The following is a 115679-nucleotide window of genomic DNA, read 5'->3' on the forward strand; positions in this document are numbered from 1 at the left end:
TTTTCCAAGCTGAAGAGCCCTAACCTTTCTAGTCTTTCCTCATACGAGAGTTCTATCCCCTTTACCATCTTGGTCGCTCTTCTTTGAACCTTTTCTAGCGCCACTATATCTTTCTTGAGATAAAGAGACCAGAATTGAACAATTCAAAGAAGAAAACAACCCCATGGGCAAAATTATGAAAACAGAAAAAAGGTGCGGAAGGGACACTAGTCAGACTATTACGTGGACAAATACGTTTATTTTTAAAATATCATATTACATATTGTACAAGATATTTGATTATATGAGAGGAAAGGGTGGGAAGGGTGGGTGATAAGAGCATATTATTTGTACCATTGATGATTATTAAGTGATATATTTATTGTTAATTTGTTTGGACATATTGTCACACTTATTGTATGTCTGAAAATGAATAAAGAATTAAAAAAAAATAAAGAAATAAATAAAATATCAGTTTGAACAAATATACACATCACTAAAACAAAATGTGGCAGGCTTGTAAAAGTCCCTTGTAATAAAGCATATACTGGACCTAATACGGTCCGTGTTTCGGCCACAGAGGCCTTCCTTAGGGGATTGTAAAAGGCAGCCCAGTAGATGGCGCCAATGGACATGAAATCATGCACCACTGAGAAACCTTGCAGTCTTACAAAGTTCCTGCCACCTGACAGCAATGTACATAAAAATCAAAACGCAATTGTAGCAAGACGCTGCGATACAATTGCAATCGCTGCTAAAATGAATCGATTTATGCTCAAACTTTCTGCTAATGTTCTTATTAATATTTACACTATGCAGAGGGAACTTCCTTCTGGAGCTGGTAACATATAAAATGTACCGTAACGGATATCACAAGCGTCAAATGCTCTTTCTGCTCTGTTTTCATAGTCTCTTGCTACATAGAGATCTTATGTTTCTCCAGTCCAGAGTAAAGGGGGAGGGGGTGCAAATTGAGAGAATTGCCCAGGCCCCCCACTGTTGTTATAGCACAGGGGTAGGGAACTCCAGTCCTCGAGAGCCGTATTCCAGTCGGGTTTTCAGGATTTCCCCAATGAATATGCATGAGATCTATTTGCATGCACTGCTTTCAATGCATATTCATTGGGGAAATCTAGAAAACCTGACTGGATTACGGCTCTCAAGGACCGGAGTTCCCTACCCCTGTTATAGCCCCTCAGATATGTGATATCACTGAGGAGACTATTATTTATTTATATACCAGTTATATCTTTAGTCGGTGGTCTCCAACTCAAACCCTTTGCAGGGCCACATTTTGGATTTGTAGGTACTTGGAGGGCCTCAAAATAGGACCTGGCTGGGTTGGAGAGCAGAGGGGAGAACAGGACAATCAAGCCATTGTGACATCACTGATGAGGCTGGCTCTTATTGGTGGAATGAGGCATTATGACATCACAATCTCAGCTCTGCTTCCCAAAGACAAACAGGATGTCATGGTTACAGTTTAGCCAGTGGTTTCCAACTCAAACCCTTTGCAGGGCCACATTTTGGATTTGGAGGTACTCGGAGGGCCGCAGAAAAAAATAATTAATGTCTTATTAAAGAAATGACAATTTTGCATAAGGTAAAACTCTTTATAGTTTATGTGATAATACTGATAATTTATAGCTAAAGAGACATATGATCAAGAAACTTTTTTATTTTACTTTTGTGATTATGATAAACATACCGAGGGCCTGGCGGACCCGCATGTGGCCCCCGGGCCGTGAGTTTGAGACCACTGTCCTAAGTGATTTGCATTCAGGTACTTTTTTTCCCTCTCTGTCCCGGTGGGCTCAAACGCTATCTAATGTACCTGGGGCAATGGGGGGATTAAGTGACAAGGAGCAGTGTGGGTTTGAACCCACAACCTAAATGGAGGAAAAGATCTCAGACTCAGCACTTAGGGATCATAAATAATTCACCCTAAATATAGTGGTGTCGAGTTTCATTCATTGATCAAAAAACCTCCATCCTATCCTAATATGATGCTATCATTAATTCAAAAAGTATAAAAAAATTCAAAAAATATCTTATTAATGATTAGCTATTAGGATAGGATGGAGGTTTTTTTTTATTTAGGGTGAATTATTTATGGTCCCTAAGTGGTGAGTCTGAGATCTTTTTCTCCATTTAGGCTTTATTTCTTGAATATCAACCTGTGGAGGTACTTGATTTTGATTGCTGATATACATCTTTCACTATTAATTTTGTTTGAACCCACAACCTCAGGGGGCTAAGGCTGTAGCTTTGACCACTGCACCACTCTAGAAATCAAAATGTAGCAAAAGTCTAGGACAATCGAGCCACTGCGACATCACTGAGGACATTATTTTCCTGACGCTTTGGCATTTGATGTCTCTGAAGGAGGGTATTTCCAGCAGGAGGTTTTGGCTCAAGCGCAGTGTGCGTGGTGATGTAGTCTGTCCGCTAGATATTGTGGTTCTGAGTCCATAGTCTGCTATTGAGACAGACATGGGGAAGCCACTGCTTGCCCTGGATCAGTAGAATGGAATGTTGCTACTCTTTAAGATTCTAGAATCTTGTTACTCTCTGGGATTCCGGAATCTTGCTATTCCTTGAGATTCTGCATGGAATGTTGCTACTCTTTGGAATTCTAGAATCTTGTTACTCTCTGGGATTCCGGAATCTTGCTGTTCTTTGAGATTCTGTATGGAATGTTGCTACTCTTTGGAATTCTAGAATCTTGTTACTCTCTGGGATTCCGGAATCTTGCTATTCTTTGAGATTCTGTATGGAATGTTGCTACTCTTTGGTTTTGGCCAGATACTTGGGACCTGGATTGTCCATTGTGAGGATGAGCTACTGGGCCAGACGGATCATTGATCTAACCCAGTAAGGCTGTTCTTACGTTCTTATGAAAGCAGAAACCAGAGACAACAAAGTAAAAAAAAAAAAAAAAATCTATTTCTTTTACTTTTTTTCCTTTAGGAGAAAGTAGTATTGTAGCTGGGTTGACAAACATTTATAAACAGAATATGGAAATAAGGTGATCCTTTTATTGGACTAATTTTAATACGTTTTTGACTAACTTTCAGAGACCAAATTCTCCTTCCTCAGTTCAGGACAGGATACCGTAACAGCAGTCTACTGTACTGACCTGAGGAAAGAGGTTTTGGCCTCTGAAAGCCAATTAAAAAATGTATTAGTCCAATAAAAAGGTATTATCTTATTTTCCATTTCTTGTTTTATTTTTATTTGTTAATTTGTAAAGGGATGATTGTTATTTCTCACTTTTTTTTTGTCAAATTTACATCCGCTATCTTTATATTTTGCACAGTATTAGGGGACATGTCACTGTTTCGGTGGTGTTGCATTGTATGCAGAAGCTGGCTTCTTGGAGGTTCAGTTTAACTTTTGTCCACATGTTTCTATTTTTAGTTTGTGATTACTTAGGGCTCCTTTTATTAAGCCACGCTAGCAGGGATAATGCGCGTGACTTTTCATCACGTGCTAACCCCCGCGGCTGGCCAAAAAACTACCGCCTGCTCAAGAGGAGGCGGTAGCAGCTAGCGCGGCCGGCCGGTTTAGTGCACGCTATTACACGCGTTAAACCTCTAGTGAGGCTTTGTAAAAGGAGCCCTTAATCCATGCTGGATTAAGGGTGTATCTGTGTTCTGTGTGCATGAAAAAATCTTGGTTTTCTGTTAGCGTTGACTGTGCCGTATCGATCTGTACTAATTTGGCTTTAGTTGTTCTAGTGCTCACTGCAATGTTGAAGATGCCGCCTTTTCCTAGGTACACCCTTAGAAACATAGAAACATAGAAATAGACGGCAGATAAGGGCCCACGGCCCATCTAGTCTGCCCACCTTAATGTCCCTCCCCTACTTTGCCCTGTGAATAGATCCCATGTGCCGATCCCATTTGGCCTTAAAATCAGGCACGCTACTGGCCTCAATCACCTGTAGTGGAAGACTATTCCAGCGATCAACCACTCTTTCAGTGAAAAAGAATTTCCTGGTGTCACCTCGTAGTTTCCCGCCCCTGATTTTCAACGGATGCCCTCTTGTTGTCGTGGGACCCTTGAAAAAGAAGATATCTTCCTCCGCCTCGATGCGGCCCGTAAGATACTTGAACGTCTCGATCATGTCCCCCCTCTCTCTGCGCTCCTCGAGCGAGTATAGCTGTAATTTGTCAAGCCGTTTTTCGTATGGTAGATCCTTGAGTCCCGAGACCATCCGGGTGGCCATTCTTTGCACCGACTCCAGTCTCAGCACATCCTTGCGATAATGCGGCCTCCAGAATTGCACACAGTATTCCAGGTGGGGCCTCACCATGGATCTATACAATGACATAATGACTTCCGCCTTACGACTGACGAAACCCCTTCGTATGCAGCCCATGATTTGTCTTGCCTTGGACGAAGCCTGCTCCACTTGATTGGCAGACTTCATGTCCTCACTGACGATTACCCCCAAGTCTCGTTCTGCTACCGTTTTTGCTAGGATCTCGCCATTAAGGGTATAAGACTTGCATGGATTCTGGCTGCCCAGGTGCATAACTTTGCATTTTTTGGCATTGAAGTTGAGTTGCCATGTCCTAGACCATCGCTCCAGTAGGAGTAGGTCGTGCAATTTGTGGATTATTGCTAAAAATAACTTTTCATAAAGAGGAGGGGATGTTAAAAAGTGAACGGCCCCGGGTGTCAAATGCACTGCATGCTTTGCTATTTACAATATACTGGGGGGTAAGAGAGGGCTTTCCCAAGACTTTCTGCTTAATGGTTTCTGAAGTTTTCTTCCAGGAACTTGACTATGCCTTTTTAACTCCGCGTCTTTATCACAATAATCCTAATCGTTATTATGAAAATTGTGCATTAAGTGAAACAATATTTCCTGTAATTCTAATTGTTGTCATTATTAGATTCTCATGTCTTCTTGTCTTAGAACGATCTGAAAAAGTAATCCTCTCTTCCCGATTTAGCTGCTCCACACCCACTCATGATTTACGTAACAGCCTGCTATCATCTCCTTTCTCACACGGGAGCCATTCCAGCCCCTCGATCAGTTTTATTGCATCTCTTTGAACCTGCTAAGCCTTTTTTAAGCTGAGGCACCCTGCGACTGCAACGTTACTCAAGGTACAGTCACACGCTGAATCAATACAAGACATTATGACAGTCTGGGTTTTAGTTTCCATTCCTTTACTAATAATGCTCTGTTTACTATTAATTTTCTGTTTGCTCTGTTGACTATGGTTGGCTATGGCGTGCAAAGCTGAGAATTTCAAGACCCCCAAGATCCTTTTCCTTGCCTGGGTGGGTGGGTGTGTTAGAGAATGACATGGTGGCAAAATTCATCCCTGTTCCCATGGATAACTGCGTGAAACAATTCTGTGTCATTCTCTAGTCTAGTGTCTCTCTCAACCTCAGTCCTTCTACACCGGCGTTCTTCAATGCAAGGCTTGAGGGTCAGTGGCTGGGCCCATTCAGACTCTGATTCTTATGTGAGCCAAGTATAAGATAATGAAGCCATTGTGACATCACTGATAAGCTTGGCTCTTATTGGTAGAATGAGACATTATGACCTCACAATATCTGCTCTGGATACCAAAGACTGTCATTCTCTAGTGCAGGGGTGTCCAACCCGTGGCCCCTGGGCCGCATGCGGCCCCATGAAGTATTTTGTGCAGCCCCGCTCGCGCTCGAGGGTGATGTGGTGTTTTCCTCTGCTGCCCCCAGGTGTTTACCGTCTTGCCGGCTCCCTCCTCCGTCTTGCTGCAGCGTTTGTTCAAAGCCGCGGGCAGCGGATCCTATGTGCCTCCTGCGGCTGACCCAGAAGTGTTCCTTCTGATGTCGCGATGTCAGAGGGAACGCTTCCAGATCAGCCTCAGGAGGTGCATGGAAGCTGCTGCCCGCGGCTTTGAGCGAACGCTGCAGCAAGATGAAGGAGGGAGCAGGCAAGACGGTAAACACCCATGGCACAGAAGGGAGGGAGGGAGAAGGGTGTGTTGAGACTTGAGAAGGAAGTGCTGCCCGTGGCTTTCAGCAAAAAATGACTAGCAGTGAGGAGGGAGCTGGCCTGAAGGTAAAAACCTGGGGCACAGAAGGGAGGGAAGGGGAAGGGCGTGAGACTTGAGAAGACTTGAGAGGGAGGGAGCACAAAAAGGAAAAATGATGGAAGGAAGGAGGGAGGGACATGAACTTAGGACACAGAATGAAGGTAAAGATAGAGGGAGCAGGAGCCATAAGATAGAAGAATGGAGGGAATGAGGGAAAGAGATGCAGAGGTGAGGGAGATAATAGAAAGGGAGAATTGGGTGTCAGAGAGGGAAAGAGATGGTGCAATTGGAGAGATAAAGAAAGAGAACTGTTGGGCAGAGAGAGGAGGGACGGAGACAGAGAGAGAATTATTAGACATGGTGGTGGGAGAGGAGTGAGGTAGAGATGCATGGGTGCAGAGAGAAGGCGGAGAAAATGCTGGGCTGAGGAAGCCTCCTGGACTTTTTTTTTTTGGGGGGGAGGGTATTAAAAGAAGTGCCAGATTGGGCGTGGGAGGGGAGCTTATGGGACCAGAAACAGAGGACAAAGAGAGAGATGGTGGGCAATGGTCTAAAGAGATACTTGAAGGGAGATCTGTTAGGAAGAGAAAGAAAGAAATAGTGGACCTGGGGAAGGGAGGCAGGCAGGCAGTGGGAGAGATGTGATGGGGGAAGTTGGGAAGAGAAAGGGAGAGAAGTTGGATCTGGGGATGGGAGGGAGGGAGAAATGTTAGGCCTGTGGATGGAAGGCAGAGAGATGCAGCATCTCTCTTTTATTTCTCCATTTCATTGTTCAGCATCAAGGGGGAGGGAAGAAGAAAAACAGAAAAGATAGGGAGCAAAATGTTGGACCATGGAGATAGAGGAGGAGAGATGGAACCATGTGAAGGCAGGAGGGAAGAGAGCTGGGATAAGATGATGCTAGGGGATGGAAAGAAAGGGACAGGGAATTATAGCCCGACCAGTGGAGAGAGGGAGGGGGATTCTGAAAGTGGTGAGCCTTGTGGATGAGGTCAAAAGGGAGATGACAAGATGAGTGAGAGAGCAGTGAGAACAGTGGTAGAAATGTGGTAATGGGGAGTAGATAGAAGGGAATAGGAGGCTGGGAAAGGAGTGATATGGGAAATGGGAGAGCTAGGGACTGAAAGAAATGGACAATTGAGAGGTCGCTGAAAATTTAAAAAGAAGAAGGGTGAGAAAGGCAAGATTTCAGTGGACGGAGGTAAAAAAAATTAAGAAAACTGAAAGGGAAAAATCAATACGTTGGAGACAGGCATATGGAGGAAATGGAACAAGAGAGAAAAGGAGAAAAAAAAATGGACAGTAGACACTGGAAAGAGAATTAGTTGAAGATAGAGAAAAAGCAGAAAGAGAAACTGGGACTAAGATGATGGAAAAACAAAACATCCAGACAACAAGGTAGAAAAAGTTGTTTTATTTTGAATTTATTAACTGGAATATGTTAGCTTTGGGATATGTGCATCACAATTATTTTTGTATTCAGTGGCGTAGTCATATACAGCTGATTTGGGGGAGGGACTGGAGTCCAAAATTAGTGAATGGGCACCAAAGTTTCTCCCCACCTGAGTGCAATTTATAAATACTAGAGCTATTGGGGATCCCCAAGTCCTGCCAACTGAAGACATCTTACTCCAGTCTGGCAACTCAAACTCTCCAATCTTTGCAGCCAATGGCAATATCCTCAAGCTGCCCCTGCTTTCATGTATGCATGGGTGGGGGCAGGGAGGAGGGGAGGCAGCAGCTCTGCAGAATTGGGGAAGGGGAGGAGGTGGCCGTCAGTTGGTGAGTCTTGGGGATCTCTACTAGCTACAGCAAGGGAGATGTTCATTTTGAGGGAGCCCAAGCTCCAAGTGGGAAGCCCAAAAAAGCAGTAATATTTATCCTGACTGAACGATCCTCCACGGGTGCCGCTGATAGCTGATTCAGCATCCCCGCTCTGATGGGAGAACTATCACGAGTGGGGATGTGGAAGCCTGTGGCTGCTCCCAATGTCAGCGGTGCACGTGGAGGATCACCCAGTCAGGGTATTACTGCTTTTTTGGGTTTCTCTCCAAAGTGTTTATTATTAGATACGTACATCTTCTATATTAGTGATTGCAAATTTGGGACCTGCTCAGCCTTTTTTTTGGCTCATCAGTGTTAGTGTTTGTGTGACCCAGGAAAAAAAAATTTTCGGCCAGCGAAGCCAAAAGGTTGGACACCCCTGCTCTAGTGTCTGTCTCAGCCTCAGTCCTTCACTGATGTCTCAGTAATGAGTCAAAATGTATCTTTATTTCAGCAGCAGATTTTTTTTTGTATACAGATTTGTTATTGCTTCTACAGGGATTGTGTATAAGTTGACCAGTCCTAGTATTAATTTAGGCCTGTCACTGTGATGATCTTAGTACTGAAAATTAGTGTCGAGTGCCTAATTTCTTTGCCCTGCCCTAAATCCACTCCTGTTCTTTCCAGGATCCTAAATTTAAGAATTTAGGGGTCGATATTTAAGGGTTCTCTCTGGGTTTCCACAGCTGGTACATACTGTGTTTCCCTGAAAATAACACCTACCCCATAAATAAGCCCTAGAATAGAGAATGACGTGGTGACAAAATTCATCACCGTTCCCGTCTTTAAGGAGAGAGGGAAGAATCAGAGTATGAATGGCCACAACCACTGACCCGCAACCTTTGCTTTGAAGAATGCTGGTGTAGAAGGACCGAGGCTGAAACAGACACTACAGAATGACAGTCTCTGGAATCCAGATATTGTGATGTCATAATGCCTCATTCCACCAGTGCCTAAGAGCCAATCACATCAGTGATGTCACAATGGCTTCATTATCCTTGGCTCCCATAAGAATCAGAGTATGAATGGCCACAGCCACTGACCCGCAAGCTTTGCTTTGAAGAATGCTGGTGTAGAAGGATTGAGGTTGAAATAGACACTAGAAAATGACATGGGATTATTTCCCGCGGTTATCCGCAGGGACGGGAACGGTGATGAATTTTGTCACCGTGTCATTCTCTACCCTAGAAGATAAGCATCACCTCTGCTGAGTCAGACCATGGGTCCATCTCGCCCAGCAGTCCGCACTCGCGGCGGTCCCCCAGGTCCATGACCTGAAGTGATCTTTTACCTAAAACATTTTATTCCCTATTCATTTAATATCCTGTATAGTAACCATTTAACTATACCCTTCAATCCCCTTTTCCTTCAGGAAATCATCCAATCCCCTTTTTGAAACCCAAAATCGTACTCTGTCTACCACCTCCTCTGGAAGCGCATTCCAGACATCCACTACCCTTTGAGTGAAGAAGAACTTCCTGGCGTTTGTTCTGAAACTGTCACCTTTCAGGTTTTTTTGAATGCCCTCTTGTTTTTGTTGCCCCCGCTAGTCTGAAGAATCTGTTCCTCTCCACCTTCTCTATCCCCTTCAAGATCTTATAAGTTTCTATCATGTCCCCTCTGAGTCTCAGCTTTTCCAGGGAAAAGAGCCCCAGCTTCTCTAGCCTTTCCGCATATGGAAGGTTTTCCATACCCTTTATCATCCTTGTTGCTCTTCTCTGGACCCTCTCGAGTATCGCCATATCCTTCTTAAGGTACGGCGACCGGTACTGAACGCAGTACTCCAGTTGCAGGCGCACCATTGCCCGATACAGTGGCAGGATAACTTCCTTCGTTCTGATCGTGATACCTTTTTTGATAATGCCCAACATTCTGTTCGCCTTCTTCGAGGCCGCTGCGCATTGTGCCGCCGGCTTCAGTGTTTTATCCACCAAAACCCCCAAGTCCTTTTCTAGGTTGCCTTCCCCCAGTACCATCCCCCCCCCCCATCGTGTAGTTATACATCGGGTTTCCTTTCCCTATGTGCAAAACTTTGCATTACATAGAAACATAGAAGATGACGGCAGATAAGGGCCATAGCCCATCAGGTCTGCCCACTCTACTGACCCACCCCCAAGTCTACTATCCTAGGGATCCCACAACTGGTGACAGGTTCCCTTGGCTTAACCCTCTAAGGGATCCCACATGGGCATCCCATTTGCTCTTAAATTCCTGCACGCTGTTTGCCTCGATCACCTGCACTGGGAGCTCGTTCCAAGGATCATCCACTCTCTCGGTGAAGAAATATTTCCTGGTGTCGCCATGAAATTTCCCGCCCCTGAGTTTGAGCGGATGCCCTCTTGTGGCTGAGGGTCCTTTGAGAAAGAGAATCTCTTCTTCCATCTCGATACGGCCGGTAATATACTTAAACGTCTCGATCATGTCTCCTCTCTCCCTACGTTCCTCGAGTGAGTACAGCCGCAAATTTTTCAGCCTTTCCTCATACGATAGATCCTTGAGCCCCGAGACCATCCTGGAAGACAAAGACTCCGAATTAATTGGAGATATAGAGAATATCACTCTACGGGGAGACGCTGTTCTGCATTTCTCTACATTGAAGCTCATCTGCCACTTGTCTGCCCACTCACTCAGTTTGTTCAGGTCTCTTTGTAGTTCTTTGCATTCCTCAACAGTTCTGACCCTACTGGAGAGTTTTGTGTCATCCGCGAATTTTATGACTTCACACTTCGTCCCTACTTCCAGGTCATTTATGAATATATTGAACAGCAGCGGTCCCAGCACTGACCCCTGCGGGACGCCACTCGTGACCCCTTTCCAGTCAGAGTAGTGTCCCTTTACTTCCACCCTCTGTTTCCTGTCCGCCAGCCAATTTTTGATCCATCTATGCACGTCCCCTTCCACCTTGTGGTTCCACAGTTTCCTTAGTAGGCGCTCATGGGGTACCTTGTCAAAGGCTTTTTGGAAGTCCAGATATACGATGTCTATGGGGTTGCCTTTGTCCAATTGTTCGCTTATCCCCTCAAAGAAGTGCAGTAGGTTCGTTTGGCATGATCTTCCTTTATAGAACCCATGTTGACTTGTTCTCATCAGATTGGTTTTTTTTTTATGTGCTCATTGATACTTTCCTTGATCAAGGATTCGGCCATCTTCCCCTAGTTAGATAGACCCCCCCCCCCCCGAAGCCCTTCCCGAATGACCCGACACTCCCCAACTCCATTCCTCCTGACAACAGTGTTGCCCGATTCGCCGGCGGCAGCAGCTTTCCTCCCCTCTCACCCACCCCCTTGCACAGCATCTTTCCGTCCCTCCCTTCCTCCCCCGCTCAGCAGAACCCCGCTGACCCTCCCACCGCGAGACCGACATACCGTATCACCGCTCCTTTCAACATCGGCGGCAGCACTCTGACCAGGCTGCTTTGCGGCATTCCCCGCCAGGGCCTTCCTTCTCTTGCATCTTAGTTGCTCTTCTCTGGACCCTTTCGAGTAGTACCATGTCCTTCTTCATGTATGGCGACCAGTACTGGACACAGTACTCCAGGTGAGGGCGCACCATGGCCTGGTACAGCGGCATGATAACCTTCTCCAATCTGTTCATGATCCCCTTCTTTATCATTCCTAGCATCCTGTTTGCTCTTTTCGCCACCACCGCACATTGCACGGACGGCTTTGTATCGTCCGCAAATTTAAATCACCTCACTCGTCGTACCAATGTCCAGATCATTTATAAAGATGTTGAAGAGCACGGGTCCAAGCACCGAGCCCTGTGGCACCCCACTGGTGACGCTCTTTCCAGTCCGAGTATTGTCCATTTACCCCCACTCTCTGTTTTGCTAAAACCGACTGGATTGCTGTTGGACGATTCTCTGGCCGATTGTGGAAGAGTGATCAAGGTACCAAAAAGATTGCATGCCAATGATTCACGCGGAAGTTCGTCATAATCTCCGTCTCTCTCACCCGATTGATCAGTGTAAGATCGACTCTCACACATGCGCAAAGTCAGCAAAGGGAAGCCCGAGCAGCTGAGAGGCAGGGGAAGCCCTGTAAACAGCCTCCTGCCATTCAGCCCTTCCTGATGTCTCGGCACCGGGAACCAACCAATCCTCCCCCCCCCGGAACAGCGAAAAAGGACAGGAGGGATGCCCACTCCCTCCTGCTAATGGAGCCCCCCCACTCCCGAACCATCCCCTACCATCCCCCTTCTTCCTGGAAAAAAAAAAGAAACAAGAGGTAAATTTACCAGTAGAGAAGGTGGATAATTTTCGATGAGCCCATTTACGCGGATTATTTGGGGGGGGGGGGGAATTATGATTATTGGAGGGGGATCCCTAAGGCCTACAAAATAATTGGGGGAGGGACACAAGGCCAAAGATTTGCCTAGAACATTTAGCAGCTTTGCACTTGCCCTGCTTCAAGATAATTCTTTCAGACCGAACCAAAGAATTCATCTCGTCTCTCTGCGGTGCCTTTACCTTCCAGCTTCCTTAATGCTCTGACAGACTCTCACAGGCTTATTGATTCTGAGGCACTTGAAAAAGGTTTCCAAAGAGTTTTGTCCTTTACGCCAAGCTTCTGGGTTTACATTTCGGCAGCCTTTTTTTTCCATTTTTGGGACCGATCTGCTATATTTTTAATAGCTTCTTTCACTTAACTGTGATGCCATTTGTCCGGTCTTTGACCTCTCTTAATGCACGGAGCACGAGTCTGAGCAGTGGAGACAGTATTTGTAAGTCGCCTCTTGCAAACTTGATCTTCCATTCTGCTTTGCCTGATGCCACTCAGCTTCCCTTCCCCCCCCCAATCTCAGGGTACTGAGGATGTAGCTCTAACCGCTACACCACAGGAAGAGAGAGTTTATGTATTTGTGTGTGTGGGGGGGGGGGGGGGGAGGGATACCAGAGGACCGGATTTCCCCAGACATGTCCTTCTTACTTTATAACAATTTTTATTGAAAGAATCAAATAATCAATACAATAGGATAATACAAAAATATAATCAATACAATAAGAATCATAATAATAATATGTCATACAAATTTATATCATTCTTTCAAATTAAATTTCCATGTGAACGAATCCATTTTTATCTACACAAGTTTATTATGTTTCAAGTTTATTATGTAATTTGATTAATCGCCTATTCTACATTCTAGGCGATATACAATCAATAATGAATAAATAAAAACTTGGGGTAGTTATTACATAGACAAATAAAATTACATAATTACAAAAACTTACAATCATGAAACATTAGGAAAATGATATTTAAAGGATTACATTATGTATCAAATTTTATATTTCAGGATTAAAACAATAGGGAGGGAATAAAAGCATAAATAAGAAAGTAAAAGATAAGAAAGATTATAAAGTTGTTTATTAACTAAAAACATCATTGAATATTAATTAAAAGCATCATTGAATAAGAAACTTTTAAGCTTAGTCTTAAAATTAACTAAGTTCTTTTCTTCTCTTATATAAATAGGAAGATTATTCCAAGATTGTGGTGCGGTCACTGAAAAAATAGTAAGCCGTCTAGTGTTTATAACTTTCAATGATGGAATAGCCAATAGATGTTGGTCCTGAGATCTAAGTGTTCTTGAAGTTATATAGGGAATTAGAACTCTAAAAATAAAAGCTGGGGTTTGGGACATTATTGATTTGAACGTAAGCAAACAAATTTTATAAAGAATACGATGTACCACGGGAAGCCAGTGGGATTCTTTAAGTAAAGGAGTGACGTGGTCGAATTTCTTAGCTTTATAAATTATTTTTATGGAAGCGTTCTGTATGATTTGAAGGCGTCTAATTTCTTTTTGGGATATGCCCATGAACAAAGCATTGCAATAATCTAATTTGGAAATGATAAGGGAATGTATTAGGATATTTAAAGATTTTTCGCATAAGAATTTTGCAACAGATCGAATTTGGCGTAATCTAAAAAAGGTAGATTTGACCACATTGCTTATATGATCGTGGTATGATAATTTACCCCTCTACCTTTCCCCCTGAATGAAATCCCTCAACCCGGATGAAAGTTGACCAAAATAAAGAATTAAAATAAATAACTGGAATGTAATTATTAAACCTAAATTCATAGTAAATCATTGATAACCAAACTTCATATTCTTGATGAAAGATTCTGAATATAAGAATCCCAAACCTCCATAAAAAGACGAGTTTTTCTAGGTGAACGTCGAACCTCCCAACTCTCAAATAAAAATAAGCGATGTAATTGATTCCTCCAATGCCAGAAATTTGGAGATTCTTTCTGTAGCCAAAATTGCATAATACATTTATGCCCAATCATACAGGGTTTCTGAAATAAAAGACATTTTAGTTGGCCAAAAACCCCACAAGCTGATGCTTTACCAAAAATTATTCCCCTAGGACAACCCCATATTGAATTACCCCATAAAGAACCTAAAAATAATAGGATGACAGACCAAAATGAGTTGATCAAAGACACAACCAAAAAGCATGAGATAATGTGCCAGGATCTTTATTACATTTAATACGAATTGGGGTATCAATTAGAGAATGACACGGTGACATAATTCATCACCGTTCTCTTCCCTGCGGATAATCGCAAGAAATAATCCCATGTCATTTTCTAGTGTCTATTTCAACCTCAGTCCTTCTACACCAGCATTCTTCAAAGCAAAGCTTGAGGGTCAGTGGTTGTGGCCATTCATATTCTGATTCTTATGTGAGCCAAGGATAATGAAGCCATTGTGACATCACTGAGGTGATTGGTTCTTAGGCACTGGTGGAATGAGGCATTATGACATCACAATATCTGCTCTGGAATGTTGTGCTCAATCTCAGCATTCTTGAAAGCAAAGCTTGCGGGTCAGTGGTTGTGCCCAATTATACTCTGATTCTTCCCTCTCTCCTTAAAGAATGACATGAAGATGGTTTCCCGCGGTTATCCGCGGGGAAGGGAACGGTGAAGAATTTTGTCACGTGTCATGGTAAGAGGGCTGGAACACTGCCCATACGCCGAGAGGTTGGATAGGCTGGGGCTCTTCTCTCTGGAGAAAAGGAGGCTCAGGGGAGATATGATAGAGACCTTCAAGATCATGAGGGGCATAGAGAGGTTGGATAGGGACAGATTCTTCAGACTGAAGGGGACAGCAAATACGAGGGGGTATTCAGAGAAACTGAAGGGAGATAGGTTCAAAACAAATGCAAGGAAGTTTTTTTTCACCCAGAGGGTCGTGGACACTTGGAATGCGCTACCGGAGGAAGTGATCAGGCAGAGTACGGTCCAGGGATTCAAACAGGGATTGGACGGATTCCTGAGGGATAAAGGGATCGTGGGATACTGAGGGAGGAGCTGGGATGTAACACAAGTATAGAAAGCTAACCAGGTAATAAGTATAGAAACCCAACAGGTCGTGCATGTGCAAGACCGGAGGGTTAGGACTACGATGGGAAGATAGGACTTCAATGAGAAACCAAGGTGGCAAGGGAGCCCCTTCTGGTGATTCAGACAGGTCGTGACCTGTTTGGGCCGCCGCGGGAGCGGACTGCCGGGCAGGATGGACCTATGGTCTGACCCGGCGGAGGCACTGCTTATGTTCTTATGTTCTTATGTCATTCTCTAGTATCAATTAAACCCGCATGAAAAGCTTGAAGTTCTTTTCGAAGGCATGTACGGGGGTCTAGTTGGCTTTTCAAAACCCGGCACTTTGGGTTTTGCAAAGCTTCCCATCAAAATCGCGTTGGGAAGGGGCATCCACGCATGTACGGCGTGCACGTGACCTCATTGTGTCACGCATGCGCGGATGCTGTCTGGGGGCAGGGCTGGAGGCGGAATGGGGCATGACACAGGTGGAATGGAGTGGGCCTGGGGGCGTGGCCATGGGTCTGGGATTTCCTTTGGGAAAATCTGGTAACCCTAGTGGGGGGGGGGAGGGGGTATACTATCTCCTACCGTTGCGCTGCTCTTATAGCTGTACCTAATTAGATGAAGTGCTCCTCGTGTTTAATTAAACCATACCTTTTAACAAACATTTAACACTTTAAATCTTTTCCCTAATTTTTCCCAAAAAGCTTGTCTTCAGTTTATCTGTAGAGTGTTATGTAAATGTTTAACACAGCCATTCCCAACCAGTCCTCGGGCCACGCCTAGTCTCATTGGGATTTCCAAAACATCTACAATGAATATTTATGAGTTAGATTTGCACGCAATTGAGGCTTTGCATGCAAATCTAACTCATGAATATTCATTGTGGATATCCCGAGACCCCCAATGGGATTAGGTGTGGGTTGGGAAGGGCTGGTTTAATGCTATAAGTATTTTGTAATTGTACCCCTGGGCATCTAGGTGTGGCCCAGTGATTAGAGCGGTGGCAAGTCAAATGTGCGCAAGACAAAAGTACATGGACAATTGCGCTCACTTGTCTTTGCCCAATTGTCTTGCGCTCAGATGTCATGCGCTCAGTTGTCTACGTCCAGTTGTCATGCGCTCACTTGTCTTTGCTCACTTGTCTTCGCCCAGTTGTCTTGTGCTCACTTGTCTTCACACAGTTGTCTTCGCCCAGTTGTCTTGCGCTCAGTTGTCTTCGCCCAGTTGTCTTGCGCTCACTTGTCTTTGCTCACTTGTCTTCGCCCAGTTGTCTTTGCCCAATTGTCTTGCTCTCAGATGTCATGCACTTAGTTATCTACGTCCAGTTGTCTTGCGCTCACTTGTCTTTGCTCACCTGTCTTCGCCCAGTTGTCTTGTGCTCACTTGTCTTCGCCCAGTTGTCTTGCGCTCAGTTGTCTTTGCCCAGTTGTCTTGCACTCAGATGTCTTCGCCCAGTTGTCTTGTGCTCACTTGTCTTCACCCAGTCGTCTTCGCCCAGTTGTCTTCGCCCAATTGTCTTGTGCTCAGATGTCTTCACCCAGTTGTCTTGCGCTCAGTTGACTTGCACTCAGTTGTGTTCGCTCAGTTGACTTGCGCTCATTTCTCTTCGCTCAGTTCTCTTGCGCTTACTTATCTTGCACTCACTTGTCTTGGTGCTCACTTGTCTTTGCGCTCAGACGTCTTGCGCTCACTTGTCTTCGCCCATTTGTCTGCGCGCATATGTCTTGCGTGCACCTGACTATGAACCGATTAGAACTGCTGCTTCAAACAACTGAGATTATGGGTTCAAGCCCAGCACCTTCTTGTGGCCCTGGGCAAGTCATCTATTCCTCAATTGCTCCAGGAACATAAGAACATAAGAAGTGCCGCTGCTGGGTCAGACCAATGATCCATGAAGCCCAGTAGCCCGTCCTCACGGTGGCCAATCCAGGTCACTAGTACTTGGCCAAAACCCAAGATGTAGCAACATTCCAGCATCTCAAAGAATTGCAAGATTCCGGAACCCCAATGAGAGCAACATTCCAGAGCTGAGATTGTGATGTCATAATGCCTCATTCCACAGTGCCTCAGAGCCAACCTCATAAGAACATAACAATTGCCGCTGCTGGGTCAAACCAGAGGTCCATTGTGCCCAGCAGTCCGCTCATGGCCCTTAGGTCAAAGACCAGTGTCCTAACTGAGTCTAGCCTTACCTGCGTACGTTCTGGTTCAGCAGGAACTTGTCCAACTTTGTCTTGAATCCCTGGAGGGTGTTTTCCCCTATTTGAATCCCTGGAGGGTGTTTTCCCCTATAACAGCTTCCAGAAGAGCGTTCCAGTTTTCCACCACTCTCTGGGTGAAGAACTTCCTTACGTTCCTACGGAATCTGTCCCCTTTCAACTAAATTAGATTGTGAGTAGGGTTACTTGATGTCCGTATTTTCCTGGCCATGTCCGGGGGGTCCGGATGGTTTTTCATAACCCAGCACTTTGTCCGGGTTTTGAAAAGCCTCCTCAAATCGCATCGGGGAGGAAGTCCACGCATGAGCAGGTGCCTTGCGACGTGACGCCATCATGTGACCTCCACACACGCGCGGATGTTCTTCCTGCCCAACAAGAGCAGGCAACGGGGGGGGGGGGGGGGGCGCTAAGGCAGGACTGGAGGCGGGATTAGGGCGGGGATGGGCAGAACTGGGCGGGCCTGGGGGCAGGTCCAGGGGTCCAAATTTTCCAATTGAAAAATCTAGCAACCCTAATTGTGAGCCCACAGGACAGATAGGGAAAATGCTTTAGAGAGCCTAATTACTATTGCCTTATTTATTATTTCTATACTGCACACAGTGCTGTACATTGGATATGCAAGAGACGGTCCCTGCTCAGAAGAGCTTACAGTCTTATTATGACAGGCACACAGGACTAGGGTTACCAGATTTTACCTGAGTAGAATCAGGCCACGTGGCCCTGCCCAGTTCTACCCGGCTCTGCCCTGTTCCGTCCAAGTCACGCTCCGCTCCACCCCAGCCCTGCCTCCCAAACCTCCTCTTCTTGAGCTCGGAGCCGCGTCTGGACAGCTTCCGAGCATGCGCGGGTGTGATGTGATGACACCACTTGCATGCATGCATGCGTGTGACATCACTGCATCGCATCCGAACATGCGCAGATGCACTCCAGACGTGGCCCCGAGCTCACAGGTTTTCAAAACCCGGACAACGTGCCGGGTTTTGAAAAGCCGTCCAGATGCCTGGACAGTCCTGTAAAAAGAGGACATGTCCGGGTACATCCGAACATCTGGTAACCTTACACAGGACAAAAGGGGGAGTCAGAACATAACGACGGTTAATAAATAAACATGTTCTCAGCAAGGGAATGAAATGACCATTTATGGATATATATGTTGTGGTACACAGCCTATGCCTGCTAGGTGTGTCCCTAGTGCAGAGCCCAGTTTAAAGGCCAACCCTTCCCCATTGTTACCGATAAACCTTTTCTTGATTCTCCTGATGCTATTTCTCCCTTGCTCTCTAGAGGGAGTCAGAGAGCACGAGTGCAGAGCACCCATCCCCCTCTCAGGCCCAGGGTTGCTGATAGGAAATACTTCCCACCTGAGGGTTGGGGGCGGGGCTGCAAACTAGTTGCCCAGAGAGGAAAGCGGTTCATAGACAACGGCGCGAAAGACAAAAGCGCGCGCCGACAATTGAGCGCAGCGCACGCCGCCACGCCGCTCTAAATTACAGTTTTTAGGGGCTCCGACGGGGGGTTTTGTTGGGGAATCCCCCCCAGTTTCCTTAATAGACATCGCGCCGGCGTTATGGGGGGTTTGGGGGGTTGTAACCCTCCACATTTTACTGTAAACTGAACTTTTTCCCTAAAAACAGGGAAAAAGTGAAGTTTTCAGTAAAATGTGGGGGGTTACAACCCCCCACACCCTCCACAACGCCCCCACAACGCGGCACGATGTCTATTAAGTAAAGTGGGGGGTTCCCCCCCACACACCCCCGTCGGAGCACTAAAAACAGTAATTTAGAGCGGCGGCGCGCACAGCGCTCAATTGTCTGGGCACGCCTTTGTCCCGGCACGCTTTTGACCTGACACCGAGGATAGCTCCTGGGAAGTCAGTTAAAAGGAGGAGAGGCACAGGACAAGCAGGAGAGCTCAGGGCTGGGAGATACTGATGGCAGTTCTCCACTGGAATGTATGGAGCTGATGGAAGCCGGAGAAGAATCTGCTTTCAAGGAGAATGAAGAATCCCAAGCCATGGAAACTGACCTAGATTCTTCTGCAGCTCCAATGAGGGAAATTCTTCCAATGGAATAAATGTGAGTAGCTGTGACCTTATTATATGAAGGACTTCCATGGTTATGCATTGCCCTGTGGGAGCTTTAGTAATCAAGAGCTCCAGAAGATTGGAAGACTTTTGTGAAGGTTTTTTTTTCTTTGTGTTTCTCTTCCATGAGAAAGGACTGTTACCAGACCAGGTAGTGGGGGGTTCGCCTCACGTATTTTGTGGTGGGAGTGGGCCTGTTTGGCAGTTTTTCAAAACGTGAAGCGTACTACCTGCCCAGCATTCTAGCAGCTGGGTAAGTCACAGCCGTTGCTCTGACTAGTGCTGTGGTCGTCAATTCAAAGACTGTTTGAATTTTGAATATTTTGATTTTTCATTGCTTGGAAATGAGTAGGGGCTGAAGCCAATAGCCTGAATCTTAGAAAAAGACTTGAACTTTTGAACATTTCCACTATCTTCTAAACGCATGAAACATCCTGACCGAGTTTTTGTTTAAGTTCCAGTGAAAGAATAAATTCTGAATTGATTTTAAGCGACTACACTTACCTGGTGCGGCAGTATTTTTCCTCCATTAATTTTCCTTGTGCAGCCCTCCGCGGCTCACAAGAGCACAACTCCCTTGTCCTAGCCGCTCAGGGCCCATTGTCCTGAGCCGGTTGGTGACAATGTCTAAAAAGAACCAGAACCCCCCCCCCCAACAATTTTCCAAATAACCCACAAGCAGATGTATTATTTTTGACAGGTGTTACTGCAAGATGCTGTAAAAACTGGGTGACATCATTTCGGAAGTGACCATTTCGAGATCTGTTTTTACAAAATGCTCAGAGAAATTCTATGAGCTTTAACAGCGATAAAAAAAGCTTAACGCAGCATCATAAAAGGGAAGGGGATAAAGGGGAAAATGCTTGAGTACCTGAATAAATGAATGTAAACCGTCCTGAGCTCCCCGGGGAGAACGGTATAGAAAATTGAATAAATAAATAAATTATAGTAATTAAATTTTGTGCAACCGAATAATAAAGCATGTGGCACAAAGCATTTGCTAAGGGAGTTTTCTAATAAAAGTTGGATTAATTAATTTTCAGAGGTCATACTAAAATGTTTAAACAATTACAAAGCATTTTGAAACTATGTAAGGGGGGGGTCTCAATTTGTTCTCATAGGCTTCCGCGGCTGGCCTCACGATTGTAGCAGGTTTCAGGTCTCGCCGCGACTTCCACCCTGAAGAAAGCCATAGCATGACGGCTGAAACGTCGGGTCTCAATTTTTCCAGATACCTGTGGATGGCTGAGAAATCATAGTAACATAGTAGATGACGGTAGATAAAGACCCGAATGGTCCATCCAGTCTGTTCAACCTGATTCAATTTAAATTTTTAAATTTTCTTCTTAGCTATTTCTGGGCAAGAATCCAAAGCTTTACCCTGTACTGTGCTTGGGTTCCAACTGCCGAAATCTCCGTCAAAACCTACTCCATCCCATCTCCACCCTCCCAGCCATTGAAGCCCTCCCCAGCCCATCCTCCCCCCCAAACAGCCATATACAGACACAGACCGTGCAAGTCTGCCCAGTACTGGCCTTAGTTCAATATTTAATATTATTTTCTGATTCTAAATCTTCTGTGTTCATCCCACGCTTCTTTGAACTCAGTCACAGTTTTACTCTCCACCACATCTCTCTCTCTCTCTTTGTCTTTCTCTCTCTCTCTCTCTTTGTCTTTCTCTCTCTTTGTCTTTCTCTCTCTCTCTTTCTTTCTTTCTCTCGCTCTCTTTCTTTGTCTTTCTCTCTTTCTCTTTTCTTTCTCTTTCTCTCTCTTTTTCTTTCTCTCTCTCTCTTTCTTTGTCTTTCTCTCTTTCTCTTTTTCTTTCTCTTTCTCTCTCTTTTTCTTTCTCTCTCTCTCTTTCTTTGTCTTTCTCTCGCTCTCTTTCTGTCTTTGTCTTTCTCTCTCTTTCTTTATCTTTCTCTCTCTCTTTCTTTCTTTCTCTCGCTCTCTCTTTGTCTTTTTCTTGCTCTCTTTTTTTGTCTTTGTCTTTCTCTCTCTGTGTCTTTCTCTCTCTCTCTCTCTCTTTGTCTTTGTTTTTTTCTTTCTCTCTCTCTCTTTCTTTGTCTTTCTCTCTCTTTCTTTCTTTGTCTTTTTCTTTCTTTCTCTTTCTGTCTCTTTTTCTTTCTCTCTCTCATAGTAACATATAGTAGATGACGGTATATAAAGACCCAAATGGTCCATCCAGTCTGCCCAACCTGATTCAATTTAAATTTTTTCTTCTTAGCTATTTCTGGGCAAGAATCCAAAGCTTTACCCGGTACTGTGCTTGGGTTCCAACTGCCGAAATCTCCATTAAAACCTACTCCAGCCCATCTCCACCCTCCCAGCCATTGAAGCCCTCCCCAGCCCATCCTCCCCCAAACGGCCATACACAGACACAGACCGTGCAAGTCTGCCCAGTACTGGCCTTAGTTCAATATTTAATATTATTTTCTGATTCTAGATCCTCTGTGTTCATCCCACGCTTCTTTGAACTCAGTCACCGTTTTCCTCTCCACCACATCTCTCGGGCATCCACCACGAATGCGCTCCCTTTGACGCTATTCCCTTATCCCCAGGCAGCTGGAGCTTGTTTGCCACACATTTGCTGTTTTGATCTGTGGGAGCCTTGGCACTCTTATCTTGTCTAAATTGTTGCATTATTCTCTACTAAATTTTAGCATTATCCATAAATTAGAGGCGTATGGTACAAACATCAGTTTACCATCTTTTTTGTTTATGCTGTTATTACAATTTGAAATAATTGACCTGTTCAATTAAGGACTAAAGCTAATTATTGGAGATCCTGTAAAAACTCTTTTGTATCCTAATGTATCATTTTTATAAAATTAATATGAATTGTATTATAAGACTTTTGTATCTTTCCACAGACTGTGTAATATAAGAATGGGGGTGTAGATTTTTTTTTTTTTTTAAACTGTGTAGAAATCAATCAAGAATTAGCACCACATTAAAATGTTTTGAGTTATTAACTTTTCTCATTCCTAGAGGTTTAATTCATATTTCGTTAATGAAGTTATGTCCATATGGTGAGATGCATATTTTAATTTAGAAAGCTACAATATCACAGATTAAAAGTTATATTTTGAATTGTATAAAGGAGATGAGGGGCTGGGAAGTGAAACCCCCATCCTAGCGGAATTCTATGTTGAAGGTATTGTGTAAGTAGAAACGTTGGCTGAGATAGTATTACAAGCAGGAAATTGTATTAGTGGGAAATGTGATTTATTGCGATAGGTTAGCTACACGTGAGAGTTGTATTAATAACAGCAGTTAATTAATATACCAGGGATAATATGGATGTCGGCAAGACACTAACACCATGTTAGATGTGTTTAGAGAAAAGAAATTGCAAGTAGACTTGAATGCATCGGTAAGTGGAATATTGCTTTACTGGCAAATGCTAACATTTTAAAATAGATGTACTGTATGTCCCGGCTGCTACTTCCTGTAAGATTGGGAAATAGAGGAGTCCTAGAGCAGGTCATTGTGTTCTAGGTGTACATGTCATCACCCCCTCTATTGCTGACAGGGGTAAAATAAAAACAAACAAACATGTGATCATTAAGTCATTATTGTTGCTAAGGAAAATTACTAATGAAATAAGATTAACAAGAAACCGTGTGACTTGAAACTAACCAAAAGAACGTTGCTGGAGTATGCAATTTATCACTGGATCTTAATGAAGCAATTGTAATTCAATTGGAAGATATACCAACTACGTATGTTTAATTATTTCCTTAAGTGATGTCATAAACCCAATAAAATGGCCAGTTACTTGTAATTCAGGGAGATTCTTGGTTGGTACCCTACCAGTTAGTAAGATGCCAAGAACTTCCAAGGCCTTGAATGTTTAAACTACACTTATGTGTCTGGTAATTATTTCCTTGGCTTCCTCCAGAAAGGGCTGAGAGGTATGAAACCTGTTCATGTAGTTATTCAGAGCACCAAAAGAACATAAGAAACTTTCTACTGTTTCCGTAAAACATTTTAAAGCAACCGTAACTGAAACCCTGTCATTGTTGCCGAGTACCCAAAGCATAGTTTGTTGTGGTTCTTCTATTTCAAGTTTATTCTGTATTTGATATTTCCCCTCTTCCAAAATCTGCAGCCATCAACTGTGCAGGCACAGGTATCAGGGTAATATTATCACGATGGAGCACAGGAACCAAACCGTTTTGTCAGAAATTCCATTACATCCAGAAAAGAACACTGCAAGCATTAAGGGTCGATTGCCACATTTGTAACAGAACATATGAAGGTTCTTCAAAAAGTTTCCGCACGTTCATATTTTCACAGGAAATGGTTGGAGCGGGAGAAATGGTAAGAGTGTGCGTTAGTAGGACGCTGGGAAAAAAAATATCGCAGAACAAGGTGATTATGTGGAAAAGGGATGTAATATGCTTTTGAAATATTTAATAAATAGTATTTAAAAAAATAAAAGTGCAGAAACGTTTTGAAGATCCCTCATAGAATTAATGTATCTATTATAGATGGATTCATATCTTTAAAGGTTCATTTTACTGTACTGGAAAACTAAATCACCAAGAGTAATTATTGATGACTGTCATTCAATCCATAGCGTAAGGTCCTGGAACTCTTCCTCCCTCTTTCCCCTTACTGGAAGATGATATGGGGTGTATTGGATCCCACGAGCTCCTTGTAGGTGTCAGCACCTCCTCTTTCCTAGCTAGTTCTTAATGTATTATCCATAGGGGGTGGGAGTGGGAGGAGAAAACAAGCCTTAAAAATAATTTTACTATCTTTTTTAGTGGCTGGAGAGCACTCCTATCCTTCTGGATCTTCTAGTGCCATTCAGGTAAGAAATGCAAGGTCATGCATTTGGGCTGCAAAAACCAGAGGGAACGGTACAGGTTAGGGAGTGAAGAGCTTATGTGCACAACAGAAGAGCGGGACTTGGGTGTGGTTGTATGTGATGATCATAAGGTGGCCAAACAGGTTGAAAAGGTGACGGCGAAAACTAGAAGGAAAGGAGGAAGTCTAGGAAGAGGGTTGGCCAGTAGGAAAAAGGAGATATTGATGCCCCTCATTTAGAATATTGTGTACAATTCTGGAGGCCGCACCTTCAAAAAGATGTAAAAAGGATGGAGTCAGTCCAGAGGAAGGCTACTAAAATGGTGCGTGGTCTTCTTCATAAGGCATATGGGGGACAGACTTAAAGATCTCAATCTCTACTTTGGAGGAAAGGCGGGAGAGGGGAGATATGTTTAAGTACCTACGTAATGTAAATGCGCATGAGTCGAGTCTCTTTAATTTGAAGGAAACTCAGCAATGAGAAGGCATAGGATGAAGTTAAGAGGGGATAAGCTCCGGAGTAATCTAAGGAAATACCTTTTTTACTGAAAGGGTGGGAGATGCGTGGAACAGGCTACCAGAAGAGGTGGTGGAGACAGAGACTGTGTCTGAATTCGAGAGGGCCTGGGATAGGCACTTGGGATCTCTCGGAGAGAGAAAGACATAATGGTTACTGCGGATGGGCAGACTGGATGGGCCATTTGGCCTTTATCTGCTGTCATGTTTCTATGTCTTCACCAGCTCCTGGATCGCACCTGATACAAGAACTGGACTGGTTTGTGTAAAATGCCTTCTCTTCCACAACACAGAAACCTCCACACCGACCCAATGAGATTTACAAACTTTCTTCTGGCACAAAAGTGAAGAGGTAGATAAGAAATAGAAGATTGCGATCGATACCCAAAATACCAATGTTGCAGCACTGGGCCTGGTATCTCCAAAGGCAACCAGGGGTTCTTACTGTTGGGTGCTCTCTCCCATTATAGTTCTTTGAATAAGTGTCTGAAAAAGCTGGAACGCACAACTACATCCCTCCCCCCCAGGAAGGATGCAAAGAAAATGCCGTGTCCTCCCTCACTCCTGCTACCTGCATTAGGTTGCCCGGGGAAGGAACCAGTGGGATCCTACATTGACTGCAATTTTCCTAGAGGCGTCAGCTACAGGCGAATGCAAATCTATATGTCAATTAGAAAAAAAACAAACAAGCATTCGACAGGTTGAGGCTGGTTACATTGGAGCAGTTTTCTTGGATTCAAACAGGGAAAGCCAAGTTACGGACTAGAGGTCTTCACGGGAACGGGGATCTCGGGACTTCCTCCCTAACCCACAGGACTCCCACGGGGACCCCCCTCTAGCCCATGGGACTCCCACGGGTTTGGAAGGCTTTGGAAGCAGGGTTCGTCCATATAATATAATGGACACGTCAGCCTTAGTAAAAGAGGGGGTTTATAAGTTAATTACCTGAACAGGAACCAAAAAAAAGGGTTCCACCAAAGAGATTCCACAAGGAAAGCAGCAGCATAAACACAAAAGAAACTGTGGAATTGATGATCCGGTCAGAAATAATTGCTGCTTTTTATGGGGACGGGCGGAGATGGAGGTAATTCCTTGTGGGGACAGAGAGGATCCTGGGGTGTCAGGTCAAAAGCGCGCCGGGACAAAGGCGTGAGCAGACAATTGAGCGCAGCGTGGAGTTGCGCGCCAAAGAAAATTACTGTTTTTAGGGCTCCGACGGGGGGGGGGGGAGGCGTGGGGGGGACCCTCCTACTTTACTTAATACAGATCGCACCGCATTGTGGGGGCGTTGTGTGGGGTTTGGGGGGTTGTAACCCCCCACATTTTACTGAAAACTTCACTTTTTCCTTGTTTTTAGGGAAAAAATTAAGTTTACAGTAAAATGTGGGGGGTTACAACCCCCCAAACCCCACACAACGCCGGCACGATTTGTATTAAGTAAACTGGGGGTGCTCCCCAACAAAAAACCCCGTCGGAGCCTCTAAAAACAGTAATTTTCTTCGGCGTGCGCCTCCGTCTTGCGCTCAGTTGTCGGCGCGCACCTTTGTCTTCCGCGTTGTTGTCTATGAACCGGATCCTGGTGGGGGATGGGTGGGGACGGAGAGGATCCTGGTGGGGACGGGTGGGGACGGAGAGGATCCTGACGGGGATGGGTGGGGATGGGTGGGATTTCTATCCTTGCGCAACTCTCTATTACAGACTGAACCAGTGCAAAGGTGTGTGGCTTAAGTCAGCTCTTCACTTCCCAGTCCCTAACACAGCGTTTCTCAACTCGGTCTTGGAGTACCCCCCTTGCCAGTCAGGTTTTCAGGATCTCCACAATGAATATGCATGAAAGAAATTTGCATATAGTGGAGGCAGTGTATGCAAATCAAGTTTATGCAGATTCATTGTGGAGATCCTGAAAACCTGCCTGGCAAGGGGGGGGGGGGGGTACTCCAGGACCGAGTTGAGAAACACCACCCTAACACAAGGGAGGCCAGAGGATAAGCTGATAAAAAAAACTCCAAAAAACCCAACACGAAACGAAACGAAACCAAACGGTGCAGGCCCCTCCATTCTCCAGCCTGGGCTTGAGCTCGAGTCGGGGGGGGGGGGGGTGTTTCGTGCGGAAGAGCCAAAGCGAGCCTGAGCGCTTCCTCTTGCCCAACGCCCCGAGCCCCGCCTCTGCTGCAGTCGCTCCTGCCCGCGCCTGTCCCTTTAAATCCTCCGGCAGGTTGACGGCTGCCTGACGTCACTCCCTCTCGGGGACTGGTTGCAGGTGGGGAGGGTGGGAGGGGAGGCAGAGCCGCAGCGCCGGAGCGGGGAAAGCGACAGCGGGGCGAGAGCGCAGGGAGCCGGCGAGAGCCCAGAGCCCACTCCGGCTGCTCCAAGGTGAGGGGCGTTGGGGTTCCGGGGGGGGGATGGGGGGATCCCACTGGATTCAGATCGGGAGGGGGGGAGGTTCCACTGGATCAGATCGGGAGGGGGGTTCCACTGGATTCAGATGGGGGGTCCCACTAGATTCAGATCGGGGGGGGGGTGTCCCTCTGGATCCAGATCGGGAGAGGGTTCCCACTGGATTCAGATCGGGGGGTGTGTGTGCTACTGGATCCAGATCGGGGGGGTCCCATTGTATCCAGATCGGGGGGTGTCCCACTGGATTCAGATCGGGAGGGGGGGAGGTTCCACTGGATCAGATCGGGAGGGGGGGTTCCATTGGATTCAGATGGGGGGGTCCCACTGGATTCAGATCGGGAGGGGGAGGGTGTTCCACTTGATCCAGACCGGGGGTGTCCCACTGGATCCAGATCGGGGGGGTCTCACTGGATCCAGATCGGGAGAGGGGTCCCACTGGATCCAGATCGGGGGGTGTCCCACTGGATCCAGATCGGGGGGGTCTCACTGGATCCAGATCGGGAGAGGGGTCCCACTGGATCCAGATCGGGGGGTGTCCCACTGGATCCAGATCGGGGGTGGGGGTCTCACTGGATTCAGATCGTGCTCGTCAGCCCGTGTCTCTGTATCTATATTAAAGTCGCTTATTCCGCTCAGTTTAGCCGCGCTGTTTCTGCGTGTTAAGTGTGCAACATTGTGTCTAGTTTGCACGCCTGACACCGGAGCTTGGTATCTGTCATACTGTGTCTCTGCAGCATTCTCACGCCTCTTCCTTGCCCTCCTCCTCACCAGTCTCCCGAGCTTCTCTTTTCCCTGCCCCCCCTCCTCCCACTCTCTCTCCTTATCCCCCCCTCCCTCCTTTCTGTCACCCAAACTTTTCTTCCTCACTTTCCCTTCTCTCCCTCGTTGTCAATCTTCTGCCTTCCCTCCCTCCTCTCTGTTTCATGTCAGATCCTTTGCCTCCCTCTCCACCCCCTCCTCTCTATTCTTAGCCTCTCTCTCTCTCCATCTCTTCTGTCTCCCAGCAGTGGAGGATATTCCACCATCTCCTTAATGAATGCAGGAGATATGGGGGAAATTCTGACCTTTCCAGCCCGGGACACTTCACTTGCTGCTTGATCATCCATTGCCTTATTGAAGTATTGCAACCCTAGAAACTTTTTCTTTTTTTTAACGAGTTGCTTCACGAACTGGGGCTAATTTTGCAACTTAAACCCCAAAAAAAAATCCTAAGCAAACAGAGTGGACAGATTCATAATAATATAAGCTAGATGCAGCCTGGGCTTTCTCCACCGTTCTTTCTGGTATTTGAAAGCTTCCCCATTTCTTTTTCTCTGTGTGTGTGTGCGCGCGCTTGCGCTTTTTTTTTTTAAGACCGTGGGATCCTTTTATCAAGGTGCGCTAGCGGGGTTAACGCGCGTGACTTTTCATCACGCGTTAACCCCCGCGCTGGCCTAAAAACTAACGCCTGCTCAAGGGAGGCGTTAGCGGCTAGCGCGGCCGGCGGTTTAGCGCGCGGTATTACCCGCGTTAAACCGCTAGCGCGCCTTGATAAAAGGAGCCCCGTATTTCTCTTTATAATGACAGGGGTTGCCATACAACTTATTTTGAGGAATTGGAAGAACTGGGATTAGGTTCAATTACACTTCCTGGCGGGAATCTCTTTGTCATACTTTCAAAATGGAACGTCCGATGGCCACACAGCAGGGACCTTCCAGGAAATTTATGGATGTTTGGGAGCCATTGATCAAATTCTGTAAGGAATGATAACTGATTTTATTTTATTGACCTTTAAACATACACATCCAGGGGGGGAGGGAAGGGGGGGAGGGATTTGCATTGGAATTTGATTCGGGGAATTTATGGATAGTTTCTTGTCGGTATTTATTTTTCTTGAATATTAGGTGGGGGAGGTGGGGGAAAATAATTGCTCATTTACGTCTGTAAATTTAATGTGCTTTTCACGAAATATTATATGAATTATTTGCTTGCACAATTGTAGTTTGGAAATTCAATAAAGATTTTTTTAAAAAGACCATATTTCCAATGGATTTTGCAATAGCCCCGTTGCAATAGCTCCGAATTGCAATAGCCCCATTATTAATGATGTTCATAAGCACTGGCTGAAACTGGTTTATGTGATCTATTATTCATCGATTGAAAAAAAATGTTCTTGATTCTGTATTAGTCTTCAAAAATACTTACGAGCTGTGAAGTAGGATTATTGATCTTTGCCCATTTCGGTGCTATGTGTATTTGAATTATTTTATTTGAGGTGTAAACATTTTTTTAGCCTTGGGAAAGGCGGGTACATGAATTTGACGAATAAATAAAGTAGAGAAAGTGTAATATATAAGGGGAAAGAATTGTAACATATTACAGAAAAGGATGAGATGGATATACACCACAAAGAGAGCATGGGGGGGGGGGAGGGAGGGGGAAGAAGGGTAGTGGAAACAATGAGAGAAAAAGAAATAGACTATAAGAGAAAAAGAAGCTTAGAGAAAGCTTTTGGTTAGTTTTCCTTTCTAGATCAATCTTGCAAAATAACAACTTACCAGGTTAATCTTTCTCTTTATTTTATTTCCCCCTGTCTTTTCTCCAGTTTGGTGCTACCCTCTTCCTCGGTGCTCCTTTCCTGAGGCTCCCACACAGCCTCTCCACTTGTTTCTCTCCTAATCGTCATTTGCGATTTGTAAAGTTTCTTTTTTATTTTTTTTGAGAGATAATAAATAGATAATAAGAAAATAAGATGATACCTTTTTTATTGGTCTACTTTAATACTGGGCAGACTTGTACGGCCTGTCCCACATATGGCAATTGGGTTTAGGAAGGGCTTGAACAGTAACTCCAGCTGTTGGAACCTAAGGACTGTACCGGGCGGACTTTACGATCTGTGGCCCAGAAATTTCAAACAAAAAAAGACAACCTAATTTACTGCTGTTCCAATTGTCATAGAGTTCCTATGTGCGTGTCGGCCAGCGCTAAAAACCTCTTGTGCGGTTTTGTAAAAGGGATGGTTAATCACGTCATACTGACCCACTGGAATCAACTGCCCCCACAGATAAGATCCCTTGAAGGGCTCCTCAACTTTAGGAAAACAATAAAAACACACCTGTTCCCCTAACTCCCCCACCCACGATCGCTAGATTACAAAGAAATGTACACTTCTCCCTCTGTATTCGCTGTGATAGGGGATTAACAGACCCACGAATACAGAAAAACCACCAATAACTTTTTCATATGTTATTCGCTATTTTCTTTTAAAAACCATCGTGAATATGGTGAAACCGCGAAAAACATGGTGGGAGACCTGGCCTGTTCCTGAAGGAGAGGCAAAACTTGGTGAAGAAAGTGCCGGGAATCAGCGATTTTCTCTGTAAACGCTGGGAATCAGCGATTTCTCTATGCAAGCTGACATCATTTGGGGGGGGGGGGGAGGAGCCAGCAAGCTAAAAACCGTGAATAATTGAAACCACAATTGCTGAAACCACAAATATGGAGGGAGAAGTGTATACTGGTACTAGATCCTCGGTATGAGTGGAGTCTCTTTCATTTGAAAGGAAGCTCTGGAATGAGAGGGCATAGGATGACGTTAAGAGGTGATAGGCTCAGGAGTAATCTAAGGAAATACTTTTTTACAGAAAAGGTGGCAGATGCTTGGAACAGTCTCCCGGTAGATGTAGTGGAGACAAGAGACTGTGTCTGATTTCAGGAAAGCCTGGAATAGGCACATGGGATCTCTTAGAGAGAGGAAGAGATAATGGTTACTGTGGATGAGCAGACTGGATGGGCCATTTGGCCTTTATCTGCCATCATGTTACAATGCGTCTGTAACCATAAAGCTATATGATCTCACAATGCAGGTGTAAAGAGCCTTAGCCAATATGAAGAGGAGGAGATAGTGGATGCTGCAGATGGGCCATTTGGCCTTTATCTGCCGACATGTTTCTATGTTTCTATAACCATAAAGTTCTATGACTTCACAATGCAGGTGGAAAGAGCCTTAGCCTATAGGAAGAGGAGATGCAAATGTTAAGAGCCTTAGCCAATAGGGAGAGGAGGAGATAGTGGGTGCTGCAGATGGGCCATTTGGCCTTTATCTGCCATCATGTTTCTATAACCATAAAGCTCTATGACTTCACAATGCAGGTGGAAAGAGCCTTAGCCTATAGGAAGAGGAGATGCAAATGTTAAGAGCCTTAGCCAATAGGGAGAGGAGGAGATAGTGGATGCTGCGGATGGGCCATTTGGCCTTTATCTGCCATCATGTTTCTATGTGTCGAGTTAGGATAAAAACATGTACCAGAAAAAATTAAAAAAAAAAACTTGTTCTGTAACTATGGCATATTAGAACCTCTTAACTGTATATTATGTATGTTAATTTGAACCCATCCTGAGCTCTTTGGGAAGGACAAGATAGAAAACAAATGAAATAAATAATCATGAATTTGTAAAGCTTGTCACTTTTGAGCAGACTGGATGAACCAATCAGGTCTCTTTATCTGCTGTCCTTTACTATGTTAAATACCGACATTGACTAGTTTTGGAAGGCAATACCTTCTTCTTCAGATCAGAAATAAGCAAATGTTGACAAATATCAGAATATATAGATGAAACATAAAATCATTCCAATGACAATCTCACAAGAGGGTAGGGGTGGGTTAGGTGAGAAACGTAAGTGCGCTTTTTCTTTTTTTTCTCGGAAAAAAAATTGACCCCCCCTCTTTTACTGAGGTGCGCTCGTGTTTTTAGCTTGCCGTCAATATTACTGCACACTAAACGCTAACGCGTGCATGTTATCCTATGGACGCGTTAGCGGTTAGTGCACGCGTCGATTTAGCGCGTGCTCTCAGCTCTTCTCATTGCTGTACTGGGCTCACAATGATGCCCTAGACCCCTAGAGATGGTCTTCCGGTACAACAGCTGGGGCTCATGTTGGCAAACTAGGCATGTGCCTCAAGCCCAAAGGTTTAGAAGGGCCATGTTAGATGTGCTCACTACCCATGAGGCTAGGATTGCCAACTGTCTGGATTTTTTTTTTTCCAGGATTCTAAAAAGATGTACATTACCTGTCTCGAAGCCGGAAGAATGGCTAAGTATGTGAATATTTTTCAGAGATTAATCTGTTACAGCTCTCCATGTGCCCCCCCCCCCTCCAGTACAGAGGCTGTGGTATGCTCCGGCCAATGGGAAGGCTGCTTTAGTCACAGTAAAGAGGGGCTGAGCTACAAGGGCTTTGGGGGAAGTACATAAGAATAGCCTTATTGGGTCAGACCAATGGTCCATTAAGCCCAGTAGCGCATTCTCACGGTGGCCAATCCAAGTCACTAGTACCTGGCCAAAACCCAAGGTGTAGGAATATTCCATGCTACCGATACAGGGCAAGCAGTGACTTCCCCTGTGTCTTTCTCAATAACCGACTATGGACTTTTCCTCCAGGAACTTGTGCAAACCTTTCTTAAAACCAGCTACGCTATCCGCTCTTACCACATCCTCTGGCAACGCGTTCCAGAGCTTAACTATTCTCTGAGTGAAAAAATATTTCCTCCTATTGGTTTTAAAAAGTATTTCCCTCTGCATAGGGGCTTTAGAGGAGTAGATGCACTTGTGTTGTGTCTCTGGAGAAAACAGTCTCGTATAAATAAAGCTTCCCTTTGAAAATCTGTGCGCTTACTAAGTGGAGGGAAGTTTTCAGCCCACGGAATTTCACTGTTAAATTCAGTGTATCGCAAACTGTTTGCCCCTGAGGATTCCAGGCGTGCCCCGAGATGACGGCGCTGGGTGACTGTTTATAGGACGTGGCTCTCGCGGTGAGAGGCACGTCCCGTGTTCAGTCAGCCACGCCTCTACTCCTCGCCTTTCCTGCAGCACCCCCTCCCCCTCCCCGGTGGTAATAGGAGGCTCAGTGCCGTGGCAGGAGGACATCCACGCGTGCGCAGATTTCGACGTGATCACATCGCACAGGGGCGTGACATCATTGCGTTGACATCCCCGCACATCTGGTTGCCCTCCAGCTGCAGCCCCGAAATTAGTGTGGCAGCAGCTTAAAAAGTTTGCGACACACCGGTTAAATTACTTGGGCAAATTCCGTGAACTCTGTCATAATATCGCCCCCCCAGTCTGCTTATTTCTTTCCAGAACCTTTTATTAAAAATCAAAATTTAAAAAACAAAACAAAAAACCTACAGATTTTATTTGCTTTTTCTATTTGTGAACCTGTTTTCACTTGTAAAACTTTGTAAATTTATATCTTGTAAAACATTGCCTAAATCTTTTTTATTGGAACGAAAGAACAGAGTTCAGCACACTATGGGCCTCTTTTTTAGCACAGAGAGCCGCGCTGAATGGCATTGGGAGCAGCACGGGCCATTCAGCGCGGTTCCCCACACTAGAAATGGCTAGCTCAGTTTAATAGAAGAGGCCCTATGATTCATACAATGCGCAATTAATATCCAGTCCAAGGGTATTGTACCGCCAACTTAAATCTCACCCTTTTGAGCAAGTCTACCCTTGGAATCTTGGGTTTGTACCAGAGGCAGCGGAGAATGAAAATTACTTGCCCAACCTCCCTGGTTCTCGGCCCACTGCTGCCGAGTTACCCAGCTCCAGGAGGCAGACTTTATTGGCCAGTCCTAATTCAGTGTGCCATTGGTAGTCTCAGGTACCACCAATTGAAATCAGCATTTCGGGCACCATAATGTACCAGGAGAGGGTTGCAGAAATCCAGGACTGAGCTTCCCTCTTGAACTGGCAGCTCTCCTGCTCTGTTAAGCTTTTCCATTCAAAGTAAGTTCTTCCATAGTTCCCAGTGCTCATTAGAAATTTATTAATGCTATCATTCCCAAAGCTAGGCTCTGAACTATTCTATTCCAAGACTTTATATACCGCCCGGTATCTAAGGTTTACAAACGGTTTACATTCAAATAAATATCAGCTCACGACACAAAGTTTTACAGTCAATTAAAACCTATTTATTAGAAGAAGAAACCCCCCCAGTCATGTACCCTCCCCCCTTTTAACAGAGAATCATGATGGCAGATAAAGGCCAAATGGCCCGTCCAGTCTGCCATAAGAACATAAGAATTGCCATCTCCGGATCAGACCCATGGTCCATCGAGTCCGGCGATCCGCACACGCGGAGGCCCAGTCAGGTATACACCTGATTGTTCTAATCACCCATATCCCTCTATGCCTCTCATAAGGAGATGTGCATCTAATTTGCCTTTGAATCCTAGCACAGTGGATTCCTTAATAACCTCCTGTGGAAGAGCATTCCATGCGTCCACCACTCGCTGCGTAAAGCAGAACTTCCTGACATTTGTCCTGGACTTGTCACCCCTTAGTTTCAAACCATGTCCTCTTGTCCGTGTCACATTGGACAATGTAAATAATTTGTTTTTCTGCTCTATTTTATCGATGTCTTTCAGTATTTTGAACGTCTCTATCATATCCCCTCGCAGCCTCCCATCCGCAGTAACCATTATCTCTTCCGCTCTCTAAGATCTCAGGCTTTCTTGAAATCAGACACAGTCTCTGTCTCCACCACCTCCACTGGGAGACTGTTTCAAGCATCTACCACCCTTTCCGTAAAAAAGTATTTCCTTCGATTACTCCTGAGCCCATCACCTCTTAGCTTCATCCTATGCCCTCTCATTCCAGAGCTTCCTTTCAATTGAAAGAGGTTCGACTCATGCCATGCGGGCATTTAAATGTCTCTATCATATCTCCCCTCTCCCGCCTGTGTCTGTTTTAAAACTCTGACCGGTTCGGCCCCATATTATCTTTGCTCCTACTTTGAGCCATTTTCACGGGACTCGTTTGTTCGCTTTAAGAGATTTTTAGACAGAACGTCCTCATTTCAAGCTGGTAAAATGAATGCTTGATTAAGCGAAATGGTATTAAAAGTCTTTTCCTACCAATCCTTAAGAAAATCTGTAAAGACCCATCTATTTGACAAATCTGGCTCTTCTCAAAAAAATGTAACTCTTCCTCCAAATTAGGAATCAAGGAAACTCTTATATCTTGGCATCCCAAGTCCTCTAAATTTTCTTCACACTTCTACCTCTAACCTCTGTTTGTAGTTCCTTCCTATTTCTTCTACTGTAAACCGCGCCGAGCTCTACGAACGTGGAGATGATGCGGTATACAAACCTAAGGATTAGATTAGATTATAACAGTTTATATACCGCAGGACCGTGAAGTTCTGTGCGGTTTACATTGATTAAAAATGCTACAAATTGCGTAGAACTGGCAGGTTAAAACTAGTGAATAGCGGCTCTAGAGATCAGTTATTGTGGGAAAGATTGTACAAATCAACCGCCTAAGTACTTCAGGAAGAGATATGTTTTTAGGTATCTCCTGAATTCCCCATAAGTATTAGCAAGCATAAGTAACTGTTCCAGGTCTTGATATGATGACTTTTGAATTTACATCCTCTGGCCGGTGGAGATACAAAGTTCAGGTGTGAGCTTCTCTTAAGTCTGTTGGTTGGGAAGGAGAAAAGGTCAGTTATATATTTAGGGGCGAAACCGAACAGTACCTTAAAGCCGAAACATCCGAACTTAAACTTCACACGTGCCTCCATCGGCAGCCAATGTAGGAGTCGGAAGGAAGGCGTCACATGGTCAAACTTCTTCAACCCGAAGATCAGTTTGACCGCTGCATTTTGCACCATTGTAATCGCTGCATATTCTTCTGGGTAATTGCCAGATAGGTGACATTGCAGTAGTCAAGTTGGCTCAGTATAAGTGATTGAACTAGAATTCTGAATGATGAAGCATCAAATTATGCTCTGATGGACCGAAGAGAGTAAAGAAACCCTTTCTAACCAAAGAGTCCACCTGGTCTTTCGTGGTTAGACCTTGTTACCTCATAATGTATTTCTTGCCTGTATTGACTGTATTTCACTGGTTGTTGGTCCATCTCTTATTGTGAACCGCTTAGAACTGTTTTGGTATTGCAGTATCCTCTTTAATAAAACCCAAGTGCGCATGCGCACTGAGGAGGCCATGATCCCTGCCGCCGTGCTGTGTGCTTCTGTGGCCGTGTTCGATTTGCATCACGTGCGGCGTGCGTGGGCTTGCGGTGCTTTCGGCGGTTTGAGCGGTGCCGAGAGCAACGGCAGGAGGGTGTCCTTCGGCCTGGACGAAGTGGACAGGGTGCGGGTGCTGTGAGGCGTCCGGCTGCTACTGCTGTACAGGGAAGTGGAGGGGGAGAGGGAAAGGGGGGCTGCTTTGGGGGGAGGGGTGTGCTGGGGGGCAGGCAGCAATCTTGGTTTGCTTGGGGGGGGGGAGACAGAAGGGGGCCCACGGAGAGACAGGCAGGTTGCCCGGCTGCCTGTGTATGAGGTTTGTTTTTCTCCGTTTTTTAATTTATTATTATTCTTTTTGTCCGTGATCTTTTTGATGTGGTATGAATGAGACCCTTCCACTAAACTCAATAAACAATACGTTTTGGATTTAATTGTTTTGGAAATATACGATTGTATCCCTCTACATATTTGGTTTTTTGCAACAGAGAGACAGACAGAAAGAAAGACAGACAGACAAGGGAGAAGGGAGAGACACAGAATGACAAATAGACAGGGGGCCAGACAGACAGGCAGACAGCGGCCAGAGAGAGAGAGACACACACAAAGAAAAAAAGACAGACAGAGACAGTGGCCAAGGAGAGAGAGAGAGAGAAATAAAGAAAGACAGACAGACAGGGGGCCAGAGAGAGACACAGACAGAAAGAATGACAAACAGACAGGGGGTCAGACAGAGGCCAAAGAGAGAGAGAGAGAGAGACAAAGAAAAAAAGACAGACAGCAGCCAAGGAGAGAGAGAGAAATAAAGAAAGACAGACAGACAGAAAGAATGCCAGAGAGACAGACAGAAAGACAGACAGCGGCCAAAGAGAGAGAGACAAAGAAAAAAAAGACAGACAGACAGACAGCGGCCAAGGAGATAGAGAGACAGAAAGAAAGACAGAAAGTGGCCAAGGAGAGAGAGAGACAAAAAGAAAGACAGACAGACACATCTATTCTAGCTCCCGCTAATGTAACGAGCTTAAAGACTAGTATAAAAATAAAATTATTATTATTATTGAGATCTTTAAGTCTGTCCCCTTCTGCCTTATGACGAAGACCACGCACCATTTTAGTAGTCTTCCTCTGGACCGACTCCATCCTTTTTATATCTTTTTGAAGGTGCGGCCTCCAGAATTGTATACAGTATTCTAAAAGAGGTCTCGCCAGAGTCTTATACAGGGGCAAGCCACGATAGAGGCCACGATAGAGGTTCCTACTGTAGTCCAGGGCGCTAAATGTTGCGACGCTCATAGGAATTCTATGCGTGTCGGAACATTTAGCGCTCTGGACTGCGGTAGAAACCTAATGACGCCGAGATAGCTGTGGGCAAGGTGTTCCAAAGAAAAGGTCCTTTTAAGCAGGCGGTAATTTTTCGGCTAGCGCGCGCTATAGTGCGCGGTAACCTTGTGCGTGCGCTAAAAATGCTAGCGTAAAAGGAGCCCTAAGTGTTTAGCTAGCAATGAAGGATGCTCAAAGAAGCAGCGTTGTGAAGTACGTCAACACCTTATCTCAATTCGATTCTGACATGAGATATCCTGGCTGATCTAACCAAAAATGCTTTGAATACTAGGCAGAAAAGTTCGAATGAAATACGCTTCTTAATGGGGAGCCAGTGCAAATCTTTCCCCTGCTACTTCTGGAGAGGTGAAATGGTGGTGGGGGAGGGGGCCCCTGATAAGGAGCCATAAGAACGTAAGAATTGCCGCTGCTGGGTAGACCAGTGGTCCATTGTGCCCTTAGGCCCTAGGGCCCAATATATCATTAATCTGGCCCTGCCTTTACTGGGCAACTGGTCCTCTAGCAGTAACATTGAAAGATTACCACTAGGGATCAAGGGTTCATAGACAACGGCGCGAAAGACAAAAGCGCGCGCCGACAATTGAGCGCAGTGCGTGCCGCCGCGCCACTCTAAATTACAGTTTTTAGGGGCTCCGACGGGGGGTTTTGTTGGGGAACCCCCCCCCAGTTTACTTAATAGACATCGCGCCGGCGTTGTGGGGGGTGTGGGGGGTTGTAACCCTCCACATTTTACTGTAATCTGAACTTTTTCCCTAAAAACAGGGAAAAAGTTCAGTTTTCAGTAAAATGTGGTGGGTTACAACCCCCCACACCCCCCACAACACGGCGCGATGTGTATTAAGCAAAGTGAGGGGGTTCCCCCACACACACCCCCGTCGGAGCCCTAAAAACAGTAATTTAGAGCAGTGCGGCGGCGCGCGCTGCGCTCAATTGTCTGGGTGCGCCTTTGTCCCAGCGTGCTTTTGACCTGACACCGGGATCAAGGATACCATTTTAAAAAAAACAACAAAAAACCTGGCCCACACAGAGCAGTAGTAACGGGGGATTGCTTCTGTGCTCGACAGAGCGCCATAGAATCTGGTAAGAGCTGGGGTTGGGATTAAGAGTGGGGGAAAGAACCACTGTGGTGGGTGATGCTGACACCTGGGGTAAGGGAAGGGGTTAATGCTGATGGTTGGGGAGGTCGAGGTGGGTCAGGTGGTGATCTAGGGTTCAGGTTCTGATGGAGGGTGGGGTGGGGGGGTCAGGCTAAAGCATAGAGTATACTTTAACGACATTGGATGAAACCCAGAACAATCTGATTCTTCCCTCTCTCCTTAAAGAATGACATGCGGATGGTTTCCTGCGGTTATCCGCGAGGATGGGGACGGTGACAAATTATTTTTCATTCATTCAATTTTCTATACCGTTCTCCCAGGGGAGCTCAGAACGGTTCACATGAATTTATTCAGGTACTCGAGCATTTTTCCCTGTCTGTCCTGGGGGGCTCACAATCTAACTAATATACCTGGGGCAATGGGGGGATTAAGTGACTTGCCCAGGGTCACAGGGAGCAGCATGGGATTTGAACCCACAACCTCAAGGGGCTGAGGCTGTAGCATGTTTCCTTGTCTGTCCTGGCAGTCTCAATGTCTATGGGGGGATTAAGTGACTTGCCCAGGGTCACAAGGAGCAGCGAGGGATTTGAACCCACAACCTCAAGGTGCTGAGGCTGTAGCATGTTTCCTTGTCTGTCCTGGCAGTCTCAATGTCTAGGGGGGGGGGGATTAAGTGACTTGCTCAGGGTCACAAGGAGCAGCGTGGGATTTGAACCCACAACCTCAAGGTGCTGAGGCTGTAGCATGTTTCCTTGTCTGTCCTGGCAGTCTCAATGTCTAGGGGGGGGGGGGATTAAGTGACTTGCTCAGGGTCACAAGGAGCAGCGAGGGATTTGAACCCACAACCTCAAGGTGCTGAGGCTGTAGCATGTTTCCTTGTCTGTCCTGGCAGTCTCAATGTCTAGGGGGGGGGGATTAAGTGACTTGCTCAGGGTCACAAGGAACAGCGTGGGATTTGAACTCACAACCTCAAGGTGCTGAGGCTGTAGCATGTTTCCTTGTCTGTCCTGGCAGTCTCAATGTCTAGGGGGGGATTAAGTGACTTGCTCAGGGTCACAAGGAACAGCGTGGGATTTGAACCCACAACCTCAAGGTGCTGAGGCTGTAGCATGTTTCCTTGTCTGTCCTGGCAGTCTCAATGACTAGGGGGGGATTAAGTGACTTGCTCAGGGTCACAAGGAACAGTGTGGGATTTGAACCCACAACCTCAGGGGGCTGAGGCTGCTACGCTCTGTCACTGTATCAGGCTCTAGCAAAGATAAGAAGATCCAAATGGTAACAAAGCCTTGGTTGCTTTATTGTTCAAGTTAGAATAACTACTCCGTAAAAAAATAAAACTAAAAATGACTTCCCGTTAGTTTTCAAGGACCAATCACATCAAAGGATGGCGCTTGACTGAGCGGCCGTAACCTTGCACACACAGACGCTCATAACATTGACATCCATTCTAGTGTATGTTTAGGAAGGGAATTTTTTAAAAATCAAAATAAAATTCTGGAATCTCTTCGGGTCACCCCACTGTGCCGTGGCACGCAGTTTGAGAGACTTATGGACTATCAGAAGTGGAAGAGTAGTCCAGTGATTAATGCAGTGGGTAAAGAACCAAGGGAACCCCTTAGCCCTCAGGTTAAAAAAAATCTGGATTTTGAGACCACTAGAGACAGAGAAAGTAATGCCTATAAATGTAAACACAGAAAGGCAGTATAGAAACATAGAAACATAGAAATAGACGGCAGATAAGGGCCACGGCCCATCTAGTCTGCCCACCCCATTGACCCTCCCCTACCTTTCTCTGTGAATAGATCCCACGTGTCTATCCCATTTGGCCTTAAAATCAGGCACGCTGCTGGCCTCAATAACCTGAAGTGGAAGACTATTCCAGGGATCAACCACCCTTTCAGTGAAAAATAATTTCCTGGTGTCCCCGTGCAGTTTCCCGCCGCTGATTTTCCACGGATGCCCCCTTGTTGCCGCCGGACCCTTGAAAAAGAAGATATCTTCTTCCACCTCGATGCGGCCCGTGAGATACTTGAATGTCTCGATCATGTCACCCCTCTCTCTGCGTTCCTCGAGTGAGTACAGCTGCAACTTATCCAGCCGTTCCTCGTACGGGAGATCCTTGAGTCCCGAGACCATCCGGGTGGCCATTCTCTGGACATCCTTGCGATAATGCGTTCCTGATACCCTGTCACGAGTCCAAGGGCTCCTTTTATTAAGCCGCGCTAGCAGGGTTAACGCGCACGGCTTTGTAAAAGGAGCCCTAAGTGGGTTACAGCAACCTACATTCCTAATCATCATTACATTGAAATGCAAACGCTATAGATAAGAAACCAAACAAGGGCCTGCACTTGCCAAGCTTGGACCTGTTCTTGAACGCGTCGTTAGTGTGACATGACAAAAGCCTTTTAAGAATGTTAAAATTTAAAAAAAGGCAGTACGCTTCCCCCTCCCCATTCGCGGTTTCTGCACTCGCGATTTTTTTTCTGGGGAGGGGGAAAATTTAAAAAAAACATATTTTTTACCTCCCTGCCGCCTTCCCGGCCTTACCTGGTGGTCTAGAGGGCTTTCGGGGCAGGAGCGATCGTCCTACGCTTCTGCCCCGTGCAGATCGCCATGAGGAAATGGCTGTAGGGAGTTCCCGTCGTAGTCTCGAGAGGTACGAAAGATTTAGGCATCCCTGATCAACTTGAACAAAACTGTTGGAACACATTGAATGGCCGAGCTTGAGGACCTCTTTGAGAGGCTAAGTTCAATCTATCTCCTTCATAAATACAGCATAAGTCTACTGAAGTTGATCACAGATGAAGTTTCAGCGTATCGTAGATGAAATTTGAGGCTTATGGAAGAAGGCTTATGGAATAATAATAACAGTTTATATACCGCAGGACTGTGGAGTTCTATGCGGTATACAATGATCAAAAGTTACAGATTGAGTAGTACTAACAGAGTTAAAGATTTAGTGGTCAGTTATTGTGGGGAGGGATCGGTCAGTGTAGCTGCCTAAGTACTTTCGGAACAAATATGTTTATAGGTATTTCCTAAATTCCCCATAAGTATTCGCAAGCATGAGTAATTGTTTCAGGTCTTTACCCCATAATGCGGCCTGATAAGAGAAGAGATGTTGATGGTGTCTTTTAAATTTACATCCTTTAACCGGTGGAGAAACAAAATTCAAGTTTGAGCTTCTCTTACGTCGATTGGTTGAGAAAGAGAAAAGGTCGGTTATATATCTGGGGGCTAGGCCGAAAAGTACCGTGAAGTAGAAACATCCAAATTTGAACTTCACACGTGCCTCCATCGGCAACCAATGCAGGAGTCGGTAGGAAGGGGTTATATGGTCAAACTTCTTCAGACCCAGATTCAGCCTGATCGCCGCATTTTGCACCAGCTGTAATCGTTGGAGGTTCTTCTGGGAAATTGCCAGGTAGGCTATATTACAATAGTCAAGTTGGCTCAGTATAAGCGACTGTGCCAGAATTAATGTAGGATGTTTGTGGACGAGTTTGCCTGGGTTTTTATGGAGGTTAGGTAAATTAGTGGATTTATTTGCTCTATTCGATCTGTGGTTTTGGGGAGACATGAGAATGTATTGGGGTAATGATCTACCACTAAGTCTGTTTTGGAGTTGCACTAAAAATTCACAACTAGCTTTATTTTGTCTTTGTCTAAGATGGAGCCAGCTCATCAAGTCAACAAGATTCTACGCTCTAGTACTGCACGAGAGGTGACAAATGCTAAAGCTTCTATCAAACCCCCGAGTTCAATTCCCAGAATAGTTCCTGTGGGATCCCTCCGATCCCAGCCTGAGGGTTCAAGTGGATCACATGCTATCAATGTAGGAGGGCCAATGTCATTAGCAACAATTGGATTCAGGCCCATATCGCCTGTTGGCTCCTCCCCTTCAGCGTCTGATAGATTCCAACCTGAAGGATCTCAAAATGTTGGACTAGAGGACAGGATACTACCTGCACTTAGCCAGCCTGCATCAGGAGAGACTGGTAGATCCCAACCTGAGGGATCTGGTGGATCACAAACTTTTGGCCAGCCTGGTTTACTGTCTCCAGGACAATATAGATCTTTGCCATCCACTCTGGGCAGCTCCTCAGCTCAACCAAATGGCTCACCGTTGTCTAGTCCAAGAGGATCTCCTTCGACACATCTCTGTGGATCCTCCTTGCCAACCTCAATTGGCTCTCTCTCGGCCTCGGTCAATAAACTACTCTCCGTAGGATCAGAGGGATCCTTTTCAAGAACAGAGTCCACCGAATCTTTCTCATGTGGAAGAAACAAACTGTCTCCAAACCCCTTTGATGGATCAGAGTCCTGTGATACTGTCCCTGCAGAACCAGATGGGTTGTCAGAAGATGAAGATTTCAGGTAAGAAAGAGGATGTGCTAATGCCATATCAATTCAATAGCATCTCATCACTTCCAGACTAACAGGAAGATATTATACCAGAGGTAAGCAACTTCTCGTCCTTGAGTGCTACAAGCTGTTTTGGTTTTCATGATATCCAGGGTCAGCCCTACCACTGAGGGCCGGATTCTCAAAACTTACCGTACTCTTAACGATGGTCGTTAAACCGTTTCCAGATGGTTTAGCATGCCAATATTTCACCTGCTGATTATGAGAATGGCCCACTGTGGTCTTTTCCGAGCTTCCTAGTAGTCTCTAATTCTGCCATGAATGGGGAGGGGCCTAAGATTCTGATTGGCCCAGGTGCCTAAAGCCACTTCAAAATGGCGGGCCTTCCCCTTCCCAGTGCATCTCAGTGAGGGCCATTGGGCAAACTGGGTGGGCATATGTGGTCTCCACATCCCCCCCATTCCAGTTCACCCCCCCCCCCCCCCGCCAGCTCAAAGCATTAAAAATACCTGTGCTGGTGGGGTCCTCTGGTGACAAGAATTGCTCTCCCTCCACTTGCTCCAGCCCACAGCTCTGCCCCTGCCCTGTCCTCCCCAAGCATACTTAGTTTTCACATATGCAGCAGGGGGAGGCCAGAGCGACACCAGGGCTTGGACTATGCTGTGGGGTGCAGCAAATGGAACTTGTATACCACTTTTTTGTGGTTATACATTCAAAGCGGTTTACCCGGGGCAATAGAGGATTATGTGATTTGCCCAGGGTCACAAGGAGCAGCACTGGGATTCGATCCCACAACCTCAGGGTGGTGAGACAGCAGCTTTACTACTAGGCCACGCCTCTTGCTGTTTGAGGACCCTTGCAGTTGGGGTTTGAGGATCCCCACCAGCAATGACAAGGGCGTGAGAATTATTGGTGGGCTTGAGACTAGAGTGGGTGGGTCCAGGCCCACCCGTGGCTAGGCCTCAGCTGTGGCATCCTGTGGTAAAAAGCCAGCCTGCCTGGGCAAACGGTGTGCTTATAAAATATTTCTTAATTTTTTCTCTGAAAGGGGCAGAGAGTGGGTGTGATGGCGTGAATCAATTTGCACAGCTACGCTACCCCACACGAACTGATTAGCATGGGAGTAGTGCGTGAATCCTTACCACCTAGCAAATAGGCACCATGCGCTAATGGCAACATTAATGCATGGCCGTTAATTTGGAAAACTAGCCACTTCCAGGCTGCAGTAAAAAAAAAAAAAAAAAAAAAGCCTTAGCATACAGAAAAAAAAAACCCTGTAAGGACGCGCTAAGGCCGCTTTCTACCTCAGCTATCTAAAAGGACCCCCTTGAGTGCTAAGTTTTAAAACTAAAATACCGACTAAACCCCCCTTTTACTAAGCTGCGGCAGAAGTTTCTGCCGTGGCCTGTAGCGCTAAAATTCTCCGACACTGCTCTGATGCTTATAGAATTCCTGTGAGCATCCGAACAGCAGCGGCGCAATTAACGTTCCGAGCCACCGGTGGAAACCTGTGTCACGGCTTAGTGCCAATTAACTCCAATTCTCACCCGTCATAGTTGCCAATTACCATCTAATTGACCAAATGAGTCGCATAGTATTCTATAACCTTGCATGCAAGCGTGCGCACTAAGTGCGGAAATTTGCATACAAGATTCTAGAATTAAGGGATCAGTGTTCCAGTTTACGGCAAGAAGCGATGTGTGGGACAGGATGTCTCACGCTGTCTCGTCTTCTACTGATGGTCAGCTCCAGTATTTTGGGTCAGAGGAGAGAGAGAGAGACTTAAATCTTATTGGTAAGAAATGAGAGGCATTGGTTTCATCTCTCAAGCCAGTCGGGTTTATTTATTTATTTATTCAATTTTCTAAACCGTTCTCCCAGGGGAGCTCAGAACGGTTTACATGAATTTATTCAGGTACTCAAGCATTTTTTCCTGTCCGACGGGCTCACAATCGACCTAATGTACCTGGGGCAATGGGGGGATTAAGTGACTTGCCCAGGGTCACAAGGAGCAGCGTGGATTTGAACCCACAACCTCAAGGTGCTGAGGCTGTAGCGTTAATCACTGCGCCACACACAGGGTATGCACAATGAGCATAACATAAAATCAATTTATAAACCACATAACCGTGAGGATCTCTGCGGTTTACAAAAGATTATGCTATAATCACAATTGAAATTTAGAGAAATTAGATACCCAAAAATCTGAAAAACAAATAGGTCTTTAGATGCCTTCTGAAATCCAGGTATGAAGCTTGTCTTCTATGCAAACTCTCTCATGCGGCTGGATTAGGAGGATTACCAGATTTTATCTAAAAAAAAAAAAAAAAAGAGGAGGCGTGGCCCTGCTCCATTCTACCCCCCCCCCCCCCAGACCCACACAAACCTCGTCTCTTCAAAACTGCGTCTGGAGGGTCTCTGCACATGCGGGGATGCGGCATGCATGTTCACAGAGGCCCTCCAGACTAGAGAGTTGCGCGGGGACAGAAATCCCACCCATCCCCGCCCGTCCCCGCCAGGATCCTATCCGTCCCCACCCGTTCCCATCAGGATCCTCTCCGTCCGTCCCCGTCCCCACAAGGAATTATCTCCATCCCCGCCCGTCCCTATAAAAAGCAGCAATTACTTCTGACAGGATCATCAATTCCACAGTTTCTTTTGTGTTTATGCTGCTGTTTTCCTTGTGGAATCTCTTTGGTGGAACCCTTTTTTTTGTTTTCTGTTCAGGTAATTAACTTATAAACCCCCTCTTTTACTAAGGCTGACGTATCCATTATATTATATGGACGGACCCTGCTTCCAAAGCCTTCCATCCCCGTGGGAGTCCCGTTGGCTTGGGGGGGTCCCCGTGGGAGTCCCGTAGTTTAGGGAGGGATTCCCGCGGGACCCCCGCGAGACCCGCAGGATTCCCGCGATCCCCGTTCCCATGCAGACCTCTACTCCAGACGTGGCCTCCGAGCTCAACACTTTTTAAAACCAGGACAGTCCTCTAAAAAGAGGGCGTGCTCGGGTAAATCCAGACTTCTGATAACCCTAGGCAGAAAACCACTGAATTAAGAGTAATCAGACTGTAGTTGCTATTTTGGGGCTTGGGGTTGGCATGAAAGACCAGATGGGCCTAGATTCACTAAACTCACTCGTTGTTGGGCGATTTGTGGCCAAGTTCTGCCAGACGACCGATTCACTACAGAGTCCTTGCGCAAATGATCTGATCTGACGCGCGCCACACCACGATCACCACGGATCGCTGCAGAGCGATCGTGACGCATGCGGCAGACTATCCTGGTCGGCTATAGATGCGATCCGTGCATGCGCTTGCTCTCCGCACGAGCGAGGTCCAAACAAAGGGGGAGGGGTGGCTGCAGTCTACTGGAGTGGACTTTTCAATCTAATGGAATGGAACACGCTTCAGATTAAGGAACGGAACACGCTGCAGCCAGATTATGGAACGGGACACGCTTTTAACCCGCTGGTTAAAACCATGGCCTCGCATGGCGCTGCGCTTTTTGCAGACTCTATGGGGAGCAATGTACAGTTATATTTTTTTATTTTGAGGGTTGGTTTGCAACCTCGATACTGGGATTTCAGGACGGCAGAGAGCAGGAGAGTCGGCCAGGACAGTAAGCGGCTGGAACTCAGCAGTCGCTTCATTTTGGATCGGCAAACCCGGTTCATAGACAACACCGCAAAAGACAAAGGCGCGCGCCGACAACTGAGCGCAAGACGGAGGCGCGCACCAAAGAAAATTACTGTTTTTAGGGGCTCCGACGGGGGTTTTTGTTGGGGAGCCCCCCCAGTTTACTTAATAGAGATCGCGCCGGCGTTGGGGGGGTTTGGGGGGTTGTAACCCCCCACATTTTACTGTAAACTTAACTTTTTCCCTAAAAACAGGGAAAAGTTAAGTTTTCAGTAAAATGTGGGGGGTTACAACCCCCCAAACTCCCCACAACGCCCCCACAATGCAGCGCGATCTCTATTAAGTAAAGTGGGGGGAGGGGTTCCCCCCCGTCAAAGCCCTAAAAAGTCATTTTCTGCAGCGCGCACCTCCGCGCTGCGCTCAATTGTCTGCACGCGCCTTTGTCCCGGCGCGCTTTTGACCTGACACCGGCAAACCCAATCGGTGTTTCTTGGTCTGTTTAGTGAATCAATGACTTCCATTTCTCCTCATTTGCATGGCCTGCTAAGTAGGAAGTCATTGATTCACTTAACAGACCAAGAAACACCGATTGGGTTTGCCGATCCAAAATGAAGCGACTGGGCGGATCAGGTGGGCGATTGATCGGGCACAAGGTCAGTGAATCGGGCCGGGGAACGGTCGCAAACTGGACGGGACACGATCGGGACACAATCGGTGTGTTTAGTGAATCTGGCCCTAAGTCTCTGAATATTTCTCTGCAGCTGAGCTGGACTTCCTTCCTGTTATCACAAGACTCTGTACCGCTTTCGCTAATGTGCTAATCTGCCTAGGGTTTTAATTACTCACGTTGCAGCGGCCATCGGATCAGATTAAGCAGTGGTCTGATCAGTGTTAACTTGTTACGAGAAAGTGATGGCGGTACATTGGTTTGCAATCCGCATGTGCTGCTAATATGGCTCCGAGCAAACAGATCAAGCCTGTATTTTCTCCGCGTAGGCTGCAAGTGCAGGGACTGAGCCGCAATCTTTTCTCCCTCTCGTCTTGTCTCTTGACAGGATAACTATCATTACATGGAACGTCGGCACAGCCGTGCCTCCGAGCGACATCACTTCTCTTCTGTGCTTGAACGCCGGAGATGAGAAAATGGACATGTTTGTGATTGGGTAAGAGGAGGGGGACGCCGCTCAGGGAATATTGACATCCAGCCAAAGTGCAGAAGCCCATCCTGGTCTGATGAATTATTAGCCTGTCAGCTGAGAGGATTGTTATCCAGGCAGGAAAAGATTTATGGGCAGAGTGAAGGCAGCACAGAGAAGGAGTATTAAAACGAAGCAGGATTTCCACAAGAAATCCTGGGAATAAAAGGACCCAAACATAGAAACATGATGGCAGATAAAGGCCAAATGGCCCATCTGTAGTAACCATTATCTCTTCCTCTCTCTAAGAGATCCCATGTGCCTATCTCAGGCTTTCTTGAATTCAGCACAGTCTCTGTTTCCACCACCTCCTCCCAGGGCCGGATTAATCAATAGACCCAGTAGGCACGTGCCTAGGGCCCGAAACTGTGAGGGGGGGGGCCCGCTGAAGGAGGATGACTCACCTTACCATCAACGGCAACGGGCCCCCCTCCTGGCATCAATGGCAACGGGCCCCCCCCCACTCCCGGCATCAACCGCAATGCAGCAGGATCTGTTACGGGAAGGTCCCGCGATGACTGCTTCTGCCGGTCCATCCCCCTCCGACGCCACTTGCTCCGGAAGAAGTGACGTCGGAGGGGAATGGACCGGCAGACGCAGTCATCACGGGATCTTCCAGTAACAGATCCGTCTGCATTGCGGTTGATGCCGGGAGGGGGGCCCGTTGCCATTGCCGCAGGGTGGGGGTGTTGCCCTTGCTGCGGGGGGGGGGGGGGGACGTTGCCCTCAGCTGTTATAATGCTGCTTTCGGGCAAAGGAGCTCAGAGGGCAGAGCCGCCAGCAATGTTTGGAGGAGGACAAAGGAGCATGGAAGGGTGGTGGAGGAAGAGAAAGGGGCAGAGTTTTATGGAAGGGTTGTGGGCAGGATGGTGGAGGGAGAGAAAGGGGTCAGATGCTGATGGAAGTGGGGGAAGGGAGAGTGAAATGCTAGACCATGGGGGTGTGGGAGAGGGAAGGGAAGAAGAGAAAGATGCCAGACCATTGGAGGAGGGAATGGAAGAAGATGGATGCCAGACCAATGAGGGTGAAGGGAAAGATGGAAGGGGGAGGCATACAGTTTCTGGAAGTGGCACAGAAGGACAGAAGATGAAAGGAAGATATTGACAAGAAGATGAGGAGAGCAGAAACCAGACAAGACAAAGGTAGAAAAAAAATTTATATTTTTCATCCCTTTCATCGCTGTTTCTGTGGTGTTGCATTGTATGCAGAGTCCAGCGTCTTGGTGGTTTTATTTAAACTTTGTCTACGTATTTCTATTTTATCCCCCCTTTTACAAAACTGTAGAGCATTTTTTTAGCGCTGGCTGCGGCTAAAAACCATGCTACAGTTTTGTAAAAGGGGGAAGAGGTTAGTTTGTGATTACGTATTCCATACTAGGTGAAGGTGTTTTCTGTGTTCTGTTTGTATGAAAGACATGGTTTCTTGTTAGCATTGACTAGCCTTATTTGGCGAAATGCATCAGGCATGGTTCTTGGGAGCACCTTGAATTAACCTGATTTGAATCTCCTTATTTTCTGCCAATCTTCTTTTGTTTCATGTTGGATTCTTTGATGGACTGCTTGCCTTGTTGTTTCGTTACAAGTTAACATACATGGAGTGGAACGTACTAGAGGAGTTACACATTTGGTTGTTTATACATACATATGGGTTACAGTTGGTTGATGTAGAGTGAGGCAGTTGAGAGGCATTGTAAACTTGGTTATTAATATAGACTTATATTTCAGAAAGCCATCTCACTCACCTCTAAATCCCTTGCCTCCTCGCTAACTATTACTCTATTCTACATCCCACCCCAAAAATGGTCCCTAGCCAAAGAGGACCTCGCTGACTCCTTATTAACTAATTATCTAACAAGTCCTTACAACCTTCTATGCGGAGACATCAACATCCACCTTGAGCAAGCGGACCAACCAGAAGTTGCCGACTTCTGGTCACTCACCTCCCAACTAGGCTTCTTCAAACCCCCCCCAACCAAAACTCACCAAAAGGGCCATCAGCTAGACCTGGTCACATTCTCCTCCAACGAGCCGACCGACCCAAAAATATACTGGAAACAAGCCAACTGGACAGACTCCCTATGGTCTGACCACAGACTATGCGACTTTTCCTTGGGCTGCCAACAAAAACATTCAAGAAACAACAAAACAAGAAACATCACAACCCACACTACTAGAGGAAAGATAGACCCAGAGGAATTCTGGTCTCGCTATGACACCCACATAAAACAAGACGAAGAAATAGATCAACTCATGTCCGCCTGGATCATTGACAGCACTAACATTTTAAATGAAATAGCCCCTTCAAAAACCCGCCACATCAGAACCACAAATCAGGAGGGATGGTTCGACACAGAGCTGTTACTGTTAAAGAGGGACCTCAGAAAGTCAGAAAGACTATGGATAAAGTCAGGAACCCAGGAACTCAGAACTGCCTGGAGACTCAAACTAAAAACCTACAAAAACCTTACCAAGGAAAAACGGAAAAAATTCTACTCACACTTAATTGGAAACATCACATCCAACAGCAGCAACCTCTTCAAACTCGTCAATAACCTTTACAACATTGAAACACTCACTAACAACCAGGAAGACTCAACACTAACCGCCAACACCCTAGCGGATTTCTTCAACTCCAAGATCCTAAAACTAAGATCAGCACTACCCACCAAGACCAATCCCCTGGAGCTCTTTCCCATCCTCCCTGACATCGACATAGCTAAACCAGACCAAGGGTCTAGATCCGACCTAAACTGGAACCAATTTACCACAATCGACTGGAAAACCTTCAACAAATATTATAACAAATACACCAAATCCTTCTGCAAACTAGATACTTGCCCCCCAAATGTGATGAAAACGGCTCCGATCTACTTCAAAGCAAACATGCTACTATGGGTCAACTCCCTACTATCCGCAGGAAACTTCCCTCCAGAACAAGGACATATCTTAATAACCTCAATCATAAAAAGCATAAAGGACTCTTCCAACGCACCTTCCAATTACAGACCAATAGCTAACATACCACTATTCACCAAAATCGCGGAAGGGGCAGTAAAAGCAGAACTCTCCGCATACCTAGAAAAATTCAATATCCTAAGCGACAATCAATCGGGCTTCCGCACGGACCACAGCACAGAGACCATCATCGCCTCCTTACTAGACCACCTGCACATACTCTTCAGTCGGGGCTCCAGTGCCCTGATCTTACAATTTGATCTAAGCAGTGCGTTTGACCTAGTTGACCACACTATTCTCCTGGAATGCCTGGCCCACATTGGAATCTCCGACCGGGTACTCAGCTGGTTCCAAGGGTTCCTACGAAACAGATCCTACAGGGTACACAAAAATGACAACTTCTCCTACAGCTGGGTGAACTCCTGCGGTGTACCACAAGGCTCCCCCTTATCCCCCACCCTGTTCAATATCTACCTCGCCTCCCTCAGTAACCTCCTTCACAAACTTAAGCTCAAATTCTTCATCTATGCAGATGACATCACAATTGTCATCCCTCTAACCAGTCTATCCCAGGATCTTCTCAACTACATAACTAGCATACTCAGCCAGATAGAACTCTGGATGCTCTCCTTCAAACTAAAGCTCAACCCAGACAAAACAAAATTCTTTCTAGCCACCCCCAAAGACAAAATCAAAGACACCACAATCCAGGTGAAAGGATTGGTTTTCCCACTCGAACAAACATTAAAAATACTAGGAGTCACGCTTGACAAACATCTATCCCTAGAAAATCACACCGACCTCATTGTCAAGAAAGGCCTTTCAGTACTCTGGAAACTCCGTACCATAAAGAAATACTTCGATGACACTGCATTTCGACTATTAGTTCAATCCTCTATCCTCAGCATACTGGATTATTGCAATATCATTTACCTAAGCTCCACAAAGAAAATCACCAGAAGACTAAAACTGATTCAAAACACAGCTGTCCGCCTCATTTTCGGCCTGAACAAATGGGAACACATCACCCCCTTCTACCACCAACTGCACTGGCTACCCTTCGAATCCCGAGTCCTCTTCAAGTTCGCCTGCATCTGTTACAAGACAGTATTTGGTCTCTCACCAAAATACCTCTCCCCACATTTCAATATGTATTGCACCAACAAGAAATCCCGCAGAATCCAGTTGTTTACCTTCCCCTCCATAAAATCATGCCAGCTCAAAAGATTCATCGACAAAACCTTCGCCTTCCAGGCGGCCAAGCTGAACCCTTGGCTAGCCCAAATGATGCTAGAGGCCCCGACCTACCTAGACTTCAGAAAACTTCTCAAAACACACCTCTTCCGCGAACAAGACCCTTAGTCCTTACTCCCCGCATACACTCCAACCCCCCCACCCCCACCTCCCTCTCCCCCCCCCTCTTCTGGTTTCCCACTCCCTCCATTTTATCTTCTAACCCAACTATGATAAACCTGTGCTAAAATTACTTTGCCTCCTTCCGCGCTATCTGCAATTCCGAAAAAATTTTTGTAAATCCGGGTTCAGACCGGATCCTAATGTAACGGATGTAAACCGCCTAGAACTCTTTGGGTATGGCGGGATATAAGAACCTAATAATAATAATAATAATAATACTGCTTTACAAATATTTGAACACTTTTATAAATGCATGGAAAGGGTTCAGAGTTAAAGTCCTGGGTAAGTAGGTGGGAAGGGAAGGAAGAGAGATTTGTTCAGAGATGTTTGGGGGTTGCATAGAAGAAAAACTGTGCACTGATATGCTAATCTTTGTTTGAATTAAAAAAAAAAAAAAAAAAAAGAAATACAAGTGGAAATAAAGAAGTAAATAAGAAAACAGATAAATGGGGGAGGGACATGGGCGGGGTGAAGGGTGGTGGGGGGGGCATGGGCAGGATAGGGGCGGGGCAGGGCCAGGAGGGCCCAGTGTACTTGTGTGCCTAGGGGCCCTCGAAGAATTAATCCTGCCCTGCCTCCTCCGGGAGACTTTTCCACACCTCTACCACCCTTTCAGTAAGAAAGTATTTCCTTAAATTACTCCAGAGCCTTGTCACCTCTTAACTTCATCCTATGCCCTCTCATTCTGGAGCTTCCTTTTAAATGAAAGAGGCTCAACTCATGTGCATTTATGTCATGTAGGTATTTAAATTTGATATACTGTTCTCCCAGGGGAGCTCAGAACGGTTTACATGAATTTTTTCAGGTACTCAAGCATTTTTCCCTGTCTGTCCCTGTGGGCTTACAATCTATCTAATGTACCTGGGGAAATGGGGAGATCAAGTTACTTGCCCGGGGTCACAAGGAGCAGTGTGAGTTTGAACCGTGCTATGGTTTTTTAAAAGGGGGGGTGGGGGAAGTTGCCTGAATCAATACGTCGTGCTCCGTTCCTGGCAGTGTTCAAATCCAAGCTAAAGGCCCACTTTTTTGAAACTGCTTTCAACTCTTAAACTCCCTCTCACTGCTGTCAGATACCAAGAACCACTATAACTTCCCCATCCCTGAAATGTCTTGTCTAAATTAGATTGTAAGCTCTTCTGAGCAGGGACTGTCTATTGTAAAGGCTCCTTTGCATTACACTCTATAGAAATTCAACTCTTAGCTCCCCCTCACTGCTGTCAGATACCTAGACCCGCTATAACCTCCCCAACCCTGAAATGTCCTGTCTGAATTAGATTGTAAGCTCTTCTGAGCAGGGACTGTCTATTTTACAGGCTCCTTTGCATTACACTCTATAGAAATTCAACTCTTAACTCCCCCTCACTGCTGTCAGATACCTAGACCCGCTATAACCTCCCCAACCCTGAAATGTCCTGTCTAAATTAGATTGTAAGCTCTTCTGAGCAGGGACTGTCTATTGTAAAGGCTCCTTTGCATTACACTCTATAGAAATTCAACTCTTAACTCCCCCTCACTGCTGTCAGATACCTAGACCCGCTATAACCTCCCCAACCCTGAAATGTCCTGTCTGAATTAGATTGTAAGCTCTTCTGAGCAGGGACTGTCTATTGTAAAGGCTCCTTTGCATTACACTCTATAGAAATTCAACTCTTAACTCCCCCTCACTGCTGTCAGATACCTAGACCCGCTATAACCTCCCCAACCCTGAAATGTCCTGTCTGAATTAGATTGTAAGCTCTTCTGAGCAGGGACTGTCTATTTTACAGGCTCCTTTGCATTACACTCTATAGAAATTCAACTCTTAACTCCCCCTCACTGCTGTCAGATACCTAGACCCGCTATAACCTCCCCAACCCTGAAATGTCCTGTCTAAATTAGATTGTAAGCTCTTCTGAGCAGGGACTGTCTATTGCATGTTAACATGTACAGCGCTGTGTACGCCTTTCAGCGCTATAGAAATAATAAAAAGTAGTAGTAGGGGGGTAAGTTATGTGAATAAGTCAGCTAAGCACTCTAATGTATGCACATAGCTTTAGGCACCATGTACAAATTTGGGGGTCTATGTCTTTCTTTTTTAGCCCACTATTCTATTTTCTCGTATCAAGGTTTGGATATGGGTAGGGTTACCATATGGCTCCAGAAAAAGGAGGACGGATTGAGATATAATAATAATAATTTTATTTACCACATAGTTCTAGGCGGTTCACATACAGTGCTAAAATTATACAATCCTATATAATAAAACCCTAGCCGCGCATGCGCACTCCTGCCTGCGTGTTCCATTTTCCCTGTTCCGTGAGATGTAGGTCCGTGGTGGCAGGAGTGCGCATGCGCGGGTCCCCAGCCTTACAGCACCTAACTACACTCGCCGGCAGGACTGGCCGCCAGCGCTGGACTCCCTGCTCTGGTAAAAGTAAGTTCTTCGCCTTGCCGCCCCCCCCCCCTTCCCTTCCCGCAGTCCCGACTCCAAACCTGCCGACTCCAGCAGCGTCTGCATCACTCTACACACGCTGCTTCGGGGCCGTGTATTTATAAACTGAAACATCAGTTTATAAATTTGTCTAATAAATCAATTTTTAGTAGTTTCCTAAAAGACATACATGAGTGTGCCTGAAAAATAATAGTACTTAACCGTATATTAATTTTACCTGCCTGAAAACCGAGTAATCTATCGAAAAATCTCTTGTAACGACACGGCTTGATAGTCGGAAGGACAAATAAATATTGCCCTCGGGTAATCCTATTAGGTTTATATCGTTCAAAGCATGAAAACAATGGAAGTAAAACCCGTTTGGTCTCAGTCCGTCCTCCTCTTTCTGGAGCCACATGGTAACCCTAGATATGGGAGAGGACAACGTCCCAGCTCCGATTTATGCTTCTAGAGGCAGAATGTTCTTCTTTGGGTAGGGTGGGAGGATTCTTCTCTTTTTTTGCTAAGAAATGTGGAAGCAACATTTGGTAACAAGGTAAAGATGAGGAAGTGATAAAGAGAAAGCTGTTTGTTCTTTGTCTAGGCTACAGGAAGTGAACTCCATGATAAACAAGCGTTTGAAGGACGCCCTTTTCACAGATCAATGGAGTGAACTCTTCATGGATGTGCTAAGTCCCTTCAGCTATGTTTTGGTAAGGATCTGTCATAATGATTGTTGCTAGAAGGACCATAAACCCAAGGGGAAACCCCCCCCCCCCCCCAGTGGTCTAGCTCGGTGTTTCTCAACCTTTTCAAGCAAAGTACCCCCTAAGCCTAACAAATACCAACTGAGTACCCCTGTCCAAGCTCCGCCCCTGACCCGCCCAAACTCTGCCGTTGACTCCACCCCCATCATAATAGTACTAATTGTAATGCCATTTCTTTTATTTATTTTTTATAAACAACCAATCTTAGCCAAGGTCTTGGTTTCTTATAAACTTTTTCTCTTTATTCATTTAGTTTTTTTAAATGGCCAAAATTATTCAGTAGCCACCAAGATCCCCTTCAGGGATTCAAGAAATGGTTGGATAAGTTCCTACTGGAACAAAACATACGTAGGTAAGGTTAGACTCAAATAGGGCACTGATCTTTGACCTAAGGGCCGCCGCGATGGACCACTGGTCTGACCCAGCAGCGGCAAATCTTATGTTCTTAAAATTAGACGTTACGTTAGATCGTTTGTTGTCTTTTAACGACCTTACTGATCTACTGATTAAAAAATGCTTTTCTGTACTATGGAAGCTTCGTACCATTAAAAAATATTTTGATTTAATGTCTTTTAGGTTACTGGTTCAGTCATCAGTTCTATCTATTATGGACTACTGTAATATTGTTTTCCTGGGATCTCATTACAAAAAATTCTTAATAGAATAATACGGAATGCAGCAGTCCGTTTGATTTTTGGGCCTTAAAATATATGACCATGTAAGCCCTTATTATCTAAAGCTCCACTGGTTGCCATTCGAGGCTAGAATTTTGTTTAAATTTGGCTGTATCGGTTTTAAAGTTTTATGTGGATTGACACCAACCTACCCCTCTTTCCACTTTGAATTTTATAATTCAAATAAGAATACACGAAAAACCCACTGGTTTATGTTTCCGTCGGTAAAAGCATGCCGTTATAAGAGATTTTTAGGAAAGCCTTTTGCATTCCAGGCTAATGCAATGAATTCATGTTGGAACTAGAGGTCTGCACGGGAACGGGGATTGAGGGAATCAATCCCCCCAACCCACGGGACTCCCACAGGGACCCCCCTCTGGCCCACGGGACTCCCATGGGGACCCCCCCCCTCTGGCCAACGGGACTCCCATGGGGATGGAAGGCTTTGGAAGCAGGGTTCGTCCATATCATATAATGGACACGTCAGACTTAGTTAAAGAGGGGGTTTATAAGTTAATTACCTGAACAGGAAACAAAAAAAGGGTTCCACCAAAGAGATTCCACAAGGAATCAGCGCAAACACAAAAGAAACTGTGGAATTGATGATCTTGTCAGAAGTAATTGCTGCTTTTTATGGGGATGGGCGGGGCTGGGTGGGGACGGAGAGGATCCTGGCGGGGTCGGGTGGGGACGGAGAGGATCCTGATGGGGACGGGTGGGGACGGAGAGCATCCTGGCAGGGACGGAGGTGGGGACGGAGAGGATCCTGGCGGGGACGGGTGGGACGGAGAGGATTCTTGCAGGGACGGGTGGGGACGGAGAGAATCCTGGCGGGGACGGGTGGGATTTCTGCCCCCGCGCAACTCTGTAGTTGGAACACACTTATTCCCCAAGCTTAGGGCTCCTTTTCTAAGGTGTGCTAGTGTTTTTAGCACACGCTGAATGGCCATGCGCGCAAAACCCACGCCACGCGTCTGCTACAGCCGCTATCGCAGCTTAGTTAAATGAGCCCTTAGTCTTATTATATGTTCAGAAAAATTCTTAAACCTTACTTGTTTGATAAATATGTGACTTAATTGCCAATTTTGTATTTTCCGAGAAATATTTGATATGCTCATGTACGTGATTCACTGTTTGAACAGCCCTTTCTTCTTGTAAACTGCCTTGAACTAATGGTTTGGTGGTATATAAGAATAAAAATAATTATTATTATTACTACACCAGTCTCTGATATATTGTTCATTACTTTTTTTTGTTCTTTACTCCTACTCCACTCTCTCCTTTCCTATTCCATCCCTCCCATCATCTCTACCCCTCCCACCCTCCGATATCTGGGCCCATCATTTCTGGTGCAGCATTGCCCCCTCTCTCATCCCCTCCTACCACACCTAGCTTAAAATAGCTCCAGGAGGCCCTATAGCCCAGCATATCTTCCCCTTCTCCCCATCATAGCCTGACATTTCTCTCCCGTTCCCCTCGCCTTTGGGTGTAAGAAAATCATTTTCTGTGCCGATCGGCTGCACTCGCCCCAATGGACGGCGCAAGCAGCTACCCACACATTGCACGTGCCTGACCCACAAGCCTCCCTCCGACCTCAACTCTGACATCAGAGAGAAGGCTTCTGGGTCAGCCACTTAGTGCAGCGCTTGAATCGCTGCATGCGCCACTCACCGCAAGGAGTGCTGCTGAAGACTGAAGGAGAGTGTGTCACACTTTGCCGGCTTTGGGGGCGGGGCGGCACGGTGGAAAGAGATCATCGGAAGCGGCTTCGGCGGGTGGGCAGGAACGGGAGACACCGATTTGGTGGGAAATGGCGGCCAGGCCGCATACCCCCAACAAGCGACCCCTTCGTACCCCCTGGGGTACGCGTACCACAGATTGAGAAACACTGTGGCTGGTACTCTGGGAATAGGTTCATTTTTAGCCACTGTTACAACGGTCTGGCTGTCATGGATCTAACCATAGTTTTCTGCAGCAACTGAGGGGTATATTCCGTGACAAGAGTTAGAAAATGCTGCAGCAGCGTTTCTGAAATTCTGGGGCATTTTGCATACAGTTTCGCATTAGCGTCAAAACATTTTACCCGATAAACAATAAAATAGTTTTCCAGCCTTGCTTGTGAATCTGCACCTTCTTGCTTTGTGGGTGATCTTGGGTATTGGTGTAGGGCATGGAAAGAGAGGTGGAGACCATCTTGGTGATGAAGAGGGAGGAATTGGGGAAGGTGCCAGCGTAAGAGGACAGAGAGGGAGGCTCTGAGATCTCAGGAGGGAAAAGGCTCTACCATCCGGGGATCGAGAAGAGGGGTAGATGGGGAAAGAGAAGAGGAGGAAGGGTAGTTCTGGGATCTAGAGGGTATGTAAATAGTGGAACGGGAAGTGTCTAGTTGCTGATGTTGTCTAGGGTAAAATATTGATGGGGTTTTGGCCCCTGCCTATGCTCCCAAGCGTCCATACAGAATAGGCTCTCCCCTTATGTTCCTGGGGTGTTATGTAGCCCTGTTGCTCGCACCAGCCTGGCTGCCTCTGAAATCACTTCCAGGTTGTGGGGCCAGGAAGTGACGTCAGAGGGAACACCAGCACGAGCAACAGGCCAGAGAACCTGCTCGTGCTGGTGAAGATCAAGTTTCAAGTTTATTAAAAAAAATTTTAAACCGCTTAATCGGTTTTCTAAGCGGTGTACAATATAAAATTACATAAAAATATTAAAATAAGGGATGTTGGATATGGGAATGAGAAGGGAGGGTGCAAGTGTGAAGTGGGGGGAAGAGGAGGGTACCGGGGGGTGGGAGGGTTGCCATGCCACGCCACCGACTAAGGATATGAAGTTTGAAGGTGCTGGAGATGGATGCCATTGACACACACTGGCGAGCAGCGTCGTGGTCCCACGTGGGAAGATATTTGGTGGCTCTCCTTCAGTTCATTAGAATCCAAAGCGGCCCCAGCTTAAAAATTAATAAAGGCCACTGGCTCAGGGCCTCGCATTTCACTAGCAGGGAACACTATTAAGACTAAAATGTAAATGTCACAGCCAAGAGACGACAATGTGGCCTCGTCTGATACTAACATTGTTGCCTCCAGGTTAGATTGTGAACAGAAGGAGGAATCTGTGTTGTGTAGCTACAGCAGAAACAGTCTGAGGGAATTCAGCTCGTACCGTATGTACTAAGGAAGGAGCCAGTGTTTGCTGGTGGGGTTGATGTGCATATCGGCGGACAAGGGGTTAAGGGTGTTTTATCAGTGCACTATTTATATACCAGAATGTTAATGTACCTGATAAAGAAGCCTTGTTAGCGAGGATTCAGTCTGCTGTTAAATAATTCAGGACCCCCCCCCCCCATGTTCTCCCTCAGCGTTTCTGACCCCCGCTGTCCCCCACATTGCAGTGCGTTCAGAGGGGCTTATTTTTAGTTGATGCATCTGAAGCCATTCCATATGGATAATGTCTCTCACGCTGGCAGCTTAGGGTAGAAGTGCCTTCTGCAACTTGCTGGTTGGCATATGCTTCCCTTGGACGTGCTGGATAGGAGGGGGGGTAGACACATGAAACTTTCTTTAATGTGTTCGATGGAGGGGCTTCCACATGCAGAACTTTCTTTTATTGTGCAGGATGGGTAACGCGACCATTAATTTTTTTCATCAAAACGGGACATCTATTAATTGTCAGTCCCTGGCTGGCCCGGAACGTCCTCCGACGTCAGAATTGACGTCGGGAAGAAGGCTTCTGGGCAGCAAGAATCAGCGGTTGCGGCAGACCGGATGGGGGGTTTGAATTGGCACGGCAGGGAAGGAGGTAGGCTTTAGCGCGGCAGAGAGTGGAAGCGATCGCCAGTCCGTTTTCCACGCGCACAGCTTCGGGACGCTATCCGTGAAAACGGGACATTTCGGCATGGGTCGGGACAACGGGACGGTCGGTCTAATAACGGGACGGTCCCATTGAAAACGGGACGTATGATCACCTTAAGGGTGTGACCTGCAGTGCATAACCAGACCTTCTATTTGGGTAGGCCCTTCCAACACCCCCCCCCCACACACACACACACACATACACTTAGCTCAGCATTTCCTCTGTCCTTCACAAGCCCCCCACCTCAAGAGTGGAATATGTCTCCTCTCCCCAGTGTACAGGAAGCTGGAGCGATTCATCTTTGCTGCCTCCACTGGCTCCCACAGGCTTCCCGCTGCCGTGCCCTTCTAAGGACGAAAACATTTCTCTTCCAGTTTTTCCCATCTCTGTGTTATTTTCTCCAAAGACTGTAGTTCTTGCCCATCTCCCATTTGTTTGAAGTAAGTCTGTAAGCCAAGTTATTTGTTCTACTAACATACTCTGGTATTGTTTTGCGCTGTTAATTTTTAATCTTATTTTATGGTATCTTCTCTGTTTATTACCTAGTATTTTTGTACACCGCCTAGAAGTTTGATTAGGTGGTATAAGAAATTTTAAATAAACTTGAAAGTTGAGCTAGGAAACAGGAAGTGACATCAGCGAGGAGCAGGAAGCCCGTGAGAGCCAGAGCAGACAGCAAAGATGAATTGGTGCAGCCGCTGGGACACTTATGAGATACACCAGAGGGGGCAGATGCGGGGCTGCCAGAGGAGAAAAGGAAGAAAGGGGACTTAACTCTCTCAAGCCCTCTTCATCCCACAGACTGCCATCCTAAAACTAACCTGGCAATAATAAGCTCACATATCAATAACACTATATCACAAATGTAACTCATCTTGCTGTAAGCAACAATGATTCCTTGTTGAAAATTGCAGGATAAAAGAAATTGCATTGCATTGTACTGCTGGGTGGGCCTGTGCCCACCCAGGCCCACCTTGTAGCTATGCTTCTCTTTGATGTACTGACTAGCAGCACAAGTGCATGTGCATTGGGGGGAGGGGGAGCAGCCACTTGCCTCTGACATTCTGGAAGGTGGTGGGGGGCCACATGCAGGTATCTCTCTCTGTTTCACCTGATAGAAGGCATGCCCGCGGGCACCTGTCCGTGCGATGTGTCGGCGTGTTCAGATTCTTAGCATGATGGGTAAACTCATTTATTCTCAGTAGCAGTTCAAGCTGAGTTCCATTCAGACACATCGATGTTCTTCCTTGCTCAGGCTGCCTTCTCCTTCTTCCAGGTAACGTCTGTCCGCATGCAGGGAGTGCTACTGTTAGTGTTTGCCAAATATTATCACCTTCCGTTCCTACGACATGTTCAGACAGATTGTACCAGGACTGGGTTGGGTGGCTACTGGGTGAGTATGGATATAAGTGTTAGGAGTGGGCTGGAAGGTCATATACGTTCAGTACGCATGGTGTTTTTAGTGTAAGAATATATAGTATGCTGAGCATATTATAATTGGTGCATATTATTTTACATGCATGAGAGCTCCGCCTACTGCCTGCCCATGCTCCGCCCCGCCTTTACTTTCTATGCCACTTACATGCATGAGAGCTCCGCCTGCTGCCTGCCCATGCTCCGCCCCTGCCTTTACTTTCTATGCCACTTACATGCATGAGAGCTCCGCCTACTGCCTGCCCATGTTCCGCCCCGCCTTTACTTAAAAAATTTACTTAAAAAAAAAAAAATTTAAATTGAATCAGGTTGGGCAGACTGGATGGACCATTCGGGACTTTATCTGCCGTCATCTACTATGTTACTATGTTACTTTCTGTGCCACTTACATGCATGAGAGCTCCGCCTGCTGCCTGCCCATGCCCCGCCCCCGCCTTTACTTTCTATGCCACTTACATGCATGTTAGTGGGTTGGCTGCTTGTGTGTACTTGCTGTATGTTGGGTGTGTGGATGGTTAAACAAGGAATGTCTGTTTTAGGGTTTGTGTGTGGGGGGTTGGAATGAAGGTTGTATGTTGTATAGGTGATATGCTGTTTGTTGGGTGTGATACATGGGCTGGATGAATGAAGGCTTGTAAATTGGTTGGTTGCTTGTTTATGTTCTGTAAAGTCACCTTGTAATTGGGAAACACAACTCTACCAAGTTACCCAGTTTAGGGGAAGACTTTCTGGCCAGTCTTGGTTTTGAGCTTACTTTCCAAAGCAGCGTGGGAGTTGTAGTCTGTGGTTCTAGCCATTGAAACCAGTATTACAGGCCCCCTAACGGATCGGGATAGACTTGTCAGAAGTCCAGGGCTGGCCTCAAATCTCCCTCATGGAATCTGATAACTTGGCAGCTCCAGGGAAGGAACTCTGCCTCTTTGCGTAGAAGCCGATAACAGCTTATTCTTTTTTTTTTTTCTCATTTTTGCTCCAGGGTAATAAAGGCGGTGTTAGCGTCCGGCTAGCTATCTTTGGTCATATGGTGTGCTTTCTAAACTGTCACTTACCGGCTCACATGGAAAACTCCGATCAGCGGATGGATACTTTTGAGAGCATTCTGGAGCTGCAGCAGTTTGAAGGGCCACTTGCAAATGGTGTCCTGGATCATGAGTATGTAATTCCTCCCCCTGCTCAGTACATTCATTTTTCCTTTCCATGTTTGGGGAATAGGAACTTGTATAAACATAGAAACATAGAAAGATGACGGCAGAAAAGGGCCATAGCCCATCAAGTCTGCCCACACTACTGACCCACCCCAATAAGTCTAGATGCTAGTGAATCATCTTACGTAGGGATCCCACGTACATGTCCCATTTGCTCTTAAAGTCAAGCACGCCGGTGGCCTCGACCACCTGCACCGGAAGCTTATTCCAGTGATCTACCACCCTTTCCGTGAAAAAATACTTCCTGGTGTCACTACTAAATTTCCCCCCTCTGAGTTTAAGCGGATGCCCTCTTGTGGTTGAGGGTCCTTTGGGGAAGAGGATGTCATCTTCCACCTCGACACGTCCTGTGATGTATTTAAATGTCTCAATCATGTCCCCCCTCTCCCTGCGTTCCTCAAGAGTGTAGAGCCGCAGTCTGCTCAGTCTCTCTTCGTACGAGAGACCCTTGAACCCCAAGATCGTCCTAGTGGCCATCCGCTGAACCGACTCGACTCTAAGCACATCTTTACGGTAATGTGACAGTATTCCAGATGAGGTCTCACCATGGTTTTGTACAGCGGCATTATGACTTCTGGTTTCCGACTGACGAAACTTCTATTGATACATCCCATCATTTGCCTTGCCTTGGATGTGGCCTTCTCTACCTGCTTGGCAGCCTTCATGTCTGCACTGATGATTACTCCCAAATCACGTTCTACTGAGGTTCTAGCTAATGTTACTCCATTTAAGGTGTAAGTTCTGCACGGATTTCTGCTACCGAAATCCGTGCAGAACTTACACCTTAAATGGAGTAACATTAGCTAGAACCTCAGTATACCGCTTTTTTGTGGCTTTGGCATCCAATGCTGTGGGCACTGGAGGATTAAGTGACTTGCCCAGAGTCACAAAGAGCAGCACTGGGATTTGATCTCACCAGTTCAGGGTGCGGAGGCAGCTGCTCTACCAGTGAGCCACACCGTCAGTCTGTCCTAGTGTGGCAATTCTTATGTTCTTATGTGAGCCGAGTATAGGACAGTCAAGCCACTGTGACATCACCGACGAGGCTGGCTCTTAGGCATTGGTAGAATGAGGCGTTATGACATCACAATACAAGGGGACACTGAAAAGTTCTCAGCCCAACCAAGAAGAGAATGGGGAGAGTGTGGCACAGTGGTTAAAGCTACAGCTTCAGCACCCCAAGGTTGTGGGTTCAAACCCATGCTGCTCCTTGTGACCCTGGGCAGGTCACTTAATCCCCCCATTGCCCCAGGTGCATTAGATAGATTGAGAACCACTGGGACAGACAGGAAAAAATGCTTGAGTACCTGAATAAATTCATGTAAACTGTTCTGAGCTCCCCTGGGAGAACAGTCTAGAAAAAAAAAAAATAACTGGACATATCCATTTCAGTGCTATAAGACCATGATTTGGAGCTTATTCTATAATGGAAACTGGGCACCCTGATTCTGTTGTAGAACACCAGCTTAATTTAGCATTGGCACACCCAACATATAGGTGTTAGCACTTATAGCCAGCCATAGAGTTGGTGTAACTCTAGAGGCAATGGCTGGGATGTGTGTAAACGTATAGTACTCTGAACTTATACATGTAAATGGGAGCCCCACCCACGCCCCATCCAAGCTCCTCCCCTGAGCCCGCCCCCTTTCAAATACCCACTGTAGTGCTTCAGTGTAGAGAGTTGCACGGGGACAGAAACCCACCCGTCCCTGCCAGGATCCTCTCCGTCCATACCCGTCCCCCACCAGGATACTCTCCAGCCCCACCCGGCCCCACCAGGATCCTCTCTGTCCTGCCCGGATCCTCTCCATCCCCACCCGTCCCCGCCAGGATCCTCTCCATCCCCACCCGTCCCTGCAAGGAATTACCTTCATCCCCTCCCGTCCCCATACAAAGCAGCAATTACTTCTGACAGGATCATCAATTCCACAGTTTCTTTTGCTGTTTTCCTTGTGGAATCTCTTTGGTGGAGCCCTTTTTTTGTTTCCTGTTCAGGTAATTAACTTATAAACCCCTTCTTTTACTAAGGCTGACGTGTCCATTATATTATATGGACGAACCCTGCTTCCAAAGCCTTCCATCCTCATGGAAGTCTCGTGGGCCAGAGGGGGGTCCCCGTGGGAGTCCCGTGGGTTAGGGGGGGGATTCCCGCGATCCCCATTCCCGTGCAGACCTCTACTTCAGTGTTCTGTGCACGTAAGGCATGGATAACGTATACGCTCTTGAAGAGAGTAATTGTATAAGGGGGTTTCTGCTTTAAACACTATTTTGTAAAGGCTAAAAGGTGTCAAATGTATCTTTATAAACTACTGATTTTAATTTAGCAGTAATATGGAGTACAGGAGTCACCTAATGGTTAGTGCTGGGCTTTGAGAACCAGGTTTAATTTCCCAATGCAGCTCCTCTGACTCCGGACACGTCGCTTGACCCTCCATTGCCTGAGGTACAAGCTAACTCCCCCCTCCCCCCCCCCCCGGGTTTTAAGCGCAGGCTGGCACGTTGAATGCTCTGCGCTGCTTCCAACGCTCGCATGAACTCTGAGTGTCGGGAGCAGCTCAGAGCATTCGGCATGTCAGCCGGCACTAAAAAATGCTATGGCTCATTTTGTAAAGGGGGGAGGTAAAGTATCTGTATATGTAAAGCTGCTAAATCAAATCCCATTCTCATCCAATGATGCCAATATCGTGGGTGTTGACATTTACCTCTGCTCGAGCAGATTAGATTATTTCAGTCCATGTATAAATTAGTGTTGTTTTATCATCTGTCCGTGCTGGTGTGAACTCTGTCCGTGCTGTACACACTTCTTGTCACACTTCCTGGCCAACACTGGTCTGAATTTAAAACCGTCCATTTGGGTGCAGATGTGGCCACACAAATGACCCCCCCCCCCCATGTGTCCTATAGCGCCCACCCACTGGTCCTTGTTCACTGAAGCTGTCTCTTGCTGCTCAAATGCTCTCTCAGTCCCAGCAAGATATGCTGATCATCACAGGTCCCCCATCCCCCACCCCTCTTCACTTGATACGGACTGGCAGATGAGTGCAAGGATTAAATCACAGAGACCGAAATCTGTTCCTGTGTTTTGCTGTTCATCTGTCACTTCCTTTATGACCACAATAAAGCCATTTAGCCCCCATGCTCTTAAACTGTATCCTGTAAGCTCTTTGGGGAAGAGACCCTGTTTAAATTCGCCTGCTTCTGCTTTAAAGCGCTAAACGGACTTGCCCCTAAATACATAATTGACCTTTTCTCCTTCTCTGCCAACAGACACAAGAAAAGCTCTCATTCCTACTTCGTTTCCCCCCCAGTTAGAGGTTGTAAACTGAAAAAACACCATGAACACCTTCTTTCACATCAAGCAGCATTGTGGGGTAAAGACCTAGATCAACTGCTTTCGCCCACTACTTATGAGGAATTCAGAAAACGTCTAAAAACTCAACTGTTCCTAAAGATCTAGACAACTGACCCACTCATCTTCTTTCTCCTCCATAGTGATTCCTCTGTCCTGTTAATCTCTTTCTCCTCAACAACGCATTTCCGGTCCTATTAACTCTCCTCTTCCCCCCCTCTTAAATTCAATCAATTTGTACCTCGCTTAATCTATTGTAAACCGCATAGAATTTAACGGTATTGCGGTATATAAACTGTTATTATTATTATTATTATTATAAGAATAGCCTTACTGGGTCAGACCAATGATCCATCAGCTCACGGTGGCCAATCCAGGTCCCTAATACCTGGCCAAAACCCAAAGAGTAGCAACGTTCCAGCATCTTAAAGAATAGCAAGATTCTGGAACCCCAATGAGAGCAACATTCCAGAGCTGAGATTGTGATGTCATAATGCCTCTTCCACAGTGCCTCAGAGCCAACCTCAGCAGTGATGTCACAATGGCTTAATTGTCCTATACTTGGCTCACGTAAGAACATAACTCAACTGTTCCTAAAGTATCTCGACAACTGACCCACTCATCTTCTTTCTCCTCCATAGTGATTCCTCTGTCCTATTAATCTCTTTCTCCTCAACAACGCATTTCCGGTCCTATTAACTCTCCTCTTCCCCCCTCTTAAATTCAATCAATTTGTACCTCGCTTAATCTATTGTAAACCGCATAGAACTTAACGAGATTGCGGTATATAAACTGTTATTATTATTATTATAAGAATAGCCTTACTGGGTCAGACCAATGATCCATCAGCTCACGGTGGCCAATCCAGGTCCCTAATACCTGGCCAAAACCCAAAGAGTAGCAACGTTCCAGAGCTGAGATTGTGATGTCATAATGCCTCTTCCACAGTGCCTCAGAGCCAACCTCAGCAGTGATGTCACAATGGCTTAATTGTCCTATACTTGGCACAGATAAGAACATAAGAAGTCAACTGTTCCTAAAGTATCGAGACAACTGACCCACTCATCTTCTTTCTCCTCCATAGTGATTCCTCTGTCCTGTTAATCTCTTTCTCCTCAACAACGCATTTCCGGTCCTATTAACTCTCCTCTTCCCCCCCTCTTAAATTCAATCAATTTGTACCTCGCTTAATCTATTGTAAACCGCATAGAATTTAACGGTATTGCGGTATATAAACTGTTATTGTTATTGTTATTATTATTATTATTATTATTATTGTGTGCTTCATGTGGTGGTGGTGGGGGAGGTTTATGTTTATTTACTCTTGTTATACCGCCTTTGGCATACGGGTGTCTTCATTAATACCAGACGCAAGGAGATCTTTTCAATAGACGCACCTCGGTTGTAGAACTCAGGCCCAAATTCTGTAACCAGCTATCTCGGAGGCGGCCAACTAGATAGGCGCCTATCTAAATTGAAGAACAAGCGGAATTAAGCGTTTTAATCCGCACTGATTGAAAGGCAGATGATGGGATGTATCGATAGAAGTTTCGTCAGCAGGAGGCCTGAGGTCCTAATGCCGTTGTACAGAACCATGGTGAGATCTCATCTGGAATACTGTGTACAATTCTGGAGGCCACATTACCGTAAAGATGTGCTCCGAGTCAAATCGGTTCAGCAGATGGCCACCAGGATGATCTCAGGACTCAAGGGTCTCTCATACGAAGAGAGACTAAACAAATTGCAGCTTTACACTCTAGAGCAGGGGTGCCCAATAGGTCGATCGCGATCGACGGGTAGCTCGCCAAGGCAAAGTGAGTCGATCACACAGGACTCACTTTGCCTTGGCGATCTATCGGGCCGATCGGTCTTCCTCTCCCCGACGTCAATTCTGCCGTCGGAGAGGAAGTTCGGGCCAGCCAATTGCTGCTTGGCTGGGCGGAACTTCCTCTCCGACGGCAGAATTGACGTCGGGGAGAGGAATGCTGGTCGGCCCGAAGCAGGGGCGGCGTCGGTGTCGGCGAGGGCGTTGGCTTTGGGGCCTGTTATCCATTGGTGGCGGTTTGGGTCCTGTTCCCCGATGGCAGCGGCAGTGGCAGTGGCTTGGGGAAGGGCAGGGAGAAAGAAAGAAAGGGGGCAGGCAGAAAGACAGAAGGAAAGAAGAGAAACAGAAAAAAAGAAAGGGGGCATGAAAAGAGAAAGAAAGAAAGGTCAGGGAGAGAGGAAGGAAAAGTTGGGGGAGGGAATGAGGTGTGGAGGAGAGGAAGCATAGAGGCTGAAAGAAAGATTGGATGCACAGTCAGAAGAAGAAAGTGCAACCAGAGACTCATGAAATCACCAGACAAGGTAGGAAAAATGATTTTATTTTAAATTTAGTGATCAAAATGTGTCTGAATTTATATCTGCTGTCTATATTTTACAATTTGGTCCCCTTTTACTAAACCGCAATAGTGGTTTTTAGCACAGGGAGCCTATGAGCGTCAAGAGCAGCGCTGGGCATTCAGTGCAGATCCCTCCGCTACAAACTGCTATTGTGGTTTAGTAAAAAGGGAGGGGGATGGGATATTTGTCTATTTTTGTATGGTTGTTACTGAGGTGACAGTGCATAAAGTCATCTGCTTTGACCTCTTTGAAAAAACCCCGGAATAGGAATGATAATTAACAATTCTATGCGTACAGTGTGCTTTGTGTTTTTTTTACATTTTATTGTTGGTAGATCATTTTGACTTGGTCATTTTAAAAGTAGCTCGCGAGTCAAAAAAGTGTGGGCACCCCTGCTCTAGAGGAACGTAGGGAGAGGGGAGACATGATTGAGACATTTAAATACATCACAGGACGTATCGAGGTGGAAGATGATATCTTCTTTCTCAAAGGACCCTCGGCCACAAGAGGGCATCCGCTCAAACTCAGGGGCGGGAAATTTCATGGCGACATCAGGAAGTATTTCTTCACAGAAAGAGTGGTTGACCGTTGGAATAAGCTTCCGGTGCAGGTGATCGAGGCCAGCAGCGTGCTGGACTTTAAGAATAAATGGGATGCCTATGTGGGATCCCTACGAGGGTCGATCTCAAGAATTGGTCACTAGGTATAGACTTAAAAGGATGGGTCAGTAGAGTGGGCAGACATGATGGGCTATAGCCCTTTTCTGCCGTCATCTTTCTATGTCTCTATGAAACATAGGCGCCTATCGAGAAAGCGCGATTCTGTAACAAGGCGCCTATAAAAATTTAGGTGGCCTTCAAAAAAATAGGCACTATGCACGTTAGGCGTGGGCGTGGCTACGTGTTAGGTGCCTTGTTGCAGAATCGCCGCTCTTAAGCGCTCAGCTAGGCGCCTAATTTTTAGTTGCGCCTAGAGCTGGCCTATTTCTTGGGCGCCTCCAAAATCTGACTCATTAAACGGCACCTAATTTTACTTGAATCGCGCTGAATGGTGCCTAATTAGGCGCCAAGCTTTTTGGGCGCTTCGTATAGAATTTGCCCTTCGTCGCCTTCTTTTCCAAGAGGGGAATCTGCTCGATAGATTCAAAAGCTCTTTAAAGTAGGGCTACCGGACGTCCGGATTTTCACGGACAGCTTTTCAAGACCCGGCACTATGTCCGGGTTTTGAAAAGCCCCCTCTCGATTGCGTCAGTCAGGAGGCAGTCCTCACCCGCGCGGGCGCCACACGATGACATCACGCCCGTGTGCGCATGACATCATCGCGTGGCACCCGCGCGGGTGCGGCTTGTCTCCTGACTGACCAAAGCAGGCATCGGGGGCGGAGATGGGTGGGAATGGGGGGGGCGGGTTTAGGGTGTCCGGATTTTACAATCGTAAAATCTGGCGACCCTACTTTAAAGTCCTTTTTGTACAGGGATGCTTTTGAAGATTAAACCGCTATCCCAGTTCTTCAACTTTTCATTATCCAGTATTTTTCTTTAATATATAGGATGCATCATTTTTATATTTTACCCTCCCAATTGTATTTTCCCTTTCTTCATTAATTGTAGTCATAACCTTATTCCTTATGTGGCAGGTTAGTCCGTGGCGGTTCTTGTCTATATCCCCGGTTTTACCCTTGTTTCCCTGAAAATAAGACTTATCCCGAAAATAACATAGAAACATAGAAAAAGATGGCAGATAAGGGCCGCGGCCCATCTAGTCTGCCCACCCTAATGACCCTCCCCTATTTAACTCTGTGCAGAGATCCCACATGTGACGATCCCATTTCTTCTTAAAATCAGGCACGCTGCTTACCTCAATCACCTGAGGTAGAAGTCTATTCCAGCGATCAACCACTCTTTCGGTGAAAAAGTACTTCCTGGTGTCGCCGTGCAATTTCCCGCCCCTGATTTTCCATGGATGTCCTCTTGTCGCCCTAGCATGATTTTTAAAGATGCTCCTAATATAAGCCCTACCCCCAAAATAAGCCCTAGTTATGATCGATCCCTGAAGCTTCCATCCTCCGAATACACCTGACACTCCCTGACTCCATCTCTGACACTAGTGCTGCCTGATTGGCTGAAAAAATCGGACTTGTCGATTCAGCAACCCCCACCCCTGCTGCTTTAGGAAGCCTCGGAATGGAGGTATGTCAGTCTCATGGTGGGAGGGTCGGTGGGGTTCTGCTGCACAAGGGAATGGGAGGGAGGGATAGAAAGATGCTGCACAAGGGGATGGGTGAGAGGGGAGGAAAGATGCTACACATGGGGGGGGGAGGAGAAAGGTATGAGGAAGAATTGGGGTGGAGGAGAGGAAGGGAGAGATGATTGTTGTACATGAAAAAAATAAGACATCCCCCGAAAATAAGCCCTAATGTGATTTTTGGACCAAAAATTAATATGACACTGTCTTATTTTCAGGGAAACACGGTATTATGTATACAGCTTAGAAATTATTATAAGCGATAGTATCAAATTTTAAATGAACCTGAAACAGCACTGGGCAGAGTGACAGGCACCCTTTCTGTCCTCTCTCATACTTTCTGTCCTGCGCACCAGTTTCCTGTTCTCTTTTCTTGAAATCCTCCTCTTTTCCTCCTCTTCGCCAGCGTCGTCTTCTGGTTTGGTGATCTGAATTTTCGCATTGAGGATTTAGACATGCAATTTGTGAAATATGCCATTGACAACAGTAAGCTGTCTCTTCTCTGGGAGAAGGATCAGGTAAGAGAGCGTCGTCCATAGTAACTACCCAGGTACCAAGGCAGGAGCGTCTCAGTCCATTTAGTATCAAACAAGATCCATAACAGGAGCGGGTAGCTTGGGTACACAACCCATCAACTTTTCAAAGATTTCCATAATGAATATACATGAGATTGATTTGCATGTATTGCATCCAGTGTTTGCATATAGATGTCATAATATTATGATTTATTGAGGCTTGATATACCGCCTTTTCCAAGGATGGGTTAATGTGGTTTATATTATTAAAATTAACATAGAAGAAAGCAGTGGCATAGTAAGAGTAGGTGGTGATGCCCTGCGCCCTCCTCTCCGCGATCCACCGCTCCTTCATGCCCCCCATTCCACACATGCGCTTTCCCTCCCCCCCCCCCCTGTAACACTTAATCTTCGCCAGCGCGAGTGGCTCTTGCAAGCATGCTCCTCGCCCCAGTGTCGTATTTCCCTCTGATGTCACTTCCTGGCCCGTGACCCGGAAGTGATTCAGAGGGGAACCAGGCTGGCATGAGCAACAGGCAGAAGTTGCTCACGTTAGGAAAGATAATACGGAGGTACGGGGTGGGGTTAGGGTTGGCACGAGGGTGGCATGGTGGGGCGGAGAGGTGCCAGCGCCCCCACCGACTTGGCGCCTGGGGCGGTCCACACCCCCTTTGCTAAGCCACTGGAAGAAAAGACAGAGCAGCCTAAATTCATTCCAGACTAAGAAAAATTTAAAAACAATTAAGATACCCTGTGCCCAAACGAGCCCAGGAACTGTAATAAAAGGTGGTTAATAAAAGAAAGAAAAGGTTAGTTTTAGACAAAGAGAAAGGAACAGGGCGTTCCAGAGTTTTGGGACAATGGAGCAGAATGCAGAGTTTCTAGTGGACTCAAACAGAGCCTGCTTCAGGCCTGGAAGCAGTGGCTGCCGGAGGGGGGGGTTGCGGCACCCCCTCCTACTCTCTGCCCCCCCTGCTCCTTTCCTTGCCATCCCCGTATCTTTTTAAAATTCCCCGATGCAAGGTTGATGCCCACATTGACATTAGCATGCTCTCTGCCTTCGCTTCTGGGACCCACGCCTAAGAAGCGACGTCAAAGGGCGACCCGACATCGGTGTGCCGCTCACGCTGAAGAAGTTAAAAAGGTACTGGAAAAGGGAAGGGGGTGCCCGCGTGGCAGTGGGGTGGGGAAGAGGGCGAGGGACGGGCGCCGCCGCCCCGGACGTCGCTCGTCTTTATTACGCCACTTCCTGGGAGAACCAGCCCCATTGGGTTGTGGTCTCGAGGACTATCGTTGTCCACCCCCCCTGCTCTCTGGCACTGGACATTTCATCAAGGGGCATTGGCATCCGACGCCCATAAAGGACCCCCATTATCCAAAAGGCACGTGTGGGGGAGAGTCAGAAAACCTGCTCTGCAAACAAGACGAGGGAACAGTCTTAAAAAACCCCTAACCCAGGCAGCTGTTCAATCGGGAGGATTGGTTAGTCTTCATTTTAAACAGAGTTTTAGAGGTTTGTCTTTTTATGTCATGCATACACCCACAACTCTTATGTATTCACAAAGCTTGATATACCAAAAGAGGGCTAGTGATGCTGGATTAATTCAGACATAGGGTCTGCATGCTTTTCACATTTTTTAGACACCTGTGCAAGCCAAATGCACACCTGGCTGTGGACAGCTTGAACTATATTGGAGAGGGTGCTAGGGCAGCCATCTTTGTTTTATTTAAGGAGGCGTGGCCTAGTGGTTAGAGCTGATGCCTCCGCACCCTGTGTTTGTGGGTTTGATCCCAGCGCTGCTCCTTGTGACCCTGAGCAAGTCACTCCAGCCTCCGTTGCCCTGGGTACCATACTTAGATTGTAAGCATGCCAGGAGAGAGAGAGAGAAAAAAAAATACCTAAAGAGTACCTGATTGCTATTCAATGTATTGTAAACCACTTTGGGTGAATCTCTTCATGAAAAGGTGGTTAATAAATCCAAATTAGGGCCCTAGAACTAGTGATGGCTTCCGTCGACCTAAGTATGGTTGCCTGACGCTCTTCCCCCCAGTACGCACGCTCCTCTACTATCTCCAGAGAACTGTTTATGAAGTCATCCCTAGAACAGTTGTTCAGTTTTTTGTTCTGGGACCCTGTGGCTTGCAGGGAGTTTGATTCATCTGGTTACAAACCCTCAGTCTCATGAAAATAGAGCCAGTCTTTGGGTGTCGGTAGCTTACACTTGCTGAACGTCTCGTATCAAAACAAAATAAGGCATTTGTTCTTGAGATGGTGTCGGCAGCGAGCCTCTGGCTGAAGGTCGTGGGATTATTAAATTAGGGGTAAAGCTGGCGTGGAGGGGGGATGAGGAAGGCTAAGTAACTGGTTGGAGATGTGAGTCGAGGGCGTTATATGAGATATTGGGCTAAGGGGGGGATGGGAGCTAGAGAGAAAGTATATTTGGGGATAGAGTGTGTTGACAAAGATGAACTGGGGGAAAGGATTGGGGGGGGGGGGAATTTGGTTCTAGTTCTCTAGCCCAGTGGTCCCCAACCCTGTCCTGGAGGACCACCAGGCCAATCAGGTTTTCAGGCTAGCCCTAATGAATATGCATGAGAGAGATCTGCATATAATGGAGGTGCCAGGCATGCAAACCTGCTCCATGCATATTCATTAGGGCTAGCCTGAAAACCCAATTGGCCTGGTGTTCCTCCAGGACAGGGTTGGGAATCACTGCCCTAATGAATATGCATGAAGCAAATTTGCATGCCTATCACTTCCATCATATGCAAATCTCTCTCATGCATATTCATTAGGGCTAGCCTGAAAACCCGATTGGCCTGGTGGTCCTCCAGGACAGGGTTGGGAATCACTGCCCTAATGAATATGCATGAAGCAAATTTGCATGCCTATCACTTCCATCATATGCAAATCTCTCTCATGCATATTCATTAGGGCTAGCCTGAAAACCCGATTGGCCTGGTGGTCCTCCAGGACAGGGTTGGGGAATCACTGCTTTAGCCTCCCTTCCACAACTGCCTGTAGAATTTTTTATTTTATTTTTTTTTTGGGGGGGGGGTGTCTATGAATGGGCATACTATAAGATATATCCTAATTTTTTTTATTTTATTAGGTATTTATACCAAGCTTATTTAAGCGGTTCAGTCAGGTACTCAAGCATTTTCCCTACCTTTCCCGGTGGTCTCATAATCGGTGGCGGGACAAAAGCACACGGGACTTTGGCGCGTCGACATTTCAGCGCAGACAGTTCGGCGCAAGACTCCAGTGTGCCGCCAAAAAAGTTACTTTTAATGAGCTCCGACGGGGGGAAACCCCCCCACACACTTTATTTCATACTGTTCGCGCTGCTCTTGGGGGGGGGGTGTTGGGGGTGCAACCCCCCCATTATAGAGAAAACAACTTTTTCCTAAAAAAATCAGGAAAAAGTTAAGTTTCTTCTATAATGGAGGGTTTAACCCCCCCAACCCCTCCCCCCAGTGGCAGTGCAAACAGTATGAAGTAAACTGTGGGGGTTTGCCCCCTCACAACCCCCTTCGGAGCTCTTTAAAAGTAACTTTTTCGGCGGCGCGCTGGAGTCTTCTGCCCAATTGTCTGCGCTGAAATGTCAGCGCGCCGAAGCCCCGCGCGCGAATGACTACGAACCCTCATAATCTATCTGATGTACCTGAGGAATGGAGGCTTGAGTGACTTGCCAGGGGTCACAAGGAACAGCACATGGACATTAAATTCCTTGAGGGGGGAGGGGCATGGAATTAAATCCTTTCCCTTGTCCCTTCCTCTTTTTTTTTTTTCTCCTCGGTTCTGGCTTCCTCATTAGGATCCTCTTGAGTTTCTCATTCTGTCCTGGATGTTGTTCGATCTGGGCCCCACTGCTGCCGTAGAAGGACATTCCTAGAGAGCTCGCCGCTTATAGCCCCGGGGAACAAGCTGTGGGTTGCTATAGAAACAAGCTGGTATGTGCCCTTCCTTTCTGCTCTCAGTGACTCGGTCAACAGTGGACTCCGGCACTGCATGAAGGTGGTTCCAACTCAGTTTAACTAGCATGAACCGGCACCAGGCCATCTGGCATGAATCCATGTTCTGGTCACAGAAGGGAGAGAGAAGAAGAAAAGTTGCGAATAGGTAACTTGAGAAATAGTAGACAACAGGGAAGTGGGGAGGGAGGTGTGGGCAGCAGAATGGGTGAGCCGTCAGGGCCACCAATATTTTGCCCAACCAGCTTCAATGAGATAACTTAGGGGTGCGACAGGAGATTGGTTCATTTGGCCCCTTCAACCAAAAGGTGTTCTACTTCCCTTGAAGGGAGGGTCTCTAATTATCTCATACCCCTTTTTTTTGTCTGATACAGGCATTCTGTCACGGACACCAAGCCACCAATTAGCAAAAAAGATATAGCGGAATTAGAAAAGATACAGAGAAAGGTGACAAAAATGATAAAAGGGATGGAGTGGCTTCACTATGAGGAAAGGCTAAAGCTTCTAGGGTTCTTCAGCTTGGAGAAGAGACAGCTCGGAGGCGATATGATAGGGGGGGTCTATAAAATACTGAGTGGAGTAGAAAGGGTAGATGTGAATCACTTGTTTACTCTTTCCAAAAATACTAGGACCAGGGGGGTCATGCGATGAAGATACTAAATAGTAGATTTAAAACAAACCAGAGAAAATATTTCTTCACCCAACGTGTAATTAAACTGTGGAATTCATTGCTGGAGAATGTAGTGAAATCAGTTAGCTTAGCAGGGTTTAAAAAAGGTTTGGATAATTTCCTAAAAGAGAAGTCCATTGGCCATTTTAGAGATGGCTTGGGGGGAATCCACTGCTTATTCCTAGGATAAGCAGCATAAAATCTGTTTTACTACTTGGGATCTAGCTAGGTACTTGGAACCTGGGTTGGCCACTGCTGGAAACAGGATACTGGGCTTGATGGAGCCTAATATCCTCACCAGTGCTCAGACCATGAGGTTTTGTACCAAACTAATCAACATTCCATGAACATGCCAGATACCGATTAGAATCCCGTGATAACAAACAGACCGAGGAGTGAAGTAACGTGCTTCACATCATGTGAACATGCTTCAACCCTGCCTATTTTCCATTTTTTATATGGTAACCAGTGTTGAAGATTCAGGATATCGTTACTGTTCTACTAGTGTGAAGTGTTTTTTTGCTCGTCAGCCGTTACCAGTTTCGGGCAGCTTTTTCATGTGGAGGAGTCTTCGTCATCGTTGTAGGAGCTGGAGGAAGACAATCAGATTTGCTCACTAATTCTCCCCTTCTCCCACTCGCAGCTGAATAAGGCGAAGAGCGTTGAACCTGTGCTCGGTGGGTTTCTGGAGGGGCCCCTGAAGTTCCCGCCGACCTATAAATTTGATGTGGGGACCAACACTTATGACACAAGGTAAGGACAAAGAAGGACACATGACAACTCTAAAAAGGGTGCCAGAGAGAGAGAGAAACCTATGTATTTCATTTATTACAATTTTATATGTTACGTGTGGCCTTATATCCTACCGAATCCTCATTAATTTGAGTTCTAGGTGAATTCTAGGCAACATATTGTTACATAGAATTTTGTATAGAGTTACTGTATTGTTCGCACTATAAGATGCACCTGACCATAAGACGCACCTAGGTTTAGAGGAGGAAAACAAGAAAAAAAAATATTCTGAACCAAATGGTGTACTGATATATTTAATAAAATATAGTAGAATAATATTTCAACCATGTAAAGTCAACAGCGGTATTAAGAACCATCATCACTGCCATTAACAAATGAGGAGAGACTTTATGGTTCAAACACTCTCCTAGTTTTCTGTACCCTGTCCCTCCTGTCCCCCCTCTTGTGGTCTAGTGGTAGGCTGGGACAGGAGGGATCCGTCCAAGCTGACTAACAATTCCCCCCCCCCCCCCCGTACCTTTTTCACCTTTTTAAATCCTGGTGGCCCAGCGGTGTATCGGCAGGAGCGAGCTTTTCACGCTCCAGCCTGGGCCCGCGCCGTTTCCTGAATGGCTGCCGTTAGTTCTCGCGAAATCTGAGGCAACCATCCAACAGGGGAGGGGCTCAAGCGCGGGGCAGGAGTGCAGAGAGCTTGCTCCTGCTGATACACCGCTGGACCATCATGATTTAAAAAGGAGAAAAAAGGTATAAGTTTCCCTGGCAGACATCCAGGCGCTCACCTAAATTAGCAGAGCGAAACGCCCAAGTAAAAGACGCTAGGAAGAACGCTGCACATCATGGTCTGTGATGCAATATTCGCTCCATAAGATGCACAGACATTTTCACCCACTTTGGGGGGGAAGTGCATTTTATGGAGCAAAAAATACGGTAAATATTTTACCTTCTCGGACCAAAATGATCTATTCAAGATGTATTTTAATGAAATCTACCACTTCCCCTTAATGACACTCCCTCACAATGGCAGAACCACCTTAAACCTTATTCCCACCGCAGAGGAAGTGACAGGAGAGGCGGAGCCAGGAGAGTGTGGTCCAGGAAAGGTAAAAAGGCATAGGCTAGGTTGACAAGGTCCAGAGGGAAGCAGTTCAGCCCCACTGCTTTTATGCTGCCAAAATGTACATGTGAACTGCAGCTGTAAAAGTCAAGTGGGTCAAGTTCAACTTGGGACCTTGCAGAAGTGTATCTGTCTGGGCCATTTACTAAAGATTATTCTGGTAATTCTGGGAACCCAGAATCGACTCAAGTGTGGGTTCTACCAGACGTTCGGGGGAAACCCGTAAATGTCCTCTTTTTAGAGGACTGTCCAGGGTTCCCGATGGACTTTCCAAAACCCTGCAGTTTGTCTGGAGTTTGGAAAGCTCCGGCTGCATCTGGAGGGCTTGTGAGCGTGTGCAAACGGCGTCACACACATCTGCGCAAGCTCCAGGCCCTCCAGATGCGTCCAAAGCTTGTTGGAGAAGGAGAGAGAAGGTTTGTGGAGGGGGGCAGGGCTAGAGGCTGAACTGGGAAGGGCTGGGACAGAGCCAAAGGCAGAACTGGGCAGTGCCAGAGGTGGAATGGGGCGGGGCTGGAGACAGAACAGAAATATGTGTCCAGATTTTTGTGGCCCGAAAAATGGTAACCTCACTTGAGTGGAGTGTGCTGCCTTGCTGAGAGACAGTAATGCACACTGTAACCCTGCAGGAACAGGCCACGAGAGGACATTGTCACCTTTTCAATAAAATATTATTTTCTGTTCCAGCCCTTGCCCTCATTCAGTTTCCAAATCTCCAGATTTACCCGAACATGCCCTCATGTTTAGAGTACTGTCCAGGCTGTTTTTCAAAAACCCAGTAGTTTGTTCGGGTTTAGGAGCTTGGGGCCACGTCTGGATAGGGTTGCCAGATTTTCCGACCCCTGGCCCCGCCCCCAGGCTTGCCCTGATCCCGCCCAACCCCACCCTAATCCCGCCCCAAAGCCCATCCTAGCCCCGCCTCCCGCTGCCTGCCTTGTTGAGCAGGGAGGAAGTCCGCGCACATCATCACACAGCATCCGTACATGCGCGGACTTCCTCCCTGCCCGACGCAGCTTTTACAAAACCCGGACAAAGTGCCGGGTTTTGAAAAGCCGTCCGGGGAAATCCGGACGTCTGGTAACCCTCCGTCTGGAGGGCATTCACGTACGCGTGCATGGGTGTGACATCATCACGTCACATGCTCAGAGGCCCTCCAGACGTGGCTCCGAAGCTCAGGGAAGGAGAGGAGGAGGGGGCGGAGCAGGGTGAGACTGGGGGCGGGGCCACATGTTCTCTTTTTTTTTTTTTTTCCAGGAAGAAATATGGTAACCCTAACCACAACGTACCAAAAACAGTAGGGGCCTGATATTCAGACCACGAGATGCAACCTGGCTACTTCCCACGGTTTGTAGCGGTCGGGGTTCACTGCCATGGACTTTGCTGGCCAAGAAGCTAGCTGACTAAGTCAAAACTAAGCGAATGATAGACCCACTTTTTTAAGCGAGCCAGATATTCAGGGGGAGAGAGCCGGCTAGGGATCGTATCTCCTGTTGAATATTGCCAGATGACTGGCTGAGAGGGTTCTTAGCTGGCTAGGAGCCTTTCCTCACTGGCTAAGCACTGCTGAATATCGGGGGGGGGGGGGGGGGTAGGGAGAAATTTTTGTGACTCTGGGTAAGGATATATGTTTGTATATCTTTGTGTATGAATTTTTTGGCTTTAAAATACAAGGACTAAGGTTTAGTGATTGCTTGAAGTGGGGTTTTTTTTTTCACAAACTCCTATCTTTTTTGTTGAAAGTTGAAAGTTTTTTATGCTGACGATGTGGAGGTTGGTAGAGCTTTTTTATGCTTACCTGTAACCTGAGGCGTTTTCTTTCATCTAGGCCGGGTGAACAGGTCGGCTTCATTGTTTAAGTGGAGAGTATTAGGGTGTTTTTTTTTTTTTTTTTACTGTTAGAGTCTTTTCCACTCAGTGATGTCGTGAGGGGGCACGAGGGGAGCACTGGCATCCCTCCTCCTCTCCCTGCCGCGCGTGTGCCCACCTGCTCCCCTTCCCTTTTTAACTTACGCTCGAGCAGCGACGAACTTGCTGCCCGCGTCGGCTTTGGCACTTTCTCCGACGTCGCTTCCGGGAGGAATTGACGTCAGAGAGAGCTCCGGAACCGACGCGGGCAGCAAGTTTATCACTGCTCACGCCAAAGTTAAAAAGTGACGGGGAAGGGTCGCATGTGCATGGTGGGGAAGGGGGGGGGGGAGAGGGACGCCACCGCCGCAGGCGCCGGCCACCCTCGCTACGCCACTGTCTCTACTCCTCATTTTTTGTGATATTGTGAACCTTTGCATGTACACGTCTATCCGTGTGTGTATGTGGCGTGGTTTAACTGTAACCTTGCGGCTGTCTCTCCTGTGCCAGTGCTAAGAAACGGAAGCCGGCCTGGACGGACCGCATCCTTTGGAAGATGAAAACCGTGGGCTCCCCGCTCCCCTCGCAGAGTGCTTCGGGGAGGCGTCGCTCCTGGGTGCCCATGGCAGGGGGGCTGACCGTCACGCAGCTCTGCTACCGCAGTCACATGCAGTACACAGAGAGCGATCACAAGCCGGTCTCCGCCAGCTTTTCTTTGAAGGTCAGTAGAAGGCAGCTGATCCGGAAGGGTTTACTCTGTACTGGAAAATCTGCATTTCTTAAATGCTCTCATTTTAATTTGTGTCATATTTTTTTCTGTGTGTGTGTGTGCGCAGGCACATGAGAATTTCATCCAGTACTGATAGATATGAATCTTTTCACCCTCTGTGAGAAGGTTATCTGCCTTTTCTGTTTGCAGCTTCAAGAGACATAACCGGCAGATTGCCCAAGGTCATGTTTACAAGCCTAAATGAAAACCTGGGAGATTAACTTTAATTTGAACAGAGAGTCAGCTATAACTCTAAACCAGTGGTCTCAAACTCAAAACCTTTTCAGGGCCACATTTTGGATTTGTCGGTACTTGGAGGGCCTCAGAAAACATAATTAATGTCTTATTAAATAAATGACAATTTTGCATGAGGTAAAACGCTTTATAGTTTATAAATCTTTCCTTTTGGCTAAGTCCTAATAATAATATTCTCATTTATAGCTAAAGAGACACGTGATCAAGAAACTGTTTTATTTTACTTATGTGATTATGATAAACATACCGAGGGCCTCAAAATAGTACCTGGCGGGCCGCATGTGGACCCGGGCCGAGAGTTTGAGACCACTGCTCTAAACAAGTTTCAAGTTTAATATGTATTTGATTAATCGCTTTGTCGTTATTCAAAGCGATGTACAAGTAATTAAAATTACAATATAAAATAAATATTAAAATAAATAGAGACTAACAGGACAAAAACAATTTTGACAAGAACTGGAAACATAAGGATAGGTAGGGGAAGAAATTACAATTTATAATATAAAAGAAAACACTTAGGGAAGGGATAAAAATGAAGATGAATAAATATAAGATTGTTTAAAGAAGAAAAGATTAATTCTGAGACTTTTTTTTTTTTTTTTTTTAATTTGTTGAGAGAAAAATCTTGGTGTTAAATTGTGAAGGCGTCGTTAAAAAGGAAAGTTTTCAGTTTACATTTGAATTTTTCTAAGTTAATTTCTTCTCGTAAATAGCAAGGGAGAGAATTCCAGGTTTGGGGAGCAGTGACTGAAAAAATAAACTGACGGCGCGTATTTATTATTTTTAGCGAAGGGATCGTTAATAATTGCTGTTCGGCTGATCTTAGAGTTCTATTAGAAGTATAAGGGATTAATAATTTATGAATAAAAGCCGGGGTTTACTAGGCAGACTATATGAACTACTTTGGTCTTTATCAGGTGTTGGCCACTGTGCTACAATCAGGCCAAACAGGTCCGGTTTTAGACTTGCTGGGGCCTAGGGCAGAAATTAAGGCGGAGGCCCCAATCCTTTCTCCTCCTTGCACTGTCCCCCGATCTCCCCATTTGCCATTCTACTAAACATAAAAGCTTTAATTGTCTTCTTTGCACGCAAAACACAGATAGGCCTTGACCAAATACAGAACAAGGGATCACAAATAGAAACAGAAATGGGGACCCCAAGAAATTACCCTGTATACAGAGAGTTTGGGGCCAAAAGGCCCAGAAATGGGGGGTTTCGGTTGATATCGAGTCATCCCCAATTGTGCACCTCCCCCGACTTGTTGCAGGCTTTCCCCGGGACTGCCTTGAGCCCTGGTGGGCAAGTGGTGAGTTGGAACAGGAGTGACCCCCCTCCTAGGTCCTGTCCCAACTGGCTCCACCTCCCTCTCAAGCAACTTCATGTTTCTGTCTGGGTGGATCGCATTTGAAAGGAGACCGGGAAGGTGAGGGGAAGAGCGGGAGATGGACAGAAGGGGAAGATATGCCCGGAGGGCTAGGGTTACCATATTTGACGATGGAAAAACCCAGAGACATGGCCCCATCCCACTCCACCCCCCCCCCAGCCCCGCCCTGTTCCGCCTCCAACCCCGCCCTTCCAACCTCCCGCTCCCAAAAAGCACATCGCTTTATTTCTTGACCTCCAGACCACATCTGAAGGGCCTCCAGCATGCGCGGATGCGTGTGAACTACACTTACAAGTGCTCTGAAAACTCCCGAACACCAAAAAAGAGAAGGAGAACGGGAGTTTTCAGTTTACTGGGAGGGGGGTCTTCCCCCAACCCCCCCACCCAACGGGTGCACGAGCACTTCTAAGTGTAGTCAGAAGGTTCCCCCCCACGCTCCCCCCAAAGCATTAACGGGAACGGCGGAAGCGGCAGCTCACATTTGTCCTGCGCACAAATGTCGCCGTGGGATTGTCCCCGTGTCAAAGTCCTGTGCGCTTTAGTTATGGTACCCTAAAAAGAGGACATATCCATGTTTTCCTGGATATCTGGTAACCCTACCCAGGGCGGCTGCCCTGTTTGCCCTCCCCTAATGCCAGCCCTTAGGTCAAATGCGGCCTGAGCATTTCAAGCTATTTTCACTAAGCAGGGAGTGAGAGGGTGAGAAAGCGGTTTCTGATGGATAATCTAGAGCCTAGACCAGGGGTGTCCAACCTGTGGCCCGAGGGCTGCATGCGGCCCCGTAAAGTATTTTGTGCGGTCCCGATCGAGGGCGATGCAGTGTTTTCCTCTGCTGCCCCTGGGTGTTTACTGTCTTGTCGGCTCCCTCCTCTGTCTTGTCGCAGTGTTTGCGCATTTGTGCGGCCCCAGAAACATTTTTGGGGGTCAATGCGGCCCAGGGAAGCCAAAAGGTTGGACACCCCTGGTCTAGACAGATCCCAGTGAATCTGTGAAAACTTTCAAAGGACACCGCGTTGGTCCTTTACTCAAGGAAAGGTCAAGAAACTACTGGCCCTCAATGTCTGACCAGATATCGAATTGCTGTCTTAAGGAGCAGCAAAGTTGCTGACATCAAGCATGCCTGTAAATGCTGGTATCTTAGTCATGTAACCTTAGTAAAGTGTTACATTCTTCACTGATTATTAGTGCTGCCCGATTCAGGAAAAAAAATTTCAATTCAATTCGATTCAGCCTATTGAATTGGTTTTTCGATTCGATTCGATTTTCCTGCCCAATTGGGTGTTTTGTTTCAAACATCCTGGTGGGTTTATTTTATAGCCTCTTCACCCCCTTTTGCCTTCTCCTAACCACACTGGCGCTGTGGTGTAAACAAAATAAACAAACAAAAAAGACTTTTCCTCTCTCTCTTAAATCCTAGCTCACCTGCTTTAGAGGGCGAGGGTCAGTAGGGAAGTGCTGCTGTCGGCCCCCCCCCCCCCCCCAGCGTCGGCTTCCACCTCCCTGACCTCCCGTTTCCCCCCCTGGCCTCCCCGCACTGTTTACCTTCCAGGAACAGCCTGCAACAAGATTGCGGTGCTAGCGATCTTTGTACTTCTTCGGAGCTGTTTCCTCTGTCGCGGTCCCGCCCCTCCTCTGATGTCAGGGAGGTGGAAGCTGGACACTGGGGGAAGGGGGGAGCTGACAGCAACACTTCCCTACTGTCCCTCGCCCTCTAAAACAGGTGCGGTAGCTGTCGGCCAGCAAGAGCAGTGCTGCCGCTCCTGCTTTAGGGGGGCGAGGGGGGAGGGTCAGGCAAATCGGGAAGCCAATTTTTTTTTTGAACTGATTCGAATCGATTCACCCGAAGTGAATCGGTGAACCGATTTGAATCATGAATCAGGCAGCACTACTGATTATTAACTAAACAAGAACATATAGTATATTAATGCTCACGAAAGAGAAAGCCTCAGTTACACCCTACCTCCACCGCATCATCGGCATAAAAAAAACCTTTTGTGCCTGCATTAATAATTGGAAAAGTTTGTAACGCAGCTTTCTCTTTATTATGCGTTCTTAGGCTCAAAAGTTTAGTGTCAACGATTGTTTCGTGACTCTGCATCACGCCAAGGAAATGGAGCGTAGGATTGCTACACAGTTGGCGTCGGAAATATTGGGTCAAAAGTCCCGAGGCAGTGACGCATAGCCACGAAACGATTGTTGACACTTTACTAAGGTTTTCAAGTCCTTCGCTCCTGACACCCGACTTTGGGCGGGAGGGCTTAAGCCAGTTGAAGCCTGGTGTAAATCCTGGTGCTCAGGCTGGGCACGCATCCCTCAAATTCACTAACATTGCATATAGCTTTTGGACATTCCCCTCCCCTGGCCCCCCCTCCTCCTTTTTTGATTGTGTTCAAGAAGATTTAGGTGCGGTTCATTATAGTTGCGTACGTAGGCAGTTGAGCGCACAACTCCAAATGATCGATTTCTAGAGGCCAATGACTGGATGTTAATGGCTCGTGAATGTAGTGGCGTGTGCAACTCAGAATCGTGCTGAAATTTGGGCGACCTTTATTGGATTGCGGGGGTGGGGGTGGGGGATATGCACACACATGAGCCGTTTCCGACTGTGTGCTAATCTGAAGTGCATGCTAATATTCAGTGGATGTACTTAGCAGGTGAGTGTTCTCAAAAGAGATTGGCTGGAGTGTGGGGGCGGGGCATAGAGTTAAACACAAAATCCTAGCATCTGTGCATGTACTTTCACAAATCAGATAATCGCGGGGGTTCCATTGCGGTTTTTCGCCTGTCAAAAGGCAGGAGAGGGCAGCTAGGAGCGCTGGGTGAAGAAAAATTGCTCGCGGTCTGCTCTGACCGCCTCTTCCTGTAGTGACTAAATTTCCAATGATCGGGATGGTGTGGAGCTAAAGCAAAAGGGGGGGGGCGGACTTTTTCTTGATACAGCCTTCGGGCGAAACATGTCGGAGTGACAGGTCCCTTCCCGATAGCTATTGACAAAGGGAAAACTCAGAAAGTGCAGAAAAAAAGATAAGTTGAAAGATTATTTACTTATTTACTCAAGCACTGAAGTACAGAAGCACTAATGCATTAAAGCACTTTATATAAAACACTAGTCTTTTAGCTCGTTACATTAACGGGTGCTAGAATATATGTCTGTCTTTCTTTCTTTCTGTCTTTCTCTCTCCCTGGCCCCCTTTCTTTGTCTGTCTTTCTGTGTGTTTCCCTGCCCCCTGTGCAGCAGCAGTAGCAGCAGCAGCATTTCCCCCCACCCCCCCTTATCTTCCCACGGTCTGGCATTCGCCCCCACCCCCTTCCCTTCCTGCGGTCTGGCCTTCTCCGTTATTGCCTTGTTCCTCCCCTTCCTCCTGCCTCCTCCTGACTCCCCACCCATCTCTCCTCCCCTCCACTGGATCAGCATTTCTTCCTTCTGCAACTGCATCCCCCCCAATCTAGCATCTGCCCCCTCTCTTAACTCTCCCCTTATGCTCCAGGTTTCTCTCTCTTTCCCTTCCCTCAGCTTCCACAACCCTAGGCCAGCATTTCTCCCCCACTTCTGGGTCCAGTGTGTCTCTCCACCCTCCCCCTCCCCCTCCCTGTGCCTGGGTCCATTTGTGCCCCCTTCCCCAGGTCTCCAAACGCTGTGTTGGATCTCAGTAGAGACAGAGCTGAAAGCTGCATTCTTCATACCTGCGCCCAACTTTTTGATTATTATAAAGGATCATTGCTCTGCAGCATCTGTCCAGAGAGGAGTGTGCAAGCAGCTGGCGTTACTGTCCCTTTAAGAAAGTTTTCACAGCTCCCGCGACCGCTGCCACTGCTTCACTCCGTCTCCTTCTCCCTTAGTCCGTCGGGTCCCTCCGGGGGGAGGGGCAGGGAAACCGAGGTCCACACGCCGGTGAGCCGCTAGGAGAAACTGAACTGAATCCAGGGATGGGGACGGTTGCATGCGAGCTCCCACCTCCTCCTCCTCCCCTACCCCTTCCCAGGTCACCGCCAGTCAATGAAGGGCTGCTGCGCCTCGGGGGCCGAGCTTGTGCGGCGGGGCCGCGGCATGAGCTGTTTTAATTGTCAGTTTGCGCGGGCGGCCGTCCTTGCGCTCGGTCCACCGTGCACGCGGGCTGCCTCTGCCCTCGGGGACGCTCGGCGGCGATGCCTTCTCCCTCGGCGCCGGTCCCTCTCCTCCGACCCCCCTCCCACGCTGCCGCAGCATTCTCCCGGAGCTCCCTTGGCGATCCTCCAGTAACGGGCTTGTGGAGGCTGTCTGCGGTCCCGGCTTGTGGAGTGGATCCTGGTGACGTATTAAGTGCGCATGCGTACTCTCGCAGGTCTCAGGAAACCCGCGGCGAGAGTGCACTTGCGCGTTTAGCATTTTATTATTATAGATAACGGTCTGATGAGGAGGCTAGTGCCACATAATATTTGGCCACTCAAACCAATTGACTAATACTGGCACTTCTGAAGACTAATAGAATTTTTCTCACGTGTTTCCTTTCTCCAGTTCAGCTATAAAGCAGATGTACCGCTGGTGCAAATCTTTGTGGCGGACGAGTGGTCCAAAGCTTCTGATGCTGTTGTCAGATTTAACGTGGCACCCACCTTCCCCAAGAGCTCATGGGACTGGATCGGACTTTACAAGGTAAGAATCTGTAAGGGGCACAAGACCGGAGCGTGTAAACAACCAGCCTGAACTATGGAATAATGGTGACCTACATTATTCCAGTCTTCTGTAGCGTGATGCAGTGTTTGGCAGTGGGAATATTATGTGAGAGCGGAGTTCAGCATTCTACAGTGGGATAAACAGGATTGGAAGACTCCCCTATGAGGAAAGGCTAAAGATGCTAGGGTTCTTCAGCCTACAGAAGAGATGGCTCAGAAGGAGGTAAAGTAGAGGTCTACAAAATACCGAGTGGAGTAATCGCTTGTTTTACTCTTTCCAGAAATACTAGGACTAGTGGGCATGCAACGAAGCTACTAAGCGGTAGTCTTAAATGAGAGAAAATATTTCTTCACTCAACAGATAATTAAACTCTGGAATTTCTTGCCAGAGACTGTGGTAAAAGCAGTTAGCTTAGCAGGGTTTAAAAAAGGTTTGGCTCATTTCGTAGAAGAAAAGTCCAATAAGCCATTATTAAGATGGACTTGGAAAATCCAGTGCTTATTCCTAGGATAAGCAACATAAAATCAGTTGTTATTCTTTGGGGATCTTGCCAGGTACTTGTCACCTGGATTGGCCACTATTGGAAACGGGATATTGAGCTTGATAGACCTTTGGTCAGTCCTAGTATGGCACTTCTTATCTTCTGCAGTGAGGAATATTATATTATAGCACAATGTAGCATTTTGCAGGATACCATGCTCCAGGATGTTATACTGCTTCTATATCAGGGGTCTCAAAGTCCCTCCTTGAGGGCCGCAATCCAGTCGGGTTTTCAGGATTTCCCCAATGAATATGTATTGAAAGCAGTGCATGCACATAGATCTCATGCATATTCATTGGGGAAATCCTGAAAACCCGACTGGATTGCGGCCCTCGAGGAGGGACTTTGAGACCCCTAGATTTGAGTGTCTATGTCAGGGATGGGTAACTCCGGTCCTCGAGGGCCAGAATCCAGTCGGGTTTTCAGGATTTCCCCAATGAATAGGCATTGAAAGCGGTGCCTGCACATAGATCTCATGCATATTCATTGGGGAAATCCTGAAAACCCGACTGGATTCCGGCCCTCGAGGAGGGACTTTGAGACCCCTAGATTTGAGTGTCTATATCAGGGATGGGCAACTCCGGTCCTCGAGGGCCACAATCCAGTCGGGTTTTCAGGATTTCCCCAATGAATATGTATTGAAAGCAGTGCATGCACATAGATCTCATGCATATTCATTGGGGAAATCCTGAAAACCCGACTGGATTGCGGCCCTCAAGGATGGACTTTGAGATCCCTGTTCTATATAGTACAGTATGTATTCTGTAATGTACCACAGCAGAGAGGTGGTATTGATTAACCGAAGTACTGTATAGTTCTGTACCCTGCAGTTTACCAACCATGTGCCGTGCATGAATATTCAGGTCACACAGAAACACTCAGTTCTTCACGGCTCAAAAACTCTCCCTAAGGGTCAGAGCGGTCTTTGGCACTGGATCCAGATTCTTGGTCTTTGCTGAGAAAGGTGTGACCCTTGTGGTTGACCCCCTTCCTCCTGCTGGCACAACCTCAGTTCACCTGAGACCGGTGCCAGCCATTGTTTTAATAAATGTTACCCTTTTGTAGCCCTTTAATTGGCAGACGGTGAAACGGCTGCTTTTACGTAACTCGACGTTGAAGGAGAGCAACAGGGCCAAATAAACAGGCATTTGGAGAGGCAGATTTGATCACGTTACTCCACTACTCAGGGAAGCACATTGGCTCCCTGTAGCCCATCGAATAACCTACAAATGAATCTTATTAGTCTTTAAAAGTCTTCTATGTAAATCTCCCTCTTTTATTTACAGAGTTTTGATCCCCTTTACTCCACTTAGATTGCTTAGATCTATTGATCAACATAAAAGGTATGGAAAATTTCTCATACGCTGACAGGTTAAAAACGCTGGGGCTGTTCTCCCTGGAGAAGAGGAGACTTAGAGGAACATGATAGAAACCTTCAAAATCCTAAAGGGCATAGAGAAAGTGAATAAGGACAGATTCTTCAAACTGTGGGGAGCCACAAGCACTAGGGGGTCACTCGGAGAAATTGAAGGGGGACAGGTTTAGAACAAATGCTAGGAAGTTCTTTTTTACGCAGAGGGTGGTGGACACATGGACCGCGCTTCCGGAGGATGTGATAGGCCAGAACTCGGTACAGGGGTTCAAGGAAGGTTTGGATAGGTTCCTGGAGGATAAGGGGATAGAGGGGATACAGATAGAACTTGAGGTAGGTTATAGAAGTGGTCAGAAACCACTTCACAGGTCGCGGACCTGATGGGCCACCGCGGGAGCGGACCGCTGGGCAGGATGGACCTCTGGTCTGACCCAGTGGAGGCAACTTCTTATGTTCTTATGTTCTGACAGTTCCTTCTTTAAAAATTATAAATCCACGGCGAAATTCAATCTTTTCCGTCACAGCACCTCAAACCTGGAATTTACTTCCAATCAATATTCGAGAAGAATTAGATTTGGTTAGATTTAAAAGTAAGCTCAAATGCTTTCTTTTTAAAGATGCATTTGACAGCTGAGATAACCAGAACGTACGACCCGACTAAAGTTTTTTTTATAGATCTCATTATATTTACTACTCTTGCCTCCCTTCGTTTTTTCCTTCCTAATGTTGTTTACCATAAATGTTTTCTTTAACCTTCTCAAAATTGTATTTCTTCCCCTTCTCCTTTCCCTTTGTATCCCATGTTTGTCTTAAGGTTTTTTAATTAAATTGTTAGTCTCCCTCTATTAACTTATGTTTATTATTATACTATGTACATCGCTTAGAATGTTAAATAAGCGATTAATCTTGGAAACTTAGATCTCCCGTGAGAGCCACAGAAGACACATGTTGCTTCTGAGCAACCGTGCCACATAAAGGGTTAATCCTGTGTGCACCGCATGGAGAGGGTTAATATGGCTGAATTTCTGTCAGGCTTCTTGGATGCATTATCTTCCCAGAGGGGAGCTCTTGTTGCCCATCAGAGTGACTTCTCGGCCGTTCCACCTGTCTTGTTTGCGTTTCTGCTTGATTGCCAATTCTTCCCGTGCCAGGACCTTTGGACTCCTGTTTCAGTGAGCTAACCTGGAGCAGGCGTCAGATTCTACGGGGTTAGTAGGGCACGAAAGGCGGTTTCTTTTTCAGGACGGATGATTAGATGATGGGGGGAAAGAGGCATTGTCAGGGCAACGAGGGAGATAAGGGACCTGGGAGTAGAGTCCATCCGATGATGCAGAAAACATTTTGAAATGAACACAAGGCACCTTTAAAAGGTTAGATTCCGAGGGAGATGGCACAGCCTTTCGGATTAGAATCCGTGGCATAGTAAGGGGTGGGGTGGTCCATCCCAGGCGCCATCATGGTGGGGGTGCCGGCACCCGTCCTCCTCGACCCCCCCTGCTGCATGCATGCGCCCCTTCCCTTGTACCTCTTAAATTTTCCCGGTGTGAGCAGCATCACGGACTTGCTACCCGCATCAGTGTCAGACCCCTCTGACGTCACTTACGGGTCCCTCGCCTACGAAGTGACGCCAGAGGGAGAGCAGACACGACGCAGGCAGCAAGTTCGTGATGTGGCTCACGCCAGGAAAATTAAAGAGGTACAGGGGCGTGTGCGCAGCAGGGGGAGTTGGGAAGGCGGGGGGGGAGGGGGCGGAGAAGAGGGCGTGGCAGGGGTGTCACTCACCCTCTCTATGCCATTAATATACTATATGTTCTTGTTTAGTTAATAATCAGTAGTGCTGCCTGATTCATGATTCAAATCGGTTCACCGATTCACTTCGGGTGAATCGATTCGAATCGGTTCAAAAAAAAAAATTGGCTTCCCGATTAGAACGCAAACGGACGAGCATCTTGCTAATACAGAAAGGCAAAATGCATTAACCCGTGTGATATTCCCAGTTTGTATAGGAGATAATTCCATATGGTTTGATCAGCAGCGGGGGAGGGGTGGAACTAGGGCGGGCCTGGGGAGCGGGTCTAGGGTGTCCGGATTTTACATCTGTAAAGTCTGTCAACCTTAGGCCGTTGGATTCCAGTGGCTTGGTATGAAGTGGGAGTAGGATCGGTGGCGGCCCCAGAGAACCCTTTCGAACATCTGGGGGAGAGGTTTTGTACCACTGAGACTGTTGTAAGGAGTCTTACTGGCACGGAAATGTTTTGAGTATCGAGGCCTGATAAAAGGGAGTAAACCTATTTGGGTTTAAAAAAAAATGAGACACTGTCATGCTGAAAGGAATCCGTGCTGATGGCTCATGTTTACTTTATAACATTTTATTGAAAGAATCAAATATATATACAATAAAATAAAACAAGATATTCATTACAATTTGATTCACAATTATAATATATCCATACATATTTCTATCATTCCTCCAAAATATATTTCCATAAGACCTATTTTATTCTTCTCTATACCCCCCTGTTCCCTTCCCCCCCCCCATTCCTTTCATTACCAATTATAATATTGTAATAGGGGAGAGTGGTTAAAGCTCCAGCCTCAGCACCCTGAGGTTGTGGGTTCAAACCCACGCTGCTCCTTGTGACCCTGGGAAAGTCACTTAAACCCCCCATTGCCCCAGGTACATTAGGTTGATTGAGAGCCTGCTGAGACAGAGAGGAGAAAATGCTTGAGTACCTGAATAAATTCATGTAAACCGTTCTGAGTTCCCCTGGGAGAACGGTATAGAAAATGGAATAAATTTCAGCCTCTGCTAACCAGAGCTGGTATTGTGAGGTCATAATGCCTCATTCCACCAATAAGAGCCAACCTCATTAGTGATGTCACAATGGCTTCATTGTTCTATACATGGCTCACTTTTGATATTGTATTGGAGGAGAGTGTGGTGCAGTGGTTAAAGCTCCAGCCTCAGCACCCTGAGGTTGTGGGTTCAAACCCACCCTGCTCCTTTTGACCCTGGGCAAGTCACTTAATCCCCCATCACACCCAGGTCCATTAGATAGATGGGGGAAAATGCTCGAGTACCTGAATAAATTCATGTAAACTGTTCTGAGTTCCCCTGGGAGAACGGTATAGAAAATGGAATAAATTTCAGCCTCTGCTAACCAGAGCTGGTATTGTGAGGTCATAATGCCTCATTCCACCAATAAGAGCCAACCTCATTAGTGATGTCACAATGGCTTCATTGTTCTATACTTGGCTCACTTTTGATATTGTATTGGAGGAGAGTGTGGTGCAGTGGTTAAAGCTACAGCCTCAGCACCCTGAGGTTGTGGGTTCAACCACAAGCTGTTCCTTGTGACCCTGGGCAAGTTACTTAATCCCCCCCATTGCCCCAGGTCAATTAGAGAGATTGTGAACCCACCAGGATAGACAGGGAAAAAATGCTTGAGTACCCGAATACTGCGCTCCCTTGGGAGAACGATATAGAAAATTGAATAAATAAATACATTCAATACAATAAGAATCATAATATTATTTCATACAAATTTATACCATTCTTCAAATAAAATTTTTAAATGAACTAATTCAATCATATCTACACCCCCTTTAATTCCATCCCCTCCCCCCCCTATCTTTCCCCCTAAATGAAATCCCTCACCCTGGATGAAAGTTGACAAAAATAAAGAATTAAAAGAAATAACTGGAATGTAATTATTAAACCTAATTTTCATAATAAATCATTGATAACCAAACTTCGTATTCTTGGTGAAAGATTCTGAATATAAGGATCCCAAACCGCCATAAAAAGACGAGTTTTTTTTAGGCGAACCTCGAACCTCCCAACTCTCAAATAAAAATAAGCGAAGCAATTGATTCCTCCAATGCCAAAAACTTGGGGGGCCTTTTGTCAAGCCGCGCTAACCCCCGCGGCCGGCTATAAAAACCAACGCTTGCTCAATGCAGGCTAACGCGGGTTAAACCCCTACCGCAGCTTGATAGAAGGACCCCTTGGAGATTCTTTCCGCAACCGAAACTGTCGGTAGGCAGAAAATCTTAAGTACAAATGTCTCCAAGTGCTTTTGAACTTGAAGCCCCTTTTTCTGGGATAAAATGCCCGATTCAGAAGAGGTTAAGTGTTTAGGGAACCAGCCCTGGTTTGCTGACCCTCTCCTTTCCCCCAGAGCTGTAGGGGAGGGGAGGGGTCTTGGTCCTACACCCTGGCTTCTTTGTAGGGCAAGGGGTGTCCAACCTTTTGGCTTCCCTGGGCCGCATTGGCCGAAAAAAATGTTCCCGGGGCTGCACAAATGCGCAAACGCTGCAGCAAGACAGAGGAGGGAGCCGGCAAGACGGTAAACACCCGGGGGCAGCAGAGGAAAACACTGCATCGCCCTCGACCGGGGCCGCACAAAATACTTCACGGGGGCCGCAGGTTGGACACCCCTGTTGTACGGTTACCAGATTTTACGTCAGTAAAATCCAGATCCTCTAGACCCAACCCCAGGTCTGCCCAGTTCCATCCATCCCTGACCCCCCCCTCCCCCGCTGCCTGTTTAGGCAGGAAGGCATCCACACCTGCGCGGATGCCACGCGATGAAGCCACGCACATGCGCAGATGCCTCCTCCTGACACGATTTATTTTCAAAATCTGGACAAAGTGCCAGGCGTTGAAAAGCCTTCCGGACCCTCGGACGTGTCCTCAAAAGGACTCTCCTCCTGTGGGGCTTTTTGCAGCGCAGTGTGGCCGATGCCGGTTCCTGTTGGAATCTTTGCTCCTAATCCGGCCATTCTGTGCCGGGTTTTGTGCTAGGCCTGTTCCTTCTGCTGCTGCGGAGGGTTGAATAGCTCTATTCTGGGGAAGCTGCTTCATGTGCGTCTCAAGTACTTTGTGTTGACAGTCGGTCTATAAATACTTCTTCTCTTTAACATTTTTTTCTGTAAGTCGGTGTGAGCAGAGGACACTGTATAAATATATCAGGACATTTTAGTCCAAGCCATGGCTTTCTGTAAACATTCTGGGACCACCTGTGGTCCAGCTCAGGGGTATGCAATTCCAGTCCTTAAGAGCCGGAGCCAGGTCAGGTTTTCAGGATCTCCACCATGAATATGTATGAGATGGATTTGCATGCACTGCCTCCTTGAGATGTCAATCTATCTCATGCATATTTATTGTGGAGATCCTGAAAACCTGACCTGGCTCCGGCTCTCGAGGACTGGAATTGCCTACCCCTGGTCTAGCTCAGGGGTCTCAAAATCCCTCCTTGAGGGCCGCAATCCAGTCGGGTTTTCAGGATTTTCCCAATGAATATGCATGAGATCTATGTGCATGCACTGCTTTCAATGCGTATTCATTGGGGAAATCCTGAAAACCCGACTGGATTGCGGCCCTCGAGGAGGGACTTTGGTATAGATGGAAGGTTTTTGAAAGCGTTTAGTGGGGGCATTTCAAGCGGGAAGATATCACAGATGTCTCACTGGAGAGTCTTGGGGCTGCCAGGACCCTCCGAGTGATTTCAATGCTTTCTCTTCTTTCCTGTCCAGGTGGGCTTCCGGCACCATAAAGATTATGCGGCTTATGTGTGGGCAAAGCACGAGGGGGAGGTGGAAGGAGATGGCGTGCGGCAGCAGTACCAGGTACACAGTTCCGCATTAACGCTCATCTGTACAAAAGAAGGAGCATGGGCGTCTGACTGTCTCCGGCTCTTCAGTGCGAGTCTGATCTGCCTTTTATTGTGTTCCGCATGACTCAGTCTGCCTGTCTTCCTGCTCCTCTGCGCATTATTATGGGAGCACAGAGTATGTTTGTACCTGGATTCGTAAGTCCTTTGTGTCTTGTCTGCAGCTTTGCGTTTGAGCTCTTGTGAGAGGTCTCTGCTGATGCAGGCATCCATGGGGGGGGGGGGGGGTCTGGGTAAAACACGGACCTTGTGGATTGTAACTGCACGCCCTTAAAAAGCAGGAGTAAAAAATTGAGGATCTCTGCAGGGTCCACGTTTTACCCCCTCCCAATCCCAACAACAAAGAGAAAATAAATCGGCAAGTGTAGAAGTTAAAACACAGACCCCAATGGAACTAAAAGCGGATGGCCTTAGAAAGAAAGCAGCTGTGGTGTGGGGTAGAGAAAGACATGGGGACAAATTTTTCCCCATGCCCACAGGAACTCATTTTTCTGTCCCGGTGAGTTTTTATTTCTGCCCCTGCCCCATTCCTGCAAGCTCCGTCCTCATTTGCACAAGCCTCAAACACTTTAAATTCATAAGTACTGTGTTTCCCCGAAAATAAGATCTACCCCGAAAATAAGCCCTAGTCGCCGGCAGCAACAGCAGCGCTTTTCCCCCCCCCCCAACCCATCTCTCCCTCCCATCCGAACTACAAGACTGAAATAAATACCTTATAACAAACCCGCAGCGTCGGAAGCAATCTAGACAGGCTGCTTCATGGCCTTCTAGCACCCGGAGTTCCTCTGCCGCATTGCTCATTACGCCATCAGCAACGTGGCAGAGGAACGCACAAGCGATAGAAGGCTGCGAAGCCTAGATTGCTGCCGACGCTGGAGAAATACGGTAGCAACATTCTAGAGCTCAGATTGTGATGTCATAATGCCTCATTCAACCAATGCCTAAGCTCCGTCCTCATCTGCACAAGCCTCAAAACACTTAAAATCCTAAGTAGCAACATTCTAGAGCTCAGACTGTGATGTCATAATGCCTCATTCCACCAATGCCTAAGCTCCCTCATCTGCACAAGCCTCAAACACTTTAAAACCTAAGTAGCAACATTCTTAAGCTCAGATTGTGATGTCATAATGCCTCATTCGACCAATGCCTAAATTCCATCCTCATCTGCACAAGCCTCAAACACTTTCAAATCCTAAGTAGCAACATTCTAGAGCTCAGCTTGTGATGTCATAATGCCTCATTCCACCAATGCCTAAGCTCCGTCCTCATCTGCACAAGCCTCAAATACTTTAAAACCTAAGTAGCAACATTCTAGAGCTCAGACTGTGATGTCATAATGCCTCATTCCACCAATGCCTAAGCTCCGTCCTCATCTGCACAAGTCTCAAACACTTTAAAACCTAAGTAGCAACATTCTAGAGCTCAGACTGTGATGTCATAATGCCTCATTCCACCAATGCCTAAGCTCCGTCCTCATCTGCACAAGCCTCAAACACTTTAAAACCTAAGTAGCAACATTCTAGAGCTCAGACTGTGATGTCATAATGCCTCATTCGACCAATGCCTAAATTCTGTCCTCATCTGCACAAGCCTCAAACCCTTGAAAATCATAAGTGTTTGAGGCTTGTGAGGTTAAGGCAGAGCTTACAGGATTGGGACAACACTCCTGGAGACGGGACGGGAAAATTGAGTTCTTGCGGGAACGGGGAAAAATTTATCTCCACGTGTCATTCTCCTGTTAGGGGTCCCCAGGGATCCTCATAGACACCCATGAGATCCATGGCATCCTCGTTTATAGGTCCATCAGTGATAAACTGAAATTACAAATCGCAGCTGTCAAAACCAAGGTAAGCAGATTTTTAAGGTGCCTGAGGTTGAGGTCCGGGGAAGGGGGGGGGGGGTTGTTCCACTTGTTACCCAGTCCCAGCATCCATGCCTTTGCTTAGATTTGTACTTCTGCTAGAGTCTGGCATTTGTTCTCAGAACGAGTAGAAGCTGGTCGTTGGTGTGCGGAATGGGACGATTCGGCGCGGCCAGTTCATCACGCAGAGAACACATCACTCCGGTATTAAAGCAATAGTTGCACTGGCTTCCAGCGGCCCAAAGGGTTTGCTTTAAGATGTTATCAGTAATACATCAGAGTTTGCATGGATTTGTGCCAGTGGACTTTCAAACTTTGTGGGAGGTGGACCCGCTGAGGAGGACCCCGCCTCCCAGCCCCGCCCTCTCAACCTGTTCTCATCCTCGGGACCACGTCGGCAGTGCATCTGCACGTGGACAGATGCCACGTGATATCTCCTGACGTGGTCCCAACGTGGAAGCTCTTCAATCCCCAGACAAAGTGCTGGGTTCGGAAAAGCCATCCGGATGCCCGGACATGTCTTCTACAAAAAGGACATATCTGGGGAGGAGTGAGGAAAAGAAGACAGTTTTCTGTTCTTTTTTTTTTTTTTTCTGCTACTCTACCTGAGAGAAGAGTGTGTGTGTGTGTGTTGGAGGGGGGGGGGGGTGATGAGGATGGACTAAGACACCTGGGTTTTCAATGGAAGTAAAACCCGGATGTGTCAATCCGTCCTCCTTTTTCTGGAGCCATATGGTAACCGTAGGTGTGTTGGGGGGGGGGCATATCCTTGCTGTCCCAAGCTACAATTACACATTTTAGCCTATAGAGAGCTGGGGTTCTAAAGGAGCTAAAAATATAAGGAAAATCTCTGTATATGTGTTTGTCTGTCTGTCTCTGTACTTAAGGGGAAGGGGAGGGGTTTCCCTCCATGCTGGAGTGAATTAAAGTGACTTCTCTGCTCTGGGAATCTGAGGGGAGTGTAGGTGGCAGATAACAGAGGAGGGGGAAATCCCTAAGAATTACATTCACAGAAGTGTTGTTGAAATTTTCCTGTGGAGAAGGGAGGGAAATTTCACCCACGAAACCCCTTTTACCTCAGGTAGAGGCATCGTCTGCTGTACGTACCAGGAGAGCAGGCCTGGGGGGTGAGGGAATCTCCTGCTAGGCCGCCCCTGGATCCATGAACACTCACAGTGGTGGTGGTGGTGGTGGGGGCACTACATAACTCACCTTGAACTCCAGTGATCCAAGTCCCGAATCCCTTCCCTTCTGGAGCTGGGCACATTTTCGGCCAAGTCCTCGTGCCTCTGCCCTTAAGTACCACCCATTCTAGAACCTTCTCCCTTTGGACTTGAACAGTTGCTCATTCTCTCCCCGGCTGGAGTAGGGTGCCATGGGAAAGCTGAATGCACGTAGGGTTGGTAGGACACGCCTGCCCAAGGTGGTGTTTCAACAGCAGCCGAGTTGAGATATGAATTCTTGCAATATAGCTGATCCCCCCTAGGCCTTATTTTGTTATGTATAACAATTTTTATTGAAAGAATCAAATAATCAGTACAATAGGATAATACAAAAATACATTCAATACAATAAGAATTACAATAATATTTCATACAAATTTAAATCATTCTTTCAAAATTAATTTCCATATGAATTAATTCAATCTTATCTACACCCCCCCTTAATTCCATCCCCTACCCACTATCTTCCCCTAAATGAAATCCCTCACCCTGGATGAAAGTTGACAAAAATAAAGAATTAAAATAAATAACAGGAATGTAATTATTAAACCTAATTTTCATAATAAATCATTGATAACCAAACTTCGTATTTTTGGTGAAAGATTCTGAATATAAGGATCCCAAACGTCCATAAAAAGACGAGTTTTTTTAGGCGAACCTCCCAACTCTCAAATAAAAATAAGCGATGTAATTGATTCCTCCAATGCCAAAAACTTGGAGATTCTTTCTGCAACCCAAATTGCATAATACATTTATGCCCAATCATACAGGCTTTCTGAAATAAAAGACATTTTAGTTGGCCAAAACCCCCACAAGCTGATGCTTTACCAAAAATTATTCCCCTAGGACAACCCACTATCGAATTACCCCATAAAGAACCCAAAAATAATAGGATGGCAGACCAAAATGAGTTGATCAAAGGGCACAACCTTATTTTGTTAAAGAGAAAAGTTTCTGCTCTGCCTCTGAGTGACCTAACTCCTGTGGGAACCTTTTTTTTTTTTTTTATACACACGGTAGCGTTTCTTCTGCGCAGATTGCATTACACCTGAGCTCCTCGGCCTTTGTCACTCAGCCGCCTCACCTGTGAGTTAGATATCAAAGAGGTTAAAAGCAGTAATCCTCGTTTTATGTTGTTTTCGTGCGGAAGAGGGGAGGGGAGGGGCTTGGGACTTATTTATTTATTAAAATACTTACTGCTTAACCTGCACTCGCTCACACCCTTTTTTCAGAGGTAGCTCAAGGCGAGTTTCATTCAGGCGCTGTAGGAGGCTTCCTTTCTCTGGAGGGCCTGCAAGCGATGGAGGGTTAAGTTACTTACTTAAGGTCACAAAGAGGCACACTGAGATCCTCTCTAAAGAGGACCCTAGCTCGATATGGGGCTCATTTTCAAAAAAACATAAACGTCCGTAAGACAGCATAAACCGGCCCTCGGACGTCTTACTAGCCAAAACGTCCAAGTTGGGCATTTTTTTAACTGGCTTTTTAGACGTCTTTCTGGTCGTTTTGTCTCCAGTATGTCTAAATCTTAAGGGGGCGTGTTTTGGGCAAGATTAGGGCAGGTTTGGCACTTGGATGCTTTAGAGCGATAGTCAAACATTTTACAAAACGTCCAGGGCACAGTTCGAACGTTTTGGGCCAGACCGGTTTTTAAAGCAAATACGGGCCGAAAGGGTACCCAAACTGACCGGATGACCACTGGAGGAATGCAAATATGACCCCCACACAATCCCCCAGTGATCACTGACCCCCTTCCCACACCCCAAATAATCTGCATGAAACAGTATATATCTGTCCCTATCATACCTGCAGATACTATGGCCAGTCCTAGTAGAGCTGCAAGCAGGTCTCTGGCATAGCCTGGTGGGCAGGGCAGTGGACTGCAGCGAAGGGGACCCAGGCCCATATGCCACCCTAACTAGTACACTTCTGGTGAAAGTGTGAGCCCAATAAATCTCACCAAAAACCCATTGTTCTGCCATATAGGTGACATATGCAGGCATAAGGGTTATTGGGATGGTAGATAGGTGGGTACCATAGGTTTTGGGGGAATTTTGGAGGGCTCACCATATAATGTACGGGGTTCTTGGTAAGATGTGTATTAGAGAATGTACTAGAGATGTGTACTTAAGCCTAACTAAGAAAAACCTCCATAGACTCCAACGGATTCAGAATGCCGCGGCCAAGCTCATCTTCGCTAAAAGTAAATTTGACCATGTCTTCCCGCTCCTGGCCAAGCTCCACTGGCTTCCGATAATCGCCAGGGTCCACTATAAATGCGCCTGTTTAACTTTCAAAATCCTATATGGTATCCTCTCTCCCTTTATCCCTCTTTCTTGGAATTCCTCAAACCCTAATACCACCAGATCCTCCCACAAATTAAAACTATCCTTCCCCTCGCTAAAAGGCATTTCCCACACAGGAAAGCTAGGGACCTCCCTCCACTTCAAAATCACTGAGCTCTGGAACAACTTTACCTCCCCTCTTCGGAACTTGAGCTCCCTCCATCTGAAAACCTGGCTTTTCTCCAAAAATGTAAGTCTCCCTCCAACTTAGGAATCAAGGAAACTCTTATATCTTGGCATCCCTAGTCCTCTAAATTTTCTTCACACTTCTACCTCTAACCCTCTGTTGTAGTTCCTTCCTATCTCTCCTACTGTAAACTGCGTCGAGCTCTACGAATGTGGAGATGATGCGGTATACAAACCTAAGGATTAGATTAGATTAGAGAATGACACGGGGACAAATTTTTCCCCATCCCTGCGGGAACTCATTTTCCCATCCCATCCCCGCGAGTTCTTTTCCTGTCCCTGCCCCATTCCTGCAAGCTCCGTCCTCACCTGCCCAAGCCTCAAACACTTTAAAATCATAAGCAGCAACATTCTAGAGCAGTGTTCTTCAACCACCGGTCCGTGGACCGGTGCCGGTCCACAGAAATTTCCTGCCGGTCCATGGCACATGCATCGGGCCCCAGACAGTGCTCTTTAGCTGCAGTGCACAAAGCCGTGAGCAGAGGCTCCTACGCACATCCTGCGCCTGAACAGGAAACCTTCTCTCTGACGTCGCAACGTCGGAGGGTAGGCTTCCAGATGAGGTGCGGGACGCTGCCCACAGCTTTGTGCACTGCAGCACTGAGGAAGAGGGAGCCGGCCCGAAGATAACATCGAGGGGCAGGCCAGAAGCAAGGCACAGCATGGAGGGAGGGAGACAACAACGGTAGGGGAAATGATTTTATTTTTTAATTTAGTGATTGATTTGTCTGTTCAGGAAGAAATGCATTTGTTTCTTTTCCTCTGGGGTTGTACTGCCTGCAGAGTCTTACATCTTAGGGTTTGTTTGTATATATTAGTACTTTTAGTTTTTGGTCCCATATTTGCATGAGGTTATCTGTGTTCTGGTAGGAATGAATATTGAGAAGCATATAGTGTGCTTTGTGTAGTTTAATTTTGTGGTTAACCATTATGTGTTGATAATACGATTATATTGTGTGTATATGAAAAATGAATGGAAAAAATGTTGTTACAATTAGTACTATAATGGGGGCGGGGGCGGAGATTGGGTGAAGATGGTCGGAGTCTGGCCCATGACTTAGCCCAGTGTTCTTCAACTGCCAGACCACGGACTGGTGCCGGTCCACAAAATAATTGTTTTATTTCTGACGGTCCATAGGTGTCAAAATGTTGAAGAACACTGATCTAGAGCTCAGATTGTGATGTCATAATGCCTCATTCCACCAATGCCTAAGCTCCCTCCTCATCTGCACAAGCCTCAAACACTTTAAAATCCTAAGTAGCAACATTCTAGAGCTCAGATTGTGATGTCATAATGACTCATTCCACCAATGCCTAAGCTCCGTCCTCATCTGCACAAGCCTCAAACACTTTCAAATCATAAGTGTTCGAGGCTTGTGCAGTTAAGGCAGAGTCTACAGGAATGGGGCAGGAACAGCGACAACAAGAAAACTCACGGGTATGGGGAATTGAGTTCCTGCGGGGACGGAGACAAATTTGTCCCCGTGTCATTCTTTAATGTGTACCTGCTACCCTTAATGTGAAGTTCACAGCAGTACCCCTTAGGGTGCCACACTGGCATGTCTTTGTGGTCAGTCCATTAAAAATGCTGGCCCCTCCTACATGCAAATGGCTTGTTTTGGATGTTTTTTTATATGGACTTTTTTTCCAATAATGGAAAAAAAAAAAAAAAATTAGACGTCCAGTTGGACAAAACATTAGCTGGGCAATTTTTGAAAGAAAAAAAAAAAAAAAAGGATAAACATCTTGCGGATTCAAAAATAAACACATTCTCCACCCGATTTTCGGATGGTTTCTCAAAACGTCCAAAGTCGGACTTAGACGTCCCATCAGGAATGTCCCTCCATGATGCCATCAGTATGTCTTTCTTCTTTAATTTCAGGTGATGTTTACTGAGGAGTCGTTGCCGAAGGGGACGAGCGAATACATTCTTGGTTACTATAGCAACAGCCTTGGTACCCTGATAGGGGTCACTGAGCCGTTTCAGGTTAGTTGTTTCTCTTCCTCTCTTGTGCCAGACCCACAGGGACGTGAGGGTAGAAGGGGAGGGAAATATATTTGTGAGGCTTCTTACAGAACTGCAGATTTCTCATAGCTATGAGGGGCTCATTCTGGCAGGAAAGCCAGGGGTGTAATAGGATGACCAGGCCTCAAAGGATGGACAGCAAAGTCAGGAGAGCAAGTTTCAATGTAGGCTTCACGCTGAAAGTAAAGCTTAGTTGAGAGGTCTGGTTTAATAAGCTATGGGTGTGTGTGGAGTTAGGGTGTGGAAAATGTAAATAAAGAAACTCTAGCTTGTGCTCTGAATTAACAATTATTTATCCATATATTTATATATGAGGACATGCACATCTTAATTGTAGACAAGGTATGTTCTAAATTCTGGTCAGAGCCGGTCTTTGGCATCTTAAACATGAAGAAATCGCATGAATACATAAAAATAGATTCTTTATCTCATGTGCACAGGTTATGGTGCCTCACACAACGAACTTAATCCGTTCCAGGAGCAAGTTTGTTATGTGAAACGTTCGTTGTGTGAAACGCGTTTTCCCATAACAATACATGTTAAAAAAAATAATTCGTTCTGTAGCATAAAATATGCTAAGATGACATAAAAAAAGATAAATTTTTGGTTATTATTTTTATTTAGATACATCTAAAAACATAATTGTTTTTTAAAACAACACACATTTTTTAAATTTAAAGACAGACTAAGTAGAGTCTAATTTTACAGTGAGAGGGCAGAGTCTCAGCGGCAAAAACTGGGACTTAACTGTTCATTTTTTTTTTTTTCTACCGTGTTTCCCCGATGATAAGGCAGGGCCATCAAATAAGACAGCCCCCCCTTTTTAGAAAAAAATGTAAAATAAGGCACCCCCCCGCAAATAAGCCACCCACCGATACCTGCGCTTACCCGAATCGGGTGGTACGGTGGGTGACTCCGTGTGGTCCCTGGCACCCCCGACACGATCGGGGCAAGAGGGAGCTCAAGCCCTCTTGCCCCCCCCGACTCCCCGACACGATCGGGGCAAGAGGGAGCTCAAGCCCTCTTGCCCCCCCGACTCCCCGACACGATCGGGGCAAGAGGGAGCTCAAGCCCTCTTGCCCCCCCGACTCCCCGACACGATCGGGGCAAAAGGGAGCCCAAGCCCTCTTGCCCCGCCGATTCCCCAACTCCCCGACAATATCGGGCCAGGAGGGAGCCCAAGTCCTCCTGGCCACGGCGACCCCCTAACCCCACCCTGCACTACATTACGGGCAGGAGGGATCCCAGGCCCTCCTGCCCTCGACGCAAACCCCCCCTCCCCCCAACGACCGCCCCCCCCAAGAACCTCCGACCGCCCCCCCAGCCGACCCGCGACCCCCCTGGCCGACCCCCACGACACCCCCAACCCCCTTCCCCGTACCTTTCTGTAGTTGGCCGGACAGACGGGAGCCAAACCCGCCTGTCCGGCAGGCAGCCATCGACGGAATGAGGCCGGATTGGCCCATCCGTCCCAAAGCTCCGCCTACTGGTGGGGCCTAAGGCGCCTGGGCCAATCAGAATAGGCCCGGGAGCCTTAGGTCCCTCCTGGGGGCGGGGCCTGAGGCACATGGGCCCAACCCGACCATGTGCCTCAGGCCCTGCCCCCAGGAGGGACCTAAGGCTCCCGGGCCTATTCTGATTGGCCCAGGCGCCTTAGGCCCCACCAGTAGGCGGAGCTTTGGGACGGATGGGCCAATCCGGCCTCATTCCGTCGATGGCTGCCTGCCGGACAGGCGGGTTTGGCTCCCGTCTGTCCGGCCAACTACAGAAAGGTACGGGGAAGGGGGTTGGGGGTGTCGTGGGGGTCGGCCAGGGGGGTCGCGGGTCGGCTGGGGGGGCGGTCGGAGGTTCTTGGGGGGGGCGGTCGTTGGGGGGAGGGGGGGTTTGCGTCGAGGGCAGGAGGGCCTGGGATCCCTCCTGCCCGTAATGTAGTGCAGGGTGGGGTTAGGGGGTCGCCGTGGCCAGGAGGACTTGGGCTCCCTCCTGGCCCGATATTGTCGGGGAGTTGGGGAATCGGCGGGGCAAGAGGGCTTGGGCTCCCTTTTGCCCCGATCGTGTCGGGGAGTCGGGGGGGCAAGAGGGCTTGAGCTCCCTTTTGCCCCGATCGTGTCAGGGAGTCGGGGGGGGCAAGAGGGCTTGAGCTCCCTCTTGCCCCGATCGTGTCGGGGAGTCGGGGGGGCAAGAGGGCTTGAGCTCCCTCTTGCCCCGATCGTGTCGGGGAGTCGGGGGGGGCAAGAGGGCTTGAGCTCCCTCTTGCCCCGATCGTGTCGGGGAGTCGGGGGGGCAAGAGGGAACCAGGCGGAGAGAGGGCAGTTAAGCGCAGTGCCTGCGCGGAAGGATGCAGCTCGGGCGACTTCGTTGTGTGAAACGAAGTTCGTTGTACGGATCAAGACATAAAGTTCGTTGTGCGCAGCGTTCGCTGTGCGAGGCGTCCGTTATGCGAGGCACCACTGTACTCTTCTGTGACACTCTCCTTCACTCCTTGACCATCTGTATGCGCAGTACGAATTTGGGGCTATAAGTTGGTCACTACTCAAATATAATTGTACAGTACTCCCCTGATATTCGCGGGGGTTCCATTCCAGGAACCCCCGCGAATCTCGAAAAACCGCGAATACGGTTTTTCATGGGGGGAGCCTGAAGAGGGCAGCGGGGAGAGGGCAGCAGGAGAGCAGCCGGAGCGCCGCGAGTGCAGGAAATCACTCGCGGTACGCTCCGACCGCCTCATCCCGCACTAAGTCGGGCCTTATCCAATCAGGAGCTGCGTGTCAAAGCCGCTCCTGATTGGATAAGGCCCGACTTAGTGCAGGATGAGGCGGTCGGAGCGTACCGCGAGTGATTTCCTGCACTCGCGGCGCTCCGGCTGCTTTTTCCTGCCTCTCCCGCTGCCCTCTCCTTGTCGGCGGTTCATGGTTGGATAATACCAAGAAATGACCGGGACCACGAACCACCGACCGCGAACGACCAGGGGAACACTGTATTGCAATGTTTTCCTTCCCAGAAAGGCAATATGGTAATGCACGCACAGCAAAGGGTAGGGTTAACAGATTTTCCGTTTGGAAAATCCGGACCCCCTTAGACCCGCCCCCAGGCCTGCCCAGTTCCACTCATCCCCTCCCCATCATGCCCCAGCCCCCCTCTCTCATTGGGCATCCGTGCATACGATGTAATGACATCACGTGGCATCCGCGTATGCCCTCTTGCCCGACGGCGATTTGATAGAAGCTTTTCAAAACCCGGACATGTCCAGTGAAATCAGGATGTCTGGTAACCCTAGCATAGAGGTCATACATAGTACATGTGGTTAATGATCTTACTAGTTCCAGAAGAATCCTAGCTGAATACTAGTGATACATTTTTTTTTCCACAAGGGGACAGGGTGTGGGAGAAAGGAGAAAGGAGAAGCAAACTGCCAGGAAACTCAGCAACTACTGTGGTAGAGATCAAAAGAAAGTCACCAATCTCCAAGTGCACTTTTCCTGCCCAGCCTACCACACCCCTACAGGCCAGGGTTGTGGTAGGCAGGGAAGGAAAAGTACCCTTGGAGATTGCATGAATTTTTTTTCCAGTAAAAATTGCCCTACTGAAAAAGCCGGTGCCTACTGCGAGTTTCAAAGCAAAATAAGCACGGACTTTTATTTGCAAGGTCTGCATTGTTCATGAACATCACTAACCCAGATAGTCAGTGTATGGTTAATCTTCAATACCTGCTTCTGAATTAAAATGCAGTGGCCCATCTGGTCCCGGGGATTTCCATAAACTTTGCTGTGTTATCACTCTGGGTTGTGCTTCAAAGACCATCATTGTGGTACCTTTTTGGGACTTCTGAAACTTTCCCTCTCCCTTTGAAGATCTGGGCGTGAGGGATGGAAGAAGAAGGCTAGATTGAAATGTAGGGACTTATACAGTGGTGCCTCGCATAACGAACGCCTTGCACAACGAACGCTGCACACAACGAACTTCATGTCTTGATTCACACAACGAACTTCGTTTCACACAACGAACTTCACACAACGAACTTTGTTTCACACAACGAAGTCGCCCGAGCTGCCGATGTATTGCATCCTTCCGCGCAGGCACTGCAGGCAGTCGTTAGTCACTGCGCTTAACTGCCCTCTCTCACTGTATACAGTCGTCCTTTTAAGATAAACTCAATATTTTTTATATATCATGGCTTCTAAAAAAAGCAGGAAGGTGATTTCTGTTGAAATGAAACGGGAAATAATTAGAAGGAGTGAATGTGGGGTAAAACAGTGTGACCTCGTCAAAGAGTTTGGCCTCAGCAAGACCACCATTTTCACCATTTTGACAAATTTATCTTTTTTTATGTCATCTTAGCATATTTTATGCTGCAGAACGAATAATTTTTTTTAACATGTATTGTTATGGGAAAACGCGTTTCACATAACGAACTTTTCGCATAACAAACTTGCTCCTGGAACCAATTAAGTTCGTTGTGTGAGGCACCACTGTAGTGGGAAATTCCTCTGCATGGTTCAGTGGCAGGCTTTAGTCTTGGTGCAGACTGCTAAACTACACATGGTATGGCTAGACTTGACATTATGAAATTATAGAGAGAGACTGTCTACTACTATTAATCATTTCTATAGCGCTACCAGACATGTGCAGCACTATACAGAGTCACAACGAAGACAGTCTCCGCTCAAAGAACTTACAATCTAAACAGACAAGACAGACAAACAGGATGTCATGGACGTCTAGGGGGGATTTCTTTTTGAAAATGTTCTTGCAGGCCCACGAAAACAATATCCCTGTGGGCCTGCAAGATGTTTATGGAGTTTCAGAATAGACCCCGGGTTGGGGGGGGGGGGGAGGTGTCTGTTTTCAGTATTCATCAAAACCTGCACCTTGAGATCTTTAATTGAAGATGAAATAAAGTCTGTTTAATTTTCCTATGAGACACAATGATACTTTTCTGTTTCACAGGAGGTAAAACATGAAAATTTGCATTATTTTGTTTACTGATCATTGCTCTACTGCCTTTCACCATAGAAATAACAAAGCAGTCTTTGTAAATGCTTGTTGCGGGTTTCCGGGTCTCGCTGCGTCTTGTCAAGGTAGAAACCGACATTTCAGCCGTCATGCTGTGGTTTTCGTCAGGGTGTGCTGTGAGAACTGCATGACGGCTCTATATGTCGGTTTCTACCTGACAAGACGCAGCAAGACCTGGAAACCTGCAACAAGCACAATGCCAGCTGCGGAAACCCTGAGAGAATAGTCTCTGTAAATTATTTCCAGAGTAAAGTAAACATAGGATGGTAAGGGGTTACACATTCTCAGTTAACAAAAGCCGCCTCGAAGAAATAGATCTTTAGGAATGCCTTAAAATTCCTGTATGAGAACATAAGAATAGCCTTTCTGGTTCAGACCAAAGATCCATCAAGTCCAGTAGCCCCTTCTCATGGTGGCCAATCCAGGTTACTAGTACCTGGCCAAAACCCAAAGAGTAGCAACATTCCATACAGAATTTCAAAGAATAGCAAGATTCCGGAATCCCAGAGAATAACAAGATTCTAGAACCCCAAAGAGTAACAAAAGATTCTAGAACCCCATATAGTAGTACTATTCCATGCTACCGAGCAGTGGTTTCCCCCATGTCTTTCTCAATAACAGACAATGGACTTTTCCTCCAGGAACTTGTCCAAACCCTTCTTAAAACCAGCTACGCTATCTGCTCGTCCCACAACCTCTGGCAATGCGTTCCAGAGCCCAACTAATCTCTGGAGTGAAAAAAATACTTCATCCTATTGCTTTTAAAAGTATTACCCTGTTGGGACAAGCCAAAGGTCCATCAAGCCCAAAATCCTGTTTCCAACAGTGGCCTTCACATGATTTAACCCTTTCAGGACCATAAGGATCGTAGGCCAATTTTTGTGGTTTTGACGACATTTTTATGGTAAAAAGGGCTTGCAGATGCCAAAAAATTGATTTTTTTTGTGAAATATCATTATTTTTATTTAAAAAATCACACTTCTGGCTTATGGACAGTGTGGCAAGTGAATCTTCTCGTCAATCTGGCAACGACGCTAATGAATGAATGTCGGAACCAGTTTGTTTACATAAAGGCAGTATCCTATGGAATCCGTACATATCAAATTTAGAACTGTAGACTATCCCAATCAAAATTTATAGGATTTTAAAGTTATGGGACAAATAGGTCCCTTGGTCCTGAAAGGGCTACCTGAATATTCAAAGAAAGTATATTCCAAATAGAAAAATGCAGACAGGATTGAGTTAAGGTGGAAATGAGTGATTGAAAGGCACAGAGAAAAGATTTCCACCTTGTGAGTGAAGTGTATGGGAGAGATTCTGTGAGGTCAGCAAGGGAGAAAGACTAAAATGGGAGGCCTGTATGATAAGGCCTGTGGACCAATAATAGAATTTTTAAATTGATAATGCTACCCCCTGGCCACGAGTGGGGATGGTATAAAAAAGGAGAGACATGCTCCTGGTTGGAAACATTGCCATCTTCTGAACAGTCGGTAAATGGTGGAGATCAGACCGTCAGATCCACAGGACACTGAATTGCAGTATTCTAATTGCAAAAGTGAGTACAGGTGTTAATTATGGATCAGATATAGCTCAAAAAGTAAAAGCAAGATTTAACTATCCTGCAGATTTATGCATCAGTAACAACAGAGTTAAATAGAACTCCCAGGTGTAAGGTAGGCTCTGCTTCAAAATGAGCTGTAGTTGGCCTACATGTGCCTCCGGTACCCCAAAGGAAGGAACATTTTGAAGGTATAGTGGAACTAGAAAAGGTACAGAGAAGGATGACAAATTATAAAAGGGATGGGACAACTTCCATATGAGGAAAGGCTAAAGCGGATAGGGCTGTTTAGCCTGGAGAAGATATGGCTCAGGAGAGATAGGGTAGAGGTCTATAAAATACTGAGTGGAGTGGAAAGGGTAAATGTGAATCGCTTGTTTACTCTTTCAAAAAAAAAAAAAATACTAGGGCTAGGGGGGCATGAAATGAAGCTACTAAGTGGAAGATTTAAAACAAACTGCAGAATATATTTCTTCGCTCAATGCGTAATTAAACTCTGGAATCCATGGCCAAAGAACAAGGTGAAAGCAGTTAGCTTAGCAGGGTTAAAAAAAAACAAAAAGGTTTGGATCATTTCCTAAAACAAAAGTCTATAAGCCATTATTAAGAAGGATTTGGGGAAAGTCCACTGCTTATTCCTAGGATAAGCAGCATGAAATCTACTTTATGGATTTTGCCAGCTACTTGTGACCTGGTTTGGCCACTGGAAACAGGATATTGGGCATGATGGACCACCGTCTGAACTTTAATGTTCTTATGACTTAAGTTGAAGTTGATTATCAGTGACCCAAGTAGCTGCAACCTCTAGAGAGCTGTTCAGGGGGACCTAGAACCAAGCATAGAGATCTATGTAAGAAGTAAAATATCATCTGCACAATATCTGCATATATTTTATATTTCTCAAGTAGTGGTATAAATATTAGAGAATCTAAAAAAACAATCAATAAACCACTATCCAAAAAAAAAAGGAATGATACAAAAATCCTTAATCTACATAACAAGATATGGTAATGATGGAAAAAAGCCTCATACCCAGAGTATAGCACCATCTGGTGTCAGAATATGGTAATTCATATTATTCCCAATATAATCACAAGCAAAAAAAAACTCCACCAACCACCTTATAGTTTAATTCTTTTCTTTTTATAATTTTTTTTGTAATCAATCAGTTTGATATATTTTTAAATATAATATTCACTCTACAATAAATATATCAATAAGTTTCAATTGTAACCAATGTGCTAGCATTCAGAGATCGAGAAACACTGTCCAGCAGCAAATATATTTTTTAAAAAGTTATTTGTTACTTATCTTATAGGCTGCTTTAGTACACAAACTGTCATCCGCTTCTCCTTAAGCCAACGCGGCCAGTGGTATCATGCTATAAACACCACTGCTTCAGGGCTTGTTTTCACAGATCGGCTTCATCACTGCAAACTTGGTCATATTTTAAAAAAATATGGCCAAGTTTGCAATGACCAAGTTTGAATGAGTCAGGTAGAAATATGACCAAGTTTGCAGTGAGGAATGCCACCCGTAAAGTACACACCATCAAATATTGGTGCATAGTTAGTGTAGCATATAGCTAGACATACACATGACTCAAATACTGGTATTTGCCACATGAATCTAAGTGTCTTCTAGAATTACCCCCATAGAGAACACATGTGCCTTTGTGCAAGAGAATTTCAGGGCTACCGGATCTGATAAAGGCTCATAGGCACTGATGTTGCCTTTCTGGAATTTTCCCAGCGGTGGCTTTCTACTGAATTAGTTGCCCGAGTAAAGGGCTTTTAAAGAATTCTACGTTGAGGAGTTAAATTATTTACTTATAATATTGAAATCACATCATATGTATTATTGTATTAATAATTAAGATGAGGATGGGAGTAAATGATTGTTTAATGTAATAATGGTATAGTTATTAGTGCGTTCTATGCAGTATTTATGATTTATCAATTGTATTGCACTATCAAAGTTTGAAAAAGATTTAAACAAACAAAAAAAAAAGAATTGCTCACCCTCCCTGCAGGTCACAGTATGTACGGGCAGGTCTTTGATTTGCTTCAACTGCATCTGCTGTTTGCCACCCCTCAGCGCTGCTGCCCTAGTGACAGCCTAGTGTGTGTAATAATGACAAACATCTACACCGTGGCATCACATGTTGTTCTACCCACTGTAAACCACTTAGGCTATAAATCAGTGTTTCTCAACTTGGTCCTGTTGGGGCCCCCCATGCCTGTCTGGTTTTCAGGATATCCGCAATGGATATGCATGAAAGAAATATGCATATAATAGAGGAAGTGTATGCAAATCAAGTACCCCCTTGCCAGTCCGGTTTTCAGGATATCCGTAATGAATATGCATGAAAGAAATTTGCATATAATGGAGGCAGTGGACGCAAATCAAGTTTATGCATATTCATTGTGGAAATCATGAAAACGTGCCAAGGGGATACTCCAGAACTAAGATGAGAAACACTGCTATAAACAGTGTATAATTACTAGAAATAAATTAGTAACATAAGCAGGGAAAGGGTGTGTTTTGTATGTGTGTGCTTTCAGCCAAAGCGGGAGAAGTCCTGGGGGTGTAACGAGAGGAGGACAGCAGATGTACTGTATGCATATACATGTCAATTCTTTAACTTATATCTATTTTAAACTTTTAGACTTATAGATAGGCAGTTTAACAAATTAAAAATAATCTTGAAATAAACTTCTCCAGCCAGTTTTAAAGGGCCCTTGTGCCGGTATCTCATATTTTTCCCCTTTCTCAGATCATGATTACATCATCTTGCTTTTTCCAGATTTCCTTGCCTGGTTCTGACCCAGAGAGCAACAGCCCGTCGGATAGCTTGGACTCCAGCTCTGAGGAGGATGATAGCACCCTGGTTCTGCTCCGGCCTAAATCCCGCAGTCCAAGCCCAGGGAAGATGAAACAGCGTCGAAGCCGCAGCCCCGCCTTGGCAAAATTCCATGAATTAATCCTCATGCCAGCCTCCCGTGAAAAGAGCAAGAGCCGCAGCCCCTCCCCTCGTGGGTCCAAGAGCCCCAAACAGGACCCTCCCAAGAGCCAGCTGGGGTCTGATCCAAGTCGAGCCCAACCGGTCAACTCTAAAGACCTTTCAAGCCCCGTGACGGCCAAAGGGAGCGGCAACAAGTCCCCTGAAACTTTAATTACCTGGAACGATCACTCAGAGGGTCTAGAAGCTTGTCAGCCCATCTTTGTGCCAGCAATGAGGCCTATTGCAGCGGGGCAGGCTGAGGGTCAGAGGGAAGTCCAGGGCTTACAGACAGGTCAAAACAAGAGCCCTGACATCCCTGGGAAGATAGACAGGAAGTTGCAAGTTTCTCCACGTCCAGGGGCCATATCCCCCAGCTATAGTAAGAAGGAGAATAACCCAAGGGATTTGCCCCTGAGTCCAACAATAAGTAAGACTTCACTCTAATTGAGGGAGCAGGAGCCCCAGTTTGAGGGCAGATACCCCTGTGTAGAATTCCCTGGCACCCTCTGCTCCCAGACCTTTCTGGGCCTCGCCCACAGCTGGTTTGTCTTGTTTAAAAAAGAAATGGCCATTTTCCCCTCTGCTTCTCAGGGAATGTCTTCCTATTCCATCTTGGTTTCCTGTTCCAAGGAAACCCTTAATAGGGAGGTATCATTCTTCTGCCCTCAGTCGTGTCTGTCTGATGATCAGCGACATGTCTGTGTACAAATCTATAAGGATCATTGTGATCACATTTCTGAGACTGGAATTCATCTCTGGGATGAGATGCTGCTTATGGCTAGTGTCTGGTGCTTTACACTGTCCCCAGGACCCCACAGCCAGTGGAGGGGTTCAGGATATCCTCAGTGAATATGCATGACAGAAAGTTGCGTATGTTACAGGCCCAATATATGCAAATTTACCTTGTGCATCTTCATTCTGGATATCCCAGCAGCCGGATTGGTTGTGGGCCCTAGCATAGATTTAATAAGCTCTGGTGCTAGTAGCAGATTTAAAACAAACTGGAAAAAATATTTCTTCACATAACGTGTAATTAAACTCTGGAATTTGTTGCCAGGGAATGTGGTGAAATCAGTTAGTATAGCAGGGTTTAAAAAAAAACAAAAAATGTTTGGATAATTTCCTAAATGAGAAGTCCATAGGCCATTATTGAGAGAGCTTGGGGAAATCCACTGCTTATTCCTAGGATAAGCAGCATAAAATCTGTTTTACTTTTGGGATCTAGCTGGATACTTGGGACCTGGGTTGGCCACTGTTGAAACAGGATACTGAGCTTGATGGACTTTCAGTCGGTCCCAGTATGGCACTTCGTATGTTCTTATGAAATATAAGGGATATAGATCCTAGCATGATTGCACTGATATATGAATATAGCACAGATGTGAAGGCTGGTGAGTTTTGTACCAGGAGTTTAGGACACGATACCTGACCTGACCATGGGTATACCATTGTGATTAATAAATCTTGGTGCACCTACAAGGACTCCAGACCTTCAGTATCTCTTCTGAATCTCCCACATTGGGAGCAGGTGTCCTACTCACCTGAAGATGGTCAAGGGCAGAACAGCGAGGCCGAGCAGGTGTCTGGGAAAGAAGATGAACAATAGGGGACGGTTCATAGACAATGGCGCGAAAGACAAAGGCGCGCGCCGACAACTGAGCGCAAGATGGAGGTGCGCGCCGAAGAAAATTACAGTTTTTAGGGGCTCCGACGGGGGGTTTTGTTGGGGAACCCCCCCACTTTACTTAATAGACATCGCGCCGGTGTTTTGGGGGGTTGTAACCCTCCACATTTTACTGTAAGCTTAACTTTTTCCCTAAAAACAGGGAAAAAGTTAAGTTTTCAGTAAAATGTGGGGGGTTACAACCCCCCACAACGCCCCCACAATGCGGCGCGATGTCTATTAAGTAAAGTGGGGGGGTTCCCCAACAAAAACCCCCGTTGGAGCCCTAAAAACAGTAATTTTGAGCGGTGCGCGCCTCCGCGCTACGCTCAATTGGCTGGGCGCGCCTTTGTCCCGGCGCGCTTTTGACCTGACACCATAGGGGACACAGGTTGGCATGAGCTACACATATGAGAAAGGACAAGATGAAAGATGGAGAAGGAGGAGAAAGAAGGAGGTTAGGGGCTGATAAGAGGACCAAGAAAACGCAGGTGGAGAGGACAGAGGGAGCATGAAAAGAGTAAAGAATGAACCCTCTTCTCTATCCAGCACACCTTGAACCTTTCAAAGCACATTTTCAGCAGAAAAATCTCTTCTGCTCCCAGATCAGTTACAGTAGTTTAGGGGCCTGGAACTAATGGATAGAGGTGTTAACCCCAAGTTGCCATGTTACTCAGTTCGAGGAGGGAGATTTTTTTGGGCCAGTCCTCGTTTTGAACTTACACCCGAATGCAGCGTGGGACGTGTCCTCCCTGATTCTACCCATTGAAATCCATACTACAAGTCCCACAATGCACCATGATAGGGTTGTTCGAAAGCCAAGACTGACCCAAAATCTCTCTCTTGGTAACTTGGCAGCTCTGTGATAGCTGCAAACAGGTGACTTCGCTGGTCACATGTCTCCCGAATGTACATTTCCTTGCCCAGGATGTGCAGCTGGGCCAGTAACAGCGGAGTTTCAAGTTTATTAGGATTTGATATACCACTTATCAAGGTTATCTAAGTGGTTTTTTACAATCAGGTACTCAAGCATTTGAAGAGTTCCAGGAATTTGTAATATTTTCTGAACATATATTTCATTGTGTGTATTTTTTTTTTCTCCTTTCCTGCTATTCTGTGGTTCTCTGAAATGCTCAGAGGGAAACTCCCCTTCCCCAGAAAAAGAATGTGACCTGAGACCTGTTATCGATCCCCTTTCAGGCAAAAATGGATAGAAAAAAAATATTAAAAATAAATGCAAAAAAATTAAAAATCTGTGGTTTTAAAAAAGTCTTTAAAGCTCTTTTTGACTTCAGCCTTCTTATTTCAAAATGGCATTTGACCCTAGTTCAGGGGTGGGCAACTCCGGTCCTCGAGGGCTGGAATCCAGTTGGATTTTAAGGATTTCCCCAATGAATATGCATGAGATCTATTTGCATGCACTGCTTTCAATGCATATTCACCGGGGAAGTCCTGAAAACCCTACTGGATTCTGGCCCTCGGGGACCGGAGTTGCCCACCCCTGCCTTAGTTCCTAATAGTTTGTCACTTTGCAACTTTGGCCCTGACTTGTGACTAGGGAGTCTTTATCTCTGCAATATTTTCTCATAATACTGACTAGGGTTTTTCACATTACATTTCAAACATTTTTATTGAAGGAATAAAGTAAAAATACCTTTATAGTATACATAAAGAAATGCTTTACAAATGATTTCACAAATGTTAAAATTCTAATCCATATATTCTGTAAAATTCTATCATTCCTCCAAACATTTTATCTCATAAACCATAGTCCCCCCTATCACCCCCCACTCTCCCCTTCCCTTCCCCCCCCCCCCCGCCTTCCAAATCTTTTCATACCTCAAGAAGGACATGGCAGTACTTGAGGGGGTCCAGAGAAGAGCGACTAAACTGATAAAAGGTATGGAAAACTTTTCATACGCTGACAGGTTGGAAAAGCTGGGGCTATTCTCCCTGGAAAAGCGGAGACTTAGAGGAGACATGATAGAAACCTTCAAAATCCTGAAGGGCATAGAGAAGGTAGACAGGGATAGATTCTTCAGGCTGTGGGGAACCACAAGTACAAGGGGTCACTCGGAGAAGTTGAAAGGGGACAGGTTTAGAACACATGCTAGGAAGTTATTTTTTACCCAGAGGATGGTGGACGTAAGGAACGTGCTTCCGGAAGCTGTGATAGGCCAGAGCACATTACAGGGGTTCAAGGAAGGTTTAGATAGGTTCCTAAAGGATAAGGGGATTGAGGGGTACAGATAGAAGTAAAGGTAGGTTATAGAAATGCTCAGAAACCACTTCACAGGTCATAGACCTGATGGACCGCCGCGGGAGCGGACCGCTGGACGCGATGGACCTCTGGTCTGACCCAGTGGAGGCAACTTCTTATGTTCATTTCCCGCCCCCCCCTTTCCATCCCATAATCCATGCCCCCTTCTCGGATGAAAGATGACAAAAATAAAGATCTGGAATGTAATTTAGACAACCATAGCTTCAATGTAAATCATTGAGAATTAAACTTCTTGCTCTAGGTCAGGGGTGTCAAAGTCCCTCCTCGAGGGCCACAATCCAGTCGGGTTTTCAGGATTTCCCCAGTGAATATGCATGAGATCTATTAGCATACAATGAAAGCAGCGCATGCAAATAGATCTCATGCATATTCACTGGGGAAATCCTGAAAACCCAACTGGATTGCGGCCCTCGAGGAGGGACTTTGACACCTGTGAAATACGAGCATGAGC

The 115679-nt window shown here is 46.4% G+C and overlaps 1 protein-coding gene across 6 annotated transcripts; it reads left to right on the forward strand.

Moving 5' to 3' along the window:
• Positions 1-5081: 5081 nt before the first annotated feature.
• Positions 5082-112389, forward strand: INPP5J (inositol polyphosphate-5-phosphatase J). Of its 6 annotated transcripts, none has more exons than XM_033957088.1 (14): positions 5082-5100; positions 24265-24311; positions 42339-43045; positions 47726-47833; positions 55251-55359; positions 61210-61326; positions 62344-62519; positions 70953-71064; positions 76350-76459; positions 79929-80139; positions 86322-86459; positions 93932-94024; positions 101566-101670; positions 111087-112389. In XM_033957088.1, exons 3-14 carry the CDS (start codon positions 42339-42341, stop codon positions 111726-111728), a joined length of 2628 nt encoding a protein of 875 aa, XP_033812979.1. In that variant the 5' UTR covers positions 5082-5100; positions 24265-24311; the 3' UTR covers positions 111729-112389. The 6 variants fall into 6 exon arrangements, with proteins under 6 accessions (XP_033812979.1, XP_033812980.1, XP_033812976.1 ...); XM_033957089.1 differs by lacking the exon at positions 5082-5100 and adding an exon at positions 6035-6046; XM_033957085.1 differs by lacking the exons at positions 5082-5100; positions 24265-24311 and adding an exon at positions 27115-27196.
• The last annotated feature ends 3290 nt before the right edge of the window (positions 112390-115679 follow it).

The sequence above is a fragment of the Geotrypetes seraphini genome, chromosome 8 (assembly GCF_902459505.1).
Source record: "Geotrypetes seraphini chromosome 8, aGeoSer1.1, whole genome shotgun sequence".
Lineage (NCBI taxonomy): Eukaryota > Metazoa > Chordata > Amphibia > Gymnophiona > Dermophiidae > Geotrypetes > Geotrypetes seraphini.

Bases quoted from the DNA above. Each gene is read 5' to 3' on its own strand.
- INPP5J (XM_033957088.1), top strand. From the start codon at position 42,339: ATGGAGCCAGCTCATCAAGTCAACAAGATTCTACGCTCTAGTACTGCA. The intron at 55,360-61,209 runs GTAAGGATCTGT...TCCTTCTTCCAG, and splicing joins GTCCCTTCAGCTATGTTTTG to GTAACGTCTGTCCGCATGCA. The intron at 94,025-101,565 runs GTACACAGTTCC...CTTTAATTTCAG, and splicing joins GCGTGCGGCAGCAGTACCAG to GTGATGTTTACTGAGGAGTC.